We start from the raw sequence: 128,531 nt of genomic DNA, 5'->3' as shown, positions 1-128,531 counted from the left end.
AGAAAATCCTATACCATTTCAGACAAATGGCTGTGCAGTTTCTTTTTTAAAAACTTCCAGTGTTGGAGCATTCAGAGCTTCTGGAGGCAGGGTGTTCCACTGGTTAATTGTTCTCACTGCCAGGAAGTTTCTCCTTCGTTCTAGGTTGCTTCTCTCCTTGCTTAGTCTCCATCCTTGCTATCATGTCCCCTCTTGTCCATCTCTTCATTAAACTAGACATTCCCAATTCCAGCAACTGTTCCTCATATGTTTTGGCCTCCAGACCTCTAATCTTTAAGTCTTTTTTCTCATAAGACCGTTTTTCATACTCACAACCGTTGCGGCCTCTCCAAGATCATGGGATTGAAATTTGGATGCTCGGCAGCTGACTCACACTTATGACGGCTGCAGTGTCTCCCGTGATCAGTGTTTGTGACCTCCTGACCAGCAAAATTAATGGAAGAGATGGATTCACTTCACAGCTGTGTTACTACTGTGTTTTCCCGAAAATAAGACCCGGTCTTATTTTCAGGGTAGGCCTTACCTCACCTCCAGCAACGACAGCCTCACCTAGCCGGTCCACTTCTTCTGGGGCCGAAGTTGTGCAGCTGCACTCAGGCCTGAGTTTTATAGTCAGGCCTTTCCAGAAGGCCTAAGCAGCCGAGTACCGAGCTATGGATTCAATCCTTAGCTTGGTGCTCAGCTGAAGATCTCTTACAGAACCGAGCCACAGCTTGGTTCTTGGCTGCAGAGGCCTTCTGGAAAGGCCCGTGACTGAGAAATGCAGGCCTGGATGTAAAAGAGGCCTCAGAAGAAGAAGTGGGCCGGTGAGGGGAGGCCTGGCTGTGAGGTAAGTGGGTGCGGGGCACATAGGGCAGATCCACACCCCCACCCCTGCCCTAGCTTGATTTTTGAGTATGCACCTTGCCCCCAAACTAGGGCTCATTTTCGGGGAGGGCTTATATTAGGTCCAACCCCCCCCCAAAAAAAAATCAAGCTAGGGCTTATTTTTGGGGTTACTGTAGGGGAAACAGGATAACTTAATGACTGTAGTGATTCATTTAACAACTGTCGTAAAATGGGGCAAAGCTCATTTAACAACTGTCTTGCTACGCAATGGAAACTGCGGCTTCAGTCGTGGCCGTAAACCGAGGACTACTTATATTTATGTATAAACAAGTGTCTTAGAGGCTACAGTTTTCCAGTATATCGGAATATCATTGACTGCGAAGATACCACCACGACGGAGCCCAACATTTCTGTTGCTAAGCGAGACGCTTGTTTAGTGAATTTCACCCCAGTTTTACAACCTCCCTCGAAGCCGGCATTAGATGAATCGCTGCCATTGTTAATTGAGTGACAGGGTTCTTAAAGTGAACCTGGCTTGCCCACTGACTTTGCTTGTCCGAAGGCTGCAAAAGCGGATCCTGTGATGCTGCAAGCGTCATAAATATGAATCGGTTTCCAAGTGTCAGAGTTTCGATCACATGGCCGAGGGGGATTCTGCGACGGTCATAAGTGTGAAAAACGGTCATAAGTCACTTTTCTCAGTGATGTTGCAACGTCAAACGGTCACAAATAGAATAGAATAAAAGAATAGAATAGAACAGAACAGAACAGAACAGAACAGAACAGAATAGAAGAATAGGATAGGATAGGATAGGATAGGATAGGATAGGATAGGATAGGATAGGATAGGATAGGATAGGATAGAATAGAATAAAAGAATAGAATAATAGAATAAAATAGAATACAATAGAATAATTAAAATAGAATAGAATAGAAAAGGAAAGAATAGAATAATTAAAGTAGAATTGAATAGAAAAGAATAGAACAGAATAATTATAATAGAATAGAGTAGAAGAATAGAATAGGATAGGATAGGATAGGATAGGATAGGATAGGATAGGATAGAATAGAATAGAATAGAATAGAATAGAATAGAAGAATAGGATAGGATAGGATAGGATAGGATAGGATAGGATAGGATAGGATAGGATAGAATAGAATAGAATAGAATAGAATAATAGAATAGAATAGAATAGAATAATAGAATAAAATAGAATAGAATAATTAAAATAGAATAGAATAGAAAAGGAAAGAATAGAATAATTAAAGTAGAATTGAATAGAAAAGAATAGAACAGAATAATTATAATAGAATAGAGTAGAATAATAGAATAGAATAGGATAGGATAGGATAGGATAGGATAGGATAGGATAGGATAGGATAGAATAGAATAGAATAATTAAAAATAGAATAGAATAGAATAGAATAGGATAGGATAGGATAGGATAGGATAGGATAGGATAGGATAGGATAGGATAGGATAGGATAGGATAGAATAGAATAGAATAGAATAGAGTAGAATAATAGAATAAAATAGAATAGAATAGAATAATTAAAATAGAATAGAATAGAAAAGGAAAGAATAGAATAGAATAATTAAAGTAGAATTGAATAGAAAAGAATAGAACAGAATAATTATAATAGAATAGAGTAGAATAATAGAACAGAATAGAATAGGAGGGATCTTGGAGGTCTTCTAGTCCAGCCCCGTGCTGCTAGCTGCTTCATATTGATTTAAAAGCCTGAAATTTGCTACTATGAAAAATCGTTAACAAACTACTGCTTAGGAAGCGATGTCACCACTTGATGACGTCATGGCTTCTCCTAACGTTAAGACCCTAAGACCGTCCAAAGGTGTGGATTGGAATTCCTATTTTTTTTAAGCCTGTCGTGACCTGGGACAGTTGCAAAATCAAGGAACTGAGAAGCTTCTTGATTTATTAGACTTGGAGAACTGCCCATCATATAAACACAATTCTGGGCAGCTTTTTTTATTTATTTTTTTTAATAAAGCCCAACATCGCAAAAACAAGAGAGGCGGAAGCAAAAAACTTGGCACCACAACTCATCTTCATTGCTTTGTGTCTCCGCCTTTGTCATATCCCAGCACTTGGAAAAAGTCCAGAATATCTCCATGTTTCTCAATCACTTGAAGAGGGGGTGGACTTCAACTCCCAGAATCCCCCAGCCAGCCTAGCTGGCTAGGAGATTCTGGGAGTTGAAGTCCACCCCTCTTCAAGTGCTTAAGATTGCGAAACACTGACCTGTCTGGAAGACAGATTGTCATATTGTGGGAACCCCCAGGTAATCCTCGACGTACGACCACAGAGAAGCCCAAAATTTTATGTCGCTAAGCGAGACAGTTGGGAAGCGAGTTTTGCCCCATTGCACGACCTTTTCTTGCCACGGTTGTTAAGCGAAACACTGCATTGTTAAGTTAGCAACCAGGGTGTTCAGCCAATCCGGCTCTTCCCTTTGACGTTGCCTGTCTGAAGGTCGCAAAAGGGGGGCCCGCGTAACCCCGGGGGGGGGAAACGCTGCGACCGTCATAAAGACGAGTCAGCGTCCGAATTTTGATCACGGGACCACCAGGAGGCTGCGGAAAAACAACCGGGAGCCATTTTCCCCCAGTGCTCCTTGCAACTTCAAACGGTCCCTAGAGGAAAGGAAAGTCAGATTGCCAGGTTGCGTTTGGGCAGCCTAAAACTGGGCTGAGCTTCCCAGCGCCAAACGAGGGTGCGTTGCCCACCCAAAGTGTTGGCACCACATTCAGCTATGCGGAAGCTCATCCTGGATTTGGCCTCGGGCTAATCTCTCCGTTTCCCCTGCGTGGTCGGAGGGTGAGAAGAAGGAACAAGCCACGGTTTTGTTCCTTGTTCCCCAGCGGCGCAAGAGGTTTGAGTTTCTGTTGATCCGTCTCAGATGGACTCTGTTTACGCACAAACACCCAGAGGTCAGCCTGTCTGCAGACGGGATGTTTTCCACGCTGGTGGCCTTGGGCCAAATAGGTCACCGCCTTCTCTGCTCCTGGTTTTCGTTCCGTGGACAACGTCCAGCCTTGTGTCTTTCCATTCCCTGTCCCAGGAGGATGAGATTTAACCTTGAGTTACAGCCTTAACGGGAGGTCGCTGAACTCAAGGAGAGAAGCAACCTAGAACGAAGGAGAAATTTCCTAACAGTGAGCACGATTAACCCGTGGAACTACTTGCCACCAGAAGTTGTGGCTGCTCCATCACTGGAGATTTTCAAGAAGAGACTGGGCAGCCGTTCGTCTGAAGTGGTAGGGCTTCCCGTTTGAGCAGAGGGCTGGACTAGAAGGCCTCCAAGGTCCCTTCCACCTCTGCTATTCTGGATTCTGTATCAATTAATCAGTGGAGCAACCTGCCTCCAGAAGTTGTGAATGCTCCACCACTGGAGGCTTTTAAGAAGAGACTGGACAGCCATTTTGTCTGAAATGGTATAGGCCAGGGCTAGGCTCTTTTATGACTCGTGGACTTCAACTCCCAGAATTCCTCAGCTAGCCATGCTGAGGGGAAAGGCAGAGGTTTCCAAGCTGAGCTACGCTGGCTCAGGAATTCTGGGAGTTGAAGTCCACGAGTCATAAAAGAGCCAAGGTTGCCTACCCCTGGTATAGGGTGTTCTTCTTGAGCAGGGGGCTGGACTAGAAGACCTCCAAGGCCCCTTCCAACTCTGTTATTCTGTGTCAATTAATCAGTGGAACAACCTGCCTCGAGAAGTTGTGGGTGCTCCAACACTGGGAGCTTTTAAGAAGAGATTGGACAGACGTGTTTCTGAAATGGCCTAGAGCAGGGGTGTCAAACTCACAATGTCATATCGCGACTTTTTCCCCCCATTGCCGGCAGTGGGGTGGGCGCAATTTCTCCATGACGCCTCCGGCCCGCGGACCAGGAGTTGAACACCCCTGGCCTAGAGTCTCCTGCTTGAGCAGGGGGTTGGACTAGAAGACCTCCGGGGCCCCTTCCAACTCTGTTATTCTGGATTGCAAAATCGGCACAAAACCTGGCGCCGAGCATCCTCAAACAGAGAGGCGTCCTTGGGTGTGTGTGTGTGTGTCTGCGAGAGCTGCCATCTCCGTTTTCACCCAGGCCCAATGGTCCTGACCTGGTTTTACGCATGAGTAGGAAAGAGTTTTGGAGGAAAAGCATTGAGCTGGGTTGGGAGAAGGCGAGCTCGGTGGTGCCAGCTTCTATCGTCTTGTTTGCTTCTCCGCAGTGCTGCTGACGTGGGTGAACTGTGCCAGCGTGCGCTGGGCGACGCGAGTCCAGGACATCTTCACTGCCGGGAAGCTGCTGGCTCTGGGCTTGATCATTATCATGGGAATCGTGCAAATTTGCAAAGGTGAGAGGCCCCTTCGGATCCAACCGAGTGCATTATTGTTTCAGAAGGTGTGGGTGCTCCGGCGCCAGAGGTCTTTAAGAAGACGTCAGGCGGCTGTTTCTCTTGTAACGGTGTAGAACAGAGATCTCCAGCCTTGGTGACGTTACTCTTTACGACTTGTGGACTTCAACTCCCAGAATTCCTCAGCCAGGCATGGCCGGCTGAGGAATTCTGGGAGTTGAAGTCCACAAGTCATAAAGTTGGGGGGGGTATCTCCAACTTTGGCCACTTTAGGACTTGTGGACTTCAACTCCCAGAATTCCTCAGCCAGGCATGGCCAGCTGAAGAATTCTGGGAGTTGAAGTCCACAAGTCATAAAGTGGGGGGGGGTTTCTAACCTCGGCCACTTTATGACTTGTGGACATCAACTCCCAGAATTCCTCAACTGGCATGGTCAGCTGAGGAATTCTGGGAGTTGAAGTCCACAAGTCATAAAGTAGGGGGGGGGGATCTCCAACCTCGGCCACTTTAGGACTTGTGGACTTCAACTCCCAGAATTCCTCAACTGGCATGGCCGGCTGAGGAATTCTGGGAGTTGAAGTCCACAAGTCATAAAGTAGGGGGGGGTCACCAACCTCGGCCACTTTAGGACTTGTGGACTTCAACTCCCAGAATTCCTCTGCTGGACATGCCGGCGGAGGAATTCTGGGAGCTGAAGTCCACAAGTCCTAAAGTGGCCGAGGTTGGAGATCCCTGATAGAGGGTCTCCTGCTTGAGCGTGGGGCGAGGGTGGGGGGTGGGGTTGGACTAGAAGGCCTCCAGGGCCCCTTCCAACTCTGTTATTCTGTATTTCTCCTGCTGCATTGGTAAGGGAGAGGTTGCCAAGGTGTAAGTAGAGGAACACGGACACCCTTTGGAGATGGTTTGATTTACAAGGTGGTTTCCTGCCCAGAGGCAAGGAGGAGAGTGGGAGATTGGTTGGGAAGGGGGATAAAGAGAAGAGACCCCCCCCCAGGATGGCAGTGGATTACTTCTGTCTTGTGTCCTTGATGTAGGTGAATACTTTTGGCTGGAACCCAAGAATGCCTTCGAGTTCTTTCAAACGCCAAATGTGGGGCTGGTTGCTCTGGCCTTCCTACAAGGCTCGTTTGCCTACGGGGGCTGGAACTTCCTCAACTACGTCACCGAAGAGTTGGTGGACCCTTACAAGTGAGTGAGGGCCTCTCCTGGTGGCGTGGGAGGTGGCAAAGGCCCATCTTGGTCTTCGCTCTACCTTCTACCCACCTCAATTCTTTCCGTCCTGCACAGAAACCTGCCTCGAGCTATTTTTATCTCCATCCCCCTGGTTACCTTTGTCTACGTCTTCGCCAACGTGGCCTACGTCACTGCCATGTCTCCCCAGGAGCTTCTGGCCTCCAACGCCGTTGCGGTGGTGAGTCTCCATAAATGATGTTCAGATTCCTCTTTGGTTGCCAGCGAATTGACCCCTAACATCTTCTCGTTCCTTACTCCAAAGACATTTGGGGAGAAACTCTTAGGAGTGATGGCGTGGATCATGCCCATCTCTGTTGCCCTCTCCACCTTCGGAGGCGTCAACGGCTCTCTTTTTACTTCCTCCAGGTGAGTAGGCCTGACTTCCAACCAACAGGGTGGACTTGCCAACCTTGGTCATGGTCCCATCTTTGGAGATCCCCAAGGATCAAACGATAACGCCCTAAAAAACCAGCGCGAGGGTCACTCATTTGCATGTTCGCTTAACAGCCACAATCAAAAGGATTGTAAAGTTGGGATCTGGTCACGGGATGACCTGCTTAATGACGGCACTGCTTTCTGAGCAAAATTTCAGCCCCAATTGTGGTTACGGATTGGGTGAAACCAGGCCTAATAGCAGCAACCGTGAGAGGGATCTTGGAGTGTTAGTGGACAATCAATGAAATATTTATTTATTTATTTATTTATTTATTAATTTAATTTGTATACCGCCCTTCTCCCTAGGGACTCAGGGCGGTGAACAGGGCAATACATAAAAACTAGATACAAAAATTAAAATTATTAAAACATGATTAAACAATGCCCATAAATTAATACAAATTTAAAATTAAAGTCGTTTATAAAAATCCCACCCCGTCCCATCAGGCCAGGCCAGCTTGTTTAAAGAGATAAGTTTTAAGATCGCGCCGGAAGGAGCGGAGATCGGGCGCCATCCGGAGCTCAACCGGAAGATGGTTCCATAAATCCGGTGCACCCACAGAGAACGCTCTCCCCCTGGGGGCCACCAGTCGGCATTCTTTGACCGGTGGCACCCTGAGGAGGCCCTCTCTGTGGGAGCGTACTGGGCGGAGGGAAGTTGACGCCGGCTGCAGGTGCTCCCCAAGGTATTCTGGACCCATGCCATGAAGGGCTTTGTAGGTCATTACCAACACCTTGAACCTCACCCGGAAGACAACTGGTAACCAATGCAGCTCGCGGAGTAAAGGTGTGACATGGGAGTATCGGGAGACTCCCAGTACAACTCTCGCGGCTGCATTCTGTACCAGTTGGAGCCTCCGAGTGGTCTTCAAGGGTAGCCCCATGTAGAGAGCGTTGCAGTAATCAAGACGAGAGGTCACGAGCGCATGAGTGACCGTACGCAAGGCATCCTGGTCTAGATAGGGCCGCAACTGGCGCATCAGGCGAACCTGGGCGAAGGCCCCCCTAGTCACAGCTACAATATGGTCTTCTAAGGAGAGTTGTGAATCTAGGAGGACTCCCAAGTTGCGAGCCCTATCTACAGGAGATAATGACTCACCCCCCATAATGAGGGGTGGGATATCCTGAATATCCCGAGATGCCGGTTCGCACAGCCACTCAGTCTTGTCAGGGTTGAGTCGAAGCCTGTTCCTCCCCATCCAGACCCGGACCGCCTCCAGGCACCGGGACATCACGTCGAGGGCATCACTGGGGTGGTTTGGGGTCGAAATGAAAAGTTGGGTATCATCAGCATACTGATGATACCCAACTCCAAAACCACGAATGATCTCACCCAGCGGTTTCATGTAGATGTTGAACAGGAGAGGCGAGAGGACCGACCCCTGAGGAACTCCACAAGCGAGAGGCCTCGCGGTCGACCTCTGCCCCCCTGCCAACACCGACTGCGAGCGTCCCAGGAGATAGGAGGAGAACCACTGAAGAACCGTGCCTCCCACTCCCAATCCCCTGAGACGTCGCAGCAGGATACCATGGTCGATGGTATCGAAAGCCGCTGAGAGGTCTAATAGGACTAGAACAGAGGAATATCCCCTGTCCCGGGCCCTCCAGAGATCATTCATTGAGCCAGCAGTGTGTGGTGGCAGCCCAAAAAGTCAATTTAATCCTAAATTGCATTAACAGAGGGATTCAATCAACATCACATAAGCTACTAATAAAAGGTAAAGGTAAAGGTTCCCCTGCACATGCGTGCTAGTCATTTCCAACTCTAGGGGCCGGTGCTCATCTCCGTTTCAAAGCCGAAGAGCCAGCGCTTGTCCGAGGACGTCTCCGTGGTCATGTGGCCGGCATGACTAGACGCCAAAGGCGCACGGGAACGCTGTTACCTTCCCACCGTAGCGGTCCCTATTATTCTACTTGCATTTTTTACTTGCTTTCGAACTGCTAGGTTGGCAGAAGCTGGGACGAGTAACAGGTGCTCACTCTGTTACGTGGCATTTGGGATTCGACCCGCCCAACTGCCGACCTTCTGATCGACAAGCTCAGCGTCCTAACCCACTGAGCCACCGCGTCCCTAAGCTACTAATACCACTCTATAAAGCCTTAGTAAGGCCACACCTAGAATACTGCAACCAATTTTGGTCTCCATACTATAAAAAAGGTGTGGAGACTCTAGAAAGAGTGCAGAGAAGAGCAACAAAGACCATCACGGGGCTGAAGGCTAAAACATATGAAGAACGGTTGCCGGAACTGGGCATGGCTAGTCTAGTGAAGGACCAGGGGAAACATGATAGCAGCCTTCCAACATTTGAGGAGCGATCACAGAGAGGAGGGGGTCAATTTACTTTCCAAAGCACCCAAAGGCCAGACAAGGAACAACAGATGGAAACTGATCCAGGAGAGAGTCAACCTGGAAATAAGGAGAAATTTTCTGACCGTGAGAACAATCAACCAGTGGAACAGAAGTTGCCTTCAGAGGTTGTGGGAGCTTCATCACTGGAGGCTTTCAAGAAGAGACTGCACTGCCGTCTGTCAGAAATGGTGTAGGGTCTCCAGCTTGGGCAGCGGGGTTGGACTTGATGACCTACAGGGTCTCTTCCAACTTTGTTATTCTGTTCTATCCTTTCCCCGGAATGAGATTGATGGCTCTGAGCTGTGTTAGGAAAGAGAACCAGATCTTTGATTTTAGTACCCTGAGGCTATGCTTTAATTGTTAATGCTGGCTGCTTGGTTGATTTTTATCTTTGCAAGCTGCTTAGAGAGAAGGCAGCTGTCTTTAAATTATTACAGCCAAAGAAGGGCATGAATAAGCTGTGTTCAAAACACAAGAGCTTCTCTTGTGCCGATTAAAACATGCCAGCAATCTGTCTCCACCTGCTATTGTTTCCTTGTGCGATATTATTTTTCCTTCTTCCCCAGGCTGTTTTTCGCTGGTGCCCGCGAAGGGCATCTCCCCAGCGTCTTGGCGATGATTCATGTCCGAAGGTGCACTCCGATACCTGCTCTAGTTTTCACTGTGAGTCATCGGTAGAGAAATAAGGGTGGGGAGATCTGGGTAGATCCCACACGGGTGGGATCCAATGAGAAAATGCAGTGTTTGTCTATCTCGGCAGCTTGAAGATGGGTGGACTTCAACTCCCAGAATTCGCCAGCCAGCAAAGCTCCTAAGGTTTTGATAAGCTGGTGGCAAATCAGCACTCCTGTTGACTGACAAGGGGCCTGTTTCCTAGGCTTCAATGATTTCCTTGGCTGTTTTTGTGCTTGCTCTGCCAACAATCTTAACAACTTGTGAAATTGAATGTATGTCCTTGTTCATTGCAATGAACAAGGACATGCATTCAATTTCACAAGCTGCTAAGATTGTTGGCTGAGCAGGTACAAAAATAGCCAGGTTACCAATGAGTTTTGATTTCACGATCTGGCTGCTTTCCTGTGTTCTTGCCATTTGCTGGCTAGCTTCCTCCCTGTCTGTCCTACATCGTCACAGAGGCAATCCCCTGCAACTTATCAAACTGGCTGGGGAATTCTGGGAGTTGAAGTCTACCCATCATCAAGCTGCCAAGGTTGACAAACACCGATGTGGTTGACTGTTGTAGAATTTTTCCAATTTTGTCAATAGTTTAAACCCGTCGGCTCATTCTTATTTTCTCTCTGGCAGTGTCTGTCCACTTTGCTTATGTTGGTCACAAGTGACATATATACGCTGATCAATTATGTCGGTTTCATCAACTACCTCTTCTACGGAGTGACGGTGGCTGGGCAAGTTGTGCTTCGCTGGCGTGAACCCCATCGGTCTTATCCGATCAAGGTAAGGACTCTCCCGAGACATGACTCTGGTTTTGATCTCTCGACCGTTCTTCATTTTCGCACTTAATTTCTTCTCCCTCGGCACCTGCCAAGCAGGCTGAATACGGTCAATTTCAATGCTTCTGGTGGTGTCAATTTCTCCATTTCAAACATGATCAGTGTCCCTGCTGTGATTAATTTCTCTGCTTCGAATGTGGTCCTTTCTCCACTTTGAGCATAGTCAATTCCTTCATTTTGAGTGCAGTCAATTTCTCCATTTCCAGTGTGTCTGTTCTGCAGGATCCAATCTGGATTGGATTGGTTTTTCTTTTTGCCTTTTAAGTCTTTTATTGATTTTCTAATTTTACATTTAAGTATTTGAAAAGCCGCGTGGCGGCTGGGTTAATCGATAACGACATACAAGTATGTTTGTACAGGTCTCCAGCTGCTACATTAAATTTTTCCTCTCTTTTCCCCTTGGTATTTACTGTCTCCTGTTTAAACTAACACAGTTCTTATTATGTCAATGAAATAAAAATGACCTTCTTACATTTGTCAGTAATTTTTGGCTTATCCATATCCTTCTTGTTTTAACATTCAGTCTTCACAGACAATCAATGTCCTAATTAAAAAGGTAAAGGTAAAGGTTCCCCCGCACATGTGTGCTAGTCGTTTCCAGCTATAGGGGCCGGTGCTCATCTCCGTTTCAAAGCCGAAGAGCCAGCGCTTGTCCGAGGACATCTCCGTGGTCATGTGGCCGGCATGACTGGACGCCAAAGGCGCATGGAACGCTGTTACCTTCCCACTGGAGTGGTCCCTATTTTTCTACTTGCATTTTTACGTGCTTTCGAACTGCTAGGTTGGCAGAAGTTGGGACGAGTAACAGGCGCTCACTCTGCTACGCGGCACTCGGGATTCGACCCGCCAAACTGCCGACCTTCCGATCGACAAGCTCAGCGTCCTAACCCACTGAGCCACCGCGTCCCTTTAATGTCCTAATTAGTTTTCCCCAATTTTTAATTTCCCATTCATATTTAACTTAACATTTAAGATTTATAGTTTCCGAGTTTTAAGTAACCAAAGTTCCCATTATCACAATAGGTGACATTCAGAATACACGTCTCATCTATTTGAACAGATTCTGTTTCTCACCATCTTACATCAACTAGTTAATAATACGATGTAACATTCTTGTTTTCTACTCATTTCCAAGCATCTTACATTTAGTAACCAACTTTTCTCTTGCTTGAACATCAAATACTTCCTCTCTTTTTTTCTCTTAATGTCTGTTATCTCATATCTAAGCCAGGGCAGTTTTTATTATATCAGCTAAGTAAAAACATACTTAGGACTGTTTTTCACATAGCTAGCCGTTGCAGCATCCCGATGGTCACGTGATCCAAATTCAAATGCTTGGAAACAGGCATGTACTTATGACAGTTGCAGCGTCCCGGTGTGTGTGTGTATGTGTGTGTGTGTGTGTGTGTGTGTGTGCAGTGCTTTTTTTGTAAAAGAAAAAGGTGCCAGAACTCACACACATCATACAACCCGCCTTGCCTACCCTACAAGGTTCCATCCAAAAAAGGTGCCGGAACTCCGTTTTGAGCGTTCTATGAGAAAAAAAGCCCTGTGTGTGTGTGTTTGTGTGTGTGTGTGTGTGTGTGTGAGACGCAATCTCCTTTTGCGAACTTCTGACAATGGGGGAAAAGCCGGATTCACTTTAACAACCTAACAACTGTCTTGCTTAGCAACAGAGTTTTCTACAGAGAAAGGAAGAATTGGGATACAGATCTCCTCCTTCTCAGCAATCCTGGCCTAGATCTGGTTTTCTTCTGGCTAAGGAAGTAGAGACATTTTTGTTTTCCTGGCATTTCGGTCTAAGTTCATCCCACTTCTCTCTCTCCAACCCCCCCCCCCCGCAGGTGAGCCTGTTCTTCCCCTTCATCTACCTGCTTTTCTGGGCTTTCCTGTTGGTCTTCAGCCTGTGGTCGGAACCTTTGGTGTGTGGCGTCGGGCTGGCCATCATGTTGACAGGCGTTCCCGTCTACTTCCTGGGCGTCCATTGGGAGAACAAGCCCCCGGCCTTCCACACCTTGATCAGTGAGTGTTGGACCCCCTTCCCCCCAGGCAAGGAGGGGGTGGGATAGGTTGAAGAAGGGGGGGGGTCTTTTCCCTTTGGAAGGGAATGTTTGTGGCTCAGGGTGGAACTGGGGGGCTGGGCTTGGTGCTCTCTCTTGAGCTGGGTGGTTTTCTGGCAGACGTTTCGTGGCCCAACCAGGTAACATCATCAGGGCTAGGAGAGGAGGGGGGGGGTTGCTCTGTTTATATACTAGTCAGTGGCTTGACCACCAACCCTGACAGGACCAGCCCCCCCTCCACTCCACATCGCTTCCCTCTCTTCTAGCACTGACGATGTTCCCAGGTTTGGTAATGAAAGGTCTGCAAGAAAACCACCAAGCTCAGAGAGCACCAAGGACCCTACAGCCCCCCCCTCCTTCTCCTCCTCTCCCCCCTTTACTCCACAAACCTCCCTCCCTTCTTGCACTGATGATGTTCCCAGGTTTGGTAATGAAAGGTCTGCAAGAAAATCAACTGGCTCAGAGAGTACCAAGGACACAGCACCACTCCTCCTCCTCCTCCTCCTCCTCCTCCTCCTCCTCTCCCTCCTTCATTCCACAAACCTCCCTCCCTTGTATCACTGATCACTGTATCACCAAGAGCCTTGGTGGAGCAGTGGGCTAATGCCTCCTTAAGTAACACCAGCTGCCTGCAATTAGTGCAGGTTCGCATCCCACCAGGCTCAAGGTTGACTCAGCCTTCCATCCTTCCGAGGTAGGTAAAATGAGGACCCAGATTGTTGGGGGCAATTAAGCTGACTTTGTAATAATGCCGCTTGGGGATGTGTGTGTGAAAGCCCTAATAAGCAGGCATATACATAGAATGAAGGCTACTGCTAAGTTTGTAAGCCGCCCTGAGTCTTCGGAGAAGGGCGGGATATAAATGGAATTAAAATAAAATAAAAATAAAATAATAAGCAGGCATATACATAGAATGAAGGCTACTGCTAAGCTTGTAAGCCGCCCTGAGTCTTCGGAGAAGGGCGGGATATAAATGGAATTAAAATAAATAAATAAAATAAATAGTGTTACCTAGTTTGGTAATGAAAGGTCTGCAGGAAAACAACCAATCTCAGAGAGCACCAAGCACCCTACAGCACTCCTCCTCTTCCTCCTCCTCCTCCTCTCCCCCCTTCATTCCACAAACCTCCCTCCCTTGTAGCACTGATAGTGTTACCTAGTTTGGTAATGAAAGGTCTGCAAGAAAACCACCAATCTCAGAGAGCACCAAGGACACAACAGCACTCCTCCTCCTCCTCCTCCTCCTCCTCCTCCTCCTCCTCCTCCTCCTCCTCCTCCTGTCCCCCCTTCACTCCACATCGCTTCCCTCTCTTATAGCACTGATGACGTTCCCTAGTTTGCTAGTGAAACATCTGCAAGAAAACCACCCAGCTCAGAGAGCACCAAGGACACGACATCATTCCTCCTCCTCCTCCTCCTCCTCCTCCTCCTCCTCCTCCTCCTCCTCCTCCTCCTCCCCCTCTTCCTTCCTGCAAATCCCCCTCCCTTCTAGCCTTGATGATGTTCCCTAGTTTGGCAGTGAGTCGTCTGCAAGAAAACCCACCCGGCTCTTATTCTCTTCGCCCGATCCGTTTTTTTCCCTTTCTTCCAGACGGGATCACTCGGGTGGGGCAGAAACTCTGCGTGGTCGTGTACCCCAAGATGGACGCCGGGGAAGTCGAGAACGAGCTCAGCAAAGAGACCAAAGAGCAGCTGGAGCCCATGTGTGAACAGAATTGAGCAAACGGAAGGAACAGCCAAACACGGACTGCGTTGGTTTTTTAGCCACTAGGAACGGTTCGCCGGATCCCGTTGGCCAGAGCTGGACCCGTTTGGGGGGGAATGACACCCCCTCTCCCCAAATGCACACACTCCTTCCCCCAGCTTCTTGCAGGGTCTGGGGTCCACACACACCCCCCAATCCCCGCCTGCAGTGCCTCCCGCTGGGGCAGAGACGGATGGGGCAACCCTTAAGGGCTGGAGCCCCATTCCTGCTGCTCGCCCCACACTTTTGGGAAAGCTTCTTTTGTTACTGCCTTATATTTGGGAGGGGGGCAATATTTTAAGGGGTGGTGGCGGAACCCCAGCTGTCCCGGGAGCGTTCACTCCTGCAGTGGTGCCCTCGTATATTCCAGGTTTCTTCATTTCTCCCCTCCTCCCCCCACCACACACACCCCTGTCTTTTCTTTTCCATTTTGTTTTGGATGTCATAAATTAAACGCCATTCGCCGTTCGGATGACTTCCTGGCTAGGTTTCTTCGTTGATGAAACAGCAACTCATCAAGCAAAGTGCCTTGTCCCCGGAGGGGGGTGGGCGGCACAAGCTCCCATCGGGATGAGTCAGCCAGGATTGAGAAACTGTAGCTTCGCCGGCTCCGTGCCACCTTGGCAACGGTGCGGCAGACAAGCTGCGATGGTGCCATGGAAGCAGAGAGGAAAATAACAGGATCTTGTGCTGCGTTTTTTTTTAAAAAAAATAGATAGGATTGAGGTTTAGGTTAGAACAGTGTTTCTCAACCTTAACCCCTTTAGAATGGGTGGACTTCAGCTCCCAGAATTCCCCAGCCAGCATGGCTGGCTGGGGAATTCTGGGAGTTGAAGTCCACCCAGCAGAAAGTTGCCAAGGTCGAGGAAAGCCAGGGTGGCTGGGGAATTCTGGGAACTGAAGTCCACCCATCAGAAAGTTGCCATGGTTGAGAAACTCAAGGTTGGTGGGGAATTCGGGGAATCGAAGTCCACCCTTCAGAAAGTTACCATAGCTGACAAACACAAGGATGGTTAAGGAATTATGTTTTGTTTTTATTTGTCCACATATGGTTAGACACACAAGGAATTGATCTCCGGTACTGGAGTACTAGAAGGGACACGGTGGCTCAGTGGGTGAGGACGCTGAGATTGTCGATCAGAAGGTCGGCAGTTTGGCGGGTCGAATCCCGAGTGCCGCGTAGCAGAGTGAGCGCCTGTTACTCGTCCCAGCTTCTGCCAACCTAGCAGTTCGAAAGCACATAAAAAAATGCAAGTAGAAAAATAGGGACCACTACGGTGGGAAGGTAACAGCATTCTGTGCGCCTTTGGCGTCTACTCATGCCGGCCACGTGACCATGGAGACGTCCTCGGACAAGCGCTGGCTCTTCGGCTTTCAAACGGAGACGAGCACCGGCCCCTAGAGTCGTAAACGACTAGCACGCATGTGCGGGGGAACCTTTACCTTTACCTTACTGGAGTACTAACAAAACAACAGAAATTACTATTATTATTATTATTATTATTATTATTATTATTATTATTATTATCATTATCATTATTATTATTATTATTATTTTGATGTATAGAGGCAATAAAATGGGGAAGTATAAAGTAATTAAAGACAGTATTAATAATAATATAATAGTAATAATACTGTCTTTTATTACTTTATACTTCCCTATTTTATTACCTGTATACATCACCAATAATAATAATAATAATAATAATAATAATAATAATAATAATAATAATAATAATGAGATACCTGGTTGATACCTAGGATGCTGGCAGCAACCTGTGTCAACCATTAGTGCCAGTGTTCAGTTGACTGAGTTTCATGTTTTATGAATAAAAGTTTTATATAATAATAATAATAGTAGTAGTAGTAGTAGTAGTAGTAGCAGCAATGTGTACAGGCAATAAAATGGGGAAGTATAAAGTAATAAAATAATAATAATAATAATAATATAATATAATAATAATAATAATAATAATATAATAATAATAATAATAATAATAATAATAATAATAATAATAATAATAATAATAATAATAATAATAATAATAATAATAATAATTTTATTTATATACCGCCCTTCTCCCGAAGGACTCAGGGCGGTGAACAGGGCAGATATATAAAAAATACAAAAATACAAAAGTTTAAAAAAAAATTAAACATATGCCCAACTAAAAACAGTAAATACATATATTAAAAATGACAATAAAAACCATTAGTCAACCATTAGTGCCGGTCTTCAGTTGACTGAGTTTCATGTTTTATGAATAAAAGTTTTATATAATAATAATAATAATAATAATAGTAGTAGTAGTAGTAGCAATGTGTACAGGCAATAAAATGGGGAAGTATAAAGTAATAAAATAATAATAATAATAATAATAATAATAATAATAATAATAATAATAATAATAATAATAATAATAATAATAATACTGCAGCCACACTCTAAGGGTTAATATGAATACACATTAGGCAAAAATAACTTAGTAGTTATTGTATTTTGTCAGCTGGGAAAATTAGATGTTCAGCAGAGTGAAGGCAGCAGGGAAGAAAATGGGAGTGTAAGTTTCATTTAAGTTTCATTTTGAAAGTTGAGGTCCATCTATCTTAAAAGTTGACAAGGTTAAGAAACACTGTTAGAATATCTGAGAGAGAGGGTGGGGGGGGGAGAGAGAATTTGGTGAGAAATAGTAAATCTAACGGATTAGTTTCCCAACTAGTAGCCAGAAAGAATTAATTAAATACTTCATTTCTCAAGTCGGTGACCATCTTGAACGATTGGGCTCCATCTCTGAAAAAACCCCAGAACTCGAGTTTGATTCAATTTTATTCAGCTGGCTGAATTGGAAGCCAAGGGGAGCGTGGTTGGAATTTGAAAAGGAGACCACCAGGAGATGACCAGTTTTGTAGGATGGAGCAGGCAGTTTGACTCAGCACACTGTGAGGGGAGGGTAAGGTGAGAATCAAGGGGGCTTATGGGGGGATGTCTTTGGGAAAGGGCAGCCTCTGTGCAGGACTTACATTTTTTTTTGGGGGGGGTAGCAAACTACGTTCACCTCCCTCCCTGAGGTATCATGAATTCAGCTCTGCCTTTCTCCACAGCAGGGGGCAGCCCTGAGCTGGCTCTGAGGACAGCTAAGCAGGATTAGGGCTGGCTGACAGCAGGAGGGGAGACCTTCAAAAAAAATCCCAGAATTGCAGGCTTGGCAGGGGGGAAAAAACAGTATGGAGAGTCTTCAACTTACAACGATTCATTTAGCGACCGTTCAAAGTTACAACAGCACTGAAAAAAGTGACTTATGATTGTTGTTCAGACTTACAACCATTGCAGCATCAAAATTCAGAAGCTTGGCAGCTGGCTCTATTTATGATGGGGTCATGTGATGCCTTTTGCGACCTTCTGACCATGGAATGGAATAGAATAGAACAGAACAGAGTAGAATAGAAAATATGGAATGGAATGGAACAGAAGAGAAGAGAATAGAGAAAATATAGAATAGAATAGAATAGAATAGAATAGAATAGAATAGAATAGAATAGAATAGAATAGAATAGAGTAGAGTAGAGTAGAGTAGAGTAGAGTAGAGTTGAGTAGAGTAGAGTAGAGTAGAATAGAATAGAATAGAATAGAATAGAATAGAATAGAATAGAATAGAAAATATGGAATGGAATGGAATAGAATAGAATATAGTCACTTTAAATGTACACTAATCAGCATACATTAAAATGAAGTTTTGTTGCATTCAGCCCTCCAAGGGTAACCACTTCCAATATACACTACATAAACATTACAAAAGATTATGCATATAAACACACACACACACACTACAGAGAAACAACACAGTCTAGTTCGGATGTATACATATACGTGGTGAGAAAAAAGAATCCTGCGAATTTACAAGACGGATGGTGTAAGGAGCAAAGCTGTTGCAGAATCTAGTAGTCCTGCTATAAATGCTTCGAAACCTCCTCCTAGAGGGGAGCAACAGAAACGGACCGTGAAGTGGGGGTGAGTGGGGTCTCTAACAATCCTCCGAGTTCTAAGCACATATGAGCGCTGGCAGGGCTTTTTTTTGTCATAGAACGCTCAGAACGGAGTTCCGGCACCTTTTTTGGATGGAACCTTGTAGGGTAGGCAAGGCGGGTTGTATGATGTATGTGGGTTCCGGCACCTTTTTCTTTTACAAAAAAAGCACTGAGCGCTGGTAAGCTGTATCCTGAATAAGGGGAAGTGAACTTCCTATAATCTTTTGAGCTGTCCTCACCACTCTGCATGGACCTTCTATCTGAGGCTCTGCTACCCCCAGACCAGACTGTGACGCAGTTTGTTAAGATGGTCTCAATTGTGCCTCTGTAAAAAGTGGCCAGGACAGAAGGAGAAACAGAGGCCAGCAAAGTCAATAGGGAAGTCAGATTCACTTAACCACCATGTTACTAACTTAACAACTGCCGTGGCTCGCTGAACGACTGTGGCAGGGAAGGTCATAAAATGGAGCAAAACTCACTTAACGAACGTCTCGCCCAGCAACAGAAATTTCAGTCATAGCGACTGGCCAAATTTTAATGTTTAAAGAAGGTTAACAGCTTTTTGCCTGGAAAATTGTTGTTGTATGTTCTCGAAGTCCCTCGGCTCCAAACACTTCCTTCAGACTCCTTCATCCTAACGAGACCCAACAAGACTACCTGCTTATCTTCTTCATGGCATCTGAAGATGCTTTTTCTTTTTTCAGGAGGCAACTGAATTTCCTTGTTTTTTTCTTTGAAGAGGTTTTGCTTCACATCCCGGAAGCTTCTTCGGGTTCTGACTGAACGGGTGGGGAAATGGAAGGATTTATACTCCTTTGCAGTCATCTGGTCATTTGCCTTCTTTCAGAGAGTTGCTGAGGCCACCTGGAGGTTTACCTGTGTCCTCAGGGTCACCTGAGTGGTGCAAATGGGTGTGGAGACTTCTTGGCCCAACAAGGAATATAAATCCTTCCATTCCCCACCATTCAGCCAGAACTGAAGAAGCTTCTTGGAGAAGAAGTGAAACCTCTTCAAAGAAAAACAAGAAAGTTCAATTGCCTCCTGAAAAAAGCACCTTTGGGACAATCATGATCTGGATTAAAATGGAGAATCTCCTTCGACATTCTTCACGCCACAAACCACAATTTTTTTTAGGGAGCATTCAGACAAGGTTGTTGCCAGCTCTTGAAGGACCAAAAAGACCTCCAAGACCCCTTAGTCAGAAGGTGAAAGAGTTTGAGCTTGCCCATGTCTGAAATAAAGGTAGTCCTTGAGTTACAACGATCTGCTTAGTGACCGTTCAGAGTTACAGCGGCACTGAAAAAACGCGACTGATGGGCAGTTTTCACACTTAACGACCGTCGCTGCGTTCTCGTGGTCACGTGATCCAAAAATCCGGCTGCTTGGCAACTGACTCGTATTTATGACGATCGCAGCGTCTCGGGGAGGGGGGGAAATCCTGCAATCCCCTTTTGCGACCTTCTGACAAGCAAAGTCGATGTGGGGGGGAAGCCGGATTCCTCTTAGTAAGATTCCTCTTACTAATTTAACGACTGCAGTGGATGCAACTAGCCACTGTGGCAAGAAAGGTTGTAAAATGGGGCAAAACGCACTTAACGACCGTGTCCCTTAGGAAAGGAGACTTTGGGCTCAATTGTGGTCGTAAGTCAAGGACTTACTTTTCTCCCACTGGTTCCTTTTTTTTCCTTATGGGGCAGGAAAAGATGTTGTGCAACTGTTGTTTTTTTGCTTTGTGGCGCCCTCTACGGGGATGGAAAGGTACTTTATTCACCCATCTCCTACACCAGGGGTAGGCAACCTTGGCTCTTTTATGACTGGTGGACTTCAACTCCCAGAATTCCTGAGCCAGCCATGGTGAGGAGAAATGGAGAGGTTTCCAGGCTGAGTCATGCTGGCTCAGGAATTCTGGGAGTTGAAGTCCACGAGTCATAAAAGAGCCAAGGTTGCCTACCCCTGTCTTAAACCACCATTTAATCAGGATTTGTTGAATAAGCCACACACAACAGCCATGATTTACCAGCCACAAGGGTGAGTATGCCCACAACAGGCAATGCCAAAACAAATCACATTACACTTCCATCAAATGCGTGGAGTTAAGCAAGCATTGTTAAATAAATGGTTAAAAACTAAACATAGAAATAGAAATTCAATGGTTAGATTTTTTTTGTTTATCTGCTTTTTCTTGGTGGAGCAGTGGGCTAATGCCTCCTTAAGTAACACCAGCTGCCTGCAATTAGTGCAGGTTCGAGTCCCACCAGGCTCAAGGTTGACTCAGCCTTCCATCCTTCCCAGGTAGGTAAAATGAGGACCCAGATTGTTGGGGGCAATTAAGCTGACTTTGTAATAATGCCGCTTGGGGGTGGGGGCAAAAGCCCTAATAAGCAGGCATATACATAGAATGAAGGCTACTGCTAAGCTTGTAAGCCGCCCTGAGTCTTCGGAGAAGGGCGGGATATAAATGGAATTAAAATAAAATAAAAAATAAATAAATAAAATAAATATAGATGCAAGAGGCTTGCATGCCTTCACGATTTTACAGTCTGCCCATGTGTATTAGAGTTGTTTTTTTCAACCTTGGCAATGTTAAGATGGGTGGACAAGGACATGGGCTGGCGGAGGAATTCTGGGAGTTGAAGTCCACCCATCTTAACATTGTTGAAGCTGAAAAATGCTGGTATGTTTTAATTCTCATGAATGAAGGCCAATATTTTAATTCTGCACCTCCTCCAGTCTTTTGCTAATTTCTGGCATTTGGGTCTAAATACCCACCTTTTCCAGGAAAAGGCTAATTAGAACAGAATAGAATAAGAGAGTTGGAAGGGACCTTGGAGGTCATCTAGTCCAACCCCCTGCTCAGGCAGGAAACCCTAGACCATTTCAGACAAACGGCTGTCCAATCTCTTCTTAAAAACTTCCAGGGTTGGAGCATTCACAACTTCTGGAGGAAGGTTGTTCCACTGGTTAATTGTTCTAACTGTCAGGAAGTTTCTCCTTAGTTCTAGGTTGCTTCTCTCCTTGATTAGTTTCCATCCGTTGCTTCTTCTCCTGCTTTCAGGCACTTTGGAGAATAGCTTGACTCCCTCTTCTTTGGGGCAGACCTTGAGATGTTGGAAGACTGCTATCATGTCCCCCCTAGTCCTTTGGGCTCTTAAGAGCCTTGGTGGAGCAGTGGGCTAATGCCTCCTTAACTAACACCAGCTGCCTGCAATTAGTGCAGGTTCGAGTCCCACCAGGCTCAAGGTTGACTCAGCCTTCCATCCTTCCGAGGTAGGTAAAATGAGGACCCAGATTGTTGGGGGCAATTAAGCTGACTTTGTAATAATGCCGCTTGGGGTGTGTGTGAAAGCCCTAATAAGCAGGCATATACATAGAATGAAGGCTACTGCTAAGCTTGTAAGCTGCCCTGAGTCTTCGGAGAAGGGCGGGATATAAATGGAATTAAAATAAATAAATAAATAAAATAATTTAAGAGAAAACCAAGATAGTGACCGAAGGCCTGATTTTTTAAAACAACAACAACAACAACAAGCACCTCTCTCTTTCTGGACAAAAATAAGAATTTGTAAACCATTTGGATGACAACAAAACAGACAATATTTTGAGGTAGGCCCCGTTCTGCTTCCGCTTCTCAGAAGGCCCTTGTTTAAAAGTCTTGCAAATTGTGCCTTGCGGCTGGATGTGGCGATGGTAACACACACAGCAAGGTAGGATTGAAAAGGGATTGAGAAATATCTCGAGGTCTCCTGACAAAGGGGAACCTGCAAAGTTACCAGTTTGCTGGAGAGGGATTGTTAAGAAGGGGGACAAACGTCTTCGCCTGGATTCTCAAATGGGCCAGTTGGGTGAGCGAAGGAAGCCAGACCGGGCCTCTTAGCCCTTGAAGGAGCAGCAATGACAGAAGAAGATGCTTTGGATGTTCCTCGCAGGATGGGTTGAGGAGAAGACGACCTCCGAGGGTGGACCAGGTGGTGAAGGAGATATAGCCGGGTGAAGCGGTCTCTGTTACGAGCAGAGCTGGGGTGCCGCGTCAAAAGAGGAAGGAAGGGGCAGGCAAACAGAGGAACAGGGTAGAGAAAAAGAAGGAAGCAAGGCGAGATAGGTAGAGCAAAAGAGGACAGGAATTCAGCAGGGAGAAGACCCAAAACCCACTTGGACATCCTGAGAATCGGCGGCCCCCGAGGCGAGAACAAAGACGAGACCATCCCACTCACCAAAGTCCAAAGGCAAACCAGAAGAAGACAATCAAGGAGAGAAAGAGAGAGGAATAACCACGTCTACAAAGGAGGTGGACATCAAGGAGGCTTCAAAGAGAAGAAGACCTTGCGAGACCAGGTGCTTGTAACAGACGTGGGTTGGAGCCTTCGGAAGGTCGGGGAGAAAGGATTGGCGTTGGATTGTTCTACCATGTCCCAAGGAGGCTACTTCGAGGGCGAGAGACACTACCAAGCTCTGGAGATGGCTCCAGCCAGGTCAACCACCACCGACTTGGCCCCCTTGTGTGAATCGGAGCTGGCATCCTACATTGGGGATGAGCAGTTACTCTCCGAGTTGCTTCAAGGGAACCAGCAGAGGTTGCCCAAGGGGGCCTCATTCCCAAACTACTTCCCCACCGACCCGTACCCCTTCCTTTCTTTCGGAGGGGAACGCAAGGGCCTGTCCCCCTTTGACCCACGATCAATTGCGGTCAAAGAAGAACCTCGAGGTGGGCAGGCTGGGCGAGGGGTCGCACGCCACCCGTACAGCACCATGCACTTGCCAACAACCCATTGTGCCCAGGTGACCCTCACCCAACCAGGACCACGCACCGGACAAGCTCTGAGAGTGCTCAAGGTAAGAATGGAGGACACCAACACCCTACTGTTGCCTTTTTCTAGCCTGGAGCCCCCCAATTCTGACTGGAGAAGGTTGGTTCCTTCAGCTGGTCTCCTAGAATATTATCACTGCAAGAAGGAAAAGTCTTTAAAACTCAGATATATGTATGTATACACACACACACACACATCTGGTCCTCTCCATCCTGGAGAACAGAACAGAATAACAGAGATGGAAGGGACCTTGGAGGTCTTCTAGTCCAACCCCCTCCTCCCACTCAAGCAGGAAAGTCTAGACCATTTCAGACAGGGTTGGAGCACCCACAACTTCTGGAGGCAAGTCGTTCCAACGATTAAGTGTTCTCGCTGTCAGGAAATTCCTCCTTAGTTCTAGGTTGCTTCTCTCCTTGGTTAGTTTCCATCCGTTGCTTCTTGTCCTGCCTTCTGGAGAACAGGTTGACTCCCTCTTCTTTCTGGCAGCCCCTGAGATATTGGAAGACTGCTATCAGGTCATCCTTAGTCCTTCTTTTCACGACACTAGACAAGCCCATTTCCTGCAACCCTGCTTCATACGATTTAGCCTCCAGTCCCCTAACCATCTTTGTTGCTCTTTCTCTACCCTTTCAAAGTTCTTGGAATGGGACCTGTTTGGCTTCTGTTTTGGCTTATTGACACCTCGTTGCTCAGTGGGAGAGCAAAGGAAAATGGGTGGGATTTCCTGGATTTTCCAGGCAGGTCAGGATGATCCCAGTGGTTTTTCTACAGCGCCACTGGTTTTATGGAGAAGGACTGAAAGAGGACCTTCTCCTACGCTGTTGACGATCCATAGTTGGACACAAGAAGAAGGAAGAATGGAGGCAAGGAAGATTAAAGTGGTGTTTCTCAATGCTGAGAACTTTAAGATGGGTGGACTTCAATTCCCAGAATTCCCCAGCCAGCTCTGCTGGCTGGGGAATTCTGGGAGTTGAAGTCCACCCATCTTAAAGTTGTCAAGATTGAGAAACACTGGATTAAAGAATTAATTTAGACGATATAGCTTTTGCTAGAATGGGTAGCGAAGGCAAAAATTTAATAGAAAAGATACATTTTGAGAAGTCCTGAATCCCGATGTGTTTTTTCCCCCGGAATCCCTGTTTTTAATTCCTGTCCCTAACAATCCCGTTTCTGTGTGTCCCCCATTTTAGGATTCTAGTCCCATTTATCTGGGCTTTGACCCTCCAATTCTCCAAAATTCTGATTTATAATATTGGCCTGGTCTTCCTCTCTCTGTCTAGGGGTGTGTGTGTGTGTCTGTGTGTGTCCCCCAATCTATCTCTCTTCGCCAAAGGAGCCCCAGAAACCACGGAGATAGGACATTTTGCAGACTGAGATAACACCATCATGGCTTTGTCATGGCTTATGAAGATAGGGCAGCCGTGCAAAAATAAGCAGAAAAACGTTAACCCAAACACTTCTAGTTTTTAAGAAAGCTGGAAGCGTGGCATGTGCAGGTTTTTAAGTTCCCAGGCTGAGGCAAACGCCAGGAAGCGCTCGGAGAAACCCAGTTTTGTCAAAGCTCACCCAACGCAGCAAGCCGTAAGATGGCTTGTTTGTGGCTTGGCATGAGGGTGGCATTTGACAGCCCAGCTTGTCTTGCTCAGCCTAGCTAGCTTATAGCCTGGCACCCCGGTGGCGTCTAACGGCCCATAGTTACCTCAATCGTGGCTTGTCGAGAAGAGGCACTAGTCGAAGAGACCCACAATGGCTGTTTTCAAAAGGCTATCCCCAACCTCAGGTCTTAGATGGAAATATAAAAAAAAAATTAGGCACAGAGCTTGACCCATTCGACAAAGCGATGGAAAGAAAAATGGATTTTCCCATTTCTTTCCGGGGGTCCCCTTGCAGATGAGATGGGACACGGGATGTATATGATTGCAGAAATAGGGGAAGTAAGGTTAGGGTCCCCAGCACACCCCCAACCTGAAGATCAATCGTCCCTTTCTCTTTTTTTAGCATTAAAATGTAGCTGCTTCTGCAAGGGCTTTGCAGTTTGAAAGGCGGAATCGGTCCTTTAGCACAGAAAAGCTTGTCCATTATGGGATTCCACCACCACCACCAGCACCCTATTATTTTCCCCCCCTCTTTCTCTCTCTCTCTCTCTTTTTTTGGCTGGATTCAATTATTACCACCCCTGTAGTTAGGATTTTGCAGTTTTGGAACCTGGGAACGAGCCAGACGGGAGACGCTCACAAGCCCTCACGGACGGAAGGGTGGCTCAGCCTTGAAGATAAATAAACCGGACTGCCAGAGAATATATTTCGTGGCTTTGTGGTCTAATAAAGCAGTTATCGGATGCCTGCAGATCAAACACAAAGAAGGATGTGTTTCGGATGTGATTTAGACAAGAGGGAAAGGGGCGGGGGCAGGGGGCTTCAAGAAAAACATTCACAAAACCCTTTTTTGCGGAAGATCTAAAGATCTTATGAAAATATTTATGAGAAGCTTTTGCAAGGGCTGCTTTGGCAGCCAAAAAGGGCTGAGCGGGACTGCCGGCAGTCCCAAAAATCCAGGACAATGAAAGGAAACAGTACAATTCCCCGTAGGAAATTAAGAAGTCCCATCCCACGTAAGGGGAAATTGTGGGATTCACACCAGGGGATTTTCTTGGTGCCCGGAGATAAATATAATCTCGGGAACTGTAAGAGGAAGAAAATGTCCGCTCTCGTTGACAGTAATTTAAACCATGTTGGAATATCTGGGAATAATTGGAATAATCACAGAATAGCAAGAGTTGGAAGGGACCTTGGAGGTCATCTAGTCCAACCCGTTGCTCAAGCAGGAAACCCTGTGCCGTGTCAGATAAAGGGTGGCCCAATCTCTCCTTAAAAAGGAGGAAGATGATAACAACGTTGGAAGGGACCTTGGAGGTCATCTAGTCCAACCCCCTGCTCAGGCAGGAAACCCTATACCATTTCAGACAAATGGCTGTCCAGTCTCTTCTTAAAAACTTCCAGTGTTGGAGCATTCACCACTTCTGGAGGCAGGCTGTTCCACTGGTTAATTGTTCTCACTGTCAGGAAATTTCTCCTCAGTTTTAAGGTTGCTTCACTCCTTGATTAATTTCCATCCGTTGCTTCTTGTCCTGCCTTCGGGTGCTTTGGAGAATAGCTTGACTCCCTCTTCTTTGGGGCTGCCCCTGAGATGTTGGAAGACTGCTATTGTGTCCCCCCTCATCCTTCTCTTCATTAAACTAGGCGTCTGTAATTCCTGCAACCAAGATTCCCCCCCCACCCCCACCCCCACCCCCCCATCTATGTTGTGTTGCTGTTTAGGAGATGAACTTCCAACAGATTCTTAATTTTTAACTTCTCTACTCTTTCCATTTCTTTCTCTGTCATTTTTCATCTCTGGAGATTTTCAAAAACGGACTGGGCAACCGTTTGACCAGGATGGGGTAAGGTCTCCTGTCTTGAGTATAGGGTTGGACTAGAAGATCTTTGCGGTCCCTTCCAGCCCTCAGATTCTAGTTCTCTGTTCTCAGCCTTTCCACTCTCTTAGCCCTTCTTTTAAACTTGGAGAAATCCAGGATTTTATTTTTTGGAGAAGGTGGGGGGGGGGCAGGGAAATACAGAAGCTAATTTCCCCACGGCTTGTTCTTGGCTAACTACGCAACCGCTAGGACGACTGCAGTTTGAAACCTGCACAATTCAAATGCTTTTCAAACAGAATCTTGCCTTGCAGCTTTGGGTCCCGGATCAAATCTGAAATCCGTTCTTTAGAAAGAAAAAAACACTTAACATTTTCCACCTGGGTTTTTTTTTAAAAGGAAGAAAGAAAGAAAGAAAGAAAGAAAGAGAGAGAGAGAGAGAGAGAGAGAGAGAGAGAGAGAGAGAGAGAGAGAGAGAGAGAGAGAGAGAGAAAGAAAGAAAGAAAGAAAGAAAGAAAGAAAGAAAGAAAGAAAGAAAGAAAGAAAGAAAGAAAGAAAAGTTTTTGCAGTCCTGAGACTTTGTTTGAACAAGATTATCTGCAGCCAGAAATTCTCATCTCGAAATTTCTGTAGGAAGTGAAGCTTTCCTTATCATGAGCTTTATTTTCTTTAACTTAATTGTGTGTGTGTTTGTGTGTGTGTGTGTGTGTGTGTGTGTGTGTGTGTGTGTGTTGGGAGACTGGCAACCACAATTAAATGGGGGGGGAAAGAGGTTTGTACCGGGTAGGTGGGCAAGAAAGATAGAAATCTGACGGCAGAAAAAGAACCAGTGCTCCTGTTAGTTTATTTATTTCAATTATTTATTTTTATTATTATTGCTTTTTGTTTTATTTTTAATTTATTTATTCATTTTTTTTTAAAAAAAATTATTTTTATTTTTATTTAATTTTTTTTAATTTATTTCTTTATTTCTTTTTAATGCCTAAAGGCCAGGTCAGAAACCTGGACAAAATCCCCCTCTTCTGCATTTTTCCTGCGTTTCGGAGGGAGCTTGAATGTCTCTTGCTGTGGCTTTAATTAACCCAAATCTATTTTATTATTTACTTAATCCGGTTTCGAGGCTGCTCCGGTCCTGCAGATTCTTATTTTAGGAACCGCACTACAGTTTTTAGGTGGTTTGAGTTTCAAACCGAGGAGAAACTGGATGTGGGGGCTCTCTGGATGTTTAAAAAAGGGGGCATTTGATGTTTCTGTGTGTGAGAGGAAGAGAGAAGGAGGAGGAGAGAGGGAGGGAAGGAGACAGGGAGGGAGGGAGAGAGGGAGAGAGAGAAAAGGAGGAAGAGAGGAAGAGAGATGGAGGGAAGGAGGGAGAGAGACGGGGAGAGAGAGGGAGGGAAGGAGTGAGAGAGAGAGAGGGAAAGAGGGAGGGAGAGAGGGAGAGAGAGACGGAGAGGGAGAGAGGGAGGGGAGGGAGGGAGGGGGGAGAGAGAAGGGGGAGAGGGAAGGAGGAAGGGAGACAGAAGGAGGGAGAGGGGGAGAGGGAGGGAAGGAGGGAGAGAGGGAAAGGGAGAGAGAGAGAGAGGGAGGGAGGGAGGGGAGGGAGGGAGAGAGGGGGGAGAGAGAAGGGGGAGAGGGAAGGAGGAAGGAAGAGAGACAGAAGGAGGGAGAGGGGGAGAGGGAGGGAAGGAGGGAGAGAGGGAAAGGGAGAGAGAGAGAGAGGGAGGGAGGGGAGGGAGGGAGAGAGGGGGGAGAGAGAAGGGGGAGAGGGAAGGAGGAAGGAAGAGAGACAGAAGGAGGGAGAGAGGGGGAGAGGGAGGGAAGGAGGGAGAGAGACAGAGGGAAAGAGGGAGGGAGAGAGAGGGAGAGAGAGGGAGGGGAGGGAGGGAGAGAGGGGGAGAGAGAAGGGGAAGGAGGAAGGAAGAGAGACAGAAGGAGGGAGAGAGGGGGAGAGGGAGGGAAGGAGGGAGAGAGACAGAGGGAAAGAGGGAGGGAGAGAGGGAGAGAGAGAGAGGGAGGGGAGGGAGGGAGAGAGGGGGAAGAGAGAAGGGAGAGGGAAGGAGGAAGGAAGAGAGACAGAAGGAGGGAGAGAGGGGGAGAGGGAGGGAAGGAGGGAGAGAGACAGAGGGAAAGAGGGAGGGAGAGAGAGGGAGAGAGAGGGAGGGGAGGGAGGGAGAGAGGGGGAGAGAGAAGGGGAAGGAGGAAGGAAGAGAGACAGAAGGAGGGAGAGAGGGGGAGAGGGAGGGAAGGAGGGAGAGAGACAGAGGGAAAGAGGGAGGGAGAGAGGGAGAGAGAGAGAGGGAGGGGAGGGAGGGAGAGAGGGGGAAGAGAGAAGGGAGAGGGAAGGAGGAAGGAAGAGAGACAAAAGGAAGAAGAGAAGAAATGAGGAAAACATTAAGGGGGGGGCCTTTGAGAAACCTTCTGAGCATGAGAAACTTAAAAAAATCTTGTCTTGAATTTGATTCATGACAGCCCTTCGGGGTAGGCTAGCTCAACAAACAGACATGGTAAGGATTTCAAGAAAGCACTTTAGTCTAGGAAGGCAGAGAAACAAGAAGTTGAAAGCCTCTCCCATTTTTATTCTGTGCCACCGTATACTAAATAAAATCAAGGTAGGGCTGTCTTGAGTTTCCTGCTCAGCTCTTCCTCTTTCTCGGGGAGAGGAACCTTTTCCCCCACGTCTCTTCTTAAAAGCTTTCTCGTTCCTTTCCTATCTCAGCGGTTGGATCAACTGTACGTTCCTTCACAGGGACCCCCACTTCCCCTACCTGAATAATTGCATTGGAAGGGGCCTTGGAGGTCTTCTAGTCCAACCCCCTACTCAGGCAAGAAACCTTACGCCATTTCAGACAAACAGTTCTCCCATCTCCTTCTAAAAAACTCCAGTGATGGAGCACCCACCATTTCTGGTGGCAAGGAGTTCCACCGATTAATTCAAATCATAACCTGTTGTTCCCCTCGCCCGCAGGGTCCAGCCTGCAGCCCGTCCCCTCCTTGCGGCACCCCCAAGGGAAAGAAATCCGTGAACAAAGACAGCCTGGAATACCGCCTGCGCCGCGAACGCAACAACATTGCGGTCCGCAAAAGCCGCGACAAAGCCAAGCGCCGGGTGATGGAGACGCAACAGCGGATGGTGGAACTGCTGGGGGAGAACGAACGGCTGCGCAGCCGGGTGGAGCAACTCATGCAGGAAACGGAGACCCTGCGGGATATTTTCCGGCAAGTGCCCGAAGCCGCCGGGCTAATGAAAGGTCTCGGGGGCTGCAGCTGAAGCCGGCCGGGCTCGGGGTGCAAGAGGCATAGAGGGGTGGCTGGAATCTAGAGGAACAAAGCTGTCGCATGTGTAAATAAAAAGGATCTTTGCTTGGCTTTAACCATCTTTGGTGGCTAATTTTAACGGGTCTTCCAGGCTGCCCTCTAGAAGCTTGCAAGCAAGGATTGAAATCCGAGCTTGTGGAAGATCTGGGGTCCCCTTGCAGCTGGGGGCGGCTAGGTGGTGATAGCCAAATCTGGCCCTAGGTCCTGCCTCAGTTTACCTTCCCAATAAGCAACTGAGTCGGAAGTTCGTTTAAAAGCAATGTGTTAGGGTAAAGTATAAAGTAAGATCTCTCTCTATGAAAAAGGACCCATCTTAAATTCCTTGCTACGAGGGCAATTCAGAGCACTGTTGTCCCCTCCTCTCTCTCTCTCTCTCTCTCTCTCTCTCTCTCTCTCTCTCTCTCTCTCTCTCTCTCTCTCTCTCTCTCTCTCACACACACACACACACACACACACACACACACACACACACACACACACACACACAATTTCTGCACGGCCACTGTTAGCTTCCACTTCCTTCGCCTGCCATCAAGTGATCCGGAGTGGAGCAATGCGACTGAGGCTTAAAAACAGGTGAGGGTTTTGCCCCTCCGACGTGCATTTTGTAAATTGCTAACTAACATAATTACTTTCTATTTTAATTGGATTCATTTTTTTCCCCTCCCTTTTAAAATGATGTTCAGGTTTCTTAGCTTGTAACATTCCTAAACTGATAAAACAGGCCTGGAGAGACAAGCCCCAGATAAGAAGAAGAAAAAAAAAAGTTTGCTAGTACAAATTGGGGGTCTGGTTTAACCTCTTTTGTGAATTCCTAGCCACCTTGTTCCTGACAATGGACGCCCCCTTCTGACGTCAGGCCTCATTTCGATGAACGTGGGTATTATTATGGGATGCATTCCCCAGAGGTGGTTTGAACGGTTCCCCCTTAGCCGAGATAACGCCTGCAAGTTTGGGACTCAGCTAATTACCGTAACGAGCTGGTGGACGGTTTAGGCCTGCCTTTCTCAAGCTTGGTCGCTCGGAGAATTGTGGACTTCAAGTCCCAGAATTCCCCAGACAGCTGGGAATTGAAGTCCAACAATTCCCCAGGAATTCTGGGAGTTGAAGTCCACAATTCTCCAAGCGACCGAGCTTGAGAAACACAGGTTTAGATTCCACCTAGGACAAAATAACTACGTTTCTGAAGCATCTTCCAACATCTGAAGCAGGTTTGGTGAAGGCCGAAAGCCTGTTTTCAAAATGGAAGGGGGGGGGGGCGGGTTGACGCCACCTATCATAAGAGAACGGGATAGCTAAATCTAAATATCTTTCCATCTCATTCACGTGTCTCACATCCGGTGGCATTTAGCAGAAGACGGTCTCACCCTTTCCATCAGTTGAAAACTCCTTGAAGTGAGTTCACCTACGTGTCAATCTCCTCTCGAGGGAATCTCTTAAATAAATGGATTTTAAGGACAGGCAGTCCTCAACTTACGACCATCTGTTTAAGGATCGTTCGAAGTTACAACGGCACTGGAAAAAAAGCGACTTGGGAGTGTTTTTTTCACACTGAACGACTGTTGCGGCATCCCCCCTGGTCACGCTGAGCAAAATTACGATGGTCGCAGCGTGCCCGGGGGATCACGTGATCCCCTTTTGCGACCTTCTGACGAGCAAAGTCAATGGGGGGGGGGAAAGCCAGATTCACTTAAGGGCCGTGTGACTCACTTAGCAATGTTAGGTAAAGGTAAAGGTAAAGGTTCCCCCGCACATGCGTGCTAGTCGTTTCCAACTCTAGGGGCCGGTGCTCATCTCCGTTTCAAAGCCGAAGAGCCAGCGCTTGTCCGAGGACGTTCTCCGTGGTCATGTGGCTGGCATGACTAGACGCCAAAGGCGCACGGAACGCTGTTACCTTCCCACCGGAGTGGTCCCTATTTTTCTACTTGCATTTTTACGTGCTTTCAAACTGCTAGGTTGGCAGAAGCTGGGACGAGTAACAGGCGCTCACTCTGTTACGCGGCACTCGCGATTCGACCCGCCAAACTGCCGACCTTCTGATCGACAAGCTCAGCGTCCTAACCCACTGAGCCACCACGTCCCAATGTTAGCGATTCACTTAACAACTGCGGCCGGGGAGGTCGTAAAAGGGGGCAAAACCCACGTAACAAATGTCTCGCTTCGCCACAGAAACGTTGTGTTCGTCAGTCGAGGACTGCCTGTACTTAACTTTAAGGAAATTGAGCCTTAGGGGGTTGAAAGAAAGTTGACGCTTTTTGAGTTACTGTTCTTTAGAAAAAAGAAAGGGGAAAAAGAAAAAAAAAGAAACGTAAGCAGGGGAGAAGTGTTTTTATTGTCCTTGGAGAACCAAGACATGGGTTGATCCAAAACAAATGGCCAGCGTCCATTTCAGGAGCAGAAAAGTGCTTCACACAACAGATGTCAAACTGGATTAAAAACCACAGGGTGAGATGGGATTTGTTGTGGTTAGGATGATTCCAGGTTTTCAGATGCAAATTTTTCCTAGCCCTATTCAGAAACTAGGGCTTCTTCCAAGTCAAGCAAAAGTCCTCTTTTTTTATTTTTGGGGAGAAAGAACACCCCAATGTGCAGAAAAGAAGAAATCCATTGATAGCTCTCAACCATAATGAGAAGAGAAGACAAGAGAAGAGAAGAGAAGAGAAGAGAACAGAACAGAACAGAATAATAAAATACAGAATAGAATGGAATGGAGAAAATATGGAAATAGAATAGAACAGAACAGAACAGAATAGAATAGAATAGAAAATACGGAATTAGGATAGAGTAGAATATACCACTCTAATGGCAGATACCACTCTAATGGCAGAAAGTGAAGAGGAACTAAAGAGCCTCTTGTTGCGAGTGAAGAAGGAGAGTGCAAAAGTTGGGTTGAAACTAAACATTTAGAAAACCAAGATCATGGCATCTGGCCCTCTCAATTCCTGGCAAATAGATGGGGAAGAAATGGAGGTAGTGACAGATTTTATTTTCCTGGGCTCCAGAATCACTGCAGATGGGGACTGTAGCCAAGAAATTAAAAGACGCTTGCTCCTTGGGAGGAAAGCCATGGCAAATCTAGACAGCACACTAAAAAGCAGAGACATCACCCTGTCAACAAAAGTGCGTATAGTCAAGGCTACGGTCTTCCCAGTTGCAATGTATGGCAGTGAAAGCTGGACCATAAGAAAGGCTGAGCGCCAAAGAATTGAGGCCTTTGAACTACGGTGCTGGAGAAGACTCCTGCGAGTCCCTTGGACTGCAAGGCGATCAAACCGGTCAGTCCTAGAGGAGATCAACCCTGACTGCTCTTTAGAAGGCCAGATCCTGAAGCTAAAACTCAAATCCTTTGGCCACCTAATGAGAAGGAAGGACTCACTGGAGAAGAGCCTAATGCTGGGAAAGGTTGAGGGCAAGAGACGAAGGGGACGACAGAGAATGAGGTGGCTGGATGGAGTCATTGAAGCAGTAGGCGTGAGCTTAAATGGACTCCAGAAGATGGTAGAGGACAGGAAGGCCTGGAGGAACATTGTCCATAGGGTCGCGATGGGTCGGACACGACTTCGCAACTAACAACAACAACAACAGAATAGAATAGAATAGAATAGAATATTTATTTTATTTATTTAATTTAATTTTTATATCGCCCTTCTCCCGAAGGACTCAGGGCGGTGTACAGGGCAATACAATAAAATACAATATATAAAAATTAAAAAATATTAAATACAACGGCCCAATTCAATAAATTAATACAAAGCGTTAAAATACCCCTAAACCCATCAGACCAGGGCAGCTTGTTCAAATAAATATGTTTTTAGGTCACGTCGGAAGGAGCGAAGGTCGGGAGCCGTCCGGAGCTCCACCGGTAAACGGTTCCAAAGGTCTGGTGCGCCCACAGAGAACGCCCTCCCCCTGGGGGCCGCCAGTCGACACTCTTTGACCGACGGCACCCTAAGGAGGCCCTCTCTGTGGGAGCGCACTGGACGAAGGGAAGTTGATGCCGGCAGCAGGTGCTCCCGTAAGTAATCCGGACCCATGCCATTTAGGGCTTTATAGGTCGTAACCAGCACCTTGAATCTTACCCGGAGGGCAACCGGAAGCCAATGCAGCTCACGGAGTAGAGGTGTTACATGGGAGTATCGGGAAGCCCCCACCACCACTCGCGCGGCTGCATTCTGCACCAGCTGGAGCCTCCGAGTAGTCCTCAGGGGCAGCCCCATGTAGAGAGCATTGCAGTAGTCCAAACGGGAGGTCACGAGTGCATGAGTGACTGTGCACAAGGCATCCCGGTCTAGATAGGGCCGCAACTGACGCACCAGGCGAACCTGGGCGAAGGCCCCCCTAGTCACAGCTCCTATATGATCATCCAAGGAGAGCTGTGAATCTAGGAGGACACCCAAGTTGCGAGCCCTATTTACGGGGGGTATACGGAATTAGGATAGAATAGAGTAGAATAGAATAGAATAGAGTACAGTAGAATAATGGATAGAATAGAATAGAATAGAATAGAATAGAATAGAATAGAATAGAATAGAATAGAATAGAATAGAATAGAATAGAATAAAATAGAATATACGGAATTAGGATAGAATAGAATAGAATAGAATAGAATAGAATAGAATAGAATAGAATAGAATAGAATAGAATAGAATAGAATTACAGTAGAATAATGGATAGAATAGAATAGAATAGAATAGAATAGAGTAGAGTAGAGTAGAGTAGAGTAGAGTAAATAGAATAGAATAGAATAGAATAGAATAGAATAGAATAGAATAGAATAGAATAGAATAGAATAGAATAGAATAGAATAGAATAGAAAAATGAAATAAGGAATGGAATGGAATCGAATCGAATCGAATAGAATAGAATAGAAAATACGGAATTAGAATAGAATAGAATAGAATAGAATAGAATAGAATAGAATAGAATAGAATAGAATAGAATAGAATAGAATAGAGCTGGAAGGGACCTTGGAGGTCTTCTAGTCCAGCCCCCTGCTCAAGCAGGAGAACCTATACCATCTCAGACAGGTGGATGTCCAGTCTCTTCTTAAAAACCTCCAGTGATGGAGCACCCACAATTTCTGGAGGCAATTTGTTTCACTGATTGATTGTTCTGTCAGGAAATTTCTCCTTAGTTCTAGGCTGCTTCTCTCCATCCAATAATCCATACTTTCCATCCGTTGCTTCTTGTCCTGCCTTCGGGGGCTTTGGAGAATAGCTTGACTCCCTCTTCTTTGGGTCAGCCCCTGAGATATTGGAACATGGCTATCACGTCCCCCCTTGTGCTTCTCTTCATTAAACTAGACATCCCCAATTCCAGCAACTGTTCCTTATATGTTTTAGCCTCCAGTCCCCTAATCATCTTTGATGCTCTTCTCTGTCCTTTTTCTAGAGTCTCAACATCTTTTTGACATCGTGGTGACCAAAACTGGACGCCATATTCCAAGTGTGGCCTTACCCAGGCCTTGTAAAGTGGCATTAACACTTCACCTGATCTTGATTCTATCCCTCCGTTAATGCAGCCTAGGACTGCGTTGGCCTTTTTGGTAGCTGCAACAACCGGCTGGCTCCTACTTAAGTGACCGTCCACTAGGACTCCGAGCTCCCTCGCACACTTGCTACTATTGAGCCAGGTGCCACCCATTCTGTACCTGTGCATAGAATCGGCGCCGTCCTGCCATTGAGCTAGGCGCCACCTATTCTGTACCTATGTATAGAATCGGTGCCATCCAACATCATGATAGGGTTCTTCCAGATGGTCCTCCAGCAAAGTCCACTTCCATCTTTGGGGTCTGTGCAGGACCCTTCCAAAAGATAGTTGGGCGTGGGCCACCCTAAGGCCTGTCCAGCCCAACCATCCAGCAGAAGGTCAAGTAGCGGCAATCCTAACTTGAAGGATTCCCAGTTACTTTCTCCATGACCCTCCACCACACACAAACACACATATAAACACACACACAAAAGAGTTGTGCAAGGCTGCGGTTGATGTTACAACCTCCGGAGATCTACATAAGGATGGAGGTGTTTTGATGAGGCGAGAAAGCCAACCTTTGTCACGTTGCTGAGATCTTGCCACCACATCAGACACAACCAGGAGGCCTTGAAAACAATGTTCCACTCTAGGCCGGCTCCTCAATTTCAGGCCTCGGCCCCTCCCTTGTCTGGATGTTCTCACATCTCCTTTAAAGACGGAGGTATGAAACCAGCTCGCTTCAAGGTAAGCCACTACCCCTATTGCGTGGCGCTTGCGAAATGGACTGTTACACCATCAGGAAGGAGAAAGAGGCCTACCACAAACCACAGCCACCCTCCTCGTCTCCCCTGGCCCTCTGCAAACTTCGCAAAACCCCAGCCCTGAACCCCACTTTTGAAACCGGGCATCGAGTTCGAAGTACGGGCCGGAGTCCAAGCCCAGACTCTTGTCCACCTCAGCCAGCCCAGATCCCGGAGGAGAGGCATTCGTCGGTGGGCCAAACTCACTGCCCGCCACCTTTTTTTTTTTCTCGTCATCGTTGCGGTACTTCTCTGTTTTCTCGACCGCGAAGGTACATCTTTTCCCGTACCACACACAACTCTCTCGGGCGCCCTGCAACGGGCAATGTTTGCGCAACCTGTGCTGATCTGGAAAGCTTCCAGGAGCTGGCAGAACCAAGGGCGGATCCTGTCCACCTTGGTGCCTGAAGACCCACCTGAGATCAGAGGAGGCCCGTTGGCGATGGAGGTCAGGTCCCCGTTGCCCCCTGAGGAACTGGAGACCCTAAAGAAACTTTCCGACCTTCCTGGCATGCTCAGCTGAGATGCGGCGTTTCCTGAGAAGAGAACTCAAGAGTAGGAAGTCTCCTGACCAAAATTCTGTGTCAGAGCAATTTTGCAGAAGCTATGATACTCCATAACCCCAAGACAGGAGATGACACCTGTTTTCTTTGCATTTGTGCAAAGGGCAAGGTTCAACGCAGGAAAAAAACAACAACAAAACCCCACCATCCTCCCAAAATCTAGTTGGGTTTCATCCAGACCGTTTTCTCCCCTCACCAGAAAGCTTGGTCCTTTTTCTTGCCAACGTTTCGTTACCCAAACTAGGCAATTTTATCAGAATAACAGCGTCAGAAGGGGCCTTGGAGGTCTTCTAGTCCAACCCTCTGCTCAAGCAGGAGATCCTGTACCGTTCCAGAGAAAAGTCTACTTAAAGAGGAGGAGGAGGAGGAATAACAGAGTTGGAAGGGACCTTGGAGGTCTTCTAGTCCAACCCCCTTCTCAAGCAGGAGACTCTATACGAGGGGTCTTGAAACTTGGCCCTTTTATGACTTGTGGACTTCAACTCCCAGAATTCCTCAGCCAGGCACGCCGGCTGAGGAATTCTGGGAATTGAAGTCCACAAGTTATAAAAGGGCCAAGTTTGAAGACCCTTGCTCTATACCACAGGTAGGCAACCTCGGCTCTTTTATGACTCGTGGACTTCAACTCCCAGAATTCCTCAGCCAGGCACGCCGGCTGAGGAATTCTGGGAATTGAAGTCCACAAGTTATAAAAGGGCCAAGTTTGAAGACCCTTGCTCTATACCACAGGTAGGCAACCTCGGCTCTTTTATGACTCGTGGACTTCAACTCCCAGAATTCATCAGCCAGGCACGCCGGCTGAGGAATTCTGGGAATTGAAGTCCACAAGTTATAAAAGGGCCAAGTTTGAAGACCCTTGCTCTATACCACAGGTAGGCAACCTCGGCTCTTTTATGACTCGTGGACTTCAACTCCCAGAATTCCTCAGCCAGGCACGCCGGCTGAGGAATTCTGGGAATTGAAGTCCACAAGTTATAAAAGGGCCAAGTTTGAAGACCCTTGCTCTATACCACAGGTAGGCAACCTCGGCTCTTTTATGACTCGTGGACTTCAACTCCCAGAATTCCTCAGCCAGGCACGCCGGCTGAGGAATTCTGGGAATTGAAGTCCACAAGTTATAAAAGGGCCAAGTTTGAAGACCCTTGCTCTATACCACAGGTAGGCAACCTCGGCTCTTTTATGACTCGTGGACTTCAACTCCCAGAATTCCTGAGTCAGCTATGCTATATTTCAGACAAATGGTTCTCCAATCTCTTCTTAAAAAGGAGGAGGAGGAGGAGGAGGAATAAGAGTTGGAAGGGTCCTTGGAGGTCTTCTAGTCCAACCCACTGCTCAAGCAGAACATCCTGCACCGTCCTATACGGAGAAATGGCTGTCCATTTTTTTTTCTTAAAAACGTCCAGCGATACAGAAACCCCCACAACCTCTGGAGGAAGAAGTTGATGTTACCTAGTTTGGATCGTGAAACGTCTGCAAGAAGATGACCAAATTCAGACGGCCCTCATTTCAACCCTCAGCTAGAAATATTCTCTTTTATCGGAATGTTAATTTTTCCTTCTCTGCTCACGAAGTTTTCGAAACAACGACGGTGCTGCTACTCGGTGGGAAGGCAGCATTAAGCCGATGGGAGAACACGGGTGGTTTTTCAAACAGGATTGGGAAAAAAATAAAATAAAATAATAAAAATAAAACCTCCGAAGGTTTATAAAAATTAGAGAATACACGCTGGCTGAATTCACTCACAACGTAGCTAGTCCTCAGTTTACGACGAGCCCCAAATTTCCCCTGGCTTCCCCCTTGACACCGCCTGTCACGAGGTCGCAAAAGGGGGTCACGGGACCTTGGGACGCTGCAACCGTCACAAATATGAGTCAAGTTTGCCAAGTGTCTGGATTTTGATCACGTGACCATGTCTGCAACGGTCGTAAGTATGGGAAACGCCCCTAAGTCCCTTTTTCCAGCGCACTGTAACGTTTGAACGGTCGCGAAATGAACTGAACTTGTTAAGTCAAGGACTTTCTTGTATACAGTTTGTCCAAAATGGTGTCTGGGAGATCATTTCCAGGGGCGGAGAAACCTGGACAGGTTTAACCAAGGAACGGTGTCGTTACAAACACGTTTTTGCTCCATTCCTTTTCTTTATTCTGACTGACGACTTTAATTTCTTCGCTTCAGTACTTCTTTTTTCTTTCTTTCTTGGGTTTATAAGGGGAAGTGGCATCAGGGAACTCGTGATGCTACCAGGCAAATGACTCCCCATGGCATAAATTACACAGTCTACATAATTCATTATCTTACGACATGGGTGATATCACAGCCGCTGGGCGTAGGCCTCTATCTGGATTCTGAATAAAGGTGTTTATTCTGAAAGGGAACAGCAAGACGGGTATCGGTGTGTGTGTGTGTGTGTGTGTGGAAAAATACACCTACACACAGACAATAAGCATTTTGTTTGACTGCAGCCACCTCCCTCATGCCTTTAAACCACAGGGAGGCCTCCAAACTTGTCAATTTTAAGACTTGTGGACTTCGATTCCCAGAATTCCTCAGCTAGCTGAGGAATTCTGGGAATCGAAGTCCACAAGTCTTAAAATTGCCAAGTTCGGAGACCTCAGCTTTTAAGACTTTTCCCGCCAAAGTAGAGTTTGCAGAGAGAATGTCAAACAAGGACCAGGCTTGGACTGCATTTGTGGTGGCCATTTTGACTTTTTTCACCTCTGTGCCCATAGGAAAGCCGTCCAGGATTTCACAGAGTCAGCCCTGCTGATCAAAGGGTTCTTTTCATCAAACAGCTACAAACACGGATCATAATAGGAGTCAGTGGTTGGGTTGAGTTGTTTTGTTTAACCATCATGTATCAAATAAACCTCAATTGGTTGGATCTGCACTAAATCATGATTCATCCAATGTACTCCAAAAGGCCAATGAATTCTGGGTTGGCTTGATTCGTCTCATTAATCAGATTCTCTCCCTAATAGAGCCAGCTATTAAGACAGCCTCACTCACCTGATGCTTATCCTTGGGCTAAAATTCCCATAATCCACAGCCAAGGGAGCTGTAATCCCAAAGAGATACACTAAGTTTGGGAGGGCTGATCTATGGAACTGTGCTCCATGTTGGCTGGTGAGATTTGCACTAAAGCAGTGTTTTTCAAGGTTGGCTACATTAAGAAGTGTGGACCTCACTTCCCACAATTCCCCAGCTGACAAAGCTCGCTGGGGAATGCTGGGAGTTGAAGTCCACACAGCTTACAGCCACCCACTTTTTTAAAAAAAACAACACAGGGCTGCAAGGAAGTCTTGGTTCGTCCTCTAGTGGCCAGGAATGGAATTACCCATGAAAGCTGAGGAATTCTGGGAGTTGAAGTCCGCAAGTCATCAAAGGGCCAAGTTTTGAAGACCCGATTTAAACCATATCCTATGCACACATCCTTACCTGTTGAACCTTTGAATAACAGAGTTGGAAGGGACCTTGGAGGTCATCTAATCTAACCCCCAGTCTTTGTTCATAGACAAACCATAGAAACCTCTATTTGTTTAGTAATGCATTTTGGAATCCACCCTGGTTCCTTTGATCTACCCAAAATGCTAAGTCAAAGATAATTGTTTAATAATTAAACTAATCAAGGAGAGAAGCAACCTGGAATGAAGGAGACATTTCCTAACAGTGAGAACCATTAACCAGTGGAACAACCTGCCACCAGATGTTGTGGATGCTCCATCACTGGAGGTTTTTAAGACAGCCAATTGTCTGAAATGGTATTCTTGAGCAGGGGGTTGGACTAGAAGACCTCCAAGGTCCCTTTCAGCTCTATTCTGATTGACTGATTGAATTCTCCAGCCAGCATGCTTATCCACCCATCTTAAAGTTTTTCAAACCCTGCCCAACCTCACAACCCAGGATTAGGAATATGCGACGCAAAGCTGAAATCCCTTTCTCTGTCAGCGATGAAACTCTCTTGTGCTCAAGAGACATTCCAATTTGCCGATTATCAGCTTATGGATTTCCATCACTCTCCAAAGATTTAAGACAAGGAAGATAAAGAGATAGTTAAAGCTAAACTTTGGGCTCGTTCAGGACATTTTGCAGAGCAAAACGATGAACAGGGGCTTCCTCCACCATCGTTTCACCCTTTACGTCGGTCCTCGCCTAGCTAAACCCTAAAATTTGTTTCCTCTATTGCAAAGCTTGGTGGATGTTCTAGGCCAGGGGTCTTCAAACATGACCCTTTTATGAGTTGTGGACTTCAACTCCCAGAATTCCTCAGCCAGCATGCCTGGCTCAGGAATTCTGGGAGTTGAAGACCACAAGCAGGGGCCTTCAAACTTGGCCCTTTTAGGACTTGTGGACTTCAACTCCCAGAACTCCTCAGCCGGCATGCCTGGCTGAGGAATTCTGGGAGTTGAAGTCCACAAGCAGGGGTCTTCAAACTTGGCCCTTTTAGGCCTTGTGGACTCCAACTCCCAGAACTCCTCAGCCAGTGTGCCCGGCTGAGGAATTCTGGGAGTTGAAGTCCACAAGTCATCAAGGGGTCAAGTTTGAAGACCGCTGCTCTACAGCTTGCCCCAAAAGAGGGGCTAAAAGAGGTGCCCCTCCCCCACTACTGGGATTTTTTAATTTTTGACTTAGCAGATTGGGCGGACCTAGGAAATCCAGGTCAATTCTAAAAATGCATTACAGATAGTCCTCGACTTGCAAAAGTTCGTTTAGCAACCAAATTGACAACTTCACTAAAAAAAATTGACTTATGACCATTGCAGCAACCCCATGCTCACGCGATTTACATCCGGATGCTTGACAACTGGTTCATTTTTGTGACTGTTGTTGTGTCTCCATGTCACATGATCCCCTTTTGCGACTTTCTGACCAGCAAACTCAATGGGGGAAGTCGGATTCACTTAACAACCGAGTCACTAATTTAATTTATTTATTTATTTATTTTTATTATATTTGTATACCGCCCTTCTCCCGATGGACTCAATTTAACAACTGTGGCAAGTAAGGTGTGAAATGGGGCAAAACCTACTTAACTCTCTTGCTTAAAAACCTAATTTGGGGGCTCAGCGGTGGTTAAGTAGAGGAGAAGGTTCTAGAAGGGCAATGAATGGTTTGCTCTAAGGAACAATGTGGGTTTTTGTTTTCTGTTTAATTTCATAGGATGTAGAAACCAGAATAGAGTCTCAGTAATAAAGATTAATTTTTCTGTGCTGATAATCTCACTGTGATTTATTCTTGGCTGATCGGGATCTGGGTGTTCATGCTTATCTTAAGAGCTTAATAGCAATTTCCCAGGCTCTGAAATAATATATCCAACTATTCATAATTGACTAATGACACACTGGAAAAATACAATTTCCATGGCAAATCCCTTGCTAATTTGTTCTCTACTGCATGCTTTTTTATGTACTGATGCATCTTGTTTACAAAATCATAAGAAGAAAAAAAGAGAACGGAGGAAAGGAGGGGTAGAGGGGGGTGAGGGAGGGAAGGAAGAAAGAGTGAAGGAAGGAGGAAGGAAACAGGGAGGGGTGAAGGAAGAAAACGTGAGGGAAGGAAAGGAGGGAGAGAAGGAAGCAGGGAAAGAGGAACAGGAAAGAAACAAGGAGGAAGGGAGAAGGAAAGAGGAGGGAGGGAAGGAAGGAATAGAAAGCTAAGGAAGGATGGATGGAGAAAAGAAGGAAATGGAGTAGGGAGGGAAGGAAAGAGGGAGAGAGGAAAGGAATGAAATGGAGGGAGGAAAGAAAGAAGGAAAGAAACAGGGAAGAAGAGGGAGGGAGAGGAGGAGGGAAGGAAAGAAACAGGGTGGGAAGGAAGAAAAGAGGGTCAGAGGGAGGGAGAAAAGGAGGGAAGGAAGGAATAGATGAAGGTAGAGAAAGGGAGGGAGAGAAACAGGGAGGGAAGAAGGAATGAAGAAAGAGGGAAGGAACAGATGAAGGAAGAAAGGGAGGGAAGAAGGAAAAGGTTAGGAAGGAAGGAGAGAAGAAACAGGGAGGAAGGAATAGATGGAAGGAGGGAAGGAAGGATAACATCAGCGGGGCCATCCATTTTCAGCACAACCCAGCCTTTAATCCCTTGCATTGGCTACACAGTGTTTTTTATTCATATTATTCAGGGTGGCCCACAGAAGGCCGTTGGCTCCGTTTAACGGCAGCGCACCGAAGACATCTAGAGAAGTTGGTACAAAAACAGAAAAGGGACAGAAGGGAGAGCCGCGGCCTGCGCCTCAGAGTTGTCCGGCGGTGGCAGCCACCTCCCGGTAAAAGCGTCCGGCCAGGTCCGGCATCTCCTCCTCCAGCTGCCGGACAAACTCGTTGCGTTCGGCCTCCGACCAGCCCCGGAACCACTGATCCCAGAGGCGCATCTGGCACTCGTAGATGGACGGCGGCTTTCCGGGCCCGACGTTGAGCCCGGCCAGGCCCTCCAGCAGGGGAAGCAGCTTCCAAGGGACGGCCTTGTCCACCAGGTCTTGGAGGAAGCGCTCCCGTTGGGTGGAAGTCCAGCCGGACAGCCAGTGCAGGAGGCAGCGCATCTCTTGGGCCGTCACGTAGGACAAGGGCAGCGGCTCCGACATCCTGCAGGGGGCGGGCAGAGAGAAAACAGGGCAGAGTTACAGGGAGCCCTTGACTTAAAACACCGCCACAAATTTTGTGAGGTAAATTTGCTTGGGGAATTTTGTGAGGTGAATTTGCTTTGGGGATTTTGTGAGGTGAGTTTGAAAATTTTCTGACATGAATTTGGGAATTTTGCAAGGTGAATTTGTTTGGGGATTTTGTGAGGTGAATTTAGGAATTATGTGAGGTGCATTTGAGAATTTTCTGACATGAATTTGGGAATTTTATGACATCAATTTGGGAATTTTGTGAGGCAAATTTGTTTGGGAATTTTGTGACATGAATTTGGAAATCATGTGAGGTGAATTGGTTTGGGAATTTGTGTTTTGTGAGTTTTGCCCCGTTTTACCACCTTGCTTGCCTTGGTTGTTAAAAGGGAATCCCTGCCTTTGACACGTTAGTCACCTGGTCGTTAAGTGGATCTGGCTCCCCCCCACCATTGACCTTTGCTCATCAGGAGGTCACAAAAAGGGGATCGTGTGATCTCAGGTCACAGCGACAGTCACAGATATGAACCGGCTATCGTTAACTGTGAAAAAACGGTCTTAAGCGACATTTTTTGGCGCCATTGTAACTTTGAATGGTCTGCAAACGAACTGTTGTAAGTCGAGGACGGCCTTGTGTAGTTTGGTGGGTCTTTTGAACCGCAGGATTGAAGGAGGAGGATATGAACCCAGGGCCGGGCTCAAAATGGACTTTGTTGCGGCTCAAAGCTAAGCAAAGTCCAATCCATTTCGCTTCTAGAGAGGAGAGTCCTGGTAATTCCTCAGCTGGAAACTGGATTAGGAAGCCAAAAATCTTTGTCGCCGTCGTTAAGTGTAAACCCAAGATGTTTGCCGCAGTTGGTCCTCAACTTATGTTCGAATCGTTGCTAAGTAACCGGTCGTAAGTCGAGAACTACCTGTATGATGCTCACGGCTTCTCTGTCCTGAATTTGTTCAGACTCAGAAAAGTTTTAACGACATTCCAAAACAAGGGACAAACTTTTTCTCCCCCTTCCTTCCCTCCTTCCTTCCCACTCCTCCCTTCTCTCTCTCCTTCCCCCTCCCCTCTTCCTTCCTTCTCTCCCTCCCCCTTCCTTCCTCCTTCCTCCCTTCTCTCCTTTCCTCTCTCCTCCCCTTCCTCCCTCTCATTTCCCTTTTCTTGCTTCTTCTCCCCTCCCCCTTCTTTCCCTCTTCCCTTTCTCCTTCCTTTTCCCCTTCTCCTCCTTCCCTTTCCTTGCTTCCTCTCCCCTTCCCTTCCTCTCTCCTTCCTTTCTTTCCCTTTCTTCTCTCTCCTCCCCTTCCTTCCTCTCTTCCTTCCCTTTTCCTTGCTTTCTCTCCCCTCCCCCTTCTCTCCTTCTTTCCTCTCCTCTCCCTTCCCTCTTTCCCTTTCCTTCCTCTACTCCTTCCTTCCACTTCCCCCTCCCTTCTCCCTTCCCCTCCTCTTCCTTCCTCTTTCTTTCCCTTTCCTTGCTTCTTCTCCCCTCCCCCTTCCCTTCCTCTCCCCTTCTCCTTCCTCTTCTCTCCTCCCCTCCCTTGCTTCCTCTCCCCCTTCCCCTCTTCCTTTCCTCTCTTCTCTCCTTTCCTCCCCTTCCTCTTTCCTTGCTTCCTCTCCTCTCCCCTTCCTCTCTTCCTCTTCCTTTCCTCTCTTCCTTTCCCTTTCCTCTCCCCTCCCCCTTCCTCCCTTCTCTCCTCCCCTTCCTCTCCTTTCCCTTTCCTTGCTTTCTCGCCCCTCCCCCTTCTTTCCTCTCTTCCTCCCCCCTCCCTTCCCTCTTTCCCTTTCCTTCCTTCCTTCCTCTTCCCTCCCTTGGCTTCAATGCTGCGAACTGAAGCCCACCCCTCTTAAAGCTGCCAAGCTCGGAAAGCCGTCTGGAAGCGCCGGGGGAGGCTTCCCTTAAACGTGGCAGATACGTGACAATCAGATCCACAAAGACCCCCAACAAGCCAGCTTGAACAGAACTGAGGTCGTGCAAATCCTGCACAATCCCGCTTTGCTTCCGGGTGCGCGCAAGGCAGAACCCCAGACAAGAAGGACAGCCACTCTCCACCCCCCCGCGCCCTGGGTCTCGCCCGCCGTTGGAATGCAGCCTCCGAGACACGTGTCCAGGGTTCACTCGGCACGATGGGAGTTGTAGTCCACAAACCCAGCAGGGCGAGCGCGGCTTCTGCAATTGCACCAATCCCTTCCCCCCGAACGGCCCATCCCTGGAGGCGAAGACAAGCCTGCATTCCATTCTCACCTGCTTTGGCTCAGATCCCGGTTTGTCCCATCGCAGCGAAATGAACTCTTCGCGTTTTCGTCCGCTCCGCCTTCGGCAGGAGGAAGAGTCCCGGGCGGGGCGACGGAAATCGGCGAACTTATCCGGAAATACCCGAAGCCGAACTCGGTCGCCAGGCTGTGGAACGAAGGCGGTTTCTTCGCCTTCGGCGGAAGTTGCCGAAAGTTTCCGTGAGGGCTCGAAGATCTCCGGAAGTTCCCGAGTCCTTCTCAGAACTTACTTCCAAGTTGGGACGGCTCCTCGAAAGACCCGGAAATGCCCGAAGTAGCCCGGAAAGAGTCGCCGACCTAAGCGGCGCCTTTCGCCCCTCCCTCCTCCCCTTTCCCCTAATAGGGCTTCCGAACGCCGAACGGAAGTCTCCGAAAACAAACGACTCGCGGCGAAGAGCGGTCGGACGTTCACGAGGCGGCCCGAGCGCGGGGTCGGAGGTCACCTCCCAGCGCCGAGGCCTTTTCCGGAAGTTCCCGAACGCCTCCGAAGCTCCGGGGAGGGCAGGCAGCAGCGCCACACAAGATGGCGGACGGGGAGGAGGTTACTCTGGACGGGAGGCCGCTTCAGGCGTTGAGGGTCGCCGACCTGAAGGAGGCTTTGGAGCAGCGGGGACTGTCTAAGAGCGGGGCGAAGAACACGTTGGTTAAGCGCCTCCGTGGGGTGAGGAAAAAGGGCCCGGCGGGAACGGGGCCCGGGGGCCCGGGTTGCTTCGCGCATGCGTAAACCAAGACAGGCAGGGGTGGTGTTTTTTTTTTTTTTTGGCTTCTAAGCAACGCGGACCCCTGGCCCTGGGGTGCCGCCGCTGCTACGCATGCGCGGGGCAATATCCCACTACTGCCACCAAGCGGAGGGGTGGGGAAAGAAGGGGGGTCTCCGCCGGCTATAGGGAGAAGTGGAGGGGGGGGTGGGTGGAAATTGGCGGGAGAAGCCTTGACATCACTTTGGGGTTTCCCCCGTGGGAACAGGGGAGGGGGGAATCCCCTTTGAAGTGAGTTGGGGGAACCCTTGCAGAAGTTAACAGCCTGTTGCTGATCTAGGGTGCAAATAGGGACTTCCTGGCCCCACCAGTGGTGGAGGGTTATCGGGGCACCCCGTGGTGGCCTGATCCTCTCCCTCACCCCCCTGCCAGTTTTGCAACTGGCCTTTCATGTCAGACTCAGTTTTGGGGGGGGTGTCCACCATTCCTCCCCCCAAGAGTCCCCTAAATTTCCTAGCAGATGTTCCTGCAATGAGATGAGCAGCAGCTGTGTCAGCAGGGCTCTGCTCTGACCCTGCTTTTAATTCGGATTAAAAGTTTCATTTGGTGTAGTAGGGTTTTTAGAATGCGGGCGACGGGGGGGGGGCAGGGGGAGAAATGGATGGATTCAGCTTTAGGACAAAGATCCCGCCTGGAAGGATTTAGGGTTTTTGAAACTGTCGAGGGCTGCGGAACGGCTTGACTTCAGGTGTTGTGGATGGAGGTTTTTAAGAAGAGGCTGGGCAGCCGTTTGTCTGAAGTGGTATAGGCGAGGGTCGCCTGCTTGAGCAGGGGGTTGGACTAGAAGACCTCCAGAGGTCCCTTCCAGCTCTACTCTCTGATTTATTTTATTTATTTTATTAATTTAATTTGTATACCGCCCTTCTCCCGAAGGACTCAGGGCGGTGAACAGGGCAATACATAATAAAAACAAGATACAAAAATTAAAAATTATTAAAAGTAATTAAACAACGATGCCCGTAATAAATTAGTACAGATTAAAAGTTAATTTAATTTATAAAACTTGATTGATTAAGAAACATCGGTGTAGAATTGAAAAGTCAAATCAATCAAGTAATGGGCGCTCCAACACTGGAGGTTTTTTAAGGAGAGATTGGAGAGCCATTTGTCTGAAATGGTGTTCTGCTTGAGCAGGGGGTTGGACTAGAAGACCTCCAAGGTCCCTTCCATTTCTATTCTGATTGATTGAGAAATATTGGTGTAGAAGAAAAAGTCAAATCAGTCACGTTGTGGGTGCTCCATCAACCTAGAACTAAGGAGAAATATTCCGGACAGTGAGAACAATTAACCAGTGTAACCAACTTACCTCCAGAAGCTCCATCACCGGAGTTTTTAAAGAAGTGATTGGACTGTCCAAAATGGCATATAGGCTCTCCTGCTTTGAGCAGGGGGTTGGACTAGAAGACCTCCAGAGGTGCCTTCCAACTCTGTTCTGATTGATTGAGATGGCAGGCCTGTGCAAAAGTTGCACCGTACCCCACGCCGTGCAACAGTGTGCGTGCCAGGAAGGGCCAGAAGTGGAGTGCAGGTAAAGTCCTTGGCTTACAACCGTTCAGGTCGTGACCGTTCGAAGTTACAGCAGCTCGGAGACAAGAGACTTAACGACCGTTTTTCACACTTAAGACCGTTGCAGCCTCCCTGCCTCGGTCACGCGATCAAAATGCAAGACCCTTGGCAAACTGACCTGTATTTATGACAAGTTGCAGGAAGCCGGATTCGTTTAACAACCGGGTTACTAATTTAGCAACAGCTGCGATTCCCTTAACGAGTGTGGCGAGAAAGGTCATAAAATGGGGCGAAATTCACGGAACGGCGGTGGAAATTTGGAGCTAAAAATTCAGGTCATCGGCGATCTGCAGATGGTGTGGTCCATGCGTTGGCTTTTGAGAGGTTTTTGATGGGTGGAGTTAGGAAGGTGGGAATGTGGGTCCCAGAAAGTTTTATTTATTGATGTGTTTGTTTGTGTGTCACTTATTACTTTTACGAAAACTCAAGGTGGCAAACTTGCCCGGCACACCTTCCTTCAACAACAACCCTGTGAGGTGGGTTGGGCTGAGAGACTGGCTTTCATGGCTAAGGCGGGACTAGAACTCCCCGTCTCCTGGTGATTGGCCCAGAGTCACCCCATGGTTTTTCATTCCTAAAGTGGGCCTAGAACACACCTTCTCCTCCGATTGGCCCAAAGTCAGCCAATTGTCTTTCAACCAGGAGACCAGCCTCCAAGCAGGAGACCATGTTCTCTAGGGATGTTGGGTTGGGGGGGGGGGCTGCCCAAACCTCCCTCCAGCTCAGAAAGCGCAAACTTATTTATTTGTATTCTGCCATTATTATTTTTATAAACAACTCGAGGGGGCAAACATATTGCTTTCTCCTCCTGTTTTCCCCATAACAACAACCTTGTGAGGTGGATTGGGCCGAGAGAGAGAGGGACTGGCCCAAAATCACCCAGCTGGCTTTCTTGCCTAAGGCGGGACTAGAACTCACCATCTCCTGGTGATTGCCCCAAAGTCACCCAGCCGGCTTTCATGGCTAAGGCGGGACTGGAACTCACTGCCTCCTGGTGATTGGCTCCAAATCACCCAATTATCTTTCATGCCTAAGGTGAGACTAGAACTCACCGTCTCCTGGTGATTGGCCCAGAACCACCCAGCCAGCTCTCATGTCTAAAGGCAGGACTTGAACTCGCCATCTCTTGCTTTCTAGCCCGGTGCCTTAACCGCTAGACCAAAATTGGCTCAAACCTGAAGTTGTTACCTTCCTGTTTGGAAACCAGGGTTTTTGGCACCGATGTCCCGCCTTGCCTGAGGTTGCCATCTCCTTCCTCAGCAACGTACGGCTGGGGTGATCAGCATTAAATACGATGATAATTAAAGTGCGCTACAGAATTGAAACAGTCAGTGTAGCATCCTGGTCGTCGTGATTTCGCACCAGCGGTGGGAAAACTGAACTTTGTACCTAGACAAGTTTCTCTCCAGACGACGCTTTGTTGTACAGGTAGTCCTCGACTTACGACCGCGGTGGGGCCCAAAAATTTCTGCCGTTAAGCGAGACATTTGCGAAGTGAGTTTTGCTCCCTTTTAATGACCATTCTTGCCACACTGGTTAAGGGAATGGCTGCGGCCGTTAAGCTAATCACGCGGTTGTTCAGTGGATCTGCCTTCCCTCATTAACTTGGCTCATCAGTAAGTCACCAAACGTGATCCCGTGACCATCATAAATAGGAGTCAGTTTGCCGAGCGTCGGAATTTTGATCAGGACGACCACGGGGATGTTGCAACGGCCGTAAGTGTGAAAAACCGTCGCAAGTCACTTTTTAAAGTGCCGTTGTAACTTCGAGGGCTGCTAAACGGATGATGCTAAGTTGAGGGCTACCTGTCTCAGGGTGGGATTTTGAACACAGAACCTTGAATATTTGATGCCTGGTTTGTGCATTTTTTGCTGCTTAGATGACATAGTTCCGCACGCTGGTGTGCTTGAAACTGTGAGGGTTGAGTTCCAGAGGCAATGCGCTCCCGTTTTAATGGGTTCTCACTCTTTTGGAAGTAAACTGATTTGGACTCTTAAGGCAGCATTGCACAGTGGCTAGAGTCTGCCCTGAGGCAGGCGACTCCGATTCTGTTCAGTACTCCGCCTGGGGCCAAATAACTTTTGCTTTTCCTCAGCATTTCCTGCCCCACGAAATTGTTTGGGAAGTAAAATGACAGGAAGGGCTCTTTGGAGAAGTCATAGAAATGTTAATTATTAAATATATATGCTTGCTTGGAGGAATCCGTGTGGGTCAGGGAAGGCGGAGCTGACTCTCGTAATTGTTAGTAGAGCTGCAGTCCTCAACGTACGACCGCAGTTGAGCCCCAAATTTATGCCGCTCGGTGAGAAATGTGTTAGTGTGGTCCTACGTTACGACTGTCCTTGCCACCTTCGTTCAGGGAATCACTGCCGTTCTTACATTAGGAACCCGGTTGTTAAGTGAATCCAACTTCCCCCATTGACTTTGCTGGTCAGGAGGTCAGTAAAAAGGGGGTCACATGACACACACAGAGAGACCTGGGACGCTGCAACCGCCATAAATGTGAGTCAGTCGTCAAGCGTCTGAATGTAAATCGTGCGACCACGGGGATGCTGCAAAGGTCATTAGTGGGGAAAAAGGGCCATACGTCACTTCTTCCAGTGCCGTCGTACGTTTGAGCCATCGCTAAATGAACTGTTGTAAGTCGAGGAGTATCTGTGCTTTGCCTAAGACTGGAGACAACCCGGGCATGATTTGAATGATGTTATCAGGTATTAGGCTTTGAGGTATGTGGCAGATCTTGGTGGAAAAAAGGTGTGGTGTGTTAGAGACAATACTCAGCTCCACATCTCTCGGCGATAGAGATTAGATTTGGCATACAGGTAATCCTCAACTGACAGCCATTCGCTTAGTGACCATTCGAAATTACGACGGCACTGAAGAAAGTGACCTAGGGTCGTTTTTCACCCTTGGGACCATTGCAGCATCCGAGGATCACATGATCAAAATTCAAACGCTTGGCAACTGGCAAGTACTTAAGACGGTTGCAGTGTCCGAGGGTCACGCGATCCCCCTTTTACACCCAGCTTTTCAAGCTAAGCCAATGGGGAATCCAGATTCACTTCACAATCATGTGGGCATTTTGTTTAATCTTTTTTAATTTTTGTATTTTAGTCTTTTAACATATACTGCCCTGTTCACCGCCCTGAGTCCTTCGGGAGAAGGGCGGTATACAAATAAAATAAATAAATAAATAAATAAATAAATAAATAAATAAATAAATCATGTTACTTAAAAAAAGACAGTGATTCACTGAACAGTTGTGGCAAGAAAGATCGTAAAATGGGATAATGCTCACTTAATAACTGTGTGCGTGTGTTTGCGTATAGATAGGTAGGTAAGTAGATAGATGAAAGACAGAAGTTATATATGATAGATAATATATGATAGATAAAAGTTATAGATGATTATATATATATATATATATATATATATATAGAGAGAGAGAGAGAGAGAGATAAAAGTTATAGATAGAGATGGATACATAAAGATAGGTAGATAAAAGTGATAGAGATAGATAAAAGTGATAGATAAAAGTTAGATAAAGTTATAGATGATGGATGGATGGATGGATATGTATATACTGTATTTTCTGGCGTATAAGATGACTTTTTAACCCATGAAAATCATCTCAAAAGTTGGGGAGTCGTCTTATACGCCCAGTCGTCTTATATGCCGGAAAATCAGCGAGCCCGGGAGGGCACGCCCTCCCCTCTCACTGTGGAGGAAGCAGGGCAGGCTGGCGTCTGGCGGGAGCCGGCATGGCAGTCCTGCGCACACGCGTGCTCCCCGGCTATTAAGGAGCACTCCTTAGCAGCTGGGGAGTGCACGCATGTGCAGGACTGCCCTGCTGGCTCCCGCCCGACGCTCTTCCCTCTTGAGGCAGCATCCCCGAGGACTCCTTAGGAGCCGGGGAGTGATGCTGCCTCAAGAGGGAAGAGCGTCGGGGAGCGCGCATGTGCGCAGGACTGCCCTGCCGGCTCCTGCCAGACGCCAGCCTATCCTGCTTCCTCCACAGTGAGAGGGGAGGGCGTGCCTTCCCGGGCTCGCTGATTTTCCGGCGTATAAGACGAAAAATCTTGAAAATCATCTCAAAAGTTGGGGGGGTCGTCTTATACGCCCAGTCGTCTTATACGCCGGAAAATACGGTATGTATGCATGTGTATAGCATGTGTACATGTTATGTATGTGCATGGGTAGATATATACTTTATTTGGAGAGCAGGGAACAGAAATTCATTTTTAACATGAGCCAGTAAAAAAAACGACAAGGCTTATCTTATTTTGCTTAGCCACATAAATTTGGGGGCTAAGCTGTGATTGTAAGTCTAGGACTACCTGTGTGTAGTAGTTCCACTGATAAATGCAATTTTTGACAAGGCGAGCTGTCTTCACAGCCGATAACTGTGTAAATCCAATTCCAGGCGCGCAGGTGGGAAACTTGCCTTCTCCCGTGGTTCTGCGGCATTTTCCCCTTACTCTGTGCTTCTGATCTCCGGAGGGGCAGTCAAATATTTTGAAGGCGATCACAACGTACAGAGATCAACCCCAGCCTTTCAAAAATGTCCCCGAAGGAGGAGATTTTATTGCATTTTTCTGCAGCTTTGCTCTACAAGGCTCTGATGTTTTATCCTCACAAAAATGCTGTGGGTCAGGTACGCTAAGGATATAAAAGTATGCATGCTTTGGGATTATTTAATGAGTTTAGAGACTGAAAGAAAAAAAATGGGGCGCTCTGATTCTGTTTATTTGATATTGGCCTGTGTCTTGTATCGTTCTGGTATCAATAACCAGTGGCGTAAGCAAGCGTACGAACCTTTTAAATGTGCCTCTACTTATACGTGGAGAAGCACAGGTAGTCCGTGACTTACGACCACGGTTGAGCTCAAAATTTCTGTCGCTAAGCAGGACGCCGGTGAATTTTGCCCCCATTCACGACTTTGCTTGCCAAGCTCGTGAAGAGCAATCACTGCGATCGTGTATCACACCGTTGTTCAGTGAATCTGGCTCCCCCGTTCTGAATTTGCTGGTCAGAAGGTTGCGAAAGGGGAAATCACATGACCCCGGGACACTGCGACCGTCATAAATATGAACCGGCGGGAAAGCGCCCGAATTTTGATCAGGTGACCGTCGGGATGCTGCAGCGGTCGTTGGAAAGATTGTCCTAAGTCACAAAAATGGTCCTAAGTCGCTATTTTTTCAGTGACCCCCCCCCCCCGAGGACACTACGACGGTCATCAATATAAAGCATTTGCCCAGCGTCCAAATTTTGATCACATGACCAAGGGAATGCTACAACGGTCGTAAGTTCGAAAAACGGTCTTAAGTCACTTTTTTCAGTGTAACTTTGAACGGTCCCAAATGAAGGGTTGTAAGCGAAGGGTTACATGATAGTAGCAATATGGTGTAATATAATTATAATGCTATAATAGTTGGAGGCTGCTATATATGCCTCCAAGTGAGGTTTTGTTGTTGTTGTTGTTGTTGCTAAGTGAGAAATTTGTTAAGTGAGTTTTGCTCCTCCAACCTCTTCTTAAAGATTTCCAGTGTTGGAGCACTCACAACTTCTGGTGGCAGGTTGTTCCACTGGTGAACTGTTTTTACTGTTAGGAAATTTCTCCTTAATTCCAGGTTGCTTCTCTCCTTGATTAGTTTCCGTCTGTTGCTTCTTGTCCTGCCTTCAGGTGCTTTGGGGAACAGGTTGACCCCCCTCTTCTTTGGGGTAGCCCCCCAAATACTGGAAGACTGTTGTCATGTCTCTCCTGGTCCTTCTCCTTGTTAGACTAATAGAATAACAGAGTTGGAAGGGACCTTGGAGGTTTTCTAGTCCAACCCCCTGCTTATACAGGAAACCCTATACCATTTCAGACATGTGGTTGTCCAGTCTCTTCTTAAAAACTTCCAGTGTCGGATCACTCACAACTTTTGGTGGCAGGTCGTTCCACTGGTTAATTGTTCTTACTGTTAGGAAATTTCTCCTCCATTCCAGGTTGCTTCTCTCCTCGATTAGTTGAATTATTAAACAATTTTCTTGGACTTAGCAGATTGGCTGGATCAAGGGAATCGTGGTGGGTTCCAAAATGCATTAATAAATAAATTAATAAATTAAGATCCTTCTAGAAGGAGCAAACGATGGCTTGCTCTATGAACAGAGTCTGGATTCTTTTTCTTTTAATAGAATAAAAGAATTACACTTTGGGGATAAATACGGGTTGTCCTCAACCTGCGAACATAATGGAGCCCAACATTTATGTTGCTAAGTGAGACAGTTGTTAAGTGAGTTTCGCCCCACTTTACGACTTTTCTTGCCACGGGTGTTAAGTGAATCATTGCTGTTTTTAAGTCAGGGACACAGTTGTTAAGTGAATCCCGCTTCCCCACGGACTTTGCTTGTCAGAAGGTCGCAAAAGGGGATCACGTGACCCCCGGGATGCTGCGACCCTCATAAATGCGAGTCAGTTGTCAAGCATCCAAATATAAATCACGTGACCACGGGGATGCTGCAATGGTCATAAGTGTGAAAAACGGTCATAAGTCCCTTTTTTGATGCCGTTGTATCTTCTAACAGACAATAAATTAGAATAGAATGGAATAGAATAGAATAGAAATAAGAATAGAATAGAATAGAATAGAATAGAATAGAATAGAATAGAATAGAATAGAATAGAATAGAATAGAATATTAGAATAGAACAGAATAAAGAGTAAGGGTTAGTTAGAGTTTAGAAATAGAAAAAGTAGGGATGTTATGACCGTTTTTAAAACAATCATTGAGCAGATCACCACAGTCATTAAGAGAAGCTGGCTTTCTGGCTGACTTTGGACCAGAAGCCTGTTAGAAAAGTCGCAAACCATGACCCACACATGTCATACAACCCGCCTTGCCTATCCTACAAGGTTCCATCCAAGAAAGGTGCCGGAACTCCGTTCTGAGCGTTTTATGAGAAAAAAAGCCCTGCGTATATACACGTACTGTATATACACGTATAGATGTATATACAAACATATATGTGTGTGTATACATATATGTATGTATATACATGATATATGTATGTATATACGTTATATATGTATGTGTATGTATATATATATGTGTGTGTGTGTGTGTGTATGTATATGTGTGTGTATGTGTATGTGTGTATACATATACATATATACATCTATCTATCTATCCATCCATCCATCCTCCAAAAGAGGCACTGGGTCTTATTTTGGGGGCGTGTCTTACCTTAGCACAGGACTAGACAACCTTGGCCCTTTTATGACTCGTGGACTTCAAGTCCCAGAATTCCTGAGCCAGCATAGAAACCTCTCCATTTCTCCTCAGCATGGTTGGCTCAGGAATTCTGGGAGTTGAAGTCCACGAGTCATAAAAGGGCCAAGGTTGCCTAGCCCTGCCTTTAGGACCACCACAGCCAAGCCTCCTGTACCCTGACACCTGTCGCACCGCTACCTGACTTCTTCGGCGGCCACTTCCTTCGGGTGCAGGGCGCATGGGGCACCTCCAACCCCTCTCCTCGCCCCCAAACTAGGCCTTACTTTCAGGGGAGGGCTTATATTAGGTCCACCCCCCAAAAAATCAAGCTCGGGTTCACTTTCTTGGGGGGGGTTACTTTCGGGGAAACACAGCGGCTTGGAGGATGGGTCCTAAATTGCTTTTCCTGAGGCCGTCATAAGTGAAACTGCTGTGAAACAAATGGTCGTAAGTTGACGACTTCATGTATTAGTTGGAGTCTCTTGGTTTGAAAAGGTGACTGTTGTAATTTACGGTGTAAAAAAAAAAGTTGTTGAGACTCTGGAAAGAGTGTAGGAAAGAGCAGCAAAGATGATTTGGGGGCTGGAGGCTAAAACATATGAAGAACGGTTGCAGGAATTGGGCACGGCTAGTCTAGTGAAAAGGAAGGACTAGGGGGGGACATGAGAGCAGTCTTCCAATATTTGGGGGGCTGCCACAAAGAAGAGGGGGGGGTGTCAACTTATTTTCTTAAGCACCTGAAGGCAGGACAAGAAGCAGCGGACGGAAACCAATCAAGGAGCGAACCGTCCTAGAATTAAGGAGAAACTTCCTGACAGTGAGAACAATTAACCCGTGGAACAGCTTGCCACCAGAGGTTGGGGTTGCTCCAACACCGGAAGTTTTTAAGACGAGGTTGGACCACCCTTTATTTCTCTTGAAATGCTGTAGGGTCTCCTGCTTGAGCAGGGGGCTGGACTAGAAGACCTCCAAGGTCCCGTCCCGATTTTATGGCCTTAAGAAATTCTGTAAGTGGAAAGTGAGTTCAGAAGTTGCCGAGGGCATCTAGAGACGGTCTCTCATTTCATCTCCTCTTTCGTTTTCAGGCCCTGATGCTTGAAAACCTCCAGAAGCATTCGACGCCCCACACCACTTTCCAGCCCAATTCCCAGGTAAGACGTGCCAGCCTACCCTTGGTCTGTGGTTGAGCCGCAGTGAAGCTGCTCTGGAACTACCGTTTTGCCCCCAAAACATAAGACCCAACTGGAAAATAAGCCTATCGCGATTTTTTTTCAGGCGCTCGTAATATACGTCCTACCACAAAAAATAAGCCCCAGTTAAGATCGCCAGCCAGACGGATGCATTTAGAACCTTATTTCCCCGAATATAAGGCCTAACTGGAAAATAAACCCCAAGGCAAAAATTAATACAAGACCCGGTCTTATTTTCGGAGAAACACGGCACACATTTCCATTTGGTGTCCCTCTCTGTTCTTTCTTTGTAGACTTGGAAAGTAATCTGTTCGTCGTAAACGTCAGTCCCCTTCTGATCCTTAAAAAAAAAAAGAGGATTTCATTACCAATTTTATCTCTCGTTTCCTTTCTTTTTGTGGCTTACCGTGCCTGAGTGAGGGGACGCGGTGGCTCAGTGGGTTAGGACGCTGAGCTTGTCGATCAGAAGGTCGGCAGTTTGGCGGGTCGAATCCCGAGTGCCGCGTAACAGAGTGAGCGCCTGTTACTCGTCCCAGCTTCTGCCAACCTAGCAGTTCGAAAGCACGTAAAAATGCAAGTAGAAAAATAGGGACCACTCCGGTGGGAAGGTAACAGCGTTCCGTGCGCCTTTGGCGTCTAGTCATGGCAGCCATGTGACCACGGAGACGTCCTCAGACAAGCACTGGCTCTTCGGCTTTGAAACGGAGATGAGTCGGAAACGACTAGCACTCATGTGCGGGGGAACCTTTACCTTTACCTATGCCTGAGTAGTGTCCCAGACCTCACACTGGATCAGGGCATAAATTACACAATCCACATCATTCGTTATCTTATGACTTATGATGTCACAGCACCTGGGCGTAGACCCTCTATCTGGATTGGGAATAAAGATGCTTGTTCCGAAAGGGAACAGCAAGAGGGGTATCGGTGTGCACATGTGAAAACAAAATGCACATACACACACAATAAGCATTTTATTTCAATGCAGCCACCTCCCCCATGCCTTTAAGACAGGGGTCTCCCAACTTGGCAGGGTTAAGATCTTTGGACTTCAACTCCCAGAAATCCCCAGTATGGCTGGCTAAGGAATTCTGGGAGCTTAAAGCCTCCAACTTTGGAGATCCCTGCTCTAGATCAGTTGTTTCCCAACCTTAAAATACTTTGAGACGTGTGGGGTCCTTGGTGCCCTCTGACCTTGGTTGTTTTCCTGCAGACGTTTCATGATCCAACTAGGTAATATCATCAGTCCTAGAAGGGAGCTGGGGTTTTGCTCTCTGTTTATATACAAGCGTGTTCTTGGCCATTCCAGTTTCAACCGGAAAATATTGAGCATCTTAGACCCTGAGCCTAGTCCAGAAACCGCTAGAGAATTTCTGGAAGCCTGACACTCTTGACAGGTTGGCCATCAACAGGCACATAGAGATCATCAACATCTGCACACCGTTCAAAACAGGCAATCGAAAAGCCAAAAAAAGGGGGGGGGGAGACCAGAACATCTCCACAGATGGGCAGAGATGAACGCCAGGATTGGCACTAGATCAACAATCACGAAGTAAACAATCAAGGAACTTGGACAAACAAGCTATCGGTAGGCAGTCCAACCAAGCAACCATCCACGAACACTCCCAGCAACTCCGACAGGGCAAGCCACTTGTGTATAAAAAGAGAACAAATCCCACTGCCTCTAGCACTGAGGATGTTATCTAGTTGGGTCCTGAAATGTCTGTAAGAGAAGAGCCAAGCTCAGAGAGCACCAAGGACCCCACGGTTTTCCTCCTCCTCTTCCTCCTCCTCCGCCTCCTCCCACACTCCCTTCTACTGATGATGATGTTCCCTAGTTGGGTCACGAAACATCTCCAAGAAAACAAGCTCAGAGAGCACCAAGGACCCCACGGTTCTCTTCCTCCTCCTCTTCCTCCTTCTCCTCCTCTTCCTCCTCCTCCTCCTCTCCTCCTCCTCCCAGTCCCTTTAGCACTGATGATGTTCCCTAGTTGGGTCATGAAACCTCTGCAAGAAAACCACCCAGCTCAGAGAGCACCAAGGACCCTCCTCCTCCCCCCAGTCCCTTTAGCACTGATGATGTTCCCTAGTTGGGTCATGAAACCTCTGCAAGAAAACCACCCAGCTCAGAGAGCACCAAGGACCCTCCTCCTCCTTTAGCACTGATGATGTTCCCTAGTTGGGTCATGAAACCTCTGCAAGAAAACCACCCAGCTCAGAGAGCACCAAGGACCCTCCTCCTCCTTTAGCACTGATGATGTTCCCTAGTTGGGTCATGAAATGTCTGCAAGAAAACAAGCTCAGAGAGCACCAAGGACCCCACAGTCCTCTTCCTCCTCCTCCTCCCACACTCCCTTCTAGCACTGATGACGTTCCCTAGTTGGGTCATGAAACGTCTGCAAGAAAACAAACAAGCTCAGAGAGCGCCAAGGACCCCACAGTCCTCCTCTTCATCCTCCTCCTCCTCCTCCCACACTCCCTTTAGCACTGATGATGTCACCTAGTTTGGTCGCGAATCGTCTGCAAGGAAAACGCATCAGGCCCAAAGAGCAGCGAGGGCTTCTGGGGCTACAAATTCAGGCCAACGCCCGCTCAGTTCAAATATTTTCTCTCGTTGGGCCCCTTTTAAGACGTGCATGCAGACTTCCAACTTCCGACGGGTTGGGTGTGGAGGCAAAGAGTGTTTTGCTCCTGTGAAGCCTTTTTTTTTCCCCCCTCCCGCCTCCAACCAGATCGGGGAAGAGATGAGCCAGAACAGCATCATCAAGCAGTACCTGGAAAAACAGCAGGAGCTGCTGAGGCAGCGTCTGGAACGGGAAGCCCGGGAGGCAGCCGACCTGGAAAGTAAGTGGACTTTGTCCGAGGTCCTCCCTCCTCCTCTCACCCATAATTCACGGGGGAAAGCAGCTAGTTTCTGAACCAAATTGCGTTGTACGGTGATGAATATTCACACGTATTTATAGGCTAAGGGCGTAGGTATAGGTTGCATCTAGCACAGGGGTCTTCAAACTCGGCCCTTTTATGACTCATGGACTTCAACTCCCAGAATTCCTCTGCCAGTGTGCCTGGCTAAGGAATTCTGGGAGTTGAAGTCCATGAGTCATAAATGGGCCGAGTTTGAAGACCCCTGATCTAGCACGTAATCTGTGTGTGTTGTGCGTGTGCACACTTTTGAGAGCAGGCAACAGAATTTCATGTTTAATCTGGGCCGGTGTGTCCACAGCAAAAATAAATAAATGACAATAAAGGTTATCTTGTCTTGCCTTGTTATCATACTTCTCCTGTTTCAAACTTCCTTCTAAGCTCTATCTCAAACTTGGCCCTTTGGTGACTTGTGGATTTCAACTGCCAGAATTCCTCAGCCAGTGTGCCTGGCTGAGGAATTCTGGGAGTTGACGTCGACGAGCAGGGGTCTTCAAACTTAGCCGTTTTAGGACTTGTGGACTTCAACTCCCAGAATTCCTCAGCCAGTGTGCCTGGCTGAGGAATTCTGGGAGTTGACGTCGACAAGCAGGGGTCTTCAAACTTGGCCCTTTTAGGACTTGCGGACGTCAACTCCCAGAATTCCACAGCCAGGCACGCTGGCTGAGAAATTCTGGGAGTTGACATCCACAAGTCACCAAAGGGCCAAGTTTGAAGACCCCTGCTCTATCTGATAAAATTGCCTCGCAACAAACTGACATTATATTCTATTGATTGATTAATTAATTGATTTGAATCCCACCTTTATTATTTTTTCCCCAAATAATTCAAGGTGGCGAACATATCCAACACACTTTGGTTCCCCCTTTCTCCCCACAACAACCGTGTGTGTGTGTGTGTGTGTGTGTGTGAGAGAGAGAGAGAGAGAGAGAGAGAGAGAGAGTTACAACGGCACTGACAAAAAAAGGGCATAGACGTATATGCATATACGTATTTTATGAGTTTAAGCCACCCCACAGTTACTCTAGGAAAGGGGTAGGCAACCGTGGCACTTTTATGACTCACGGACTTCAACTCCCAGAATTCCTGAGCCAGCACGGTTCAGCTTGGAAACTTTTCCCTTTCCCCTCAGCGTGGCTGGCTCAGGAATTCTGGGAGTTGAAGTCCGCGAGTCACAAAAGAGCCACGGTTGCCTACCCCTGCTCTAGGATAAGATGGCTGGCCAATGAATTTCATAAACAAATCTTAAACTTAACATTCCTGTTCCTTTGCCAGGCAAAACGTGCGTCATCTCACGCAAGAGGGAAGAAGAGGAAGAAGAATCCCGCAAACCGGAAGAGCATCTCTCTCGGGTCAGGCAGGTAAATGGCAGGAGAACAGGTGGGTGGGGAGGGGCCAGCCACGTGACTCTGAAGAGGAGGTGGAAGGGGATGATGGGGGAGGTGATCAGCAGGAACAGGCAACCTCTGTCCGCACCTGCTGCATTTTGGAATAAATGTTTTCTGGAAGCAGTTGAGCGGTTCATGATGATGATGATGATGATTATAAAACTTTTATTCATAAAACATGAAACTCAGTCAACTGAACACTCAAATTGTCTGGCACTAATGGTTGACACGGGTTGCTGCCAGCATCCTAGGTATCAACCAGGTATCTCCTTAAAATGTAAGATGTTCCGAGTAGCCCAGTGTTTTGTAGCTTTAATGCAATTTTTTGATGTATTTTGAAAATCATCATCATCATCATCATCATCATCATCGCACAGTCAGCCCAATGTTCAGACTGGATTTGGCATTTTTGTCTACCTATCGAGTCCTTACCAAGGACCTGGGATAGGCAGATGTGGATGTTGGATGGTATTACAGATCTCGTCGCAGGACGGAAGCAGTTCCTAGTAAGGCCGCCTTTTGCAATTGACCGATGGCGAATTTGTCAATGCCGATTGATTGATTGATTGATTGATTGATTGAATTTGTCAATGCTGATGATGGTGTTCAAGTGGTGCTCCAGTTGTTTTGGGATTGCACCCAAGGCGCCTCTTAGTAAAACAACTGGAGCGCCACTTGAACACCATTGGCATTGACAAACTCGCCATTAGTCAATTGCAAATTATCATCATCATCATCATCAATCTTTTGTGTTTTTACAGCCAAAAGGGGGGCTTAAAGCAGTGTTTGTCTTTAATTCCTCTTTGAAAATAGCTGATAATAGGTAATTTGGGAGGAGGGGGGGTGTTGGTTGCTGGATGTTTGTGCTTCAGGCTGGGGGGGGGGCGGAATCATTGGCTGCTAAAAGAAGCGTCATGAAGGGTCCCTTCGACGGATCCTGATCTGTCATTCTGCAGGGGAAGTATTGAGTCTGTCATATTAATACTTCGCGTGATTTTGATTCTGAACAGAGGCATACAAGGAAAAATCACTTGTAATATTAGCGACGATTTATAAAGCCTTTAGTAAAGGCCACCCCTGGAATCCTGCATCCAGTTTTGGTCCCATTACAAAAAAAGATTTTGAGACTTGGAAAACAGCGCAGAGAAGAGCAACTAAGATGATTAAAGGCCTGGAGACTAAAACATACGAAGGACGCTTGCAGGATTTGGGTATGGCCGGTGTAGGGGTGACATGATAGCAGTGTCCCAGTATTTGAGGGGCTGCCCCGAAGAAGAGGGGGTCAAGCTATTCTCCAAAGCACCCAGAGGGCAGGACAAGAAGCAACGTCTGGAAACTGACCAAAGAGAGAAGCAACCTGGAACTAAGGAGAAACTTCCTAACAGTGAAGACAATTAACCAGTGGAACCGCTTGCCACCAGACGTTGTGGTAGCTTCATCGCTGGAGGTTTTTAAGAAGAGACTGGACAGTCACTTGTCTGAAATGGTATAGGGCAGGGGGCAGGGAACTTTGGCTGTTTTATGACTCGTGGACTTCAACTCCCAGAATTCATGAGCCAGCATGGCTCAGCTTGGAAACTCTCCCTTTTCCCTCTGCATGGATGGCTCAGGAATTCTGGGAGTTGATGTCCACGAGTTATAAAAGAGCCATGGTTGCCTACCTCTGGTATAGTGTCTGCCACTTAAGCAGGGGGCTGGACTAGAGGACCTTCAAGGTGCCTTCCAGCTCTATTCTGATTGATTTATCTCTATAAGTGTCTGATATAGCACAGCAACCAAGCAGGGCAGGTACAGGCTCCAATGGATACTTAAAAGGTAAAGGTTCCCCCGCACATGCGTGCTAGTCGTTTCCGACTCTCGGGGCCGGTGCTCATCTCCGTTTGAAACCCGAAGAGCCGGCGCTTGTCCGAGGACGTTCTCCGTGGTCACGTGGCCGGCGTGACTAGACTCCAAAGGCGCACGGAACGCTGTTCCCTTCCCACCGTAGTGGTCCCTATTTTTCTACTTGCATTTTTACGTGCTTTCGAACTGCTAGGTTGGCAGAAGCTGGGACGAGTAACAGGCGCTCACTCCGTTACGCGGCACTCGGGATTCGACCCGCCCAACTGCCGACCTTCAGATCGACAAGCTCAGCGTCCTAACCCACTGAGCCGCCCCGTCCCTTAATGGATAGCTAGGAGTGCAGAAAAACCAGTTGCAGCCACCAGCCTGCCTTCCATTGAGGACCTGTATATTGCCTAGGTCAGAAAGAGGGCTGAGAAATTATCTACAGAGGCCTCTCCTCTAGTTGTTTTGGCCCACTGCTACAGGGCGTTGTGTGCCAAAACAACTAGAACACAGGGATATTTTTTCCCCTTGTGTCCTCACTTTGCTGAACCCCTAATTCCCATAGCATATGGGAATATACTGTGGAATATATTTACCCATCTTGTATGGCTGTAGTATTATTACTATTCTCCTCCTCATCTTCTCTTACTAACCCTACTTATTGGTACCATTATTACGGTTATTGTTTCTTTGCTGTTTTGGGTGTACACGGAGAGCTTCGGCACCCGAGACAAATTCCTTGTGTGTCTAACCACACTTGGCCAATAAAGCAGAGTTTCCCAACTTTTCCAGCTTTGCGGACCGGCAGGGGAAGGAGAGGGCACTAGTTCCGCTCGAGCGGCAGGCATGCGGGCGCAAGCAGATACATTTTTGTGCCCGCCGCTCACACAGATGGAGCGCACTCACCTGCCTCACCCACTGCTCACACAGGTGGCGATGCACCCGCCCCTTCTGCGGCCCAGTTGCAAACCGTTCCCGGGTCAGTACTCTGGGCTGCAGCCCAGGGGTTGGGGACCCTCTGCAATAAAGCGTCTATGGAGATTCTCCGTCTTCCAGGTCACGGCTGTCTCCAAAGGTGGTTTTTTTTCCAGGAGGCAACTGGACTTTCTTGTTTTCCCTTTGAAGACCTTTCGCTTCTCACCCCAGAAGCTTCCTCAGCTCTGACTGAATGACCTGGAATGGTAGGATTTATACTCCTTGCAGACGGCTGGTCATTTGCCTTCTTGAGCCGTTGAGGCCACTGGGAGGTCTGTCTTGTGTCTCTTGGAACCGCTGGAAGGACTGTGTTGTAGACTAGAGGTAGATGGTGTCGTATCGCTGTACCTCTACCGAGAGAGGGCTGTTCAGTTTTGACAGAGATGATATTGTCTCTCTTTGAAAGAGGGGGGTCAAAGAGGCCATCTAGGTCAAAATTGAACAGCCCTCTCTCAACCAGAGGGGGAGGGAGACGGCACCAACTATCTCCAGTCTACCACACGGTCCTTTCAGCAGTTCCAAGGAGGCTCCACACCCATTTGCAGCACTGAGGTGACCCTGAGGACACAGATGAAACCTCCAAGTGGCCTCAACGACTCTCTAAAACAGGGGTAGGCAACCTCGGCTCTTTTATGACTCGTGGACTTCAACTCCCAGAATTCCTGAGCCGGCATGAGGGAAACTTTGGCCCCTTCATGACTCATGGACTTCAACTCCCAGAATTCCTGAGCCAGCATGGCTCAGCTTGGGAACTCTCCTTTTCCCTCAGCATGGCTGGCTCAGGAATTCTGGGAGTTGAAGTCCACCAGTCAAAGCGGCCTAGGCCTAGGCCAGGGGTAGGTGAACCTTGGCCCCTTCATGACTCATGGACTTCAACTCCCAGAATTCCTGAGCCAGCATGGCTCAGCTTGGAAACTCTCCCTTTTCCCTCAGCAGGGCTGGCTCAGGAATTCTGGGAGTTGAAGTCCACGAGTCATAAAGCGGCCTAGGCCAGTGGTAGGTGAACCTTGGCCCCTTCATGACTCATGGACTTCAACTCCCAGAATTCCTGAGCCAGCATGGCTCAGCTTGGAAACTCTCCCTTTTCCCTCAGCATGGCTGGCTCAGGAATTCTGGGAGTTGAGGTCCACGAGTCATAAAGCGGCCTAGGCCTAGGCCAGGGGTAGGTGAACCTTGGCCCCTTCATGACTCATGGACTTCAACTCCCAGAATTCCTGAGCCAGCATGGCTCAGCTTGGAAACTCCCTTTTCCCTCATCATGGCTGGCTCAGGAATTCTGGGAGTTGAAGTCCACGAGTCATAAAGTGGCCTAGGCCTAGGCCAGGGGTAGGTGAACCTTGGCCCCTTCATGACTCATGGACTTCAACTCCCAGAATTCCTGAGCCAGCATGGCTCAGCTTGGAAACTCCCTTTTCCCTCAGCATGGCTGGCTCAGGAATTCTGGGAGTTGAAGTCCACGAGTCATAAAGCGGCCTAGGCCAGGGGTAGGTGAACCTTGGCCCCTTCATGACTCATGGACTTCAACTCCCAGAATTCCTGAGCCAGCATGGCTCAGCTTGGAAACTCCCTTTTCCCTCAGCATGGCTGGCTCAGGAATTCTGGGAGTTGAAGTCCACGAGTCATAAAGCGGCCTAGGCCTAGGCCAGGGGTAGGTGAACCTTGGCCCCTTCATGACTCATGGACTTCAACTCCCAGAATTCCTGAGCCAGCATGGCTCAGCTTGGAAACTCCCTTTTCCCTCATCATGGCTGGCTCAGGAATTCTGGGAGTTGAAGTCCACGAGTCATAAAGCGGACTAGGCCTAGGCCAGTGGTAGGTGAACCTTGGCCCCTTCATGACTCATGGACTTCAACTCCCAGAATTCCTGAGCCAGCATGGCTCAGCTTGGAAACTCCCTTTTCCCTCATCATGGCTGGCTCAGGAATTCTGGGAGTTGAAGTCCACGAGTCATAAAGTGGCCTAGGCCAGGGGTAGGCAACCTTGGCTCTTTTATGACTCGTGGACTTCCAGAATTCCTGAGCCAGCCGTGCTGAGGGGAAAATGAGTTTCCAAGCTGAGCCATGCTGGCTGAGGAAGTCCACGAGTCCTAAAAGAGCCAAGGTTGCCTACCCCTGCTCTAAGAGAATGCAAATGACCAGCTGTCTGCAAGGAGTATAAATCCTTCCACTCCCCACTATCCAGTCGGACCCGAAGAAGCTTCTTGGATGAGAAGCAAAACGTCTTCAAAGAAAAAGAAAGAAAAAAAAGTCCAGTTGCCTTTTGAAGACGACCCGCAGTCAGGCATTTTATTCTCCCCTTCTCCTTTAGGCCAGAGCGGTGAAGACTGCAGGAGGCAGTCATGCGCTGGTGAGCGAAGAGCGGGAGACTTCCCTTCGGAGTCGGAGAGCTGCCCAGCGGCTGCCTGTCAAAGAGGAGGAGGAAGAGGAGGAGGAGGAAGAAGAGGAGGAGGAGGAGGAGGAAGAAGAAGAGGAGGAGGAGGAGGAAGATGCCCCTCCTTTGCTGGTCGGCCAGACGCCCATGAGGCCAGAGGAGCCGGGCATGCCAGCTCCCCAAGAGACGGGCATGTTCCAAGCTTCCCTGCCCATCGTCCTGCAAGCCCAGCAAACGGAGGCTCGTTCTCGGGTGCCAGACAGCCCGAGCTGTGAAGCTGCCATGCCAGTCCTCGCCCACTTGCCGAGGTCAGAAGACGAGGTGGAGGCTCAGCCCCGGGCGACGCTCCCGGGGGACAAGCAGCAGGCGGCTCTAAGCCCAGGGGAAGCCCCCGAGGCCCAAGAAAAGGAGCCCCTCCCGGCCACCCCGAGGGAAGAAGCTGCACCCCAATTACCGGAAGCCTTAAAAATGGAGAGCGAGGAAGAGCCGGGCCTTCCGAAGGAGCCGAGGTCGACCGGCCTTTCCGAGGTCCCCCAGGAGAAGGAGAAGGAGGAGGAGGTGATGGAGCAGGGTGAGACCCCAGATGTCGGGTTGCAGAAGGAGGGTGAACCCCAGCACGAGGAGACCCCCGAGGGGGCCGCCAGCCAGGTGTTGCGCAGCCTGGAGGAAGAGGCGTCTGCTGCCGCCGCGGCGCTAGTGCAGGCTTCTCCGTCTCCCCCCCAGCTGATTGACGCCCAACAGGCCCAACAGGATCCTCGGGGAGACGAGCCGCCCCCTCCGCTCTTGACCAAGGAAGCCCCCGCGGGACTTGCACCAGCCGAAGACGAAGCCCCTCCCCAGCTCTCGCAGCCGTCTCCCCCCGCTCAGGAAGCTCCGGCTGGAGCCAGCCTAGGAGCCTCGCCCTCCCCTTTAGCGCTCCCGCCGCAACAACCCATACGGCCCGGCAGCTCCCGTTCCTCGTCCTCCTCGTCCTCCAGCTCTTCCCGTTCTCGTTCCCGCTCCCCGGGCAGCTTGCCACCTCGCTCCCGGGCCAGGAGGCCCCGCTCCGCTTCCTCCGAATCACCTGCTCGGAAGCGGCCGGTTTTGGGATCTCCATCCCGCTCCGGTTCGGAGCGACGCAGCAGTTCGCGCTCCCGGTCCAGATCTCGCTCCAGCAGCGGGGGCAGCAGCAGCAGCAGCCAGGTAAGTGGATTCTGGGTTTCCTCGCGCCCTCGGCGACAGTTGCATCCTCAGCACGCAAGCCGGGCAATTTTACAGGTGGTCCTCGACTTACATACATCACATTGGAAGTCGTATTAAGGGAAAAAGGGAAAAGGCTTCATAATGGGTAGCCCTCGGCTTACCACAGCTCATTTAGTGACTGTTCAAAGTGACAACAGCGCTGGGGGAAAAAAAGGGGGCTTGTGACCCTTTTTCACACTTAACAACCCTCACGGGATCCCTACGCTCACGGGTTCCAAATTCAGATGCTTGGAAACTGGCATGTACTTACGACGGTTGCAGCATCCCGGGCTCCTGCGATCCCCTTTTGCGACCTTCTGACAAGCAAAGTCAACGGGAGAAAACAGAGTCACTTAACAACCAGGTTACTAACTTAACAACTGCAGGGACTGCCTTCACCACTGTGGCCAGAAAGGTCGTAAAATGGGGCGTAACGCACTTGGCAAACGTCTCGCTTAGCAGCAGAAATTTGGGGGGGTCAATTTTGGTTGTACGTCGAGGACTGACCGTGTAAGCAAATCGGTGTAGCTCTTTGCTAGCGATGCCCTGTTTGGAACCCAGGGCCTAGGCCGGGGGGTCTTCAAACTCGGCCCTTTGGTGACTTGTGGGCTTCAACTCCCAGAATTCCTCAGTCATGCGTGCCTGGCTGAGGAATTCTGGGAATTGAAGTCCACAAGTCATAAAAGGGTCATAGTTCCCTCACTCTGGCTGAGGAATTCTGGGAATTGAAGTCCACAAGTCATCAAAGGGCCAGGTTTCAAGACCCCTGCTTGTGGACTTCAACTCCCAGAATTCCTTGGGCATGCGTGCCTGGCTGAGGAATTCTGGGAATTGAAGTCCACAAGTCGTCAAAGGGCCAAGTTTGAAGACCCCTGCTTGTGGACTTCAACTCCCAGAATTCCTCGGGCATGCGTGCCTGGCTGAGGAATTCTGGGAATTGAAGTCCACAAGTCATCAAAGGGCCAAGTTTGAAGACCCCCTGGCCTAGACCTCGGGACGCTTGCTTTTAAATCGCAGCTGCAAGAGCCCTGTGAGACGTTGCCAAAGATTTTCTGAAAACAGGTATTTTCAACTCAGAACAAATGGATTTTTTGTGTGTGTGGGGTGGCATAATGGGAACATTTTGATTTAAAGCAATCATCGGACTTTAGATGCCTTCCTGCTCGCTTGCGGTCATTATTTTCAAGCTTTCTTTCTTTAAAAAAAAAGATGCATTTTAAAGCTCGGCCAAAAAGGAAAAAACGGGGCAAGGAGCTTGGTTTGAAGCACTTCAGGGTGCTTTAAGGAAACCCACTTCAAAGTGTCGGTATACAATTTGAGAGATGCCGTCCCCTCAGATGCTGATCAGTCCTTTGCCATTTGTCCACCAGCGTCCTCACGAAGCCAGTGGATTTCTTTAAAAAAAAAAAAAGCCTGTCAATATCTCTAGAATTTATTTCGAGTCATCGAAGATCAAAAGTCCAGCCGCTTTTGTTTTTTTTTTAAGGCATCTTCAGTTAATTGCTTGGCGCTGCTTGACCTTTAAAAAAAAAAAAGCATACAAAACCGCAGAGGCATTATTATATCTTTCTGGGTAAAAATGTTTGGTAAGGCAGCGGAAACTCTGCTTTCTATAAATCAGATGAAGCATTTTAAAAACGTGTATCTTTTTTCCTCCCGGAAAAAGAATTCTTCTTTCTCGGACCGGCACTTATAAAGAGTTTCAGCTGATCCAGGGGGAAATCCATAGAATTAATCCCGTATCCTGTGAGGTCTTTGGTGGTCTCTTAACTAGCTTGGTGGTTTCCTTTCAGACGTTTCCTGACCAAACTAGGTAACATGATCAGTTGCTGCTGGTGTTAGTGCTGGCGCTGATGATGTTACCTAGTTTGGCTGTGAAACGTCTGCAAGAAAACCACGATGCTCCAAGAGTACACCCCTGAGCTACACAAAACACGTAGTCCTCAATTTCTGGCCACAATTGAATCCAAAATGTCCGTTGCTTAGTGAGTCATTTGTTAAGGGAATTGTAGCCCGTTTTACGACTGTTCTTGCCACAGTTGCTAAGTGTGAATCAACTGCAGTTCTTAAGTTTGTAACCCGGGTGGTTAAGTAAACCCGGCTTCCGCATTGACTTTGCTCGTGGGAAGGTCGCAAAAGGGGATCACGTCTCTCTCTCTCTCTCTCTCTCCCTCTCTCTCCCTCTCTCTCTCTCTCTCCCTCTCCCTCTCCCTCTCTCTCCCTCTCTCCCTCTCTCTCTCCCTCTTTCCCTCTCTCTCCCTCTTTCCCTCTCTCTCCCTCTCTCTCTCCCTCTCTCTCTCCCTCTCTCCCTCTCCCTCTCTCTCTCTCTCTCTCTCTCTCCCTCTCTCTCTCTCCCTCTCTCTCTCTCCCTCTCTCCCTCTCTCTCTCCCTCTCTCTCTCTCTCCCTCTCCCTCTCTCCCTCTCTCTCTCTCTCCCTCTCTCTCTCCCTCTCTCCGTCTCTCTCTCTCTCTCACACACACACACACATACACACACCCCGGGATGCCGTCATAAATATGAGTCAGTTGCCAAGCGTCCGAAATTTTTTCGCGTGATCGTGGGGATGCTGGAATGCTCATGCGAAAAATGGTCATAAAGACTGAAAAACGGTTGCAAGTCACTTTTTTCAATCACCCCCACCCCACCCCGGACACTCCAACGGTCGTAAGTATGAAGCAGTTGCCAGGCAGTCTTGAATTTTGAGCCCGTGACCGTGGGGGACACTGCAGCAGTGGTTAAGCGTGAAAAGCATCCCTGAATCCCCCCCCCCTTTTTTTTTAGGCCGTCGCAACTTTGAACAGTCACTAAATGAACGCTTCTAAAGTGAAGGGTTGCACGATAGTAGTAATACCGTATAATATACGGTAATTATAACTGTTGGAGGCTGTTTATATTTGGCTGCGGTTGAATTAGGGCACAAGTAGGCTAAGCAATTGTAACATCACAAAACTTTTCAAAGCAAGCTGAGCGTCCGGGAATATTGGACCCCGAGCAGTCATTAAATGAACAGGGATCTCGGAGTCCTAGTAGACAATCACTTCAATATGAGCCAGCCGTGTGCTGCAGCTGCCAAAAAAGCCAACACAGTACTAGGCTGCATTAACGGAGGGATAGAATCAAGATCAGGTGAGGTGTTACTACCACTTTACACGGCCTTGGTAAGGCCACGCTTGGAACATTTTGGTCACCACGATGTAAATAAGATGTTGAGACTCTGGAAAGAGTGCAGAGAAGAGCAACAAAGAGGATTGGGGGACTGGAGGCTAAAACATACAAGGAACGGTTGCTGGAATTGGGTATGTCCGGTTTAATGACGTGAAGGACGAGGGGTGACATGACAGCCGTGTTCCAGTATCTCAGGGGCTGCCCCAAAGAAGAGGGAGTCAAGCTATTCTCGAAAGCGTCCAAAGGCAGGACAAGAAGCAACAGATGGAAACTCATCAAGGAGAGAAGCAACCTAGAACTGAGGAGAAATTTCCTGACAGAACAATTAGCCGGTGGAACCACCTGCCTCCAGAAGCGGTGAATGCTCCAACACTGGAAGTTTTTAAGAAGAGACTGGACAGCCATTTGTCCGAAATGATATAGGGTTTCTTGCCTGAGCAGGGGGTTGGACTAGATGACCTCCAAGGTCCCTTCCAACTTTATTATTATAGTTGTAAGCCGAGGACTGCCTGTATTCTCTTCTATAGAAATTGGATGGAAGGATGAGTGAGTGAGTGAGCGAGTGAATGAATGAATCAAATCCTACCTTCCATCTTAACCCACCCAGCCGTTTTGGAGAAACAGCCGGCGAACCGAGAAGTGCCAAAAATTGTTTTCTTCTCTTTATTTTTCAACACCACCACCCCACCCACCCCAGTCCCGCAGCCGCGAAGCTTCAAGGGACAGCGCCAGCTTCCCTCCCACCAAAGGGTTCTCCCCACCCGGGCCGTGGTCGCCACCCGACTCCCGCAAGGCCCAGTATCGAGAGACCCCATCGAGCCCCCGGGAAGAAAGCAGACGCGCCCCCTCCCCTCCTTCGGACCCTCAGAGGCAACCCAGCCCCAGCCCGCCACAGCAGCAACCAGCAGCGCACAGCGTGGAGACCGAGAGCACGATTCCAGAACGAGTATGGAGCGGCCGAGGGAGGAAAGGGGGGGGGCGTTTCCAGCGGGCTCCTCTTCGGGGGTCCCAGCTCTACTTTGGCTCAGAATTTTTTGGGGGGGAGGCGGCGTTGGCGGCCAGGAGACCCGGCCCTGTGGCCCCTTCCTGCTAAATTAACCCTTTCCCCGCAGGGCAGCCCGGAGCCCCCCTTTCCAGCGGAGGGGTCTGGCCTAGAGAGTGGGGGTCCTGCCTCAGAGCCACAGCACCCGGCTGAGCCGCTGCGTAGCGAAACGTGAGTATCGGGAGGCTGCGCCGTGCTGGGATCGTTCCACGTGCCACTCGCAGTGGGCCTGACTCGGGAAGGTAGATCAACTGCCTTGGGGTGGGGAGAGTGGGGGGGGGGCGCTCCAAAAAGTGCAGGACACGCAACCCCTTTAAAGTCTCTTCTCTGTGGCTCTCATAACGCAAGTCTCATAAAGCCCCAGCAGAATGGCTGCAGGAAAAGAGCTGGGGGTCCGAGATCCGGTATTGCTGAGAAACTGACCGGATCCGTGGCCTGTTCCATTGGGACGCAGTCAGCCTCGGTCGTCGTCAGGCGCCTGGCCAGGAGGCTCTTGCATAGGGTGACCCTCGTGTCCTTTCTCACAAACCAGGGTTGTGATTCAAGAAGGGAGAGATTCTTTTAATATAGCCCACTACGATTATTTGCAATTTTTCAAAGAAATTTAGCATCCAGTCGCCGCCGCCCCCCCCGCCTCTACGCCGAATTAAGCGATTAGACCGGGGGGGGGAGGGGGGGGTCTTCATACTTGGCCACTTTTAAGACTGGTGGGTTTCAACTCCCAGAATTCTCCAACCAAGCTTGAGCTACACAAGGCCGGCTGAGGAATTCTGGGAGTTGAAGTCCACCAGTCTTAAAAGTGGCCAAGTTTGAAGACACCACCCCCTCCCCCTAGATTAGACGGTCGTAAAAAAGGGTGATCCGATCCATGCTTGGCTTGGAATCGGTCCGACGGGCCCTGTGTGGAGGGTTGATCCTGTTTGGGGGGGGCATTTTTGGGGCCACCTTGCCTAAGAGCATACGGGCACCCTCCTCCTCCGAAAGGTGGGCCCCCCCTTGTGCCAAGCTCAGTGCTCAACCTTGCACAGTAGACTGAGTGCCGCCGCCCCCCCCCCGGTTTAAATGCTCCCACCCCTGCCGGGGGGGGGGGCAACAGGAAGGTGGGGAGTTTCAGGTGGGGTGAGCAGACGGCCTCTTACTTCCTGGACCCCCCCCATTCCTCTTTCCGGTAGGTAGCGCATTGGCTGCTCTCAGTGCCATATGCCTGGGGTGACCCAGGCTGGGTTCCTGCGAGCTTGACCAGTTGGATTGGGTGTGTGTGGGGGGGGGGGTGCTAACCTCTAAGGGATGGATCCTGCAGCTTCTAAGGCAAGCTTTCTGTGCGCTTGACCAGTTGGGTAGGGTTTGGCCCCTGGGATGCATCCTGCCAGCTGCACTGGTTGGGTGTCTGTCTGTGTGTGTGTGGGGGGGGGGGGCTGACATTGAAGGGATGTATACCGCAGTCTGGAAGGGAAGGGTCCTGCGTGCTTGACCGGTTGGATGGGGGGGCTGACATGGAATGGACAGATCCCACATCTTCTAAAGCAGGGGTCTTCAAACTTGGCCCTTTTATGACTTGTGGACTTCAACTCCCAGAATTCCTCAGCCAGCTTTGCTGGCTGAGGAATTCTGGGAGTTAAAGTCCACAAGTCATAAAAGGGCCAAGTTTGAAGACCCCTGTTCTAAAGAAAGTTTTCTGTGCGCTTGACCAGTTGGATCTGGCAGCCTCTTAAGGGAAGGTTCCTGGGCGCTTGACCGGTTGGATGGGGGGGAGGAGGGCTGGCCTCTAACAGGGATGGATCTTGCAGCCTCTTAAGGGAAGATTCCTGCAGGCTCGACCGGTTGGATGGGGGGCTGGCCTCTGAGGGATGGCTCCCGCAGCCTCTTAAGGGAATGGTCCAGCATGCTTGACCGGTTGGATGGGGGGCTGGCCTCTGAGGGATGGCTCCTGCAGCCTCTAAGCTTAGAGTCTAAGGGAAGGGTCCTGGGCACTTGACCGGTTGGATGGGGGGGAGGAGGGCTGGCCTCTTAACAGGGATGGATCTTCTTAAGGGAAGATTCCTGCAGGCTTGACCGGTTGGATGGGGGGCTGGCCTCAGATGGCTCCCGCGGCCTCTAGTCTAAAGGAAGGGTCCTGGGTGCTTGACCGGTTGGATGGGGGGCTGGCCTCTGAGGGATGGCTCCCGCAGCCTCTTAAGGGAATGGTCCAGCATGCTTGACCGGTTGGATGGGGGGCTGGCCTCAGATGGCTCCTGCGGCCTCTAGTCTAAAGGAAGGGTCCTGGGTGCTTGACCGGTTGGATGGGGGGCTGGCCTCTGAGGGATGGCTCCCGCAGCCTCTTAAGGGAATGGTCCAGCATGCTTCACCAGTTGGATGGGGGGCTGGCCTCAGATGGCTCCCGCAGCCTCTTAAGGGAAGATTCCTGCAGGCTTGACCGGTTGGATGGGGGGCTGGCCTCTGAGGGATGGCTCCCGCAGCCTCTAGTAGTCTAAAGGAAGGGTCCTGGGCGCTTGACCGGTTGGATGGGGGGCTGGCCTCTAGCAGGGATGGATCTTGCAGCCCCTTAAGGGAAGATTCCTGCAGGCTCGACCGGTTGGATGGGGGGCTGGCCTCTGAGGGATGGCTCCCGCAGCCTCTTAAGGGAATGGTCCAGCATGCTTGACCGGTTGGATGGGGGGCTGGCCTCTGAGGGATGGCTCCCGCAGCCTCTTAAGGGAATGGTCCAGCAGGCTTGACCGGTTGGATGGGGGGCTGGCCTCAGATGGCTCCCGCGGCCTCTAGTCTAAAGGAAGGGTCCTGGGCGCTTGACCGGTTGGATGGGGGGCTGGCCTCTGAGGGATGGCTCCCGCAGCCTCTTAAGGGAATGGTCCAGCATGCTTGACCGGTTGGATGGGGGGCTGGCCTCTGAGGGATGGCTCCCGCAGCCTCTTAAGGGAATGGTCCAGCAGGCTTGACCGGTTGGATGGGGGGCTGGCCTCAGATGGCTCCCGCGGCCTCTAGTCTAAAGGAAGGGTCCTGGGCGCTTGACCGGTTGGATGGGGGGCTGGCCTCTGAGGGATGGCTCCCGCAGCCTCTTAAGGGAATGGTCCAGCATGCTTGACCGGTTGGATGGGGGGCTGGCCTCTGAGGGATGGCTCCCGCAGCCTCTTAAGGGAATGGTCCAGCAGGCTTGACCGGTTGGATGGGGGGCTGGCCTCAGATGGCTCCCGCGGCCTCTAGTCTAAAGGAAGGGTCCTGGGCGCTTGACCGGTTGGATGGGGGGCTGGCCTCTGAGGGATTCGTCTCCCGCAGCGCCCAGATGGCAGCCTGGGGAGGGGTCCTCCCCCTCCTTGCCGCTCGGCCCCGCCCCTCGGGGTCCCTTTGCCCCTCCCTCCCTCCCTCCCTCCCAGCCTCCGCATCCTGGGCGGCCCCCTCCCCCTTTATTTCCCCCCCCCCTCTCGCGCGCGCGCCTCTCCCGGGGGCTGCCGGGAAAGCAGCAGCGGCAGCAGCGGCGGCGCCGGCAAGATGGCCCCGCCGCCCGTCCGCGGCTCCTCTGTTGCGCCTCTGGTGCCGCCGTTCGTGGCGCTCCGGGTGCCGCCGCCGCCCGCCCGCTCCGAGCCGCCGCGGCGCCTGCGGGACTGCTAAAGAGGCGGAGCCCAGGAAGCCCCCGAGCCGGCCATGCTGCTCTCCGAGAGCAAGGGAGGGTGAGACCGGGGCCCGGCCGGCCTGGCCACCTCCGCAGCCCCCTCCCCGATGGCGGCTCTTCCCTCCCTCCCTCTCGCCCCCCTCCCTCCGCTCCTCTCCTCCTCTCCTGCGCCATTCTCGCCTCTTCCTCCTCCTCCCGCCGCCGCCTCCTCCATTCATTCCCCGATTCATTCACTCCCTCCCCGCGGCCCCTCCCCTCTCCTCTTTTCTCTGCCTCGCGCCTCCTGGACCCCCCCCCCCGCCTTTCTCCTCTTCCTCTCCTCCTGCCCTCCATTTTCTCTCTTTCCTCCAGCCGGCCCCCTCCCCAGCTCGTCGGCCCTTCCCTTTGACAGGGCGCCCCCCCCCACGCTTTCCCTTTCTTCCCCAGGAGCTCCCACTTTCACTGCGTTTTTCCCCCCTGCTTGGCTGGCTGTTCCCCCTCCCCTCCTTCTCTCTGACCCCCCACCCCAAAGACTCAGGGTCCTCTCCCTGTTTTCCAGCTGCTTCCTCTGCTGGATTCTCCTCCCCCCCCCACCCCAAATCACCCATCCTTCTCCCCTCCCCCGTTTTCCACCGCCTGGCCTTCTTTTTTTCTGCAGAGATTTTTTTTTCTCTCCTCCCTCCCTGGTTTCTCCCCCCCCTCTCCATCCTGCACGTGTCTGCCTTTCCCTGCTCTTCTTCTTCTTCTTCCCTCTTTCTGCCCCTCTGGCTGCTGTTTTTCTGCTCCTGGTCCTCCACGTTCGGGTGCCACCCCCCCCCCAAAGCCACATTGGGGCCCTAGGACGAGGTGGCCCAGGGACTGGTGGCGGGGTAGAGTGGGAGGGGGGGGGGTGTCTCTGAGATGGGAAGTCAGTGGTGTAATTGACCCGGGGATGGAATATGCGACATGAAAGGAGGTGTTCAGGTGGGTGGTTTGGGGAAGGGAACTGACCATTTGGGGGGAGTTCCCTTCTGGGGCCTTCCCCTTCTTTGGGTTGGGGTTCCATTCCCCCTTCGGCCGGTGAAAGAAAGGCCCCTTCTCTCGTGCTTGGGGGGGGGGGGCTCTCTGGAGTTGGTGAAATCTCTTGGGGGGAAACCTACTCCAAGGATGCTCGGGGATGGAGAAGTCACCTTTAGATGGGCCGCAATGGAGGAGGAGGAGGAGGCAAGGCCGCAGCGCGTCTCCGAGAAGGAAGGGGAAATGAATGGAAGAGGGCGCTGCTGTGGGGCAGAGGTCTCCCGGGACCCCTTTTTGTACAGGCTGCTGGCCCTCCTGGCTTGGTCTCCGATAAAAGCCAGGTGCCCCTTGTCCCCTGGTGACCCCCCAGCCACCACCCTCCACCCAACCAGTGATCGCCTCTCCCCTCTTTCTCCACGCAGCGAGGAGAAGCAGACGGTGCCGATGGAGCTGTCGGAGCCCCACCCGGAGAACGAGGCCTTGGAGCCCGGTGGCCCCGAGGACCAGCCCTCCGCAGACCCCGCGGGCCCCGAAGCGGGCCCTGAAGACGAGGAGAAGAAAGAGGTAGTGTGTTGGAGGGCGCCCCTCGGCATAGAGGCAGGGGGCCCTAGGGGACCTCCATACGAGCGGCTTATTTGGGGCAGGTGAAAGGCCATTCAGCACCACCCTGGGGGGGGATTGCGATGGGGGGGATGAGAGGAAAGGCCCGGAGGTGGGGCAGAATGCTTGGTGAGATCTATGCGCCCCAGCAAAATCTTTGCACTGGGGACTTTTGTCCCCTGGTGCGACACCCCATCTGAGTTCTCCGCTTCCCCTTGCAAGGAGACCTTGAGGGGAGTGTGGGTGCGCCACACTTTACCTTTTGTTCAGAGTGTGCGGTTCTGCTTCCCGAGAGTTTCCACTTGGGTGTGCTTGGGGAAAATCTATTTCCCCCCCCCCTTAATTTTTACATAATAAACCGCTATAATTTTCTGTGCATGAAAATCTGTGGGGCCTGTCAGGCTGAGGAGGAGAAGAAATGAGAAATAAGCCTTCAGTGCTGTGTTTTTTTTTAACCTTAGTCACTTTTAAGACGTGTGGACTTTTAACTCCCAGAATTCCCCAGCCAGCAAGTTGGAATCCATCCATCTTAAAGCAGGCTTGGCTGGAGAATTCTGGGAGCTGAAGTCCACACATCTCAAAAGTGGCCAAAGTTGACAAACGCTGCACCCAGTGGCTAGCAGAGAGAAAAGATTGCTTCTTGCCTTGTAAATTTTTTCTTGACTGGTCAATACCTGCATTAATATTCTCATTTAGTGCCAAATTGTACCGAAAAAAAGAGAAAATTCAGAAGCCTGTCTTAATGGACATGGGATCCAGAATCCCAGCGGGTTTGGTATTTTGAATTTTGTCCAGTCTGGAGGCAGAACCTGCATTCTGAGCCTGGTGCTTCTCACATTCGCCGCTGCCTTAAGCCAAGGCTGGTCGAGTTTTTCAAAGCAGTGAATACCCTCCCCGAGCCCAGCCCAGCACCTTAACCAGGATTCCTGCTCATCTCATTTTGTTATGCTTAATTTTTTTATTATTATTATTTGTGGTGATGGTTGTTTACTAAACTAGATCCATTGCAAAGATTTGGTTCACCCTTCGGCCATTTCTGAGATTTTATCTTATTTTTCCCCACCTGTGAGCCAGTGTAAACAATTGGCCTCTTCCCCCCCCCCCCCGTGTTGTATAAAGAGGGGGTGGGTGGGTTGTGATAGGAGGGTCCTGGGATGTCTGGGGGGGGGGAAAATACATTTGTGCGCCTGCACGTACATAATTACACTCACAACTCAGATCCTGGCTTTTCTGTGCTGCTGAGGAAGAGGGGTGGGTGGGGACAGGCCTTGCTTCTCCCCTCACCCCTAAAGATAGCCTCCCCGCACAACCAACCCCTCCCCCCGTTGACATTCTCCTCTGGACTCGTTTGTTCTGATCCCCGTTTTAAAGAGGCATCCAATCTTCTGGGAGTGCGAAAGAGAGAGTGAGAGAGAGAGAGAGAACCGGAGAGAGAGAGCGTGAACACGTATGAGCAGGCCGCACCCAGGTGTCCATGGAGGTGTACGAGAAAAAAAACAAAAAGAGAGATTTTGGAGATGGTCTTCGGGGCCACCCAAAGTAGGCCCCCCTCCTGGAACTGTCTTCTCCGTTTGGTGGAAAGTCCTCTACTTCCGTAGCCGCCCAGCTCGCCGCAGAGAGACACCGTACCCTTCGGAGCCCCGCCTGCTCTGGGAGGTGGCGTCTTCCTCCGTGGGCCCGAAAGCTTGACGGCCCACCTCAACTTGTGCTCTGCTGGTTCCTAGTTAATCACCACCACCCTTGCAAGCCGCAACTGCCGTTGTTGGAAAATTACCTGGTCAAAACTCTGCTGGCCTTCCGGATGAGGCGTCAAAAAAAGGACGTCTCAGCACGTCGACCTGTCCTGCGACCTCCCTGGGAGTTGGACGCTCCGCCTCCTTTGAGGTCTCCGTTGGCACGAGACGTTCGAGGTGGAATTCCGGTGACCTTTTCTGCCCGTGAAGAGCGGAGACTCTCCCTGTTCTCGTCCCCGTTCCCGTCGCCGCTACGATCCTGTTGGCTTCCCTGATTTGGGGACGTATTTGGCGCCGGAGTGACTTTTACCATCCGCCAAAGGAAAAGGGGGGGAGGGAGTCCTCGGTTTGCTGATCTCCAAATTCCAGGAACCAGATCGACTCCAGGCCAACGTCATCCGCCGACGCGGAGGAGCCCGGAACGCTGGAATTTGGGAGGGGAGAGCTCCTCCGAGGACACGCCGAGGTCTTCCGCCTGCCTCTCGAAAAATCTCCGCAATGTCTCTCGCGCAAGTCCTGCTTTGCTCCGCCAGCGCCCGAAGGACCTTTTTTGTGGCCTTTCCGCTTGGCGCCGAGGGTCGCCTGAAAAGGACATGATGCAGGTAGCGTTCCACGGACCCAGGAGGCTCTTCCCCCATCGGCGGCACCCGTGCGGTGTGGTGTCTCTTCGGAAAAAAAAAAAGGACTTCTGTTGCAATTTAACCTGTTTTCATCCGTTGTCGGGGAGTCCGCCCCGTTGTGATTGTTGGCTGTCCACCGCAAGAGTCCCTGCCAACAACGGGACAGTGCCGCACACCGCTGTCCCGGCCGACGGTCCGTCTCTTGCCTGCCGAGAACTGATGCCTTGACCCTCGTGCCCCCCCCTCCTATTTCCGTCCTTGAGGGGGGGGCGACTTCTGTCTCGCCCTCTCTCTTCCGGGACACTTGACTCCGACCACCAACCAATCAAGCGCTAGGTTCCTACCTACCAGCCAGCCAACCAATCAGCACCTCTCTTGTTCACCCAGTCCAACCAAGCCACGCACCTTTCAGGCCAGGGAGGGCTCGTTCCGATTGGACCAGCCGTTGCCTAGATACAGCGCACACACTGAGGTGTGATTGGCTGAACAGAAGACCCTGCCCCAGGTGTGAGAGGGTACCTGGAGCGCTTGTCCTAATTTGTTATTTTTTTAAAAAAAAAATAATATTTTTTTTGCTTGTTTTCTTTTTTTTTAATGTTCTTAATTTAAATGGAAAAAAAGAGAGAGAGAAAGAGAGAATTGGAAGTGCTGGGGGCGGCGGGGTGGGCGGATCCCGTTTCGGTTTAAAATGGAGGGGTCCCCCTCAGCTTTTCTTAAATGGGGGGGGTCTTTGGGAATTAGTTTAAGAGGTGTGACAGCCTGGTTTGGTTCCCCCTCCCCAAATCCTTGCTCAAACTGACCCCTGTGTTGACAGTGGGATGGCACCTGGTTTCCACCAACTGGCCCTTGTCGTTTCCAGGGGCACCTGCTCTTCGGCCATAAAGTGGAGAATCATGGAAGGGACCTTGGAGGTCATCTAGTCCAACCCGCCCCCTGCTGGGGGGAGAGTGAGGCCGTCCTAAATATGGGGGGGTCAAAAAAGGGGGGGGGAGATCCACAAAGCAAGGAACAAACAAAATACATTTTGCAGAAATGGCAGGCACGTAGACCTCAATGGATGCTGTCTAGAGATGGGAAGGCCTGGGGGGGGGAATCAGGAAAAATGGGGGGGTCGAAACGTAGGTTTTTTTTCCCCCTCGTTTTTTTTTCCTTCTCAAAACTGTTTTGGGGAAAAAAACTTATTTTTTCCCAATTTTTCCAGTCCGCCCTGCCCCCCCCGGGTCTTCCCATCTCTAGCTGGGACCCCATGTTGGTGCGCACGACCGCGGGATCACAGGAGACACAGCCGTGAAAATCTTCTCGGACAACGATCTTGACATGAACGTTGCCAGAGTTTAGCCTGGGTGGTTGCTTCCTTGCAGACGTTTCAGGACAAACTAGGTAACGTGACCAGTGCAAGCAGTCCTCGTCTTAACAACAGTTCGTTTAATGATCCTTGAAAGTTACGACGGCCCTGAAAAAAAGGGGACTTGGGAGCGTTTTTCACGCTTGAGACCCCATGATCGCGTGGTCCCGTTTTTGTGACCTCCCGACAGGCAAAGTCGACGGGGCAAGCCAGATTTCACTTAGCAACCCGGTTACTCAGTTAACCGCTGCAGCGATTCCCTTAACAACGGTGGCAAGGGAGGTGGTAAAACGGGGCAAAACCTCGCTTAGCAAATGTCTCGCTTAACAACAGAAACGTGAGGCTTAATTGCAGTCGTAAGTCAAGGACTACCTGTACCGCCAAGAAATCAGCCAAGCTCGGAGAGCACCAAGGACCCCGCAGGTCAAACCTGAGCTACAAAGATTCTCCCTTGTTAGAATTTGGCCCGTTTTGCAAAATGCTTCCGTTGATACCAAAAGAAAAAAAAGGAAAGAAAAAAAACAATCCCAGAATGCCAGTTGGGTTTTCCCCTCAGCATTGCTGGCTGAGGAATTCTGGGAGTTGAAGTCCACAAGTCATCAAAGGGCCAAGTTTGAAGACCCCTGCTTGTGGACTTCAACTCCCAGAATTCTTCAGCCAGGCATGCTGGGTGAGGAATTCTGGGAGTTGAAGTCCACAAGTCATCAAAGGGCCAAGTTTGAAGGCCCCTGCTTGTGGACTTCAACTCCCAGAATTCCTCAGCCAGGCATGCTGGGTGAGGAATTCTGGGAGTTGAAGTCCACAAGTCATCAAAGGGCCAAGTTTGAAGGCCCCTGCTTGTGGTCTTCAACTCCCAGAATTCCTCAGCCAGGCATGCTGGGTGAGGAATTCTGGGAGTTGAAGTCCACAAGTCATCAAAGGGCCAAGTTTGAAGACCCCTGCTTGTGGACTTCAACTCCCAGAATTCCTCAGCCAGGCATGCTGGCTGAGGAATTCTGGGAGTTGAAGTCCACAAGTCATCAAAGGGCCAAGTTTGAAGACCCCTGCTTGTGGACTTCAACTCCCAGAATTCCTCAGCCAGGCATGCTGGCTGAGGAATTCTGGGAGTTGAAGTCCACAAGTCATCAAAGGGCCAAGTTTGAAGACCCCTGCTTGTGGACTTCAACTCCCAGAATTCCTCAGCCAGGCACGCTGGCTGAGGAATTCTGGGAGTTGAAGTCCACAAGTTATAAAAGGGCCAAGTTTAAAGACCCCTGACCTAAATAAATGTTGCAACTGGGTGGGAATCTTTTAAAAGTCCTGATGGGATTGAAACTTTTTTTTAAAAAGTATGCCCGTTGTCTTGAACTAACCCCCAAGGGTTAAAGTGGCTAAAATCCACAACCGCTTCTGTAATTGTTCTCCGATCTTGTATTTTTATTTTTTATTTGATTTTTTTCCCCTCTGACAATGAGCTGACGGCCGGCTCTTAATGAACTTGGCAAGCCCGTCCAATCAAAACGGCTTGCTATATGCCTGCTTTTTTGTCTGCGTCGACTTTTAATAAGTCCCATCGGCTGGACACTGGGGACATTAAAATAATCGGAAGTCATCGTTCGATTGGTCGGTTCAAAGCAGATAAGCCTAATCAAAGAGGTTTAATGTTTGGTTTTGCTTTTTTTTTTAAAAAAAAAAAAATCCAGCCGGCGGGCAAAAAATATTTCGATTTTTTTAAAAAGAAACGATAAGACGTCGCTTAAAGAATTGCTAGCGGTGGGTTCCCCCTACGTTTGTGTTTGGCTTTCAGTTCCCCTCATTCCCAGTCAGCCTAGGAAAGGGCAGGCTGGCTGGGGCTAATGGGACTTGGAGTCCGATGCAGCCGAGAGCCAAGGGTTTGAACCTCCGTCGATTTCAGCCTTTTTGCTATTCCTGCGGCTTCCTTATTTTTCATTAAAATCTTGTTTCCATAGTACAGAAATAAAGAAACACTGAGGAGAAGCTGTTAAAAGCAGAACAGTGAGGAAAAGCAGGGAAAAATTAAATCGTGGAATCCCTTTCCACCCCCCCCCCCAACCTTTCTAGAGCAAATGTATGAAAGCAATAGTTTGCCTGTTCAAATATTGTTAAAATCATGAAAGTCAGCGGGATCCAAGCGGAACTGGTAATTGTATTTGGCGCCACAGCTAAGAAAATCGTGGGTGGTTTTTCTCATTGGTCTGCTCACCTAGCCGAGATGTGGACTTCATTAGATAAATGAAAAAGGGTCATATTTCCTCAATAACGCTTCCGATCCCTGGAATAGTTTTAGCTCCGGAAACATTTGTCCCCGTAAAAGAAAGTATTTGTAAGCTCAAGAGTTGAACTGGGAGGTCCCAAACCTCATTCCTTTCGAGCACTGATGCCGTTGCCTAGGTTGATAACGAAACGTCTGCCAGGAAAATAACCCAACTCAGAGGACAAACCACCCCCCCCAGTCCTCTTTTCAATTTCTCACACTCTTGAGGACTAGAAACCCTTTGAGAACATTTCTCTGTCCTCCTCCCCCCCCCCACAGTCCTCTTTTTGATTTCTCGTCCTCTCGAGGACTAGAAACCCTTTGAGAACATTTCTCGATTTGGCCTCCCGAGCGGCCGAGTGGAGAGTGTTCTCAAAGGGTTTCTAGTCCTCATGAGGGCCGCTTCCGGTGATTCTACTCCAGGTGTGGGCAAAGAAACTTAATAGCCAAATTTTTGCGCAAAGTTAGGGAGGCAGGATTCTACCCTCTCCACTTCATTGCCGAGGCAGCGGGGGACCCCTTTGCCCGTCCCCACCCCCTTCATCTGGGCCCCTCCATTATTTACGCCCTCTCTTCCCCCACCCACCCCCTTGATGTCCCCTAGATGCGACGGCCACTTTCCAAAACCTCGATACTGACTTGACTCCCCCCTCTATGCGGGGTTTTCTTTCTTTGTCTGTCTTTCTACCCCTCTCTCTCTTTCTCTCTCTCTCTCTTTCTCTTTCTCTCTGCCCTTCCTTCCTTCCTTCCCTTTCTCCACAGGGTTCGGCTCAGCCCAAGGCCTTCAAGAGGAAAATCTCCGTCGTCTGTAAGTAAAGGGGAGGGGGGCATGTTCTCCACCCATTGAGCTCAACTGTCTCCTGACCACTTGAATGGGACACCTGAGGAGGCTGGAGGTCCCACCACCTGGGCCTTTTTAAGGCAGGGGTCTCCAATCTCGGCCCCTTTAAGACTTGTGGACTTCAGCTCCCAGAGTTCCTCAGCCAGCAATGCTGGCTGAGGAATTCTGGGAGCTGAAGTCCACAAAAGTCGCCAAGGTTGGAGAGCCCTGCTGGAAGGGCTGGCTGAGGAATTGGGACTGAAGTCCATACGTCTTAAAAGTCGCCAAGATTGGAGACGGGCTGAGGAATTGTGGGAGTTGAAGCCCACAAGTCTTTTTTTTTTATTGAAAAGTTTTAGAATACATTTTTTAAAAAGACAAAACCCCTCCCAACCCCCTCCCCTCTCCCCAACCCTCCCCAACACCTCCCTCCCCTCCCCTTCCCCCCTCCCCGACTTCCCAGAGCTTAATACAGGGTATAAATATACAAACAATCATAGTCTACCTTATGCAAACAACAATAGAATACTAAATCTATCGCACTTTAACTTATAAACTAACTACAAGCAATTTAAATATCACATCAATACTTATTCAAATGCTAAATGAAACTTTTTAGTCCCTTATAAGCCCACAAGTCTTAAACTGGCCAAGGTTGGAGACGGGCTGAGGAATTCTGGGAGTTGAAGTTCTGTAAGTCTTAAACCGGCCCAAGGTTGGAGACGGGCTGAGGAATTGTGGGAGTTGAAGCCCACAAGTCTTAAACTGGTAATGGTTGGAGACGGGCTAAGGAATTCTGGGAGCTGAAGTTCTACAAGTCTTAAAGTGGCCATGGTTGGAGACCCCTGCTTTAAGGGCTGGGAAAGCGAAGGTCCTGTGCTTGGATGGAGGGGGAGGGACGTTCCCTTGCCTCCCCCAAAGAGACAAGGTCCCTCTGGAGCAGCATGCAAAGGATTGTAAGCCTTGAAAATTGTGTTTTAATTTTTACTCCCACTCTCAAGGCTGGCTAATCTGAAAAGCCAGAGATTGCAGGTCTGGGCGAAGGGGACCTGTTTTGCTTCCATCTGGGGCAGGGGGGGGGGGCTGCCCCATCTGGGCCTTGGCTTTGCGGAGGGAGGCTCACGTCACCACGTCCCTGGAGGCCAACGTGGTTAAAAGAGACCCTTACATACAGTTACAGTTAAATACACTGCAGGCAGTCCTTGACGTACGGCCACAATTGAGCCAAACACGTCGGTTGTTACGCGAGGACCTTTGGTAAGTGAATTTGGGCCCATTTTACGACATTTTCTTGCCAAAGAGAATCGCCCCAGTGGTTTAAGTTAGTAACCCAGTTATTAAATGAATCCGGCTTTCCCCTCTCTCCCCCCCCTCCTTTGACTTTGCTTGTCAGAAGGTGGCAAAAGGGGATCACATCACCCTGGGGTACTGCGGCCGTCGTAAATCTGAACCAGTTGCCGAGGATCTGAATTTTGATCAGGTGACCCGTCGGGATGCTGCAAAAGTGGCAGTTGAAAAAAATGGATCATGAGTTTCCCCCCCCCTTTTTTTTTTTAGTGCTGTGGTAACTTTGAACCATCACTGAATGAACTGCTGTAAGCATACATTAAATACACTTTATAAACTAAATACATTTAATACCCTGACATGCAGGTAGTCCTCACTTAACGACCAGTCGTTTAGTGACACAGTGAAGTTACAGCTGACCCTCTCAGAAGGTAGACACACTTGTTAAGATTTTTACCCCACCTTTATTCCTTTATAAGTAACTCGAGATGGCAAACCTACCTAATGCTCTTTCCTCTTCCTGTTTTCTCACAACAACAGCCCTGTGAGGTGGGTCAAGCTGGGAAAGAGCGGCTGGGGCAAAATCACCTCTTGGCTTTCATGCCTAAAGCAGAACTAGAACTCACCGTCTCCTGGTGATTGGCCCAGTCACCCAGCCAGCTTTTGTGCCTAAGGTGGGACTAGAACTCGTCGTCTCCTGGTGATTGGCCTAGCCGGCTTTCATACCTAAGTGGGACTAGAACTCGCTGTTTCCCAGTTTCAGAGTCAGCACCTTAACCACTAGTACAAACTAGCTCTTGTGAGAACTGCAAACACCTTCCTGGACAATCCCATGGTTGTATTTTGGGTTCTTAGCGACCAGTTCACGTTTATGCCTGTTTGTAGCGTCCAACAGTCACATGACCTGCTTTGGGCTGGTTTCCGCCGCCCCCCCCCAAAAAAAAAATCCCCATGGCGTATAATGGATTCGTCTTAACAACCACTGCAGGAAAAAAAATGGTGGTACCATCGGACACAATCACATAGGGACTTCCTTAACCACAACTTAACGATTGTGATTCTGGGCTCCATTGCGGCTGTAATTCGAGGACTGCATTTGGTGGGATTGGGTGGGTGTTTTTTTAAAAAAAAAAAGATTTTATGCTCCTGTGGCTTGGTTAAAACACAGTTTTTATTTCTCAGTGGCAACAAGCTTGACACCCAAGTGGTTCGGCCAGCTTACTATATGCAGCATTGGAGTAACAGAAACTTAGTTTGTTTAATCCTTGTAATGAAGGCAGCTGTGATTTTACCAAGAGAGGAAATGATTAGGGGTAGGCAACCTTGGCTCTTTTATGACTTGTGGACTTCAACTCCCAGAATTCCTGAGCCAGCACAGCACAGCGGGCTCAGGAATTCTAGGAGTTGAAGTCCACGAGTCATAAAAGAGCCAAGGTTGCCTACCCCTGGAGTAAGATCAATGTTTCTCAGCCTCGGCCCCTTTAAGACAGGTGGACTTCAACTCCCAGAATTCCCCAGCCAACATGGCTGGCTGGGGAATTCTGGGAGTTGAAGTCCACTCCTCTTAAAAGGGGCTGAGGTTGAGAATTACCTGGCTTAGATTCTTTTCTAGCCCAGTCCTCAACTTACAACCATTTGTTCAGTGACTGCCTGAAGTTGCAACTGCATTGAAAACAAGCGACTGAGGACCATTTTCCTGACTTAAGACCCTTTTTCACGCAGCCGTTGCAACAATCCTGTGGTCACCTGATCAACATTTGGACACTTGGCAACCGACTCAGATTTATGACGGCGTTGCCATGTCCCCTTGGGTCACGCGACACCCTCCCCTTTTGCGACCTTTCCAACAAGCAAAGTCATTGGGGAATGCCAGATTCGCTTAACAGCTGTGGCAAAAAAGATCGTAAAATGGGGCAAAAGCTCACTTAATAGCCGTCTCGCTGAGCAACAGTAATTTGGGCCTTTCTTGTGGTCGTGAGTCGAGGACTGCCTGCGTTGGCATACCGTGCAAGAGACGGACTGGAGCTTAAGGAAAGAGGATGGAAGTAAAACTGACTCGCTCAGACGAGCCACCTCAAGACGGCAAAGCCGACTCAACTGAGTCCCGGGGAAACTCTTTAGCTTTAAACTCCCGCAGAATGTTTTTTTTTCAAGGGCAACTAGATTTTTTCTTGGAAGACCTTTCGCTTCTCATCCAGGAAGCTTCTTCATGTTCGGACTGGACGGTGGGGAACGGCAGGATTTATACTCCTTTGCAGTCATCTGGTCATTTGCATTCTTTTAGAGGATTGTGGAGGCCACCTGGAGGTTTTATCTGTCTCCTCAGGGTCACCTGAGTGCTGCGAACGGGCGTGGAGCCTCCTTGAAACTGCTGAAAGGACCGTGTGGTAGACTGGAGATAGTTGGTGTCGTGTCCCTCCCCCTCGGTTGAGAGAGGGCTGTTCCAATTTCGATATTCGAAACCTTGGGGAAACAAAACAACCACTTCACAAACTCCTGGCACAACGTAGGAGAACGAACCCATTACGACAAAACTCAATCGTCCACCTGCCTTTAAAAGACCAAGGCCGCCATTTCGAAGACAGCAAAGTCCCCAATTTGGACAGAGAGGCCCGCTGGTTTGAAAGAGGAATCAAAGAGGCCATCTAGGTCTTGGTGGTGCAAGACCTAGAAGAGCAACTAATCATCTTAGTTGCTCTTCTCTGCATTTTTTCCAAAGTCTCAACATCTTTTTCTTTTCTTTTTTGTACAATGTGGTGGCCTTGGTGGAGCAGAGGGCTAATGCCTCCTTAAGTAACACCAGCTGCCTGCAATTAGTGCAGGTTCGAGTCCCACCAGGCTCAAGGTTGACTCAGCCTTCCATCCTTCCGAGGTAGGTAAAATGAGGACCCAGGTTGTTGGGGGCAATAAGCTGACTTTGTAATAATGCCGCTTGGGGTGTGTGTGAAAGCCCTAATAAGCAGGCATATACACAGAATGAAGGCTATTGCTAAGCACATTGATTTGTGCTTTAAATTGTAAGCCGCCCTGAGTCTTCGGAAAAGGGCGGGATATAAATGGGATTTAAAAAAAAATCTAGGTCAAAACTGAACAGCTCTTTCTCAACAGGGGGGAGGGGAGGGAATACGACAACACCGTCTATCTCCAGTCTACAACACACAGTCCTTTCAGCAGTTCCAAGAAGGCTCCACACCCATATGCGCCGCTCAGCGGACCCTGAGGACACAGATGAACTTCCCAAGTGGCCTCAGCAATCCTCTAAAAGAACACTAACGACCAGATGACTGCAAAGGAGTACAAATCCTCCCATCCTCCACCATCCAGTCAAGAGCTGAAGAAGCTTCCGTGGAGAGAGGGGTGGCTCAGTTTTTGACACAGGTGGCCTCTTGGGGACCCCTCTCTTCAGGTTTTAACACCTTCCCTCCCTCCCTCCCTAGCAGCCTCCTCCGTGGCCAAGGGGGCCGTCGCCACAAACAGCGACACTGAAGGAAGCCAGCCGGCGGGCCGCAAGCGGCGCTGGGGAGCCAGCACCGCCACGACCCAGAAGAAACCTTCCATCAGCATCACCACCGAATCCCTGAAGGTAACCAGGAGAGAGAGAAAGGTTGGTTCGGGGACAGCCAAGATCAGATCCTGATGTGCTGTTTTTTTGTTTTGTTTTTTTTCCTCTTCGTCTTCGTCTTCCTCTCCCTCCAGAGCCTGATCCCGGAGATTAAGCCGCCGCCAGGAGGCCAGGAAGCCGTGGTGGAGCTTCATGCCGACGACGCCCGCATCTCCGAAGACGAAGCCGAGCGCCACTTGGAAGAGCCGGCCCACGAGAAAGCTCTCAAGATATGCCGCACGGTCACCCAGGTGGGTGTTTGGTGATGAGGCTGCCGATTGGTTCCTCCTGGAAGGAAAGGGGGGGCTTTTCCGTAAACTCCGGCAAGCCACGAGCCTGCGCGCTCAGCGGCCGATCTCTTCCACTCTGACGTTTCAAGTCTCCCATAGATTTCCAGGGCAGTGGACAGCCAATCTCCCATAAACCGAAACCGTTTAGTAACGTGACACTTAACTTTCCAAAAAAAAAAAAAAGAAAGGACAAGGTGCTAATTGCAGGCTGAGGCAACGCTCGGATTTAAACTAAAAATAAGCCTCAACCTGGCCAAGAATCTAACGTAGCTGTTGGGTTCTGATCCGCAGAGAGGCCCTCCTTTTAACACAGCCATCCACCGGTCCAGATTATTCTCGCAAACCACGTTTGCTTACCGGCTTCAAGCAAAGTTGTCTGGCCAGAGTCAGAAGGGAGAGGGCAGCTAACGTCGCCCCTCTTCTGCGTGGGTAGAGCGAATTCAGCTTGCCAGGAACCCTGGCGGCATTACCTAGGCCAGGGGTAGGCAACCTCGGCTCTTTTATGACTCATGGACTTCAACTCCCAGAATTCCTGAGCCAGCATGAGGGAAACTTTGGCCCCTTCGTGACTCGTGGACTTCAACTCCCAGAATTCCTGAGCCAGCATGAGGGAAACTTTGGCCCCTTCATGACTCGGGGACTTCAACTCCCAGAATTCCTGAGCCAGGATGAGGGAAACTTTGGCCCCTTCATGACTCGTGGACTTCAACTCCCAGAATTCCTGAGCCAGCATGAGGGAAACTTTGGCCCCTTCATGACTCGTGGACTTCAACTCCCAGAATTCCTGAGCCAGCATGAGGGAAACTTTGGCCCCTTCATGACTCGTGGACTTCAACTCCCAGAATTCCTGAGCCAGCATGAGGGAAACTTTGGCCCCTTCATGACTCGTGGACTTCAACTCCCAGAATTCCTGAGCCAGGATGAGGGAAACTTTGGCCCCTTCATGACTTGTGGACTTCAACTCCCAGAATTCCTGAGCCAGCATGAGGGAAACTTTGGCCCCTTCATGACTTGTAAACTTCAACTCCCAGAATTCCTGAGGCGGCCACGCTGAGGGGAAAGGGAGAGGTTTCCAAACTGAGCCAGGCTGGCTCAGGAATTCTGGGAGTTTAATTTAATTTAATTTATTAATATTTCTATACCGCCCTTCTCCCGAAGGACTCAGGGCGGTGTACAGGGCAAGAATAAAACACAGAAATTTACAAAAACTAAAAGATAATTAAATACATGCCCGAGTCCACGAGTCATAAAAGAGCCGAGGTTGCCTACCCCTGGCCTAGGCTGTGGTAACGAAACGTCTGCAAAGTAAGCTCAAGAGAGCACCAAGAACTCCACAGAATATAGGATTAATTCTATGGGTTTGCCATTAAATGAACTGAAAATCTATATAAAGAAGAAAGGGGTCAGTCTGTTCTCCAAAGCGCCCGAAGGCAGGACAAGAAGCAACGGATGGAAACTAACCAAAGAGAGAAGCAACCTGGAATTAAAGAGAAACTTCCTGAAAGTGAGAACAATTCATCAGTGGAACAAACCTGCCTCCAGAAGCGGTGAACGCTCCCATCACTGGGAGTTTTTAAGAAGAGACTGGACAGCCATTTGTCTGAAACGGTGTAGGGTTTCCTGCCTGAGCAGGGGGTTGGACTAGATGACCTCCGAGGTCCCTTCCAACTCTGCTATTCTGTTAAATACCCATTGGAGAAAATGTAATCGTTCTCAAAGTGGAAAGTATATAACAGAGAGAGGAAGCTATTATTGTTGGAATCGATTCATCAGTGTTCATTGTAGGGGATATAATATAAGTTTCGGTCTTTTTATCTTTTTAATTCACTTTTTTTTTAATGTTCTTGTCCGGTTTTCTTTTGACTCTTAATTCCCCCCCCCCTCTTTTCTATTTTAATCTGAATTAACCAAAAAATTTTGAGATTTAAAAGAAAAAAGAAAAAACAACCCAGCTTAGAGGCCTCGAAGGGACCCCCCCCACACCCAGAAACATTTCGATTCCACGTGCTCACGAGGACTAGAAACCCGTTGGAACATGCTCTGTGCAAACATTCGATCGTTCTATCTGCTATCCCTATCTATCTATCCCTATTCTATCTGCTATCCCTCAACCAAAGAGAAGAACAGAAGACGCTTCCTCGTCTCATCTGCAACACGAAGATCTCGGGATGGAGAAAAGCTGGCGGGGGGGGGGTCCCCCCCAAAAAATCGAGTTTAGATCAGCACTGATCATGTTAAAAAAAAAGGTCTTTTTCTCAAGCTCACCTTGGTCCCCGGCTGCTTAGAAACCTCTGTCCCACCCTGCCCCCCCCTTTCCCATCACAGGTGGTCCCCGTCGAAGGGCAAGAGAATGGCCAAGGGGAGGAAGAGGAGGAGGAGGAGGAGGAGGAAGAGGAGAAGGTCCACGAGGAAGAACAGCCGGAGGTGGCGCCTGTTGCCGCGGTAGAGACGGTGGTCCTGCCTCTGCCGGTAGAGCACGAAGTCAAAAAAGGTACCTGGGGTGGGGTGGGCACGGGTTGGGGGTAGATGACTGGCAGAAGAGGCGAAGCGATTGGCTGTACAGGTAAAGAGCGTCACCTGTTGACTTGTCTGCCTTCCTTCGTCCCGCAGTCACGCTGAGCGACACGCTCACCCGGCGGTCCATCAGCCAGCAGCGCTCCGGGGTCTCCATCACCATCGACGACCCTGTCCGCACGGCCCAGGTCCCCTCCCCACCCCGCGGCAAGGTCAGCTGCATCGTTCACATCTGCAACCTGGTGAGTCGTTTGGCCAACCCCAAAGGGCCTGACGGAAATTCTTTTTTTTTTTAATTTCTGCAACGGAGAGAGAGAGAGAGAGTGTGTTAACCGTGGTTTTCAATTGGGGGGGGAAATGCAACGGTAATTCTAGACCGGGCCCGATCCAAACCTGCCAGGGCATTTCTAGAAGCCTGGCAACCCTTTGACAAATCAAGCCATCGGTCGAGGCCTCGATATTAATAAACCTCTGCAGATTGTGATGCGAAGGGCGCCAATCAGCCAGCCCCGGGGTAGGCCACCTTGGGGCTCTTTTATGACTCGTGGACTTCAACTCCCAGAATTCCTGAGCCAGTCTGGCTCAGCTTGGAAACCTCTCCCTTTCTCCTCAGCGTGGCCGGCTCAGGAATTCTGGGAGTTGAAGTCCACGAGTCATAAAGTGGCCTAGGCCAGGGGTAGGCCAGCTTGGCTCTTTTAGGACTCGTGGACTTCAACTCCCAGAATTCCTGAGCCAGCATGAGGGAAACCTGGGCCCCTTCATGACTCGTGGACTTCAACTCCCAGAATTCCTGAGCCAGCCTGGCTCAGCTTGGAAACCTCTCCCTTTCCCCTCAGCGTGGCTGGCTCAGGAATTCTGGGAGTTGAAGTCCACGAGTCATGAAGGGGCCATAGTTCCCCCATGTCGGCTCAGGAATTCTGGGAGTTGAAGTCCCCGCGTCCTAAAAGAGCCAAGGTTGCCTACTCCTGAGCCGACCCCCAAAGAGAAAAGGCCTCCAGCATAGATTTAACTCCAAGGTAAGTTTCAGACCCAAACATCAAGCTAGCAACACCCCGGTCGAGAAACTGCGAAAGAGCCATTAGTAAACAGCCCGATTGAAGAATCCCTAACACCTCCACCCACCCACCCACCCAGATAGGCAATATCAACCGGAATATAAACCGACAGCAAACAGCACTTCTTACTTGTTGTTGTTGTTAGTTGCGAAGTCGCGTCCGACCCATCGCGACCCCACGGACCACGTTCCTCCAAGGCCTTCCTGTCCTCTACCATCTTCTGGAGTCCCTTTAGGCTCACGTCTCCCGCTTCAGTGCCTCCATCCAGCCACCTCGTTCTCTGTCGTCCCCTTCTTCTATTGCCCTCAATCTACAGCACTCTTTTACCAGCACTGATGACGTTCCCTAGTTAGGTCACGAAACGTTTGCAAAAAAAAAAAAAAAACGCAAACTCGAGAGAGCGCCAAGGACCCCACAGTCCCCTCTTCCCTTCTACCACTGATGACGTTCCCTAGTTGGGTCATGAAAGGTCTGCAAGAAATCATGCAAGCTCAGAGAGCACCAGGGACCCCACAGTTCCTCTCTTCTCCCTTCTAACACTGATGACGTTCCCTAGTTGGGTCATGAAACGTCTGCAAGAAAACAAGCCAAGCTCAGAGAGCACCAGGGACCCCCTTATTTGGGAGGAGTGTTTTTTTTTGGGGGGGGCCTTCGGGGGCCTTTCTTAATCCCTGGGTGTTTGTCCACACGGGCAGGTGAGGCCCTTCACCCTGGGTCAACTGAAGGAGCTTCTGGGCCGGACGGGCACGCTGGTCGAGGAGGCTTTTTGGATCGACAAGATCAAATCGCACTGCTACGTCACCGTGAGTCTTTGCGGGTGTTCTCGTCTCCCTCCCTCCTTCCTTCCTTCCTTCCTTCCTTCCTTCCTTCCTTCCTTCCTTCCTTCCTTCCTTCCTCCAGAAATTCTCCTTTCCAGAAAAAGTCTGCGCCTCTATGGAAAGCTCTGTTCAGAGCCAGGCAGGTGCCTTTTAAGGTTCAAGCTAAGAGGGAGAGGATTGGCCCCAAATTGTCCGGGCTCGTTCGTCAACGCTGCTCGGTGGAAAATACCTGTCCCGGTTTAAAGGGAACTTAGGCAGGATTTTTAAAGCAAGCTTTCCTTTCGGGGGGGCAGGGGAGGGGGGGCGGAATGTCTACAGGGATTCCCAATTTCCCCCCCCCCCAGAGTCACGGTTGTCCCAAAGGTGCTTTTTCAAAAAGCAACTGGGCTTTTTTGGAGGGTGGGGTGGGGTGGGGTGGGGTTTGTCCTCTTGAAAACGTTTCGCTTCTCCTCCGAGTAGCTTTTTTCAGGATTTGGGGAGCAGGAGGGAGAAATGATTGGAAACATACATCTCTCCCTCTCTGTCTCTCCCTCTCTCTCTCCATGTCTCTCCCTCCCTCTCTCTCTCACTCCCCCCTCTCTCCCTCCCCCTCTCTCTCTCTGACCTTCCCTCTCTCCCTCCCCCTCTCTGTCTCCCTCCCTCCCTCTCCCTCCCCCTCTCTCCCTCTGTCTCCCTGTCTCTCCCTCCCCCTCTGTCTCTGACCTTCCCTCCCTCCCCGTCTCTGTCTCTCCCTCTCTCTCCCTCCCTCTCTCCCTCCCCGTCTCTCTGACCTTCCCTCTCTCTCCCTCCCCTTCTCTGTCTCTCCCCCTCTCCCTCTCTCTCCCTGTCTCTCCCTCCCCCTCTGTCTCTCTGACCTTCCCTCTCTCTTCCTCCCCGTCTCCGTCCCTCCCCGTCTACCTCCCTCCCTCTCCCTCCCCCTCCCTGTCTCCCTCTGTCTCTCTCTGTCTCTCCCCCTCTGTCTCTCCCTCCCTTTCTCTCTCCCTTTCTCCCTTTCTCCTGTCTCTGTCTTTCTCCCTCCCCCTCCCTCTCCCTGTCTCTCTGACCTTCCCTCCCTCCCTCCCTCTGTCTCCCTCTCTCCCTCCCCGTCTCTCTGACCTTCCCTCTCTCTCCCTCCCCTTCTCTGTCTCTCCCTCCCTTTCTCTCTCCCCGTGTCTCTGTCTTTCTCCCTCCCCCTCCCTCTCCCTGTCTCTCTGACCTTCCCTCTCCCTGTCTCTCCCTCCCCCTCTCTGTCTTTCCCTCTGACCTTCCCTCTCCCTGTCTCTCCCTCCCCCTCTCTGTCTTTCCCTCCCCCTCTGTCTCTGACCTTCCCTCTCCCTGTCTCTCTCCCCCTCCCCCTCTCTGCCTCTCTACCTCTCGCTCTCCCTTCCCTGTCTCCCTCTCTGTCTCTCTTTTCCCCCTCTCCCTCCCTCCCTCCCTCTCCCTTTTCCCCTCCCTCTCTCCTTTTTCTCTCTTCCCCCAATATTGCCTTTCAGTATTCAACAGTGGAAGAAGCCGTCGCGACGCGAAACGCCCTCCACGGGGTCAAGTGGCCGCAGTCTAACCCCAAGTTTTTATCGGCAGATTTTGTGGAGCAGGATGAGGTACGGAAGCCCACGGGGAGGAAGGACGTGGGGCATGTGGGGAGGGATCCAACATTAGGAGGGGGTGGTGGTCCCCCGTGCCCTGGAGCTCGGTGCAAGAAAACGAAACAGGTAGAACATGCTCCGAAAATGGTGGGTTTGCAGAAGACACGTCTCTCTGGCTGTTAGCGATACAGGTAGCCCTCGACTTACGACAGCTCACTTAGTGACTGTTCCAAGTTAACGGCGCCAAAGAAAAGTGATTTGTGATCATTTTTCACAATTTATGGCCGTTGCTGCATCCCCACGGTCACGCGATTTTACCTTCGGATGCTTGACAACTGACTCGCTTTTTATGACCGGTTGCAGCGTCCCGGGGGTGTGTGTGTCGCGGGATCCCCTTTTGCAACCTTCCGACAAGCAAAGCCCACAGGGGAAGCCAGATTCACTTAACAACCGTGTGACTAGCTTAACAACCGCAGTGGTTCACTTAACCCCTCTGGCAAGAAAAGTCGTAAAATGCGGCAAAACGTAATGTCTCCCTTCCCGACATCAATGTTGGGCTCCACTGTGGTCGTAAGCCGAGGACTGAACCGGTAACGGCCAAAAGAGAACTGGAGCCATTCCTCTGCTCCACTCCGTCAGCTTCCGCAGGTTGCCACTGTCCCTCCGTCGGAGGAGGAAGAAAGTACAGGTAGTCCTCAGCTTACGACCATTCCCTTAGCCACCACTCAGACTTACTGTTGAAAACGGGGACTCGCCACCCGTCTCCGCAGTCGCAACTCTGGCGGCAGCGTCGCGTGATTGAAAAAAAATCCAAACTGGGTGCCGGCGTAAATTTTACAAGCGTTGCGGTCATTTGCGTCCTCCTTGGGCTTCCGGCAAACGGGGAGGCTGGATTCGCTGAACAGCCGCCTGCTTTGCTTAACAACCTCAAGAAAAGAGGTCATAAAATAGGACGTGACTCACATAATTAATCCCCATAGGCAAGGGAAACCCCAGACCCAGTTATGGTCATAAGCCGAGGACTGCCTGTCAAATTAATTGCCCCGAGACGATGCCTCTTAGCTTTCCCGCGAGTATCTTTTGAGTTTGTACCTCGGAGAGCTTACCTTCGCCTGCCCTTCCCATCTCTTCCTCAGCTGGACTTCCATCGGGGTCTCCTGACCGACCGCCCCGTCGAAGCCAAGGCAGATGAAGCGCCCACCTTCCCCGGGGTGGGCCCGACCACCCGGGGGGAACGGGAGCTGTCCCGGCGCTCGGAGGCCCGGGAGCGGGAGGCGGCCGTGCGGGAGCAGTGGGCCGAACGGGAGCGAGAGATGGAACGTCGGGAGAGGACCCTGGCGGAGCGGGAGTGGGACCGGGACAAGGTGCGCGAGGGCCCCCGCTCTCGCTCCCGGTCCCGAGAGAGACGCCGCAAGGAGCGGCCCAAATCGAAGGAGAAGAAAGCCGAGAAGAAAGGTAACAGGCGAGAGAGTTTGGCCTGGTGCACAAGGGAGACATAGAAACCGGGAGACAGAGAGTTCTAGTCCCACCCTGGGCATGAAAGTCAGCTGGGTGACTTTGGGCCAATCACCAGGAGACGGTGAGTTCTAGTCTCACCTTATCCATGAAAACCGGCTGGGTGACTTTGATCCAATCACCAGGAGACGGTGAGTTCTACTCCCGCCTTAGGCATGAAAGCTGGCTGGGTGACTTTGGTCCAATCACCAGGAGACAGAGAGTTCTAGTCCCGCCTTAGGCATGAAAGCCAGCTGGGTGGCTTTGGGCCAATCACCAGGAGACAGAGAATTCTAGTCCCGCCTTAGGCATGAAAGCCAGATGGGTGACTTTGATCCAATCACCAGGAGACGGAGAGTTCTAGTCCCGCCTTAGGCATGAAAGCTGGCTGGGTGACTTTGGTCCAATCACCAGGAGACAGAGAGTTCTAGTCCCGCCTTAGGCATGAAAGCCAGATGGGTGACTGATCCAATCACCAGGAGACGGTGAGTTCTAGTCCCGCCTTAGGCATGAAAGCCAGCTGGGTGACTTTGGGCCAATCACCAGGAGACGGAGAGTTCTAGTCCCGCCTTGGGCATGAAAGCCAGCTGGGTGACTTTGGGCCAATCACCAGGAGACGGAGAGTTCTAGTCCCGCCTTAGGCATGAAAGCCAGCTGGGTGGCTTTGGTCCAATCACCAGGAGACGGAGAGTTCTAGTCCCGCCTTAGGCATGGAAGCCGGCTGGGTGACTTTGGGCCAGTCCCTCTCTCTCGGCCCAACCCACCTCACAAGGTTGTTGTTATGGGGAAAACAGGAGGAGAAAGCAATATGTTCGCCCCCTCGAGTTGTTTATAAAAATAAGAATGGCAGAATACAGATAAATAAGTTTGTGCCTTCCGAGTCGGAGGGAGGTTTGGGCAGCCCCCCCACAAGCCAACATCCCTAGAGAACGTGGTCTCCTGCTTGGAGGCTCAGCTTTTTAAGTTTTAAGCCTGGTTCTAGTTCAAAGTGGACTTTCCTGCTAGATCCTTTTCCAAAAAAACAACAGGACTTCTTTGGTATGTGTGTGTGTGTGTTTGTGTGTGTGTGTTTTCCACTTGGAAAGCCTTTCGGTTCCAGATAAGGTAAAGCAACTTCGATTGTCATTTTTTTTTTTTAGCGTGAGCGCACCGACCCACATTAAAAGAAACGAAATTTCTGTCGCCTGTTCTCCAGACAAAGTATCTCTCTACCCATTTCCATTACACAACACGCACGCACGCTATATACCCGCTTACATACTGCACACCCCCCCCACCCACACAATAAATTTTAATCGCCGTCCGTTTTTGAAAACCTTTTTCAAAGAAGCTTTTCTAAAGAACCGAAGAAGCTTCTTGGGAGGGGAAGTGAAATGTTTTCCAGGAAGACCAAAAAAAACCCACCAAAACCCAAGTGTAAGATGAGAGGGTGTGTGTGTGGGGGGGAAGTATGGTTGTCTGAGCTTCTGGGTTGGATTCCGAACGTTTCCTTAACCAGGTTACGTTCAGGAACCAGCCCACCAGCTCCGAGGATGAACTTTCGCCCTCATCCTACACCCGAGCGACAGATACATACGCCACTATTGCAAACCCAAGAAAGCCCAGTTGGTTTTTTTTTGGGGGGGGGAAAGCACTTTTGGGGGACTACGGACGTAGGTATAACGGTGGTGTGTGTGTGTGTTGTGGGTTTAACCAGGCGTTGCCTTTTTCGATGGCCGAGCTATGGCAAGCTGCCTTCTCCAGCCCCTTGGCAAAAACTCAGCAGAGAAAAAAACGTCAGTGGAGATTCTCAAATCATCCACGTCAGAGTCGTCCCAAAGGCGCTTTTGTTTTGTTTTTTTGTTTTTTGTTTTTTCCCAGGAGGCAACTGGACTTGTTTTTCTTGGAAGACGTTTCGCTTCTGGTCCAAGAAGCTTCTCCAGCTCTCGACTGGACGGTGGGGAATGGAAGGATTTATGCTCCTTGCAGACAAGCTGGTCGTTTGCATCCTTTCAGAGGCCACTGGGAGGTTTAGCTACGTCTTCGGGGTGCAAGTGTGTGTGTGTGTGTGTGTGTGTGTGTGTGTGTGTGTTTGGAGGGTGCGAAAACAATCCTGCAGCCAAAGAAGGCTCCACACACACCCATTTGCACCCTTCAGGTGACCCTGAAGACACAGACAAACCTCCCAGTGGCCTCAACGGCTCTCCGAAAGAATGCAAATGACCAATGGCTTGCAAGGAACATTGTTGGTGTTAGCTGCGAAGTCGTGTCTGACCCATCGTGACCCCATGGACAACGTTCCTCCAGGCATTCCTGTCCTCTACCATCTTCTGGAGTCCCTTTAGGCTCATGCCTACTGCTTCAGTGACTCCATCCAGCCACCTCATTCTCTGTCGTCCCCTTCTTCTCTTGCCCTCAACCTTTCCCAGCATGAGGCTCTTCTCCAGTGAGTTCTTCCCTCTCATTAGGTGGCCAAAGGATTTGAGTTTCAGCTTCAGGATCTGGCCTTCTAAAGAGCAGTCAGGGTGGATCTCCTCTAGGACTGACCGGTTGGATCGCCTTGCAGTCCGAGGGACTCGCAGGAGTCTTCTCCAGCACCAGAGTTCAAAGGCCTCGATTCTTTGGCGCTCAGCCTTTCTTACGGTCCAACTTTCACTGCCATACATTGCAACTGGGAAGACCGTAGCCTTGACTATACGCACTTTGCAAGGAACATAAATCCTTCCATTTCCCCACCATCCAATCAGAGCTGAAGAAGCTTCTTGGACCAGAAGCGAAACGGTCTTCGAAGAAAAAGGAAGAAAGTCCGGGTGCCTCCTGGGGGGGGGGGGGGAAGCACCTTTGGAATTCAGCAGGAAAAGGGCCGAGCTTCAACCTAACTCTCTTCCTTTTTTCCCCGACAGAGAAAACGCAGGAGGAACCGCCGGCGAAGCTGCTGGACGATCTGTTCCGTAAAACCAAGGCGGCCCCCTGCATTTACTGGCTGCCCCTCACCGACATCCAGGTGAGAAGGGACGGACCCCAGCCGGGGTGACCGTAAGGGCTCAAAATGTGGTTTCTTGGTTCCTTCCACACTTGGGGGCTGAGAAACTCCGCAAGATGCAGTCGGGACAAATGGGTTGGATGCAGTTAACGGGCAGTCCTCGGCTTACGACCACAGTTGAACTCCTCCCCCCCCCAAACTCTTACCAGTTGTCTTCCGGGTGAGATTCAAGGTACTAGTAATGATGTTTAAAGCCCTTCATGGCAGGGGTCCGGAGTACCTTAGGGAACACCTGCTGCCGGCATCAACCTCCCTCCGCCCTGTGCGTTCCCACAGAGAGGGCCTCCTCAGGGTGCCACCGATCAGAGAATGTCGATTGGTGGCCCCCAGGGGGAGATCCAGTGGCGTAGCATGGGTTGTCAGCACCCGGGGCAAGGCAACCGGAAGCGGAAATAGAGGGGCGGGCGGGCGGTGACGTCACGGCACTGCTGAAAAGACGCGCCCCGCAGCGGCGTAGACTTTCCAAGAAGAGTCGCGCGCATGCGGGATGCTTCCGGGTCCCTCTCGAGGGCGGCTGGGCGGGGCTCTGACCTGCAAGAGCCGCTGCATTCAAGCTCGCACGTGAGCCACGCTAAATAAAGCCATGCATGCGCACGAAGCTAGGCCGGCCGGCCGGCGGGTCCGTCTTTGCTCGGCCAAACCTGCCAGGGTGCCTGCGGGGCGCTTGCGGTTGGCCTGAGCCTGGGCGGAGAGTTGGGCGCTTCTATTTATTTTATTCAGTTTATGTGGCCGCCCATCTCACCTGCCGGACTCGTTTCGCTTTGCAAGAAAGAGCAGCTCGAGAGCGGAGCCAAGCCGACTCTGTGCAGCCCTTGGGGCTCCCTGAGCAGCTCAGTGCGAGCGCGCCCCCCCCAGATGTTGCGCCCGGTGCGGCCGGCCCCCCCTGCACCCCCCACGCTACGCCACTGGGGAGATCCTTCTCTGTGGGCGCTCCGGAGCTATGGAATCAGTTGCCGGTTGAGCTCCGGATGGCGCCCGATCTTCGCTCCTTTCGCCGCGATCTCAAAACATACTTGTTCGAACAAGCCGGCCTGGCCTGATGGGGGATTGGTGGGGTCATTTTATTGGGGTTTTAATATGTATTGATTGTTTTTTAGTGGGCATGTATTTAATCATTTTTTAACTTTTGTAATTCTGTATTTTTATTCTTGCCCTGTTCACCACCCTGAGTCCTTCGGGAGAAGGGCGGTATAGAAATATTATTAAATTAAATTAAAAATTAAATTGTTGGCTAAGCGAGGCGGCTGTCAACTGAATTGGGCCCCCGTTTCCCGACCTTTCTTGCCACGCTTGCTAAGTGCATCCCTGCGCTTGTTAAAGAGAGCAACGCCGTGCCCTCATTGACCGTTGCCTTGCGAGGAGGTCGCAAAAAATGGACCGCCCGACCCCAGGACGCGGCAACATGTCGTAACTGTGAGTCGGTTGCCAATGGTCTGAATTTTGATCACGTGACTCGGGGGGGTGCTGCAACGGTCGTCAAGTGTGGGAAACGGCCACCCAAGTCCCTTTTCCCAGTCCCGTGTAACTTCATTAAGTGAACTGTTGTAAGTTGAGGACTTGCAACTGTTCAAACTTTTTAACAACTGCAACGGATTCACTTAACAACTGTCTCGCTTAAGCCACAGCAATTTGGAACTCAGTGGCCGTAGGTCGAGGACTACCCGTGCGGGGGCAGTCCTTTCACCATTGCTCTTCCCTCCTCGCAGTGTGTCCAGAAACAAGCCGAGCGAGCGGCTCGCGCCCGAGAACGGGAACGCCGGCGCAAAGAGCTGGAAGCCGAGGAGGCCCGTCAGCGAGAACGCAACCGCCAAGCCGAGCGTGACAAGCGGCGGGAACACAGCAGAGAGCGGGAACGCGAGCGCCCCAATGCCACCAGCGGCGGTGGGGCCAGCCGAGGGGGCGAACGCGGCGGCCGAGGAGACCGCGAACGGCGCGAGGCCAAAAGCCGCCACAGCCGGAGTCGGAGTCGGAGCACGCCTGTACAGGACAGAGGGGGGCGCCGCTGAGCTATTTCCCCAGCCTTTCTTTTGACCTTCAGCGGGGAAGAGGGGGGAGTTGGTGGTTGGGGGCACTTCCCCTCCCCCCCCCTCCAAAAAATGGAGCTCCTAGTAAGGAAGAACAAGGGGAGCGTGAGTTTCTTTGTCCACCACTGGAAAGGCCGAGAGGAGCCCGGCATGGCGGGCGGCCAAAGTGGTGGGGCTCTGCCCCCTCCTTCCCCCTAACGTGGGGATAAGTTTGATTCCTGAACCCCCCCCTCCTGCTCCCCTCTTCTGGAGCCAGTGTCCTTCCCGTTGATTTGTATTTTATTTTGGGAAAATGTTTTTTTTATTCTTCTGATGATACAGGAAAAGAGAGCATAATAAAGAGATGGCGTTAGTTTTAAAGCGGCTGTCCTGCTTTCTTTTGGGGGGGCGCGCGGAGAAAGGAGAGACCGCCGCCGTTGTGGGAAAAATTCGTTTCCTATTCCTCTTGCAAAAAGGACACTTAAATCCTACCCTGGTGCGTAGTAGGGCTCTCGTTGGGTTTTCCTAAAAGGGAAGGGAGACACACACACAGACACACACACCTCTAGCAATGTGGTGGAATTTCTTCCCAAGCCAGCAGTTCGGTTTGTACCTAGAGAGTATTTGTCGCTGGCGGTTGAACTGTGGGGGTCCTTGGTGCTCTCTCCGCCTGGTTGGTTCTCTGCAGACGTTTCATTACCAAACTAGGTAACGTCGTCAGCGCTAGAAGAGACTGGGGTATGTGGAGTGGAGGAAGGGGAGAGGAGGAATGTGGGCTTCTCGCTACTCTCTAAACTGGGCCGTTTTCTCGAGAGATTTCGCGATTCAGCTGGGTAACATCGGTGCTACAAGGGAGTGAGGTTTGCGGAGTGGAGGAGGAAGATTGATGCTAGAAGAGACGGGTATGTGGAGTTGGGGAGAAGGAGGAGGAATGTGGGGTCTTTGTTGCTGTCTGAGCTGGGTGGTTTTCTTGCAGACGTTTCATGACCCACCTAGGTAACGTCATCGGGGAGTGGCATTTGGTAAACAAAATCCAAACGAAGGCTCTACCAACTCAAGACAGTCAAACAGTAAACAACAGCCACTAAGAACACCCACCAACACTTAAAAGGGCAAGCCACTAGCGTGTAAACAGAGAGTAAGCCCCACTCCCTTCTAGCACTGCTGATGTTGCCTAGTTGGATCGTGAAACATTGCAGGAACCCAACCAAGCTCAGAGAACACGTGAGGACCCCCCCCCCCACGAATGGCTCGTATTAATGCAGAAAAGGTAAAGGTTCCCCTGCACATGCGTGCTAGTCGTTTCCGACTCTAGGGGCCGGTGCTCTTCTCCGTTTCAAAGCCGAAGAGCCAGCGCTTGTCCGAGGACGTCTCCGTGGTCATGTGGCAGGCATGACTAGACGCCAAAGGCACACGGAACGCTGTTACCTTCCCACCATAGTGGTCCCTATTTTTCTACTTGCATTTTTACGTGCTTTCGAACTGCTAGGTTGGCAGAAGCTGGGACGAGTAACAGGCGCTCACTCTGTTACGCGGCACTCGGGATTCGACCTACCAAACTGCCGACCTTCTGATTGACAAGCTCAGCGTCCTAACCCACTGAGCCACCGCGTCCCTTTAATGCAGAAAAGGGTCCTTTAAAAAAAGAACCTTGGTTGCCCGGAACGCTTGAGTATTTTATTATATTTTACATATTTATTTGAAACATTTCTAAAGCCATCCCTCTTCTAGCCAACCCTGGGCAGTTAAAACCTATAAAATCATATTAAAACTGTAAAACAAAACAGATTAAAAACATTTTTGTTTGTTTGTTTTCCTATTGTGGTCTGTGCCGTTCAGACTGTTTTTCAAGAGGCAGGCAACCAACCCAGCAAAATGAGAGCATCTCCCTTCAGTCGGGCCATTTAACCGTCAAAATAGCTTGGCCAGCCGATTTTGATTTCATGAATTCCAGAGTTTAGCTCGGTCACCCGAAAATTGAGCACGGAGTACACAATTTGGCAGACAAACAACCTTACCTGCCCAAGCAAAACCAACATTAAGCAAAACAGGAAATAGACTTTTGAGATCCAATCTGGATCGGTCACCAGGACCAGAGATGTAATCTTACGAGTTTTCAGACTTTCTCCAGCAGAGAGTGTGCTTTAAGGCTTCTGTTTTGCAGCTACTACGATTGTTGGCCAAGTAGGGACAAAAACAGCCAGGGAAGTGATTGAAGCCTGGGAAACGGGCCCCACAATTATGACCTCTGCAGCTTCCCAGGATGACTCGATCAAATCCAAATGCGTGGCAACTGGTTCATATTTATGACCGTTGCTGTGTCGCAAGGTGATGTGATCCCCTTTTGCGACCGTTCTGACCAGCAACGTTGATGGGGAAACCGGATTCGCTGAACCACCCAGGTTACTAACTTACTAATGACAGCGATTCACTTAACAACTGCGGCAAGAAAGGTCGTAGAATGGGACAAAACTCACTTAACAAATGTGTCATAGCGTGCCCACTTATTCCGCAAGATAATCCAGGAGTAAACACAGTAAACTGGTCTATATTAAATGGTGGTTTAACTTATACTGTCTACAATATCATACACCAGGAATAATTATACATACACGTGCTAATACAGCAGGATCCAACACACCACAGTTAAGCAGGAAACTGAAGAGAGAACACATCCACGGAACCTTCCCTTTTATACAAAGGCTCTTAAAGAGACTCAGACCCTGCTGAGTCATTCCCATCATTACATTTTACGGTTAGCTGTTAAATCATTATCTTGATAAAATGTATCAAGAACAGAAATTTTGGGCTCAATTGTGGTCATAAGTCGAGGACTACCTGTACCACACACAGAATAGCCCACACACTGTTAGAGGTTTCCTGAGGATGGCCTCCAGCATGAGTCCCAAAGCTTGCAAGACAAGACCTGGTCCCGGTGACCAACCCAGATTAGATCCTGCGACGTTATCCTTGGACACGTATATTTGCCTTCAATAGTGAGACTTTTGGGAGTTCACATGTAAAGGAAATTAAAGGCAGAAAAAGATATTTCAAGAAAAAGGGATATTTTGAACGCAGGGGTTGCAGAATTAGGCCACAGTGTTAATAAACACCTCATAGTGAGGATGAAAAATAAGCTTCAAAAACCTTAGCTGGAAAACTGGCTTGATGCCTTAATACTGTTTAGAAACTTACATAAACACGATTAGCTTTAATGTTCCAATAAGATCCAAATATAGCTTGAATGTCTTAACACGAGGGCTCAACTAAAAAGATTTGCGCTGGGCTTGGAATTAGTCTGCAAACTCTTCTTTTTCCCTCCCCTCTCTCCAAGTGGAATAAAGAAACATTTTTTCCCCTTTTTTGGCACTTATATTTCCTCCCTTCTTAAAGAGTTTTTGGGAGGTGTGCGTGTGTGTGTGCGTGCATCCATGTCCTTTTTTTCCTTTCCAGTTTTCCCGTTCTGGTCTACAAAGAAGGCCGGATTGAGAGGCGTGATCGATGCACACGAGAGAGATTTCCGGCTAGGATTTGCACACGGACAATCCAGGCGAGCACCACAACGACAGATGATGATTTACAGAATGGAATTTTTTTTTAAAAAAAAAAACCCACAAAAAACTGGCAAAGATTTCTCACAGGTGCTGTTTCCTTCTTGGCCGATAGATGGCGCCGGTCTTCCACACAACCAGGTCAAAGGAAGGAGGCAGTTCACACATTCCTAGATAGAAAAACACACAAAAGGCAGGCCAAGGGGGCAAACTGGACAAAGGAGAGGGGCCGAGGGAGAAGGGACAACATTTCTGGCCCCAGAACTTGGTCTCTTTCATCATCTAACCCGCCCCCACCTCCATCCCCAGTAAGATCTTGGTTTGTGCTCCAGAACCACAAGATGCTCAACTCGGCCCCCCAGAGGAACATCTGCAGCTGCGGCCGTGTTGTTTTCCTGCTTCCAGCCATCTGTCTTGCTTTTCGCCCCCTTGCCCTCTTTTTTTTTTTTCATCCTACACATAACCCAAAGCGCCCCCTCCCCACCTCCCCGGCCTGTTCTATTTTCCTTCCTTCCCGGGCAAGGCTCCGTGGAGGAGGATGGGAGTTGTCGTCCAATTTTTCCACCCGCATTCTAGAGTTTCGATCCCTGCTTCTCGGATCCCGATGTTTGGCGTTGGGGCTGGCGGCAATCAAACGAGGCACGTTTGGCAAGGCTTTTGAGGGCCTCCGTCTTTCGCCCCCCCCCTGCCAGCCAGGGGCCTAAAAAGACCCCCCACACACACACACACCCTCCCAAGTGGTCCAGAGTGCAGCTGCATAAGGGTGTAGACTATATATATGTTCCTCCATCGATGGTTTTCCTCTGCAGATTCCAAAATTTGCTTCTTTTGATCCCTTCCTGTGAGAGACCTCCATGACTTGAGTGGGGGGTGGGGGTGGGCAAGGACAAATTGGGTGCAGGGGCCTGCCTGAGACTAAAGGCCAGCTGTTTTGGCAGCAAGCCCCAAAGTATTAAAAACTCATTTTTGGGGTGAGATTGGACAACTATTTGTCTGCAGCGATACAGGGTTTCCTGCCTGAGCAGGGGGCTGGACTAGAAGACCTCCAAGGTCCCTTCCAACTCTGTTATTCTATTCTATTCTAAGCTTGTAAGCCACCCTGAGTCTTCAGAGAAGGGCGGGATATAAATGGAATTAAAATAAATAAATAAATAAAATATTCTATTCTGTTCTGTTCTGTTCTGTTCTGTTCTGTTCTGTTCTATATTTTCTATTCTATTCCGTTCCGTTCCATTCCATTCTATTCGATTCGATTCGATTCGATTCGATTCGATTCCATTCCATTCCATTCCATTCCATTCCATTCCATTGTATTCCATTCTATTCTATTCTATTCTATTCTATTCTATTCTATTCTATTCTATTCTATTCTATTCTATTCTATTCTATTCTATTCTATTCTATTCTATTCTATTCTATTCTATTCTATTCTATTCCATTCCATTCCATTCCATTCCATTCCATTCCATTGTATTCCATTCCATTCCAAGGGAGAAGCTGCAAGGGTACTAAAGCGTAAAAAGCAGTCACCAGCCCCTTTTTTCAGTGCCGCCGTAACTTTGAAACGGTCACTAAATGAGCTGTCGTAAGTCGAAGACCAGCCTCAACCACCAAACAGCTGAATGGAAACATCAGCAACAAACAAAATGTGCTTAAACTCACCGTTTGGGCAAGGATTTTGGCCTGGAAATGGCCCTTCTTGGCCTCTGGCTCTCCCCTTTTCGGCCGTCGCCGTCTCTTGCAGCCCACAAAACAGGGGCCTGACACCCCCCCAACACCCTTCCCATCCATAGCTGCCCCCCATTGCAGAGGTGAAGATCGGGGTTGCCAAAAGGCACATGGGGCATTCCAGCTGCTCTGGCAGGGATCAGGGGCCCAATCTTTGCTATGGGGCAGCAGGCAGGAGGAAGAGGAAGAGGGCTGAGTAAATGGCCTGCCCTTCTGCTGGGGGGAGGGGTTTTGCAGGGTGGGGACAAATCTCCTTTTTCCCATGCCCAAGCTGACTTTTTTTCTCCCCGCCAGGTATGATCTATTTTTATCCCTTCCTTCGTTCCCCTTCACCTCTTCCCGGTGAAAAGGATCGGTCAGGAAATCTGCTGAGCGGGCAGCCCGGGAAGAGGGTCACTTCTGAAAAGGGACCCAGCCCGGGCCTGACCTTTGACCTCTTCTCCCACCTTCAAAATTCCCTTCTATTTCTCCTTTTCTTTTCTCCAGCTCTGCCCACTTCGATCTAATCCTGCCAGAATAGAATAGAATAGAATAGAATAGAATAGAATAGAATAGAATAGACAATATGGAATGGAATGAAATAATAGAATAGAATAGAATAGAATAGAATAGAATAGAATAGAATAGAATAGAATAGAATAGAATAGAATAGAATAGAATAGAATAGAATAGAATAGAATAGAATAATAAAATACGGAATGGAACGGAACGGAACAGAACAGAATAGAACAGAATAATAAAATACGGAATAGAATAGAATAGAATAGAATAGAATAGAATAGAATAGAATAGAATAGAATAGAATAGAATAGAATAGAATAGAATAGAATAGAATAGACAATATGGAATGGAATGAAATAATAGAATAGAATAGAATAGAACAGAACAGAACAGAACAGAACAGAACAGAATAGAATAGAATAGAATAGAATAGAATAGAATAGAATAGAATAGAATAATAAAATACGGAATGGAACGGAACGGAACAGAACAGAATAGAACAGAATAATAAAATACGGAATAGAATAGAATAGAATAGAATAGAATAGAATAGAATAGAATAGAATAGAATAGAATAGAATAGAATAGAATAGAATAGAATAGACAATATGGAATGGAAAGAAATAATAGAATAGAATAGAATAGAACAGAACAGAACAGAACAGAACAGAACAGAACAGAATAGAATAGAATAGAATAGAATAGAATAGAATAGAATAGAATAGAATAATAAAATACGAAATGGAACGGACCGGAACAGAACAGAATAGAACAGAATAATAAAATACGGAATAGAATAGAATAGAATAGAATAGAATAGAATAGAATAGAATAGAATAGAATAGAATAGAATAGAATAGAATAGAATAGAATAGGAAACGGAACGAACAGAACAGAACAGAACAGAATAGAATAATAAAATACGGTGGAATGGAATGGAATGGAATGGAATGGAATAGAATAGAATAGAATAGAATAGAATAGAATAGAATAGAATAGAATAGAATAGAATAGAATAGAATAGAATAGAATAATAAAATAAGGAACGGGATGGAACAGAATAGGACAGAACAGAATAGAACAGAATAATACAATACGGAATAGAATAGAATAGAATAGAATAGAATAGAATAGAATAGAATAGAATAGAATAGAATAGAATAGAATAGAATAGAATAGAGTAGAATAGAATAGAATAGAATAGAATAGAATAGAATAGAATGAGGAATGGAACGGAACGGAACAGAACAGAACAGAACAGAATAGAATAATAATACGGAATGGTGGAATGGAATAAGTAGAATAGAATAGAATAGAATAGAATAGAATAGAATAGAATAGAATAGAATAGAATAGAATAGAATAGAATAGAATAGAATAGAATAGAATAGAATAGAATAGAATAATAAAATAAGGAACGGAACGGAACGGAACGGAACAGAACAGAACAGAACAGAAGTGGTTGATAATGTTCTCCAAAGCTCCTGAAGGCAAGACAAGAAACAATGGATGGATTAACACGTATTCACCTTATGGTAAAATGTGGACCCAGTTTTTGGGGAGAATAGGCTGACTCTGTAAATGACTTGAAAGGTCAGTAAAGCACGGTGAAGCGCTATATAAGTCTAAATGCTGTCGCAATTGCGATATCAGTTAATCTTTTTTAAAGACATTTTTTTAAAAATGACCTGTTTGTTGTGTTTTTTTTCCTTTTTCTCCCCCCCCCATGTTTTGGTGTTTTGTATTTTAACTTTTCTTGAATAAATTAAATATTATCAAGGGTGGGGGGGAAAGAAGCGACGGGTGGTAACTAATCCAGGAGAGAAGCAGCCTTGAATTAAGGAGAAATTTGCTAACGGTGAGAACAATTGATCAGTGGAACTGCTTGCCACCAGAAATTGTGGGTGCTCCATCACTGGAGGCTTTTAAGAAGAGTCTGGACCGCCATTTGTCTGAAATGGTATAGGGTCTCCTGCCTGAGCAGGGGGTTGGACTAGAAGACCTCCAAGGCCTCTTCTAACTATGTTATTCTGTAATTCTATTATTCTGCTTTCTCGAGGATCTCAACCATCTTCAAGAAAAAAATTTTTTTGGGGGGGGGACGAGATTTTCTTCTTCCTTTTAGCTCCTCCCCCAGCTTTCCCAATTTGCTCAGTGCCCCGCTCAGACTCCCCCCTCCCCAAATGAAACCCCCAAACCCATTAAAAATGGGAATCCCTCCTCCCCCCCCACAGACACTCAGGGGAAAGAGTTAATGTCTCCCCCACCCCTTTTGAGACCCCCCCCCAACCTTTCTCCTCCTTCCTGATTTGTCCTGCCTCTCTTTTTTCTTCCAGAGCCGTTTTACCCCCTCCCCGGCCTGGCAGGTTAATTACACTATTTAAATTTCCTCAAATAATTGCCGCCAGTTAATTAAACCTCAATCGATCGTTAAAAGCGGACCAATAATGAACATCCCAGAAGCCTCACTGTGGGGGGGGGCGACAAGGAGGGTGACTCATAGGCTCTCCCCATCCCCACGGCTGTTATCCTGCTCAGCCCCCCCACACATCAAGGTTTGGGGGGGACCCTGATTTAGGGGGGGGGCTACCCTTCTGGCTCATTTCGAGTCCTTCCTTCTCCAGCTTCTTCACTTTCCTAATACCGAGCCCAAATTTCCCGTCACTCAGCGAGACAGTTGCAAAGTGAGGTTGGCCCCCATTTGACCGTCCTTAAGTGAATCCTTGCAGTTGTTGAGTTAGTAAGATGGTCATTCCGCGAATCGGGCTTCCCCCCCCCGTTGACTTCACTTGCCAGCTGGTCGCAAAAGAGGGAATCACATCACACACACACACACACACACACACACACACACGGGGACGCCGCGACCGTCGTAAACACGAGTCTGTTGCCAAGCATCCAAAATTGGATCGGTCGTTAAGTGTGAAAAACGGTCCTAAATGCCCTTTCTCAGTGCCTTTGTTACTTCTAATGGCTTTATTTGACTCTGTGTGTGTGTGTTGTGCATGTGTGTGTTGTGTGTGTGTGTGTGTGAGGGGGGGTATTGTTTTTTTTTTAATCTTTTCTTTCTGTATTGTGTTGTTTTCGGGTTTTTGCTGCCTCGATTCGCTGTGAGCCAGTAGACAGCTAGATACATTTCCTAAATAAATACATTTTGAACAGTCACTGTGAACGGTTGTAACTCGAGAACTACCTGTGCTCTTATTTTTGGGGTGCAGAGGGCCCCTCCCTTATCTGGGGCCAGAGTGTTGACCCCCCCCCTTATCTGGGGCCAGACCCCTTCTCTGCCCCCCCCCACTCGCCCAAACAATAAAAAAAAAAAACACCACGCTCCTATTTTATTCTGCCTGGCCTAAAACTCCACTATCAATTTTTTAATGCGAACTCTTGTTAGAAATTCAGAAAGTCTTCCCTGGAGAATAATCCAGGGAACAAAACAAACCTAGACACATTAAGACGGAGGGAGAAAAAAAGGGGGGGTGTTTTCCTCTGGGGATCCCCCCCTCTTCTAAATTCAAAGCGGGGGGGGGGCGGGGGAAGAGAGATTGGCCATGGATCCATTGTCCTTCCTTTTCTCTTAGCAACCCCCCCCCCCCATTTGGCAGACAGGCCAAATTCCTGCCTCCTTCACCCATTTCTGGTCTCTTAAATTTTTATTTTTTTTATTTTTTATTTTTAAAAAGCTCATTAAAATTAAACAATTTCGGGAGGGGGGGCTGTTTACTCACATGGAGTGTGTGTGTGCGTGGCGGGGGGGGGGGAAGCCAGGAAGAGTTGAGAAAATTGGAAAGCCCTTCAATTGAAAAATAAATTTTATATATATATATAAATGGTCATATATATATTCTTAATAATTTTAAAAATATGGATCCCAGGCATATTTACTTAAAGTATAAAGTCTTCGAACACCGGGATGGATAAAAAACAGTCGTTTATTGCTTATTATGATCTTTTAGCAATAAACGAGTGTTTTTTATCCATCCCAGTGTTTGAAGATTTTATACTTTAAATATATATATATATATATATATATATATATATATATATATATAGAGAGAGAGAGAGAGAGAGAGAGAGAGAGAGAGAGAGAGATAGATATATAGATATAGATATAGATATAGATAGATATAGATAGATATACACATATATATATATAGATATACACACATATATATATAGATATACACATATATATATATAGATATACACATACATATACATACATATACATATACATATACATATACATATACATACATACATACATACATACATACATACATACATATATATATATATATATATATATATATATATATATATATACACACACACACACACACACACACATACATACATACATACATACATACCGGCCCAAATATGGGACACACACACACACACACACACACACACACACACACATATATAAATGGTCATTTTTCTCTCCATTCAGGGTTTATTAAATTCGGTCTTTGCCTGCAAGAAAACCCGCTTCGTTCACCTTCCGGGGATATAAGGACAGAAAGGATTGCTGGGCAGTTTGTACATGCTCAGAGGCGCCCTCGCTCTTCCAGTTTTTAATAGGGGGGGTTGCTCCCTAAAATCCACCGAGAAGTCAGAGAAACCTTACAGAAAGGCGTGATCGAGGAGAGGCGGGGGTGGGTGGGGGGTGGGAAAGGACTTTTGAGGGAGGGGGCTAGCTAGGGGCTAGCTAGACCCCGGAGGGGAAAAGTCCGAGATTAATAAAGGGGTCCTTTGATTGAGAGGATATTTTTTTTCAGGTGGGGGGGCGGGAGATGGCCCCACAACGCCTCCAGAGGGAGAGAAAGAAAGGGGAACGGGGTGTAAGGTATATCTATTCCTAGAAAAGAGAGAGAGAGAGAGAGAGAGAGAGAGAGAGAGAGAGAGAGAGAGAGAGAGAGAGAGAGAGAGAGAGAGGGAGGAAAAAAGGGGGGTTCAGTGGGTCAGAAATAGGGGTTCACCATCCAGGCAACCAAAGTGTGGGGTGGGTGGGGGCGGGATAGAGGTCAGGGCTGAAGATAGGACCACAAACCCTCCGACCCCCCTCCCCAGATGGTCAACCTAGAAGGGCTGAAGTTTTGGGGTGCGAGGTGGAGATGCCGACACAAGTGGTGGTGGGGAGGCTGAGGAAGGGGAAAAGGGGGAGGGGGGGGCTAGCAGACTCCTGGAAGGAGATTCCTGGGGTGGGGTGGGGGAGAAGCCGAGGAGAGAGAGAGAGTCCCAAGGAAGGTGAGGAGGGGGCTGCCCGGGGTCGGGAAAAGTGTTGTCGCAGTGCCAGACGTTGGGGAGGGGGGGGGGGAAATGTCGGTTGCTCTTTCTCCCCCATCCCCAAGCCTGAATTTTGACTCGGGCACCTCTATGCACTCTCCACTCGCCCCCCCCCCCAACGGCAGAAGGGAGAAAGGGGGAGAAAGCGGAGGGGAGGGGAGGGAGGGGAAGGCGTAGTAGCCGAAGAAGACGAGCGAGGGAGGCGGGAGACTCAGACGGGCAGCGCCGCAGAAGACGAGCCAGCCCCGCATCCCTCCGTCGCCGCTCCTGCCGCGCTCCCTTCTTCCTCCTGCCCTTGGCCGCCCCGCCGCCACCCTCCCTCTTCTTCCTCCTCTTCCTCCTCCTCCTCCTCCTCCCTTGCCCGGACTCCCACCGACCCAGGTAGGTCCCGTCACTTCTGGGCTGGAGAGGGTGGGGGGGGGAGGGAAGAGGAGGGGGAGACCCCCCCAAAGGGGGGTGCAGAGGGGTTTATTTTGGGGGGGCCGCAGAGACAAACCCCCCCCGTCCTGGGTCGTTGGGTGGGTCGGGAGGGGGACGTGATCTAGGCAATCTTGAGTTGGGGAGGGGGCGGCGGGGGGAAAGAAGACTGGGGAGGGACAAAGTAGGCGAATTTGGGGACGGGGTGGTGGGGGTGGTGGGGGGGTGGGGGTCGCCTAGTTCCTGCCTTTCTCCGTTCTTCCCACTTTCTCCTTCGGCCCCCCCCCACCCCTTTTCCCGCTGCAGGTGGGCGCCCCTCCTCGCCGCTTCTGTCTGGGGGGCTGGCGAGGGGGCTGGAAGTTGGGTTTAGGGGGCAGGAGGGGAGGGGGAGCCCGGCAGAGAAGGGGTGGGGGGGTCCACGACCCACCTGCCCTCCCCCAACCCCTCTCCCTCCCCCTTTCCCTCCTTCCAAGTCCGGAGAGAATTCCCAGGGACTGGGGAGCGGGATTCCCATCCGGGCTGGGGAAGGATTTTGGGGCGGGGGGCGTCTTTCTCTACCACCACCACCCCCCACCCCAGCCACCGGGTCTCCCCCCTCGCCACCCCCTCCCCTACTCCAGGCTCAGCTGCCCTCACCCTTCCCAATTAAGGATTTCAGGCACGCAGCTCCGGGTTGTAAATCTACCCCGGGAGTCTTAAAAGACTGCAGCGCGGGGAGGCGGGGGGGGGGGGAAAGGAGGGAGGCGGGGGCTCGGGGAGACCCCCGGCGGCGGGACGGCGGGGTGGGGGTGGGGGGCTCAGCGAGGGCTCCCCTCGCCTCCCCATCCCAGCATCCCCGTAGGGGAAGAAGGCGAGACGGAGGCGAGGGAGGGAGCGCGCCTGGGTCACGTTGCGGTCGGTCTCTCCAGCGCGCTGGCAGCCCCCTTCCTCCGGAGACGACCCCCCCTCTGCCCCCCCACAACCCAGACCCGTAGCTCCCCCCTCCTCTCAACACCTTCTCTACACCCCCCCAACAACAACAACACCCCCCTTTCTGGACTGCATCCTGACCTCCCCGGCGCCCCCTCCCCACCAATCCACCTCTGGCTACATCCTTCTCCCTCCCTCTGCCCACCCCCCCAGGCTCAGCCAGCTGTTGCCCCCCACACTGGTGGGGATTCCGGTCTCTTTCTTTGGGGAGGGGCGGCTGGCTCTTGGGGGGACCCCCGGGGACTGGCCTGTCGCACCCCGCCTGCAAACCACCAGCTCCCCCCCTTCCCTCCCCTTCCCTATGCCAGCAGGCCCCCTCCCCCCAATTTGGACATCACTTCCCCCTGTGATGGGGGTAGAAGAGCGAAGGGGGGACCAGGAAGGTCCAATTCCACCCCACCCCCACCCACCCCCCCCAAAAAATATACCCCTTTCCTCCTGAGGAGCCCAGACCACCACACAACTCCATCAACCAGCCAGCTTTTGCCCCCCCCCCCACTCACTCACACACTGGTGGGGATTCCGGTCTCTTTCTTTGGGGAGGGGCGGCTGGCTCTTGGGGGGACCCCCGGGGACTGGCCTGTCGCACCCCGCCTGCAAACCACCAGCTCCCCCCCCCTTCCCTCCCCTTCCCTATGCCAGCCGTGGCTGCCAGCGGCCCCCCCCCCAATTTGGACATCACTTCCCCCTGTGATGGGGGTAAAAGAGCGAAGGGGGGACCAGGAAGGTCCAATTCCACCCCACCCCCACCCACCCCCCCAAAAAATATACCCCTTTCCTCCTCGAGGAGCCCAGACCACCACACAACTCCATCAAACAGCCCCCTCCCCATCTATTCCCCTTGCCTGCTGCCAGCCCCCACCCCCGCCCATTGGAACATCCCTGTGATGGGGGCGGGGGGGGGTAGAAGAGCGAAGGGGAACCAGGAGGGTCCAATTTCCCCCCCCCCCGAAAAAAATAGACCTTTTTCAGCCTCAGCAGCCAGCAGCCCAACTCCATCAAACAGCCCCCTCCCCATTTATCGCTCTGGGATTGCCCTTTCCCCCCCCCCCAATTCCTTCCTCCTCCATGGAAAACTGCACACTTTGCTTTCCCCCCCCTCCCCGCTTCTTCTGGAGTCAATTTTCTGACCAGGCGGAATAAGATGTATTAGGGTTTTTGTTCTCCAGGTTATTATTATTATTATTATTATTATTATTATTATTATTATTATTATTATTATTATTATTATTATTATTATTATTATCATTATTATTATTATCATTATTATTATTATTATTATTTATTATTATTATTATCATTATTATTATTATTATTATTATTATTATTATTACTATTGTTGTTGTTGTTGTTGTTGTTGTTGTTATTATTATTATTATTATTATTATTATTATTATTATTATTATTATTATTATTATTATTATTATTATTATTATTATTATTAAAATTTCTCACCCACCCATCCACCCACCCCTTCCCGGGATCTGCATTTGGGAATAACTAAATCCTAAACAATAATCCTTTTAGGTTTGGGCAAAAGCGAGGGAGAACGGGGGGGGGGGCTGGGGGGGAAAGAAGGGAAAAGAAAAAAAAACAAACCCTGCCAGGCAGAAAGAAGAAAAGAAAATTGAGAAGGAGGAGTTAATTAAAACAAACAAGACTTAACTCGCGGCGGGTTTAATGGGATACTTGGAAAGGGGGGGGGCTGCGTGCCCCGAGGAGACCCGTGTGCCCCCCCCTCCCCTGTGCCAAAATATCTGTTTATAGGGAGGAAAATGAAATCGACAGCTCACAAACAAACATCCGAAATGCTCCTTTTTGGGGAGGGGGAGAGAGGGGGGTAGGGGGTAAAATGAAGGATGGAGGGAGGAATTAGAAGAATTTGGGCCTCCGGTGGGTTTCCCCGAGGCGGTTTGTGGTTCCTGCTGAAAGGAAAGGAGGAAATCTCTCTCTCTTTTTTTTCTTTTCCTCTCCATCTCCTCACTTCCAGGCCAAAGAAAGCTTTACTTAGCAAAGGTTTGGGGCTACTACTACAAGGGTGAGAGGGAGGGGGCTGGTTAAATGGGGAGGGGAGGGGGAGGATATTGAGAGAGGCCATCTCCAATGCTGCTTAATTGAGATTATTGAGTTAAATAGGGACAAAAATCGCTCCGGTTCCAGGAAAGAAAGAAAAAGGGAGTTTCAACACTCACACAAACACAATCCCCTTCACCAGACAAACATCTCCTGAACGTTGCCTAGGTCTGGAATAAAGAGGGAGGGAGGGAGGGAGGGAGGGAGGAAGGAGGGAAGGGAAGGGAAGGGAAGAAGGAAGGAAGGAAGGAAGGAAGGAAGGAAGGAAGGAAGGAAGGAAGGAAGGAAGGAAGGAAGGAAGGAAGGAAGGAGAAAAAGGATGGAAGAAGGGAAGGGAGAGAAGGAACAGAAGGGAAGAGAAAGGGAGAAAAGAAGGAAGGGAGGGAAGGAGAAGGAAGAAAGGGAGGGAGGGAGGGAAAGAGGGAGAGATGAAGGAAGGAAGAAGAGAAAGGGCGAGAAGAAAGGGAAGGGAAGGAAGGAAAAAGAAAGGGAAGGGAGAAAAGCAGGAAGGAAAGGAAGGGAGGGAGGGAGAGAGGGAGGAAGGAGGAAGAGAAAGGGTAAGAAGAAAGGAAAGGAAGGAAGGAAGAGGAAAGGGAAGGGAGAAAAGCAGGAAGGAAAGGAAGGAAAGGAGGGAGGGAGGGAGGGAGGGAGAGATGAAGGAAGGAGGAAGAGAAAGGGTGAGAAGGAAGGAAGAGGAAAGGGAAGGGAGAAAAGCAGGAAGGAAAGGGAGGGAGGGAGAGAAGGAGGAAGGAGGAAGAGAGGGTGAGAAGGAAGGAAAGGAAGGAAGGAAGAGGAAAGAGAAGGGAGAAAAGCAGGAAGGAAAGGAGGGAGAGAGGGAGGGAGAGATGAAGGAAGGAGGAAGAGAAAGGGTGAGAAGGAAGGAAGAGGAAAGGGAAGGGAGAAAAGCAGGAAGGAAAGGGAGGGAGGGAGGGAGGGAGGGAGAGATGTAGGAAGGAAGGGGAAGAGGAAAGGGAAGGGAGGGAAGCAGGAAGGAAAGGAAAGAAGGAAGGGAGGGAGAGATGTAGGAAGGAAGGGGAAGAGGAAAGGGAAGGAAGAGAAGCAAGAAGGAAGGGAGGGAGGAAGGAAGGAAGGAAGTTTTACCTCAGGTTCACTGTTCCCTCCAATCCGGTCTCAAAGCCCCTGTTATTATCCACTATGGGGGGAAAAAAAACCCTTTTCATCAAAAGCAGCACTTATTTCTTAAATGGGTTTGCGATACTCAGACTACTTCGAGCATCGGCGCGTAAGCCTTCCGCCTAAGCAGACTATCTTTCCTTAAAAGCTCGATAAAATAATTGGCTACTCCTAGGCTATGAAGTCCAAAACACAAGTTTTTTTAAAGCTCTGGCAGATTATTGCCCTCCGATTTGTAGCTGAGACCAAAAGAGGGGGAAAAACAACAACAACAAAAAACGGAGCTCCCTGACAGATACTATCCCCTCTGGGTTTCCCCCTTTCAGATGAAATAAAATAAAATAAAATAAAAAATAGAGAATGGGTCCAAACGCCCTTTTCTCGGTTGCCAAAAGTGCTAGAAAAGCAAATAACGAGGGGGGGGGGGAGGGTTGAAATCACATGTGAATTTTTTTTTATTATTAAAAAGCTAGCGCTTCTGCCCTCTAAAACTCCCGGAGAGATTTATTCTCAAATTAATTTTCTCCATTATTCAGCAGTCAGACATTACAGAGTAGAGAAAACAAATCATTAGATTAAAAAAAAAAATCCCTCACGTGCGAATTAAAAAGGTGGCGTTTCTGCCCTCAAGAACTCCCGGAGAGATTTACTCTCAAATTAATTTTCTACTTTATAACCGTCATGGTCCAAGGCGCGTGTCTGGCAAAAGGAAAATTCTTCTTCCTTCGGGCAAGAAAGCTTGAGCCCCTCTACCCGATTATTTTTATTTCATTTTACTATTTTTGAGGGGAGGTCATCTGAACGGGCAAGTTTTGACGCCCTTTGGGTGGGTTTTGTCTGAAATGGTGTAGTAGGTTTCCTACCTGAGCAGGGGGTTGGACTAGATGACCTCCAAGATCCCTTCCAACTTTATTATTGTTATCATCGTCATCATCACCATTGTTATCATCATCATCATCATCATCATCATCAACATCATTATTATTATTATTATTATTATTATTATTATTATTATTATTATTATTATTATTTTGTCCTTCCTTCCTCAACTTTATTGCAAAACCCAAATATTCGGAGGCTTTTGAGGTAGAGCTAGGCCTCAATTTATAGCCACAACGGAGCCCAAAATTTCTGTTGCTAAGCGAGACCTTTGTCAAGTGAACTTTGCCCTATTTTGACGCCTTCTCTTGCCACAGTCGTTAAGTGAATCATGGCATTTGTTAGTTAGCATCCCGGGGGCCACGCAATCCCTTTTTGCGACTATCTGACAAGCAAAGTCCACGGGGAAAGTCGGATTCACTGAACAGTTGTGTTACTAACTGAACAACTGCAGCGATTCACTTAACAGCTGTGGCAAGAAAGGTCATAAAAGGGAGCAAAACTCACTTAAAAAATGTCTCGCTTAGCAACAGAAATTTGTGGGCTCAATTGGGGCCGTAAGTCAAGGACGGCCTGTACTGAAGATAATTATTATTTCCTCAGATTATAGTTTTTGTCCCTTCTCTTTTCGGTTTCTTCCTAAGATAAAATGAACATTTTGTTCCAGGAGCCAGTTGAGCAGATCTTCTTTTAACAGATGGCTGCTAGTCCTCATTGAGGTCTGAGAGAAGAAACTCCCGCCAAGGGTTGAGTTGGGCCTTTGGGATGTAGAAGTGGCTTTTCTAGAGGGCAAATTTGGGATATTTTCCACCACCAGTAAATTGGCCTCTTTCATGGAAGCATCTACAGGCAGGCCTCAAATTACGACCACAATTAAACCCAACATTTCTGCTGCTAAGTGAAACATTTGTTAAGTGAACTTTGCCCTATTTTACGACTTTCCTTGTCACAGTCGTTAAGTGAATCGTTACAGTTGTTAGTATTTTATTTTATTTTATTTTATTGAGAGGAGGAGTCCTTAAAGAGCAAGTTTTTACAGCCCAACGTCCCATGCTCCACAGCCAGGGGGTTGTGGGTTGATGTGGGGGAGGTAGACCCTTTGGGTGGCTCTCGACTTTCTTCAACTTTATTGCAAAACCCAAATATTTGAGGCTGATTCCGGACTTCGGAGGCCTTTGAGGTGCAGGCAGCCCTTGACTAACGGCCACAAGGGAGCCCAAAATTTCTGTTACTAAGTGAGACATTTGTCAAGTGAGTTTCAACCCATTTGGCGATCTTTCTTGCCACCGTTGTTAAGTGAAATGATGCAGTTGTTTAAGTTGGTAACACGGTTGTTAAGTGAATCCGGCTTCCCCATTGACTTTGCTTGTCATAAGGTCATAAAAGGGGGTCAGATGACCCCGGGGAGACATTGCGACCGTCGTAAGTATGAATCAGTTGCCAAGCGTCTGAATTTTGATCAGGTGAAACTTTGATCCTAAGTGTGAAAAACGATCATGTTCCTTTTTTCCAGTGCCGTTGTAACTTTGAATGATCAGTAAATGAAGTTGTACATCATTCTGAGTCCCAGAACGTACACACAAACTTGCAAGCACACAAACACATACCCCTTTGAGGTCCATGAATGAAAATCTTGGCCCTCATGGCATCCCTCTTGAGTCTCAGAGCTTACGCACAAACACACCCATACGCACACCTTTGAGGTCCATGATAATTTCGATCCCGTGATATCGTTCTGAGTCATACAGCTTTCACACATGCCCATAGACACACAGACATAGACACACACGCACACAGACAGACACAAATTTCCTGGCTTTCCCACTTGCAATGTGGACTGCTTTCAGATATTTTTGAAATGCAAATTTAGAATATCATCCTTTTTATTTAACCGCCTCTTCCCTCACATCACATGCTACACAAAGATGGGTTAGAAAACAGGTGGGGAACTATGGCCCCTTTTATGACTTGTGGACTTCAATTCCCAGAATTCCTGTGGCAGCCATGCTGGCCCAGGTATTCTGGGAGTTGGTCCACCAGTCATAATGGGATCCATAGTTCCCCACCCCTGTTCTAATCCATTTTGCTGGCTGAGGAATTCTGGGAGTTGAAGTCCACCAGTCATAAGGGGGGGTCATAGTTCCCCACCCCTGTTCTAATCCATCTTTCTGGCTGAGGAACTCTGGGAGTTGAAGTCCACCAGTCATAAGGGGGGTCATAGTTCCCCACCCCTGTTCTAATCCATTTTGCTGGCTGAGGAATTCTGGGAGTTGAAGTCCACCAGTCATGAGGGGGGCCATAGTTCCCCACCCCTGTTCTAATCCATCTTTCTGGCTGAGGAACTCTGGGAGTTGAAGTCCACCAGTCATAAGGGGGGTCATAGTTCCCCACCCCTGTTCTAATCCATTTTGCTGGCTGAGGAATTCTGGGAGTTGAAGTCCACCAGTCATGAGGGGGGCCATAGTTCCCCACCCCTGTTCTAATCCATCTTTCTGGCTGAGGAACTCTGGGAGTTGAAGTCCACCAGTCATAAGGGGGGGTCATAGTTCCCCACCCCTGTTCTAATCCATCTTTCTGGCTGAGGAACTCTGGGAGTTGAAGTCCACCAGTCATAAGGGGGGTCATAGTTCCCCACCCCTGTTCTAATCCATCTTTCTGGCTGAGGAACTCTGGGAGTTGAAGTCCACCAGTCATAAGGGGGGGTCATAGTTCCCCACCCCTGTTCTAATCCATCTTTCTGGCTGAGGAACTCTGGGAGTTGAAGTCCACCAGTCATAAGGGGGGTCATAGTTCCCCACCCCTGTTCTAATCCATCTTTCTGGCTGAGGAACTCTGGGAGTTGAAGTCCACCAGTCATAAGGGGGGTCATAGTTCCCCACCCCTGTTCTAATCCATCTTTCTGGCTGAGGAACTCTGGGAGTTGAAGTCCACCAGTCATAAGGGGGGGCCCTTGTTCCCCACCTTTGGGTTAAAAGTTATGGCTTTCCCTCCATCTTCTGTTTCCCATGGCTGATTCTAACCTGGATTAGTGGCCTGCCAGGGTTCATTAAGGCCAGGTTAATTCGGATTATAGGTCGTAAAATGGGGCAAAGTTCACTTAACAGCTCTTGCTTAAGGAGAAATTTGGGGGTCCACTGGGGTCGTAAGTCGAGGACCACCTGTTTTGGGCAGCAAACGACAGTCAGAAATGGACTCTGTTTTGCACCACACGCTTAACCAGCTCAGGTGCCCCTGGCCTGTTGCCCAAACCCAGTTATTCCTTGACCTACGACCATTTGTGTAGTAATCGTTCCAAGTTACAACGGCACTGGAAAAAGTGACAGGGCCAGTCCTCACACTTACAACCAACCATGTCCCCATGGTCCGCTTAGCAACGGATATACATTTATCACCCTTGTAGCATCCCAGGATCGTGTGTCCTCCATTTTACGACCTTCCCAGCCAGCTTCCGACAATTGGGGGGGGAAGGGGGGGAAAACTGGATTTCACTTAATGACCGTGTGATTCACTTAATAACCGTGTGGGTGGGGAAAGAGATTGCAAAATCGGGTTGGTCCCAGACTCGCCTGTTTTGTGAATGTTAGGACTGTAATGGGCAGGCTGCGTTGCGGTTGTAGGTCGAGGACTTCATGGTCTGGTGCCCAAATCCAGCACAGGGGTTCCTTCAGCCCACCCCCCCACCCCCCCGCCACATCAAAAGTCTGGTGCAAACCCAGACACCGGTGAGGAGAATGCACTCTGCACAGGCTCAGAGGCAGCCCACGCTGGAAGGCAAACTGCTTCATCCTCCTTTGGGTGCAAGAATGGTTTTGGGGGGCAGGGGGGATGCCCCCACCCCCGATTTTGAGGGATGCAGAGCCAGGGAGGAAAATAAGTCCAAAGGCGCCCCAGGTTTCCCCCCTCCGCTTCCCCCCCCCTTTTGCTCATTTCCTGGCTGTTTATCTTCATTTCCAATCAATAAAAGGAAGCCGGGAGACTGACTCGGTTGTTTCCCTGAATGAATGACGGTGATTACGAGCCCTTGGCCAGATGCCAAGCTTCCAGGGATGGGGAAGGGGATCTTTTGCACTTCTGAATGGCGTGCAAAGGCTGCAGCCGGGCCCGGAGGTGGCGAGGAGAAGGGCCGACGGCCCCATAGGTCAATGGGCTTGGGAAGGATGCTTAACCATGAGAAGGAAGGGAGAAAGGCAGAAGGAGATGCAAAGGGGTTGAGGGCAGGGAGGGTAGAAGGGAGGGAGGGAGGGAGGGAGGGAGGAAGGAAGGAAGGAAGGAAGGAAGGAAGGAAAGAGATGAGGATGAGAGGAAGGAAGGGAATAACAGTGGGAAGGAGAGAAAGGGAAGGAAGGAAAAGGAGGGAGGGAGGGAGGAAAAGAGAGAAAAGGAGGAAAGAAAGAAAAGGTAAGGGAGGGAGGGAGGAAAGGAAAAGAAAAGGAAGGGAGGGTAGAAGGAAGGAGAAAGAGAGAAAGAAGGAAAGGAAGGGAGAAGGAGAAGGGAGAAGAAGGGAGGGATGAAGGAAGGGGCGGAATGGGAAGGAAGGAAGGAAAGGAAAGGAAAAGAAAAGAGGAAGGGAAGGTAGAAGGAAGGAGAAAGAGAAAAGGAAGGAAGGAAGGAAGGAAGGAAGGAAGGAAGGAAGGAAGGAAGGAAGGGTTAGGGTTAGGGTTAGGGTTAGGGTTAGGGTTAGGGTTAGGAAGGAGATTGTGAATTCTAGCCCCATCTTCCACATGAGAAACCTCCTGGGTGACTTTGGGTCAATTGCTTTCTCTCAGGAGGGTGGGGGGGTGGGGTTGGACTAGATGACCTACAAGATCCCTTCCAACTCTGTTATTCTATTCTAGCCCAACTCACCTCTCAGGCTTGTTGAGGAAATTGGAGGAGAAAGCAGCACTCAGCTGCTATTTGCCACTATTTATATATCTAATTGTATAATTAATAATCAAAGGAAGGCGAGATTGCACACGGCAGCACTTAAGCAACCTCGGATAATCTCGACGGCCTCAGCAAGGCTGAATTTCTGGTTGAGTCCTTGGATGGGAGACCACTAGGAGAGTTCAGGATTGTAGGGTAGTCTGCGAAATCAAAGTATTAATCCGGGAAAAAGAGCCTGGGAAATCATCTTGACATTACAAGCAAAGAAACAACAGGAAAATGTCAATGAGCTGAACAGGCAACTGGACTTGACTCAAAAGGGCTGATAACCCTTAATCCCAGGACAACTGGGTGCATAGCTGGTTTAATCTCAGTTGTCCTGGAATTAAGGGGAATTCTGGGAGCTGAAGCCCGCCCATCTTAAAAGTCGCCAAGGTGGAGAAACACTGCTTTTTTTGCTCAGGCAAAATAAATCCCTAAATTCTCACACACACCCAGATACTCAACCCAGATTATCCCAGACTAACAACTCGTGTGAACCCAGATGTTCAGCCAGAAACAAGCCCACATTCCCCAGCCTTTTTTTTTTCTTCCAGCGAACCAGATCAGAGCCGAGTAAATATGGCTTTCCATCTCCGGCGGGGGAGAAAGGTGGTTTCAATCCAATTTGATGTATGACACCTGTTTTAGTGTGGAAAATATTAAAAAAAAAGCAGCTGTTTTAGCCAGCCAGCTGTTAACCCGCCAGCAGGATTGCCAAGCATGCTAAAACAGTAGCTGGGCTGGCTTTGAGGACCCAGATCATCGATAGACTTCAAACCAGGGTGCATCGTGGTGGTTCAAGCTGCAAATCTCACTGTGCCTTGCAGTTGTTCCGTGTGTGTGTGTGTGTGTGTGTGGAGATTCTGGGTTAATGGGGCAGCCTGTCTCCCCGATTTGTGGATCCCTTTGCTGGATCTGACGTGTCTTTGCTTGGGCCTCTCCAGATTGACGGATTCTCTGCTCTCCGTCATTTTTTTTCTCGTCTGCAGAGCAGCTGGCCAACAAGGGGAACCTGAGTTGAATGCTACACAGGCAGGCAGGGTGGGAGAACGTGAGAATGGGTGGGTGGGTGGGTGGTGGTGGTGGGGAGGAACAAGGTGGGGAAGGAAAAAAGGGGCGGATGGAGAGATAAATAGTCTGCACGGATGGATGGGCAAGGTTGGCAGACGGGCGGCTGTGATGAATAGCGAAGGGCCCTGGGTGGACGGGAGGGTGATGGACAGCTGCACAAAGCGGTGGGTGCGCTGATGGTCCCCGTGGACGCACGAGTGGGTGTTAAAAGGAAAAAGGCCACTGCGGAAATAGGAAAGGGGGAGGAGGAGGAGGAGGAGGAGGAAACAAGGAAGAAAAGGTTGGGAGAGGCTTGGACTGAGGTACATGAAAGGTCAGGATCTGGAGCGTCATTGACTCATGACAGCTGGGGAGAGTTGTGAGGCAGGTCCTCAATGAGTTCTAGTGGCTTTCTTCTCAGGTGGCTAAGTTGAAAAAGAGGCAGAATTCAGGGCTTCTAGTGGGAGTGTGAATGCTCCAACACTGGAAGTTTTTAAGAAGAGACTGGACAGCCATTTGTCCAAAATGGCATAGGGTTTCCTGCCTGAGCAGTGGGTTGGACTAGATGACCTACAAGGTCCCTTCCAACTTCTTCTTCTTCTTCTTCTTCTTCTTCTTCTTCTTCTTCTTCTTCTTCTTCTTCTTCTTCTTCTTCTTCTTATTATTATTATTATTATTATTATTATTATTATTATTATTATTATTATTATTATTCTTATTCTTATTATTATTATTATTATTATTATTATTATTATTATTATTATTATTATTATTATTATTATTATTATTATTATTATTATTATTATAATATAAGGGAGGGAGCGCTGAGTTCACCTAACTAGCAATATGTACAATACAACCTCAGCAGCTTTTAAGGTGGGTGGACTTCAGCTCCCAGAATTCCTTAGCTAGTATGCTGGGGTGGGGGGGGGTTGTCTGTGCTTGGAAGTGTGCGGGGTGGAGAATTCTGGGAGTTGGAGTCCACGCATTTTAAAGCTGGTGAGGTTGAGAAACGTTGCAATCATGGCTTAACATGAAGGCTTGGTTCATGTAGCTGTCTATGGCTGGCTGACTCCTCGCCGTGCGACATCGGCTGGGGTCGCCTGCTTTCAAAGCTCAGCCAGGGGTTTATATGGACATTAAGTTGGTATTTCAGACACATTTGAATAGCATCTCCCCACCCTCAGTAATTCTGATATTCAGCCATTATGCTTATCTATCCGGATTACAATGAGATTCTGCCTGTTCCAGGGTGATATGAGGGTCTCTGGATTTCTGTCTGTCTATCATCTATCTCCATCCATTCATCCATCTGTCTATCCATTTGTCTGTCTGTCTTTCTGTCTGTCTCTCTCCATACATCCATGCATCATCACGTCTCTGTGTGACTGTCTATCTATCTATCTATCTATCTATCTATCTATCTATCTATCTATCTATCTATCTATCTATCTATCTATCTATCTATCTATCATCTATCTATCTATCTCCATCCATCATGTCTCTCTCTGTGTGTCTGTCTGTCTGTCTATCCATCCATATCTATCTGTCTGTCCATCCGTCTGTCTGTCTGTCTGTCTGTCTCCATGCATCCATGCATCCATCATGTCTCTGTGTGTCTGTCCGTCATCCATCTCTATCTATCTATCTGTCTATCTATCTATCTATCTATCTATCTATCTATCTATCTATCTATCTATCTATCTATCATGTCTCTGTGTGTGTGTGTGTGTCTGTCTGTCTATCCATCCATCCATCATGTCTCGTGTGTGTCTGTCTGACTATTCATCCATCCATCCATCCATCCATCCATATCTTGTCTGTCTGTCTGTCCATCCGTCTGTCTGTCTGTCTGTCTCCATCCATCCATGCATCCATGCATCCATCATGTCTCTGTGTGTCTGTCCGTCATCCATCTCTCTCTCTCTCTCTCTCTCTCTCTCTCTATCTATCTATCTATCTATCTATCTATCTATCATGTCTCTGTGTGTGTGTGTGTGTGTCTGTCCATCCATCCATGTCTTGTGTGTGTTTCTGTCTGTCTATTCATCCATCCATCTCTCTCTCTCTCTCTCTCTCTCCATCCATCCATCCATCCATCCATCCATCCATCCATCCATCCATCTATCTATCTATCTATCTATCTATCTATCTATCTATCTATCTATCTATCTATCTATCTATCTATCTATCTATCTATCTATCTATCTATCTATTTATTTTTTTACAATATAATAGAGCTAGAAGGGACCTTGGAGGTCTTCTAGTCCAGCCCCCTGCTCAAGCAGGAGAACTTATACTATCTCAGACAAGTGACTGTCTAGCCTCTTTTTAAAAATCTCCAGTGATGGAGCACCCACAACCTCTGGTGGCCAGCTGTTCCACTGGTTGATTGTCCTCACTGTCAGGAAGTTTCTCCTTAATTCCAGGTTGCTTCTCTCTTTGGTCAGTTTCCAACCATTGTTTCTTGTTATTAGTTTAGTCACTTTGTCGAAGAATGAAATAAGATTGGTTTGGCATGATCTGTTTTTAACAAACCCGTGCTGGCTACTAGTTATAACTTTGTTTGCTTCTAGTTGTCCGCAGATCTGCTTTTTTGATTATCTTTTCCAGGATCTTCCCAGGTATTAATGTTAAACTGATTGGTCTGTAGTTTCCTGGGTCCGTTTTTTTCCCCCTTTCTTGAAGATAGGGACTACATCAGCCCTTTTCCAATACTCAGGTGCGCCAGGATTTTTAAAAGATGTGGTGCAACGGTTCTGAGATAACATCTGCCAGCTCCTTCAAAACTCTGGGATGTAATCTGTCAGGCCCTGGTGATTTATATTCGTCAAGGTTGGATAGGTGTTCTCTTACCATTTTCTTGCTTATTTTAATTTTTGTTTCTAATTTCTCTTTTGCAGTGGGGTTTTTTTGGGGTATGTTGGGCTATAGTTTCTTTTTGTGTGAAGACTGATGTAAAGTGGAGCCTTGGTGGAGCAGTGGGCTAATGCCTCCTTAAGTAACACCAGCTGCCTGCAATTAGTGCAGGTTCGAGTCCCACCAGGCTCAAGGTTGACTCAGCCTTCCGTCCTTCTGAGGTAGGTAAAATGAGGACCCAGATTGTTGGGGGCAATTAAACTGACTTTGTAATAATGCCGCTTGGGGTGTGTGTGAAAGCCCTAATAAGCAGGCATATACATAGAATGAAGGCTACTGCTAAGCTTGTAAGCCGCCCTGAGTCTTCAGAGAAGGGTGGGATATAAATGGAATTAAAATAAAAAAAAATAAAAAAGTATGAGTTAAACAGCTCTGCTTTCTCCTTTTTGCCTATTATTTCCTTGCCATCTTCTCTCTTTAGTGGACCTACAGTTTCCTTGACTTTTTACTTGTTAATATGTTGGAGGAAACTTTTTTTTAAATTATCCATGATTTCTGTTGCAAGTCTTTGTTCGCTCTGAGCCTTTGCTTTCCTGACTTCGTCTTTACATGTTCTGGCTGTCTGCTGATAATCGGCCTTAGTTATGTACCCCTCTTCCCATTTTTTGTATTTGTCCTTTTTGTCTTTCAGTTTGTCAGAGAGATCTTTGTGCAGCCATGCTGGTTTCTTCTTGACTTTCTTGTTTTTCTTTTTCAGTGGTATTGTGCTGGACTGGGCTTTTATGTTCTATCTCCATCCATCCATCCACCCATCCATCCATCCATCCATGTATCTAATGTATCTCTCTCTCTCCATATATACATATACATACATAGATATATAGATATAGATATAGACATCCTATCTATCTATCTGTCTATCTATCTATCTATCTATCTATCTATCTATCTATCTATCTATCTATCTATCTATCTGAGATAAAGAGACAGAGAGAATGGATGAAAATAGATACATAGATGATAGATAGATAATAGACAGATGATTGATAGATCTTCAACCATCCATCCATCATTTCTATCAATCATCTCTTTCTCCATCCATCCATCCATTCATCTTGTCTGTCTGTCTGTCTATCTATCTATCTATCTATCTATCTATCTATCTATCTATCTATCTATCTATCTATCTATCTATCTATCTATCTATCTATCTATCTATCTATCTATGAGATAAAGAGACAGAGAGAATGGATGAAAATAGATAGATGATAGATAGATTTTCATCCATCCATCCATCCATCATTTCTATCAATCATCTCTCTCTCCATCCATCCATCCATCCATCCATCCATCCATCCATCCATCCATCCATCCATCCATCCATCCTGTCTGTCTGTCTGTCTGTCTGTCTATCTATCTATCTATCTATCCATCCATCTATCTATCTATCTATCTATCTATCTATCTATCTATCTATCTATCTATCTATCTATCTATCTATCTGAGATAAAGAGACAGAGAGAATGGATGAAAATAGATACATAGATGATAGATAGATAATAGATGATTGATAGATCTTCAGCCAGCCAGCCATCTATTTAATTGGGCTACTGTATTTAATATTTCTTTTAATTTTTATATATTGTATTTTATTGTATTGCCCTGTACACCGCCCTGAGTCCTTCGGGAGAAGGGCAGTATAAAAATTAAATTATTATTATTATTATTATTATTATTATTATTATTATTATTATTATTATTATTATTATTATTATTATTATTATTATTATTATTTCTATCAATCATCTCTCTCTCCATTTATCCATTCATCCTGTCTGTCTGTCTGTCTGTCTGTCTGTCTATCTATCTATCTATCTATCTATCTATCTATCTATCTATCATCTATCTATCTATCTATCTATCATCTATCTATCTATCTATCTATCTATCTATCTATCTATCTATCTATCATCTATCTATCTATCTATCTATGAGATAAAGAGACAGAGAGAATGGATGAAAATAGATAGATGATAGATAGATAATAGATAGATGATTGATAGATCTTCAGCCAGCCAGCCAGCCATCATTTCTATCAATCATCTCTCTATCCATCCA

General features: G+C 48.8%; 4 protein-coding genes across 7 annotated transcripts in view; 3 read left to right on the top strand and 1 right to left on the bottom strand.

Moving 5' to 3' along the window:
* Positions 1 to 14,985, top strand: part of LOC308676177 (large neutral amino acids transporter small subunit 2) — a gene marked incomplete at its 5' end in the record, with an annotated part of 31,956 nt that extends 16,971 nt beyond the window's left edge. For both annotated transcript variants that reach the window (XM_081341935.1, XM_081341936.1), the window contains 8 exons: positions 5,062 to 5,187; positions 6,222 to 6,375; positions 6,475 to 6,598; positions 6,683 to 6,786; positions 9,772 to 9,868; positions 10,511 to 10,660; positions 12,561 to 12,738; positions 14,368 to 14,985. In XM_081341935.1, coding sequence (XP_081198061.1) covers positions 5,062 to 5,187; positions 6,222 to 6,375; positions 6,475 to 6,598; positions 6,683 to 6,786; positions 9,772 to 9,868; positions 10,511 to 10,660; positions 12,561 to 12,738; positions 14,368 to 14,495 — 1,061 coding nt within the window. In that variant the 3' untranslated portion in view covers positions 14,496 to 14,985. The remainder of the gene's footprint in view (positions 1 to 5,061; positions 5,188 to 6,221; positions 6,376 to 6,474; positions 6,599 to 6,682; positions 6,787 to 9,771; positions 9,869 to 10,510; positions 10,661 to 12,560; positions 12,739 to 14,367) is intronic.
* A 7,965-nt stretch (positions 14,986 to 22,950) lies between these two features.
* On the top strand, positions 22,951 to 30,031 carry LOC308676185 (CCAAT/enhancer-binding protein epsilon-like; the record flags this gene model as incomplete). The annotated part of the gene is made up of 2 exons (XM_081341946.1): positions 22,951 to 23,376; positions 29,729 to 30,031. 2 exons carry the CDS (start codon positions 22,951 to 22,953, stop codon positions 30,029 to 30,031), a joined length of 729 nt encoding a protein of 242 aa, XP_081198072.1.
* Positions 30,032 to 42,897: 12,866 nt separating this feature from the next.
* Positions 42,898 to 45,920, bottom strand: LOC308675982 (uncharacterized protein C14orf119 homolog). Its single transcript, XM_081341673.1, has 2 exons — positions 45,746 to 45,920; positions 42,898 to 43,485 (listed from the first exon to the last, which is right to left on the bottom strand). Exon 2 carries the CDS (start codon positions 43,482 to 43,484, stop codon positions 43,137 to 43,139), a length of 348 nt encoding a protein of 115 aa, XP_081197799.1. The 5' UTR covers position 43,485; positions 45,746 to 45,920; the 3' UTR covers positions 42,898 to 43,136.
* Positions 45,921 to 46,274: 354 nt separating this feature from the next.
* LOC308676167 (apoptotic chromatin condensation inducer in the nucleus-like) lies at positions 46,275 to 101,433 on the top strand. 3 transcript variants are annotated; one of them, XM_081341919.1, is made up of 18 exons: positions 46,275 to 46,435; positions 56,438 to 56,503; positions 59,275 to 59,386; positions 60,740 to 60,825; positions 65,962 to 67,206; positions 71,108 to 71,356; positions 71,523 to 71,623; positions 76,454 to 76,595; positions 83,346 to 83,391; positions 88,131 to 88,273; positions 88,387 to 88,542; positions 90,907 to 91,072; positions 91,192 to 91,337; positions 92,846 to 92,953; positions 94,441 to 94,548; positions 95,670 to 95,988; positions 98,910 to 99,010; positions 100,756 to 101,433. In XM_081341919.1, exons 1-18 carry the CDS (start codon positions 46,298 to 46,300, stop codon positions 101,053 to 101,055), a joined length of 3,732 nt encoding a protein of 1,243 aa, XP_081198045.1. In that variant the 5' UTR covers positions 46,275 to 46,297; the 3' UTR covers positions 101,056 to 101,433. The 3 variants fall into 3 exon arrangements, with proteins under 3 accessions (XP_081198045.1, XP_081198044.1, XP_081198046.1); XM_081341918.1 differs by having other exon boundaries at positions 88,128 to 88,273; XM_081341920.1 differs by lacking the exon at positions 71,108 to 71,356 and having other exon boundaries at positions 88,128 to 88,273.
* Positions 101,434 to 128,531: the final 27,098 nt, after the last annotated feature.

The sequence above is a fragment of the Vipera berus genome (assembly GCF_964194415.1).
Source record: "Vipera berus genome assembly, chromosome: W".
Lineage (NCBI taxonomy): Eukaryota > Metazoa > Chordata > Lepidosauria > Squamata > Viperidae > Vipera > Vipera berus.
This window is presented reverse-complemented; position numbering and strand designations above follow the sequence as displayed.

Bases quoted from the DNA above. Each gene is read 5' to 3' on its own strand.
- LOC308675982 (XM_081341673.1), bottom strand. From the start codon at position 43,484: ATGTCGGAGCCGCTGCCCTTGTCCTACGTGACGGCCCAAGAGATGCGC.
- LOC308676167 (XM_081341918.1), top strand. From the start codon at position 46,298: ATGGCGGACGGGGAGGAGGTTACTCTGGACGGGAGGCCGCTTCAGGCG. The intron at 56,504-59,274 runs GTAAGACGTGCC...GCCTCCAACCAG, and splicing joins CTTTCCAGCCCAATTCCCAG to ATCGGGGAAGAGATGAGCCA. The intron at 83,392-88,127 runs GTAAGTAAAGGG...CTCCCTCCCTAG, and splicing joins GAGGAAAATCTCCGTCGTCT to CAGCCTCCTCCGTGGCCAAG.